At 46.3% G+C, this 123,946-nt stretch overlaps 2 protein-coding genes, 2 long non-coding RNA genes and 1 other non-coding gene across 5 annotated transcripts; 2 read left to right on the top strand and 3 right to left on the bottom strand.

Annotated features, from left to right (window-relative positions):
• Nucleotides 1-3,414: 3,414 nt before the first annotated feature.
• Nucleotides 3,415-11,176, bottom strand: LOC146170761 (BEN domain-containing protein 5-like). Its single transcript, XM_084586800.1, has 5 exons — nt 11,091-11,176; nt 10,687-10,746; nt 9,035-9,105; nt 3,709-3,922; nt 3,415-3,577 (listed from the first exon to the last, which is right to left on the bottom strand). Exons 3-5 carry the CDS (start codon nt 9,098-9,100, stop codon nt 3,447-3,449), a joined length of 411 nt encoding a protein of 136 aa, XP_084442926.1. The 5' UTR covers nt 9,101-9,105; nt 10,687-10,746; nt 11,091-11,176; the 3' UTR covers nt 3,415-3,446.
• Nucleotides 11,177-13,669: 2,493 nt separating this feature from the next.
• LOC146170759 (uncharacterized) lies at nt 13,670-25,755 on the bottom strand. Its single transcript, XR_014703117.1, has 3 exons — nt 25,610-25,755; nt 14,290-14,378; nt 13,670-13,737 (listed from the first exon to the last, which is right to left on the bottom strand). It is a non-coding gene; the product is annotated as an uncharacterized LOC146170759 (long non-coding RNA).
• Nucleotides 15,005-20,978, top strand: LOC146170760 (uncharacterized). Its single transcript, XR_014703116.1, has 3 exons — nt 15,005-15,450; nt 16,198-16,246; nt 19,235-20,978. It is a non-coding gene; the product is annotated as an uncharacterized LOC146170760 (long non-coding RNA).
• Nucleotides 25,756-30,790: 5,035 nt separating the features above from the next.
• Nucleotides 30,791-40,480, top strand: LOC146170758 (uncharacterized). Its single transcript, XM_084586798.1, has 5 exons — nt 30,791-30,921; nt 31,431-31,549; nt 32,468; nt 37,478-37,738; nt 39,236-40,480. The coding sequence occupies exons 1-5, from the start codon at nt 30,792-30,794 to the stop codon at nt 40,021-40,023; spliced, it is 1,299 nt and encodes a 432-aa protein (XP_084442924.1). The 5' UTR covers nt 30,791; the 3' UTR covers nt 40,024-40,480.
• A 7,156-nt stretch (nt 40,481-47,636) lies between these two features.
• TRNAS-CGA (transfer RNA serine (anticodon CGA)) lies at nt 47,637-47,709 on the bottom strand. Its single transcript has one exon. It is a non-coding gene; the product is annotated as a tRNA-Ser (tRNA).
• Between the last annotated feature and the right edge of the window lie 76,237 nt (nt 47,710-123,946).

Below are 123,946 nucleotides of genomic sequence, written 5' to 3'. Positions count from 1 at the left end.
ATTACGGGCGCGCTGACCACATCTGCGTAAGCACCGAGGTACCCGAAAACTATATACAGGCCGGAGGAAGCGTGCAGGAACCCATTTAACTTTATAGTTGTGTGACCAGAAATATCTGATAATGATCTTACTCTTGCGTGTTTTCTAAAGTGTCCTTTAACTCTGGTCTGACCTTAGTTCAGCCTTGTCCTAAGCCCGTCACTTCGCTGGTTGCTGCACTGCTGCTTCATGACCTTCCTGCCGCGTGGGCGATACATGCACGCAGCTGCGAGGAGTGGCCTACCTCCAGATTACCATTTTTTTTACCTGCTAGCCTAACTTCCCGCTGTTACTTCTCCGTTCATGTTCCGATCTTCAAATCGCTATTAGGATGGTCGTGCCTACAATCAGGGCCATCATATTTAAACCTATATATATATATATATATATATATATATATATAGAGGAAATGAGGGTGGTCGGTATAATACATGAAGGAAGAAGCCAACAGTCGGCGAGGCCAAGGAAAGCGTTAGGGATAGTACTTTATGTATTTTTTTAATGTGTACTTGGATAATCACAGAAATTAGCAATGTACTCTGTTTAGGGGAAAGATAATTAAACACAAAGTAGAAGAAAGAACAACGTGCCGATGGTGGGAACCGAACCCACGACCTCCGAATATCGCGTCCGGTGCTCTACCAACTGAGCTACATCGGCCGCTGTGCCCCCTGCTACTTGCTTGGGTATTTATGTTGTCTGTATACGAACCTTGAGAGTGTTCACCAGCGCCGCCCTCAACCATAGCGGCGGACGTAGAACGTCCTTTGTTACCGCCAGTGTCACGTAGAACGGGATCAAGAGCGAGGGCGAAAGCTGTGCTAGAACCCTCTTACGCTACCTATGGCTTCAAGACTGCCAGAACCGAGACCCCCTAAGCTATAAGCAGATCAATTAAGAGGAAATGAGGGTGGTCGGTATAATACATGAAGGAAGAAGCCAACAGTTTGCGAGGCCAAGGAAAGCGTTGGGGATGGTACTTTATGTATTTTTTAGAGTTTACTTGGAAAATCACAGACATTAGCAATGTAATCTGTTTAGGGGAAAGATAATTAAACACAAAGTAGAAGAAAGAACAACGTGCCGATGGTGGGAACCGGACCCACGACCTCCTAATATAGGGTCCGGTGCTCTTACAACTGAGCTACATCGGCCGCTGTCCCCCCTGCTACTTGCTTAGGTATTTATGTTGTCTGTATACGAACCTTGAGAGTGTTCACCAGCGCCGCCCTCAACCATAGCGGCGGACGTGGAACGTCCTTTGTTACCGCCAGCGTCACGTAGAACGTAATCAAGAGCGAAGGCGAAAGCTGTGCTAGAACCCTCTTACGCTACCTATGGCTTCAAGACTGCCAGAACCGAGACCCCCGTAAGCTATAAGCAGATCAATTAAGTGGAAATGAGGGTGGTCGGTATAATACATGAAGGAAGAAGCCAACAGTAGGCAAGGCCAAGGAAAGCGTTGGGGATGGTACTTTATGTATATTTTAATGTTTACTTGGATAATCACAGAAATTAGCAATGTAATCTGTTTAGGGGAAAGAATTAAACACAAAGTAGAAGAAAGAACAACGTGCCGATTGTGGGAACCGAACCCACGACCTCCGAAAATCGCGTCCGGTGCTCTTCCAACTGAGCTACATCGGCCGCTGTCCCCCATGCTACTTGCTTGGGCATTTTTGTTCTCTGTATACGAACCTTGAGAGTGTTCACCAGCGCCGCCCTCAACCATAGCGGCGGACGTGGAACGTCCTTTGTTACCGCCAGCGTCACGTAGAACGTGATCAAGAGCGAGGGCGAAAGCTGTGCTAGAACCCTCTTACGCTACCTATGGCTTCAAGACTGCCAGAACCGAGACCCCCGTAAGCTATAAGCCGATCAATTAAGAGGAAATGAGGGTGGTCGGTATAATACATGAAGGAAGAAGCCAACAGTCGGCGAGGCCAAGGAAAGTGTTGGGGATGGTACTTTATTTTATTTTTAATGTTTACTTGGATAATCACAGAAATTAGCAATGTAATCTGTTTAGGGGAAAGATAATTAAACACAAAGTAGAAGAAAGAACAACGTGCCGATGGTGGGAACCGAACCCACGACCTCCGAACATCGCGTCCGGTGCTTTTCCAACTGAGCTACATCGGCCGCTGTCCCCCCTGCTACTTGCTTTGGTATTTATGTAGTCTGTATACGAACCTTGAGAGTGTTCACCAGCGCCGCCCTCAACCATAGCGGCGGACGTGGAACGTCCTTTGTTACCGCCAGCGTCACGTAGAACGTGATCAAGAGCGAGGGCGAAAGCTGTGCTAGAACCCTCTTACGCTACCTATGGCTTCAAGACTGCCAGAACCGAGATCCCCGTAAGCTATAAGCAGATCACTTAAGAGGTAATGAGGGTGGTCGGTATAATACACGAAGGAAGAAGCCAACAGTCGGCGAGGCCAAGGAAAGCGTTGGGGATGGTACTTTATGTATTTTTTAATGTTTACTTGGATAACCACAGAAATTAGCAATGTAATCTGTTTAGGGGAAAGATAATTAAACACAAAGTAGAAGAAAGAACAACGTGCTGATGGTGGGAACCGAACCCACGACCTCCGAATATCGCGTCCAGTGCTCTTCCAACTGAGCTACATCGGCCGCTGTCCCCCCTGCTACTTGCTTGGGTATTTATGTTGTCTGTATACGAACCTTGAGAGTGTTCACCAGCGCCGCCCTCAACCATAGCGGCGGACGTGGAACGTCCTTTGTTACCGCCAGCGTGACGTAGAACGTGATCAAGAGCGAGGGCGAAAGCTGTGCTAGAACCCTCTTACGCTACCTATGGCTTCAAGACTGCCAGAACCGAGACCCCCGAAAGCTATAAGCAGATCAATTAAGAGGGAATGAGGGTGGTCGGTATAATACATGAAGGAAGAAGCCTACAGTCGGCGAGGCCAAGGAAAGCGTTGGGGATGGTACTTTATGTATTTTTTTAATGTTTCCCTATTGAAAAATGCAGTGCCACTGGGAGACACTGGGCCAGTATCATACCTGATTATCGGACCAGTGTGGCACTGTATACTGGGATACTGGACACTGGCTGACACTGCGTACTGGTACACTGGTCACTGGCTAACACTGGACACTGGCCAACACTGGACACTGGCCAACACTGGACACTGGCCAACACTGGACACTGGCCAACACTGTACTGTGCACTGGTTAACACTGCGCACTGGCACACTGCGCGGGCGCACTGGGTGGCACTGTGCTCGCACAGCGGCACACTGGCAGCAGCTTGCCAGCATACTAGACCACACGCGATACTAGTGTGGAGGACAGGGTACACCCTGCAGAAAAGAAGCAGGTAATGCCCTGTCCCAATGAACTGCAACAAACAGCTTTGCACAATTTATGCAGCTTTATTTTCACACTTCCTTGTGACGGCCGACACGACCAACTTCTGCAAATATATCCCTAACGGCCTTTCGGCCCGCAGCCATCCTTTTGGCAGCTGGCACGTCGCTCGCATTTTCGCTGATGACCTTTTGTATTACATCTAAAAAAAGGAAGATATATGTAAGCAATGGAAGAAAAATGGTGTTTAAGGTCAGGTTCAAAATTAGGCTGTTGATCTGCCACGACTAATTTTCAAGGATTTATTTCAGCAACAATCATAATAAAGCTTACTCATGACTGCCGTCACTTTCTCAGGTGTTGCTGGCATCTTCGAAGCACTGCCTGCGAACCGCCTGCACGGTTGGCCCGTGAGGCTCCTCTCCCTCAATTGTTCGGGGGTCCAGAAAAAACGCACCATCTCGCGTCCCACTTTTGCTTCATTTTTTGTGCTGGTTATGAAATGAAGTTTCCCCTCGTCGATGTAGAGGTCAGACCCTAAGTGAACCTGCAAACACAAAATTGGCACGCATATGTAACTTGTAAATACAGAGGATGGAAGAACGAGGCCCAGTCATCCACAAAAAAAAAAGCAACACTAAGATGCTTTCAAAAGGTACTTTAGTAGTGTTTTATGGGGTTTAACGTCACAAAGCGACTCAAGGGCTCCAGAAATTTATACCACCTAGTGTTCTTTTACATGCATGGGTATCGCAGAGCACCTGGGCGCCTTGCTTTTTTTCCCCTCCAAAAAGTGTCCACTGCAGCCGGAATTCGATCCTGCATCTCTGGGCTCAGCAGTCGAGCACCCTAACCACCGAGTCACTGCAACGGGGCTACTTGAGCATTCAATGCCATTATTCTTCCAAAATACTTTCTTTAAGCGCTAACTGCGTGAATGGACAATTCGCAGTGGCATGCCGTGCGACAATATAGCGCGGGGGCCGCGAAAATAATGCCACTTGTTGCTGTCACTCAGGTTAGGGATTTTAGAAAATTTTGCGTGTCACCCAGAAGCAGCTCACGGCAGCCAGTCGCAGAAGGCTTTGGGGTAATCAACTTCCATTCTGACTTTTTTTTGCAAGTGAAGTTTGTTTTCCTATAATCCGGAAACCTGCCGATGATCACTTCATCTAATCTATACATATACGAGCGCTATAGTCAGAAGATAAACATGCCGTGACATTATTGCTGCACAGCATCTCGGCACGCTGACTATAAATGACTTGTGGATGCAACAGCCAAAATGGAGGGACGTGCCACCAACACTTTTTTTTTCAAATGAAGGGCAGGTTTATTATGTAAGTGGGCTGATTACGCAAGAAATACAGTATAATTTTTCATTATCGCAAACGGCGTCTGCAGCCGGTTTTTGTATATCGAACTATTTCGCTATCCGCTTAGAGTTCAATATATCTGGGTTCGACTGTATCCATATTTGGAGGAGCTTCAAAAAAAAAAAAAACTTTGCAGCACGAATTAAATTTTGGAGCGGTTAAGCAAGAAGGGAACCTTGCTCTCGGCACAATAATTGGAGGTGTGAATATCAGACCGTATGAATGTGATCCAAAAGAAATTTATAAAGGGCCACCGATCACCGGTGCTTAGTATGTTTTCTCTAGGCATTTGGCACGTATCTGTTTTTGTAAATAAGCGTTTGGTATTGTAATGCATGCTATCACACTGAAATGAAAAAGCAAGTGAGCCACGAAACCGAGGAGATTAATTTTTCGAACTTCATGGATTGAATAAAAATGAAAAAGCTTCATTTTTTTTGTGCATCTAGTGTGGTTTGACAAACTTGATCACAGGATCTTATCTTGTTTCCAATTGGCTCGCAAAACAATGTTTTATTGTCTATGAAATCCACAGCTTGTGTCATGCAAGGGCAGCTCCAGAAAAGTCCAATTGGAAGACTGTGCCCAGAAGCGATCGCAGTGCGAAAAACAAAACAAAAAACAATGTTGATTTGAAAGTAAACACAGAAAAAAATACAAAACAAAAAGAAAAACAGCGACCAAATGGCAAGCAGATAAGCAAGTATTTCATAAGCAATAAAACCGACAAGCGAGCGTGTCTTCGACCTGTTACTGACTCTAGAGGCTGGCGATGACTCTGAGGATTTGACTGGATATATTTATTAAGGGAAGGAGGGTAATGACTCGGGATACTAGGCTATATACTTGATGCACAGAGTAGACCGCAGAAAAGGCTAACAGGCACAGAGTTCAAAGCCAATTGAGAGCACTAATTATGAAATTCATGACAAAATGTAGATTTCACTTTGAAGGCAAACAGCCACCTGTCATAAGGGCGATTCAGGCTTTCATGCATTTACATCACTGCGAGAGTTGAGCAGCTGAAATAAATCTGGTTGTTCCAAGTGAGAAGATTCATGCTTTCATTTAAGCAAAGTCAAATCTCTCTACTACAAACACCACATTAACAAATTTTTCGACCCAGTAGATTCCCAATGTTTACAATGTAAAAATATCTCAAAGCTGGGAATTTGAAGACAGCTCTAATTCCTTAGTGTTCGTACCCTCTCCCCCGTAATTTCACTAGGAAGGAGGAGGTATCTGTGCGCCGGATTCGGGCAGGAGCAGCTCTGACCCCTTCCCTGCATCATTGGTGGCATGACGAACGCTTACAAGTGACTGAAAAATGCCCTCATTGTGGCGCTTCACTGGAACTGTGCAATGTGAAGCATCTATTGTGGGCGTGCCTAACTACGGCATCCGTGAAACAGTGATAACTATGGAAAGTAGGCCTGCGGTGGGACCATGAATGCGATTGCCGGAAGTGGACGCTGAACAATCAGTTTATCAGCAACCTATGTGATTATTTAAAGGAGACCTGTTTGCACTTTTTCTTCTAGCTTCCTCCTACTCCCCGCTCCCTTTTCACTATGCCTGATGGCAAACTCCTAAAAAAAAAAAAAAGTGCGCATCCAATAAGGAGTTGCGCAAAGTGGAAGGTAGAGGTGTTTTTATTCAGCTGCATGCTGCATGTGGCAGAAGGAAATAACTGATTTCTTCAAATAAAGCAGCTTTGAGTTTAATTCAACATTTTCATTTGAGGTTCTGCTTGTCTGCCCACGCGTCTACTGTCAAGGTACAAACTACGTCAAGGTACTAGTGCCCTCAAAATAAAACTGAGCACACGAACAAAGAAGATTTCAGTTTTGTAGCGCGCATTACAAGCTGATGCGCATGTATATAGCTTGGGTACGTGTGGGACATCCAGGCGTTCACCTTGACACTCCTAGTATTCGCCTCATCAACAGCCTGGACGAAGAAGAGAACTACTTTCCACAATTCTGTGCTCAGTCTTATTTTGAGGGCACTAGTACATCATTTTTGACCACTCATCAGGTTTGTACACCATCAGGTTTGACCACTGGCTTAGTTATAATCAACAGTTTTTCATTATATGGCAATTCAAAATAATGAACAACTAGCAGCCCAGCATGATTCGTGATATCGAAGTTCGACTGTATGAAAATCCAGTGCCCATTAGAATTGAAGACATTCCAATTTTTTTTCTCATCATGATACATGGATGCATATTACAACTGAGTAAGCAGGATACTTCTAGATAGCTTCCTGCACGAATGCACTAATAGCCATGTAGCTGTCAAGATATATGAAGTCAGTGAAGTAAAACTTGTTGCTTGGCTATTCGGTTCATGATCGTACGGGAGAGATGTAAGTGCAAAGAAGATGAGCACAAGGGAGGAGGAGACAGGACAACACGCTACTGGCAACTGACTCTTTTATTGCAATCTGCACACAATATATAGGGACATTGTCACACCATCTATCAATTCCGTACACATCAGAAGGCAATATAATTATCTAACAATAAATTCCACGTTCAACATAGGGTTACCTAAAACTAATAAAAACACCAGTCACTCTTTAAAAACAAAATGACGCGCTATAAAGGGCCAAAGTAACATAAAACAAATAATAAAACACATATTTAACATAGGGTGAACTAAAATCGATAAAAACACCGATAGCTTTAAGAACAAAATGACACGCGGTGTAAAGGGCCAAAGTAACATGTTGGAATGAATAAGAAGCGGGGGAACTTAAAGGCATAAAAACCAACCCCGAAACACCGAAAAAATCATGTAACATCCTAAACCTTCTTGAATGTTTGAAGCACTAAGCACCTTGTGCCACCGCAAAACAGGCAAAGAGAACTTCTATTGTGATTAGGACCCAGTGATATGTTGAGAAGTGACGACCAGATAGAAAGCACGCGAAAACAAAATCCATAAGCACATGTAACCGCGTAAGCATTCACCAACGGTTTCGTCTTCTGAATACATATAGCAGCACAACTCATACTCTTGTTTTTTGTTCAGCCAAATTTTTCCAAAAACTTTCCTCACTCGGCATTGCTTACACAATTTTGGCCCTTTTTTTCTAATCCAAAAAGCTTCCCTCAGTTCACGGTCAACAGGTTCGCGGCTTCGGTCTAAAACCACCGTCCTTTCTAGAATGGGCTTGCACTGGCGGAGATCACAGTTTTTGCAGTGCTATTGAGCACTGGAATGGGGTCTAATCTGCCGCTGCAGCGCAAAAACTGTGATCTCCGCCAAACCAAACCAATTCTAGAAAGGACGGTGGTTTTGGACCGAAGCCGCGAACCTGTTGTCTGTGAACTAAAGGAAGCTTTTTGGATTAGAAAAAAGGGCCAAAATTGTGTAAGCGATGCCGAGTGATTGAAAAAATTTGGCTGAACAAAAAACAAGAGCATGAGTTGTGCTGCTATATACTGTGTGTATTCAGAAGACGAAACCGTTGGTGAATGCTTACGCTGTTACATGTGCTTGGTATGGTTTTATGTTTTCGCATGCTTTTTATCTGGTCGTCACTTCTCAACATATCACTGGGTCCCAATCACAATAGAAGTTTTCTATGCCTGTTTTGCGGTGGCACAAGGTGCTTAGTGCTTAAAACATTCAAGAACGTTTAGGATGTTGCACTATTTTTCGAGGTTTCGGGGTTAGTTTTATGCCTTTAAGTTCCGCTCTCTGCTTATTCATTCCAACATGTTACTTTAGCCCTTTACACCGCGTGTCATTTTGTTCTTAAAGTTATCGGTGTTTTTATCATTTTTAGTTCACCCTATGTTAAATATGTATTTTATTGTTTGTTTTATTTTGTTACTTTGGCCCTTTATAGCACGTCATTTTGTTTTTAAAAAGTGATCGGTGTTTTTATCGGTTTTAGGTAACCCTATGTTAAACATGGAATTTATTGTTAGATAACTACATTGTCTTCTGACATTTCCAGAGCTGATAGGTGGTGTGACGATGTCCCTATATATTGTGTGCGGAAGAATCAGTTGCCAGTAGTGTGTTTTCCTGTCTCCTCCTCCCTTGTGCTCATCTCCTTTGCGCTTACATCTCCCTCGTATGATATATGAAGTCTGTGCTAGCACTACACGGCATTAAAGTGCAGCTTTAGTTTTGCAGGCCATGTAACTGCATTAAGTAAGATAAATAAAACAGGTCACACCATTCAACATTAGCATGTTAACAAATACTGCTCTTTAACTAATAAAAGTCACACCCTTTTAGCTTTGTTAGGGGCTTACGGCTTACGTTTCTCCCGACGACTTCAAACAGCTGAACACGGGAAACCTCTGCCCGACTTTCCTCATGGGCCATGTTGACTGAAAGGGAAAGTGAGAAACAGAGGTCCAAAATGAGATAACTTGTTTGGACTCCATTAGCAAGTGGTGCACAGAATATCTTTTGCGCTGACAAGAACATGCATGGCACCTGCTTCTAACAAGTAGCCAAGTATGTACTAAAGAAGACAAACAGGCGACAAGCGATATTTAAGTTCAAAAAGCATTATGAGGAGTAAGTAATGAGCAGTTATAATGCAACACTAGTAGCAGGTCTGGAAATATTACAGCCCTTGGTTAAGGACCATGGCAAATAATCCAGTAGATTAACTAATTTGCAAGCAAACAATGGTATTCCAAAAACTGATTTGCTGATTTGTAGCCTAAAGCAACACATTGGCTATGAAACACAGGAGTGAAACGCTCTGGCTTAAGACATTTAAAAAAGAAATAGTGACAATTCTAATGAAAAGTGTCTATTTTTCTTGCACAATTCACCTACCACTCTCGAGTAATTGTGATGTTTTCGTATAAATGTCGTCCTATGCAATTTGAGCCAAGGCTTTAACTGCCAGGCACTTCATATGAGATTGGAACCAGATAAATAATGTTGGTACTAAACTTGAGGTACTCTATTTTCTGTTTTTCTCTTGACTGACAGTGTATATTTATCAACCTTTAAAATATTATTGGCTGCAGACACCAAGTGTGATATGCAAGCTGCAGCATACTCAGGAACATCTACATAAATTATATTCTGCAGATATATCACACATGGCGTTTTTATCATGTTCTGAAGAAAGCCCACAAATTATGAAAGAAATGCCATGTGAAGAGGAACTTCTGCACCCCTATTGTGCTGCTCTCAAACGTTCAATGGATGGAACAGTCAAATGGAGTATTACAGGCCACTGGAAAAAGAGAGCATTGTGCTAAGAGTCCTCTACTCATATTTCCTTGTATATGCTTTCATGCATTTCACTTCTCATTAATGTTTCTTCACTCAAACTTGCTGAAAAACTGCTGAGGAACTTGACTTGCTCTTCGCTGAGTCACCGTTATTTTCATTTTTACGCTCTTTCTGTGACAGCCACTGCATTGCCTTCCTCTCGTCTCCACTGCATGGGCCTGGGCCCAGACTTTTTGCTCTAATACGCAGAATGAAATGTGAACAAATGTTTTATCTCGTTGCCCATTTTATTTTCGCTGGTCCGCTTTGAATTTCATTGCAGTCCATATTGAAATATGCGAAGTTAATCGTTACTCCTTCGTTCTATATGCCAAGCATACTTTTTTTCATTGAAAACAAAACAGGGAAGCCCAAGTGATCCAATGTCAAAACGTTCTGCTTTTTGCTTATAGTAGACGTGTACTCAGATTTACGTCACCTTTTATCACATGCTTGTCGCATCTTTCGCAGTAGATTAATGCGGTTACTTCTGTTTTGCATTTCGCACGATGGCAATGCACCATGCAAAGTATGATGTTCGCTTGAAAAGGAAAGCTATTCTGATACAGAAGAAATCGGAAATCCTACGGCAGCTCAATGGCATCTTTCAGTTTTGAAAATAACATAGATCTGTGATTATTAAATTAAAAAAGGCAGGAAATATGAAGACTCACCGCTGTTCTCTGTATTCCCTGCAGCAGGGGTTGAGACCTCTATGTCATTTGCACTTGCATCTATACATTAAGAAAACACAAAACTGTTAAGTGCTTGCATTAAAAAATTAAGACCATTGCAAATGGTTCTTGTCAGTTTTGTTGAGGCCATTCGATGATTTGAAAATCGAATAATTAACTTGTTCCCTGTCCCATCACGTTCGAATTAACTAGCTATAACTGTATTTCCAATTAAAACCTCTAAATGTCTGTATCAAACATCCAGAGACAGACTATGATACTGCGTATTTGGATAGCATTTTCTCACATCTCCAGTGACTGATTACGGGCACAGTGCAAAAGAGAAATGAGTATTAAAGTAGGAAATCCTGAGAAATCAAGCAACAGAAGAGGAAGAAACTTGCCTGCAAAAGGGGCTTCCGGAACAAGCAACTCAGCAATGACACCGTCCCTGTTAGTAACTGGCTCTGCTGCCTCACGGGCTATTTGTGCACAAATAAGACAGTACTAGATGAACAACTCAATTAAAACAAATCACAAGCTGCTTTATACAGCACTCAGAGGAAATATGTAATCCTTATATCTCTAGGAGTAGGTTGATTTGGGCTGGTTAATTCATAGCCATAATTGAAACAGAAAAACAGTGCAAATGGGACAAGGACAAGAAAGAATGTAAACCAACAGGACTGGAAAAGGACTGGTATTTTGCTCTTATCTAATTGGTGATCATATACAAGTTAAGCAATCCCAATACTTCTTTTTTTTTTGCTACAGTTGTCGATCCATCTACCTATGAGTCATCAGTAAAAGCATGCGGTGAGCCCCAGTCATGATACTACCTTTTTGCACCGTGAGCTTGAAAAGACGTTTCCACTGTCATGCATTCTAAAAACTGTGGCAGTGGACAGCACCCACCCGAAACGCGGCATGATAAAGCGAACATGCTGAAAACGAGGCTTGCACAACCAGACAAGCACTGGCACTCAACCAAGTTGCTCCCACCTCCCCCTCCTTCCCTCAAGAGCTAACGACAAAAGGTAAAGTACACAGTGCTATCTGGTGCTGGTGCTACGCAGCGCCTCTGCACACTGCCAAGTAATGCACTGTGGAATGCAACAGCACAAAACAAAACTGCATTAGAGACCAACGCTTTCTACATTTCTTTTCTAGTTCTCAGCAAAAAAACTGGGGGTGGGTTCATAATGCGAGGGGTTCATTATGCGAGTAAATATTGGAAATTTGCCATTGCAAATGGTTCTTGTCAGTTTTGTCGAGGCCATTCAATATTCCTGGTTTACCCGGTTGCTAGGCACCCTGATTTAAGTAGCAAATCCTCAGAAATCAGAAAGCAGAAGGGGAAGGAACATGCCTGCAAAAGGGGCCTCCGGAACAAGCAACTCGGCAATGACACCGTCCCTGTTTGCGGCTGGCTCTGCTGCCTCACGGGCTATTTCTGCACAAATAAGACAGTACTAGATGAAGCACAAGAACGACTCAATGAAAACAAATCACAAGCTGCTTTACACAGCACTCAGAGGAAATATATAATCCTTATATCCCTAGGAGTAGGTTGATTTGGGCTAGTTAATTCGTAGCCATATTTGAAACAGAAAAACAGTGCAAATGGGACAAGGACAAGAAAGAATGTAAACCAACAGGACTGGAAAAGGACTTGTATTTTGCTCTTATCCAATTGGTAATCATATACAAGTTAAGCAATCTGAATACTTCTTTTCCTTTTTGCTACAGTCGACGATCCATCTACCCATGAGTCGTCAGTAAAAGCACGCGGTGAGCCAGTCATGACACCACCTTTTTGCACCGTGCGCTTGAAAAGGAGTGACTGGTGTACGCAGTGTTTTTTCTACCAGATTACACAACCTGCCTCTTCACAGAGTGCCATGTTAAAAAGCACATATGCAAATGGTCATGACTGTTACTAAAATGAATAGCCTGTGGATAAGCACATCACAATCTTTGCAGACATCCCTACTTTTACACAGTGCTTTTGCACTTGCAGTCTCGAAGTTGATATTTTTCGGTTATAGGATATAAGGGAGAACAGAAAACATAAAACAGGTATGTTTGTTCGAGGCTAGTCATCAATTAGCCCTGTTGTACGAGCTACCCAGTGTGTAGCGCATACATGTCAAGGCAAATGTCCCAGATGGGTGCATCTTGATATGACATCGCTAAACGCGCACTTCTCCACTTGAAATAATACAGCGAAGAAAAGCAAACATATGTGCTAACTTGAGTATTCAACCAAGCAGCCACAATGAGTCCTGAACACATTCAGTGAAATTGCAAAAGCTGAGAACAGAGGATTCGTCACAGCTAAACAAATTACAAGGTGGCAATTAAAAGTAGCCAATCATCTTCACAGGAAGAATTAGCAAAAAGGCTGCAGACTACGATAAACGCACCATATTCATGCAAGTGTTCATGGAAATTAAGACTGGTATGCATTTTCTTTACGAAACAGATCCTCAAGTCTTGACACTCACCAATTTTATCAAGTAAGGCATCACACAGCCTCTTGTTTCGGCTCCTTTCTTCAAGGAGCTCTTTTTCAAGCTCTCCTATCTTGTCGAGGTAGCCCCGAACTTCTGCTTCACACACCTTTTGTGGACTTTCAGTTTTAACCTGAATTTCCTTGTCAAGCATGCGACGCATTGGCTCACAGGCACCTTCGTCTTCAAGCTGTGAATGAAGAATTAGGACATGTCATCCACCATAGGTATCGAGACCGTCGCAATGTGGTGCTGCTTTTGAAGGAAAGATATGTAGTGATACCAGCGGTAACTGAATCCATGACATAGATAAGGGTCACAGCAAGCATGTGAAAGGCATAGAGAGAAAGGCATAGACTGTTTTTTGTACAAACACTGCCCCTTACTGACTACCATGGAGACAAGACAAATTGTGAACATAACATACCTTCTCAGGAGTGTCCACATTTCTGAACACCTTGAGAATATTTGCCATTTCAAGGCGACTTGCCTCCCGTTTGCGCTTCTTCCTCTCCTTTTCAGTGAGGCCCTGTGGGGCCTTGGAAGAAAGCAAATCACTCACAGATTAGTGTGCATTTGATTAGATGATGCCACACTTGATTAGCTACCGCATACGTTCTGCCACCACCGTTACAGTCTGTTGTCAGCCAATCTATCTGCCTTCTTTTCAATCAATTTTGCTCAGTAGCAATGCTGGTTATGCCTAAAGTAGCCAGGTTGCAATGACCCTACAGTGCAAAATCGTTAATCAGCAAGCACCTTTATGCATCTCAGGGAAGACACAACTAATTATACTACTATAATAAAATGAATCTCAAGAAATATTGCTCATGCACTTATACTTACTCATTAGACAGTCAAATGCATCTGAATACTGCACATGATGGCTTCATCTTGCTGAACCCTTTAATCATGTCCTGCATCCTCATAATCTGAGTGTTGCATGCATGTGCTGCTGCTTTAAAAAATACACTGTCCTATTGGCCCACATAACAAATAAAACTGCAATTAACAAATGCCCAAACTGTTATGTACTGCCTGAGTACAGTTCTGAGCAAATCTGGTCATATGATGTCAGAAAACGCCTTACCTCACTAGACTTCGTAACTTTGCCAAGTATCAGCCTTGGCACTGCGGCCCTTGAGGCCTTAAAGGAAGTCACCAGGTCTCTGAGACTCTCTGCATGACAACACACAAAAGGGACATTCACAGGGTGCCCGCATGATCAAGTACCCATAGCAGTTCAACTATCTGGTCAGGGGATGAATAGAATTGAGAATTTTGAAAGCAGGCGTGTGAATTCTGCCTCGTGAAAAATTGCGGAATACTGCTTTTGAATCACTGAAGATTAGTGCGGCAATAGTTAAGGAGATTGCCAAGGCAACTACACTCTTAGAAAAAAAGTTAGTAAAAAGGTAGTAACGGCTGCCGTTACTACCTTTTTTAACCGTTACTACATTTGTACGACCTTCTTAGGTAGTAACATGGTAGTAACTCCTGCTGTTACTACGTTTTTTGACTGAAATACCTTTTTACTACCTCTCTGGAAGCAGGGGTAGTAAATGTACCTTACCTGTTTTCTACCATGATCAGAAGATATCTGATACTATATACGATAGGAATATTGAAGTATTCAATACTCCTGATTACATTGCTACTCAATTTTGTTTTTATGTTTATTTATTTTCCATACCTTCAATCGCCAAGGCATTATAGAGGGGAGGGGGTTACATAAATGAGCCCTGGACTCAAACTGTGCGCTGCCGTTTCATAAAACGAAAGAAAGAAAGAAAGAAAGAAAGAAAGAAAGAAAGAAAGAAAGAAAGAAAGAAAGAAAGAAAGAAAGAAAGAAAGAAAGAAAGAAAGAAAGAAAGAAAGATCGTCTAAACAGGCTTCCGAAACCGAAACTTCGTATAGGAGGCGACAGTTAAAAAAGCCACAAAAGCCATTGATAGGTCAATCCGAACCAATCCGAAGTCATCAGTGGCGGAGAGGTGCGATGTCATCATGCTGCCTTTGTTGTGCGGTGCGATTGTGGACGCTGTTTCCTGACGTTGTGCTGCTTTTTTTGTGCTGTGGTTCTTTGAATGGGCTGCAGAATTGATGTGTGACATGTGCACTTCGATAGGTGTTCTGAATTACGTGAAGTAGTGGTAAATAGATTCACTGTCATACACCGCTTGCACCGTACCGTGGCAACGCCGGCTTCAACACGGAAGAAGGAAATGGACTGGCGTGATTGCTTGAAAATGTGAGTACGCTGCTTGAAATTATTGTTTGTTTAATGTTGCTATTGGATGAGGTACGTGCTCTTAATATTGTTGCGTGTGGTCTCAAAATCTCTTCGTAATACAACTCTTCGGAAGCTGTCGCTTTTCATGTGCAAGTTCGACCCTACCGCGAAAAAGTTATGTTATGGCGTATATCTCGTGATATAATCTTGGCGGGTGTGTATCGGATGTGTTAGCGGTGAATTATTGCGCCGGGAATTCCCGCCTTGGCTGCGGCGGTGTGAACCTTGAACCACACGTGAGCGTCCCGTCCCGTGAGTGCGCCTGGGAACATGTAAACCGACAACCCCCCACCTGCAGCGTGCCTTCGACGTGGCGGCGCCGGGCCGTCCGTGTTTGCCTTATTTCGGGTGTGGTGTTTTTTTTTTTTTTTCCCCCCTTTTTGAATGGGCCTAGTGCGCAGCGAATAAAGCGTCCATGTTTTGGTGTGAGAGTGCGCGATCACTGTACTCAGAGCAGCAGTGCGTCGTCAATGGGAGCGGGCGCTAGAAGAAAGGCGAAGTAGTGCGCAGTGCCGCGTCAACTGGAGCTGACGCTCTACGAAGAAAATGTGCGAAAGTGCGAGAGAAAGTATGAAACTTTAATCAAGTTATCTTTGTTATTGTCTTATTCTTTATTCGTTTTTTTTTTTTTTTTTTTTTTTTTTAACTTGTAATGTGCGTTGAGTGTTTCCTTTTCCATATCCCTCCCCTTTGTTTTTCTAACAGATTTGATCAGTACCCCAAACGAGCTGTGACCTGTGTGATCTTTTTCGAGGTAAGTGAGTGAACGAATAAGCTTTTATTTTGTCATTTATTCATCTCTTAGTATAACCATTGTGGTTCTCAACATTTAGATGAGTATTTTCTTAGCCTGTTTTAAACTCGCCTTTTTTTCTAACAGGTGGGTGCATTAATGCGATGAGTAGAAACAGCGCGCAAAAAGCAGGTTATTGCGGTGTTGCGCATGTTTCACATTGGTCGCTGCATTTAGTTTTGGTGCTTGTGTGAAAGTACAAAAAAATATTCCTCTCTGTAAAACATGGTCGGCTGACGCCAAGGTACAAACTCGTGTACTACTCAGCCGTTAGGTGTTTAGCAGTAGATGGCGATTCGAAAGAATTATTTGAGTGACCACACGTAGTCAAATGTGCATTACAAGAGTGATTGCTTTCATTACTAAATAAGACTTTTGTATTTTTTATGAATTGTGCATATCTTAGTGTAGTTCACATCACAGGTGGGCAGTTAGCAGTAATGGGCAGTTGCATTCGTTGATACTTTGTGTCGTGGCTTTTGATGGAAGCTTTAAAATGCTGCAGTAGTAAACAATTTCAAACCAGAAATGAAAAAGTCATTTCGCTTCAATGTATTTCATGTTCGCTGCGCTTGCAGCCAGTTTGATCTTAGAGGCCTTTATTTGCGCAGTTTTTGGTTGCCTTAATATTGTACACACATAACTGAATACACCAGCAGTGAAATTAGTTTTGTGCTATTGCTAGTATTTCAGAAGGAGAAGTGTGACTGACATCTTGGGATAAGCAGCTTTTCGGTGCATGCACTTTTTTTGCAACTTTAAAATCAATTTGGATTGAGGTATGCAGGCACTGATCAATCAATATATTTTATGTGCTTGGAGCCAAAGGGAGAGAGTGTAGAATGTCAGGCATATTTCTGATACTGTGAGAAAGTCACCACTTAGAAAAAAAAATTCAGATGTCCACAAGTGTGAAACAAGACCATTTTAATTTTTTTTTTCACTGTGACTGTAAGGCGCACCTGTGCAGAATGCATAACCACTTGATAGCGAAATGTTTGCGAATATTTTTTTTTTTTTGCATATACAGAATGCAGCACATTAAACACTGTCCTAAATTCGTGTATTTCAACATAGTAGTCTTATTCAGGAATTAAAGGAAAGAACCTCAGTCCTAATTTTTCTTAAAATTAACGATCAAGTTTCTAAAAGATGAGAAAGAATGTGAGAAAACATGTTGCATTGTATTGTTTCCAGTAAGGTTATCAAAGCTGACTTTTTTTTTTTCTTTTTTCCGAGCATTGGGAGAAGGGCGTAAAGTGAAGGCACAAAATCAACATACAAGACTCCCCGCTCTTCAGAATATTACCTATACGCTAACCCTGCTACCTTTAACATAAAGAGAAAGAATACATGATTATGCTATTGTAAGCCAAGGCTGATCTGTGACAAACGCAGGCTGTGGCGATGCCACTATCCATGGGTGTGGATAGCCGCTCGTGGCACCACCCTTAGATATCCAGTTGTAAAGGACAGTTTTCAGTATATATATATATATATATATATATATTTTTTTTTTTCACAGTGCATCAATGATGACTTTCGCATACCTAGATTGTTGCTTTGTCTCTCCCCTGTGGGCATACTTGATTTACTTTCCTTTTGTAACAGGCATTTCTCATGAAATACATGTTGAGGATCTTTTTGCTCCCATTAGTTAAATTTATTTATTTCTTCGTAGAGCAGGCATTTCCACACTATTTCTTAATTTCCTGTTCAGTTTTGCCCATTAGAAGTACTACAAGATAAGGAAATCAGGTTGCCTTGTTTAAGAAATTTGAACAAAATGTAGATGTGTGAAATAAATGGGACAAACAAGTTCCTGTTGGAGTTATTTAAAAATACTGGCTTTGAAATGACATCTTACACAACCTTTTCTTTTGCTCTAGAATGCACCTAGTTATGATAAATGAAGAAAATTGCCATATATGTGCCATAGTTGCAGTCTGAGACTTGGAAATTTCAAACCAATAGTTTACGTGCATTCCTATGGGCGTCACTTCACGCCCTGCACCCACAAATGGCTATACCGCTACATCCTGCTTATGTAGCAAACCAGCAATTGTTTATAATAATGTAATCACATTTCCTACCTCTTCACAGTGCAGGTCTCAGCCTTAACATAAACCTAAAATTTTAGAAATGGGCATTGTTTGCTAATTTTGCACCTTTATTCAGAGTTGTGACGATGCTTGATAAGCCGTATGTTTCATTTTTGATAACATTGTTCGAAGAAGAATAATGCAATGCGTTTACTTAGACTCTTTATTCATCTCCAGGAGACTAGTTCCTGAAACTTAATACAATTTATGGAGGAATTTACGGAGCGATGGGGTAATTTTTCTTTTGAGTTTTGAAGCAACCTTCTCTGTTCAAACATGCCGTAATTGGGAAAATGTTTCATGTGCTTTAATTTTATGCATAACAGAAACATTCATACACATTTAGAGCACCAATTGTCTTACCCATTTTATAATCTTAAGGTAGGTGTGCCTCACATTCATGGAGTAAAAAAAAATATTAAAAATAGCCTCATTTGAGACTTGTGGGATGTTAGAAATTTTTTCTAGGAACCAGGCTTCGAAGTTTGCCTATCATCCATATTGTGAAGTGCTTATGCCACCTCCCATTCTAAACCTTCGAAGGCAAGGTAAAGCCTTAACTGCCTTTCATGACCTTTTCATCTTTAGGGAAACTGTAAAGCCTCTCCTATACGAGCGAGAAGTAAACCATGCCGGCTGGTTACTTTTGGCAAACACCGTACATTGTATTGAGGCTGAAGTCTAGCATTTTTTTATCATGATGTGAGCAGTCTTGTTAAAGTTGCTTGCCCAGAATCCTCTTGTTTGATCGTAGGTACTGAATTTATAACTGTCTGTTTTCATTACTGGGAAAGGAATTGTGTGCTTGGTCTCACTTGTTGATTTTTTCCCCTCTCTATATATACAGTTACCTGAGCACTTCAGACTGGCCAATGCCTGGAACCTACCTGCTGCTCACCTGCACACCACAGCACAAATGAGGGACGCACTAAATCACCTGCCAGCAAGCACACTGCAGTGCCCTTCTGCAAGCCATCACACGTTCAGGGATGCACGATTAAGGTCATACCCTAAACACTGCTAACGATGCTAGTATGAATGGACAGCTGCCTTGGTCTGTCTGCATTATTTCTTTTAATAATGGAGTAGGCAGTGAAAAAAAAAAATCATTCTGAAGCAAATCTATTTATATTGTGGTGATTAGCAAACACAAAACCTCATTTCATATGTGATGTATCTGAAAATTATGTTTTTGTGTTGGTTGTAAATGTCACAGCATGTTTATCTCGCCAACTATTAACTGCGTGAATTTGAAATGTACAGGTACCTGGAAAATACTGCAGACAATGCCTCTTGTATTTGAAATTATCCCATGAGTTTTGTAGGGAAGATGTGATAGTTACTTGGCTCCATACATGAATGCTTCAGTGACGTGCTGAAGTATGTGCAAGGTATCCCCTAAGAGTCATTAGGTGAAATGTAACAAATGGTTTTATCACTGAGTTGTGGTTTGTATCATTATAGATCCGACTGCGCATTTGACATTTTGGTTTCCACAACATTTAATTTATTTTTCTTCTAGCAGTGTGGTGCTTTTCCTTGTAACATTTAGCTTTATTCAGCCGGTCTCCACAACAGCCTTTCAGGTCTGCGCTAATGCTAGCCAGATTTTGATGGTCTGTTAGATTTCTGGAAGTAAGCTTCACATCCTAAATTTTAGGAGGACACCCAACTCGGCAATATCTGGGCACAGATATGATGTTAGCTATTTGTTGACACTGCAATCGAGCAAAACATCAGCAATAACAGTTGATTGATGCTTCTGGTCACCTGTGTAGGATTAGCAAATGACAAATGCATAGTCGACTATATGCCTGCACTTTTTTCCTCTACACTGACCATTACATACATGAAAACAATCTGGAAGAAGGCATACAATTCTTATAAAAGGCCTTTTATTTATCCCAATCGAGTTATAGCCAAAACTGTTTTCTAATCAACACTGTTCAGTCCACACCAGTCAATATAATATACACCAAGGTGTCGCAAGGTATCAAGCTTTTAAAAGACAGTGTCCTAGAAGTGAATAAGACTGGGCGTGTTGGTTAGACATTGTAAATCAAAGAGCATAGCGCGGGAACAGAAACGGAGACGACGACAAGACAGAACAAGCACTAGCTTTCAACTGAGGGTTTATTGCAGAAGTGATCACATATATATACACTTCGGGATCGGCAATGAATGAGAAAAACCATTACTATCATACAGCCACATGCTAAGCCAAGAATTCAAGCTCTTCTTATGGCAGTGCAACAGACGCCTTGCTGACATATTTATCCCCTCTACGAGCTATCTCCAGTGCTTCTGTTATCTCCCTTGTCGGCTCGTTACGATCTCGATACATGATGATTGTCTTTTCGAACAGGATGACGAGGTGGTTCCGCATCACATCTTCTGCAGTGCGCAGCGAGATGGCAGTCTGTAGCAATGCTGCCAACTTTTTATTGGGCTCCAGAAGACGCACGTTTAAACATCAGCCAGTCTTACCAACGTAGTGCCTTCCACATGAAAGTGGAATTTTATAAACAACCCCCCTCCTGCAGGACACGTAAGGGTATCTGTGTTTAATCGGACACCCAGCCTGCAGCGTTTGCATAAGACAGGTTTTTCTGCACAAACTCAAAAGCTTTTTTTGGTGCAGTAAACAGGACATTTACGCCAGAACATTTAACAGGACATTTACGCCAGGACATTTACGACAGGACATTTACGCCCCACATTCCTTAAGTTATGAGAAACCTTAGGCAGGTAGGGAATGACAACTACTTTTTCTTTATTCCTTCTTTCCTCCTTTTCTTCTCATCCGCTCGCTGTTCGTCACTCATGCGTGCTGCAAATTTCTTTCTGCGAAGCAGGCTTTCAGCAACGGAAACCATAACATGTTTAGGGTAGCTCACCACCTGCATACTGACACTTTCACCCATGGCTTGATCACATGACTTGCAGAGAGTGTTAGACAAAAAAGAAAGCTCTCTGCAAGTCATGTGATCATGCCATGGATGAAAGTGTCAGTATGCAGGTGGCGCGTTTGCAGGCGGCGAGCTACCCTAAACACGCATTGTTTCCGTTGCTGAAAGACTGCATCGCAGAAAGAAATTTGCGCCACGCACGAGTGATGAACAGCGAGCGGATGAGAAGAAAAAGGAGGAAAGAAGGAATAAAGAAAGAGTAGTTGTCATTCCCTACCTGCATAAGGTTTCTCATAACTTAAGGAAGGTGGGGCAATGTTCTGGCGTAAACGTCCTGTTTACTGCACCAAAAAAGCTTTTGAGTTTGTGCAAAAAAACCTGTCCTATGCAAACGCTGAAGCCTAAGTATCCGATTAAACACAGAGACCTTTACGTGCCCTGCAGGAGGGGAGTTGTTTATAAAATTCCACTTTCATCTGGAAAGCACTACGTCGGCAAGACTGGCTGATGTTAAACGTACGTCTTCTGGAGCACTATAAAAAAGTTGACAGCATTGCTAGAGACGGCCATCTCGCTGCGCATTGCAGAAGATGTGATGCGGAACTATCTTGCCATCCCCTGTTTTAAAAGACAGTCATCGTGTATCGACATCGTAACGAGCTGACAAGGGAGATAATGGAAGCACTAGCTCGGACAGGGGAGAAATGTGTCAACACTGCACTGCACTGCCAAGCAAGGAGCTTGAATTCTTGGCGTAGCATGTGGCTGTCTGACAGTAATTGTGTGTTTTGTCATTCACTGCTGATCGTGAAGTGTATATATGTGATCATTTCTGCAATAAACGCTCATTTGAAAGTTAGTGCTTGTCCTGTCTTGTCGTCGTCCCCGTTTTTGTTCCCGCGCTATGCTCTTTGATTTACAATGAGTGGCCTAGTCCACTGAAATCAGATGAGAGCTCATGAGTTGTATAGCTTAGTCTGGAGTATTTCTTTGTTTTCTGAAGTTTATTAATTAATAAAACTCATTAGCTAATTTTTTAATTGCTGGTTTCAGCAACAAAGAGTGTATTAACGGAGCGTGGTTTCAGCAACAAAGCACTCCAGCGAAAAGCGATTTTGTTCTCCAGAATGCGTCTTGGGCTGCTGAAGGGGTACAGCTGCATGTGGCACACTTTTTATTGTGCGACTTATCATTTAAGGCCAGTGGGAAAACTAGTTTATATAAACAGTAGCTTGGTGCAAATATTTCAGTCTGCTATTTCAAAGCAATTATTGGCACTTCTTTCTTTGAACCAAAATGGGAAGAGGAAATTGGTCTTTCCTAATGATTGTAATCAATAAAGTCAGCAGAACAAATAAAATACTGAAGGTTATGTAACACTACTCTAAAAGCCTTAAGTTATTCTTAATGAGCTTGGTCTTATTTAGCAGGTCTATCCAGCAATTTACACCTAACAGGCATCCTTTTAATAATTAGTAATATGCATTGTGACAAGCTGGCTGTCTGTTGCATAATTTTAGGATGTGAGGAATGTTTCAAATGGGCATTTTTGGGAAGCAGTTTTGAGTCTGGGGTGGTGCAGTGATTGCGACCCTCGACTATGCGCAAGAATGCAGGATCGAATTCGAGTCTAGGCGGCCGCTTTTCTTCGGAGGCAAAAAGCAAGGCGCCCGTGGGCTGTGCGATGTTTAGTGCACAATAAAGAACCCCAGGTGGTCGAAATTTTTGCAGTCCTTCACTATGGTGTCTCATAGCCCGAGTCGCTTTGGAACATTGAGCCCCACAGACCAAACTAAACCAGTTTTGAGTCTGAGTAGGAATTGCTGATGTGCTGTTTCAATTTATTGTGTATTAGTAGGTCAGTTTGATATAAGCAACACATTCTCTTTGCAGCAATTTTGGCATATTCTTTTGTGACTCTGACAGTCTCTTATGATAGCTATTGCTAATATCCTTTTATAGTGCTTCAGGAAGATCTAACATCTGTTTCATTTAGTTGCCATAGAGCGGGCAGTTGACCAGTTTTAACTATGGCTCCGACAAATATTCAATACATATGCGGGATATTAATGGCGAAATAATGAGCACAAAATTTCCTCATACCTGAGGTATTGCTAGAAGCAGCCAAGGCAGAAGGCTAGGCAGTGTATGAGCTGGTACTTCCATTCTTCTCAGCCAAAAAACCCTCTTTTAGTTGTGGTTTTTATTGTACATGTCTGGTTAAATTATTGTTGTAAAGCAACTTCCATATACATATTCTGATAGTTCTTGTATGTTATTCCTGCTATCAGTTGTCATCATTATTGCGAAAGGTGCTCAAAGACACACCAGGCTCTACAAGCCTTCAATACCTTAACCTCTTATAAAGGTTTCAAGTTCAACACACTCAACTCTGGTGTAAATACACTGTCTCATATGAATGTGTGATAAGTTATAACCAAAACAGAACAAAAGTACCTGCTTTCTTTTTGAGTATTTTTCTCATCTTCAGGCAATCTCCTTTTCACCACTTGTGATGCGGGCAACTGTTTTTTTGTTTAGAAGGTTGAATGCTTGAACTGAATAATGAGAAATAAAGTCGCATCTTCTTAGCCACACTTGTGTTCAATTTGTTTGTTTTTTCGGAAGACATGTATGACCACTGCTTGAGTGCTTCCATCTTATGTAATCCAGTGTTCAGGTTAGTGGTTATAGCAACAAAGCAGAGGAGTTTGTTAAATGTGTAGTATTTTTACTACAGTTTATTACTGTTACAGCCTTCTGTAGGTGGTGCATATTGCTAAAAGTAGTGGCTGTTACTATTTACAGAGTTAGTATATGTTGATTTAGGTAGCTGCTATTACTACCTCTGAGGTAGTGTATTTTGCTAAAGGTAGTACCTCTTACTACCTCCTATAGGTAGTAGGTTTTGCTGAAGGTAGATACTCTTACTACCTGCAGTGGTAGTGAATACTAGTAAAGGTAGTTGTTCTTACTACCTTCTATAGGTAGTAAAGTTTACTAAATGTAGTTGCTGGTACTACATCTAGAAGTAGTAAAATTTGCTGGAGGTAGTTCTGATTACTACCTTCTATAGGTAGTAAAGTTTGCTAAATGTAGTTGCTGGTACTACATCTAGAAGTAGTAAAATTTGCTGGAGGTAGTTCTGATGACTACCTTCTAGAGGTAGTATATGCTACTACCTAGCAGATACTAACCTGCACTTACTAACTAGTTAGTAACATATGTGACAAGCAGTTACTACCCTAAAAGTTAGTAACCACAACTACCTTTTTTTAAGAGTGTAGGGCTTCCTCTCCTAGCCTGCTTAAAAACAGGTGAGCTGGATGCCGCGATCACCTTCGCTTGCTTGAGAAAATGCGGAGCTCAAAGCCCAACTACAGAAACAAAACCTCGTGATCGCGGAGCACAAACAACACCTTAAAAAGCACTCAAAAATTATCTTCCTCCCCAAAGGCATGACTCCCTTGCATGCCCCACCCAGCTAGCAGGTTCTCACAAACACCTGTTCGACTGCTCTTCTTTCAATGCTTGCCTGAAGTGCAGACCTCACTTAAGAACAACAACGCCTGGTAACAGTGACGACAGCGCCTTGCACTCAGGCGAAGAGACGTTAGGAGACAAAGCGACTTGCAGCGAGAGAGCTCAACTTCAAGAATTGTTTTCTTGCTTTAAAGAAACAGTATCTCGATGAAAATTTCAGAAATGAAAGGCAATATACTGCTCTGCTTAACCTCCTATTGCTTGTACTAATACTTGGTTCATTTGTGAAAGCTAACAGGTGTTCAGCCCCTGTAGTAATTATATATAGCTAACAGCCAACAAAGGGAAGCAAACCGGCTATTTCCGGAACTACTGAAACAGGATTTAAAAAAAAATTACAGTTCCACATTTTCTTTCAATTCTTAAAAAAAAAAAATTCTGCCGTACAAAGCTGCATGATCTGACCCGCATCAAAAGCTAAAATATATGAAAATGTTTTTCAAGTCGGGTGTGTAGCGAAAAATCAACTGCATTTAGCAATTCCTGAGCAGTTCTTGGTTTCTCGCCTATCGCTCCTCGTGAATAAATATCTGTTAAACATGACATCGTTCTGCACTACCCGAGCATTTTTGCAAAACGAACGCAGAAATGAGGCAGGCGCATGTGCACTGAGTAAAACCAAAACTAGAGCGCGGTGCTCCTTCAACTGGCGCAGAACGCACAGCCAAATCGAGACCTCATGACCGCTGGTATTCTATGCTACAGCTGTAATAAAGCGAAGACACAATGCACCACAGTGCTGCAAACAAAAAGAATAAATGATGCCTCACCGGCGAGCGCTGTCACATTTGCGGGATAGAAGTTCTCGAACTCGCCATCTTCATCTATCCAATAGGCTTGAAATACCTTATGCTTGTCAAAGTCATCACAGTTCGTTGGTTTAAAATTCCGTATCAGGGACACGGGCAAAATTGCCCGCTGCTTGTCTTCGATATAATTAACGGACGCAAACATTGTTTTGTCAGCCACGAGAATGAGACCACGCTGGTACACGACTCGCAAACAAAGTGACAAAACATGTGCGCTGTAGCAAAGCTGGGAAGACTAGTAGGCCTTGTAAAGCATAAATTCACTCAAACTATAGGGTGCGTGTGATGGCGCTAGCAGTCAGCCCTGAAAATGGTGAAAGTGCATAAAAGCGCAAGTCCCGTCTATAGTCTTGATTTCCACTCCACTCTATTTTTTATTTTTATTTGTAGGCTGCCGGGTGGATAGAATTGTGTATTAGCTCTATGATGTGGAGCGATAACATGTCAATTACAAGCCCGTGCGCTTTGCTCTTCCTTTCCTTTCGTACGTCCATGATTCATGTCATTCCGAATCACGTACTCGCTTACAAAACACAAACAAGTGAAGGATGTTGGGCTTTCTTTTGTTTCTTGTTATTATATTTTGAGTTATTTAATATTATCCCTTATTTTGGTTCTATCGCGGCAGTATATGTATACTGACATCCATCATCATTTTGAATCTTTTTCTTTGTTTCTTGCCAGTAGCACTTCCATGCTAATGTCCCGTGAGCAAAAGTGGAGATACCATGCGAACCGCTGCAATTATTATTTTTTTCTGTATAAAACAATGCACCTGACAAATTACCCTATGCATAACTTCAAAATAGCAGCTTCACCGTCACAAAATGCTGCCATGCAGTTTTGTCAAAACGCGTAGTCTCTCCACTTTTGCGCACGGGATTTTTCCACTGGCGTCCCACCTTCATCCCTTCCCTTACGGCGCGGTTCAGGTGTCCACATAGCAAGTGTGACAGATACTGCGCCTTTCCCTTCCTGTGAACCAATTAAAAAAAATTAAAAAAGAAACGGCAGCTGATTGCAAAGCGCATATTGCGGACAGTGGCGATTTGCAATCAGCTGCCGTTTCTTTTTTAATTTTTTTTTAATTGGTTCACAGGAAGGGAAAGGCGCAGTATCTGTCACACTTGCTATGTGGACACCTGAACCGCGCCGTAAGGGCGGCTGCGTTTCGATGGAGGCGAAACGAAGAGGCGTCGTGTGCTGTGCGATGTCAGCGCACGTTAAAGATCCCCAGGTGGTCGAAATTACTCCGTAGCCCTCCACTACGGCTCCTCTTTCTCTCTTTCCACTTTCATTCCCACCCTCCTCCCTTCCCCTACGGCGCGGTTCGGGTGTCCACAAAGCAAGTGTGACAGTTACTGCGCCTTTCCCTTCCTGTGAACCAATTTAACTTTTTAACAGTGGCGTCTCTAGTTCTCCGCTTAATTAATACTGTTGTTTAGCGTCTTTTTTTTTTGCCCTTTTTTATGTGGGTGTGCGTGTGTCGAGCATGCGCTAAACGAATATTTTCTGGTCAACGTTTTCAAATTGGCCCACATAGAATTAAAAAATTATTAACAGCGGTATTTGTCACACAACTACAGACAGCGCGGTCAGTCCGGCGCCTTGCAATCTGCTGCCGCTTTGCGGCAACGCAACGCTAGCAAGGCGGTATGAGTGCAAACAGTTTACGGAACCGCGGCGCCCTTTCTACATTGTTTCCACAGCGGCAGCAGCGTAACACCTCAAGTGGATTTCGAGGGCCATGCGCTCGCGTGTTCCTGCTCGTATTCCTCGAGTACGTACGATGTACCTACCAGCAACCCGATACCCATGGGAAACCCCGGCCTGCGCGGGATCGTGGTGGGAGCGGACGCCGTCGGCGGCCGCGCCGCCTCATCGCCTCTTTTTGTGTATGTGTAGTTCACTCTCCTTTCCCCAGCGAGGACCGCTGGCAGTATATCTCTCCGGCAGTCTTTTGTGTTGTTTATATTCGCCGCATCGCTTCTTTTTTGTGTGTTTAGTTCACTCTCCTTTCCCGCAAGCGCAGACCGCTGGCAGTATATCTGTCCGCGGCAGTCTTCTGTCTGTTCATTTATCTCCCGTCTTTCTCGCTCCTTGGCCCGATAACACATCCACCTCACATTTTCAAAACGCCGGCGGCTAATATGCCTATATCACATGTACACTTTTATTTCCTGCTAACGTTTCGAAGATTAAAAACAAAAACTGAAGCATAGTATTTGCTTCGGATAACCGTGCGGTGTCAGTGCATGCACATTAAAGAACCCCAGGTAGTCCAAATTTTTGCGGCGTCTTCCATGGCATATATTGTACGTTGCTTGGGACGTTAAAACCCACAAACCAAACCAAACGTACAACAGAACAGTTTACGTCGCTAATTAAAAGACCAATGTACCGGATGGTGATCAAAACACCACTATTTGGATTGGAAAACATGTATTGTCAGCAATGAGCGATTTGTGGGCACTACTCTTAGATGGCCTCAAATCGGTTCTTTTCGGATGCACGGTACATGCAGACCGCACGCTTGCTGTATTCTGCTTCGGTTTTCCAACAGATTTGAAGTTCATGCTGTTATCCCCGAAGTATAATGATATTTTCGCTTGACTATTTTAACGTCTGCGCCACATTGATCTGCACTGAGTTCTCAGGTGCCGACTGAAATGCGGCCAAAAAGCCTCTATGATCGAGCTTCATTATAACTCATTTGAAGTTGGGTTTTTCATACCTTCGTCGATCTATCCTTAAAAAAAAATGCACATTAATGACGATCATGCATCATTAACTAGCACAACATCAATCGCCAAATACGCTACAAATTTAATTCATAAGAGCCAGTAGCAGGCCCGTGCATTTTCTTTTCTTTCTTCCGACAGCCACAGCAGCAACAGACCACCAGGCGGTCTCGTGTGTGCATCGACCGTCCGTCCATGATATGGTTCATTTTTGGTTCATGCGAGTTTCTTGCCCTGCAATAATCACCTTTCGGTTCTAATCGGTTTCATACCTCTTGCAAATGTTCATCATTACTCCCGATACAGGTGCAGTCTGATGGCAACTTTTCCAAAGAAGAGACTGCGCAAAGCGTACTTGCACAGCGGTAGTGATTTGCTCCTTCCGAAGTCCACTTTTTACGAAGGACGGGCAAGTAGACATCAGCAAACGCAAATAGCGCCTTGTTCCAGTGCGAGCGACGCCGGACAGACGTCCACGCCATCAGCTACTGATCAATCCTGCTCTCATGAGCTTAGTTCAGGCGCCGATTCAACTCTGCGAGTTCCGTCACCTGCCGCAGTGAACGCTAATGTGGTAGACCACAACTGTGGGGGAAACCCTCGGCAACCTGACTACTGGCAATGCAGCGACGATGGATTGGAGGATCAGCAGCATGGCGATGCTCAGGGCGGAACGGAAGATGAGCAGCCTGACGATGAAGGCGGGGAACCGCTGGATGAGCAGCTTGGAGATTCGCTGCTGCGCGATTCGTTTGAAGAGATAGCCGTGAATTCTTTCGCGAAGTTTAGTACTGAGAAAGTGCCGAACCTTGGCACGTCCGAAGCTGGTGCCATTGCGATGAGTTTGTCATTTGCCATAGCGCACGGGCTGACGTGGACAGCGCTAGGCGACCTTGCCACGCTCATAAACAATATTGCCGGGACGCAGGTGTTACCACGCAGTTCATATACGTTTCGAAAACTTTGGACGTCACATAAAAAGGAAATTGTGAAATTTTGGTACTTGTGCGAGGAGTGTGGACACCAGCTCACTGAAGCTAACGACCATGGTGTGTGCAGCATCTGTAACAGAAGTGAAAGCATGGCTAAACTTCGGGCTAAAGGCTCTTTCTTCGTTACCCTCAATGCTCAAAGGCAACTTCGTTCCTTGATTGAACGCAACAAGGACGCCCTGGAAGAAGGGTTGACGCAGCGAAGCCAAATGCACAGTGACATCAGTGACATTACTACAGCTGCACGTTTCCATGAAATGTTTGAAGATGCAGGGCTTTCCAGTGATTATCTGACTATAACTTTGAACACAGATGGGAGCCCTGTTTTCAAATCTTCAAAAACATCTGTGTGGCCACTGCAGTTCATTGTCAATGAACTACCGCCAGATGTTCGGTTCAGGCAGCCAGTTCTGGCAGGGCTCTGGTTTGGGCCACAACACCCAAAGATGCAGACCTTCCTTGGACGCTTTGTCACTGAAATAAATGCTATGCCACCAGTCGCTTGGAGGAATAGGGACACTGCGCATTGCTCAAGACTGTTTGTGCTCTGTTGTGCTGTCGATGCGCCTGCACGGGCGTCAATCCTGCACATGGTACAATTCAATGGCATATATGGATGTCCTTGGTGCCTAACTGAAGCAAAATATTTGGAAGGTAAGCGGGTGTTTGTGTGACATATTTGTATGTATCTGTTTTTATTTGCCACTAAAAATGATTCCAGTTAGGAGTTACCAACTAGCTCAACTTGAAGCTTTAGTGAGGTAAGCATTAGACAAACCCAGTCGTATATATTACACTATACTTCGCTGATGCATTATAAATTAATGTTCATGTCAGAAAGGCCTCTGACCTGTAAACATATTTCAGCTGATCGTGGTGATGAAGTTAGAGTAATGTAGTTTATACCTGCCTTGCAGCACTGCCTAGTTGTGTGCATGTGTGTGTGTGTGTGTGAATGAGAGAGAATATAGTATCTCAATAAAAAATGCTCAGAAATGTAATGCTAACCAATGAAGTCATGTTGTTAATGTGCCCTATGTTTCTGTGCAGAGTCCTTTGCACATAGGTGGCTTACATGCAATGCCATGTGCATTGTAATCGCCTGCATCATGACTTTTGAAGTGCTGGAGCAGGTTATACTAGAATAAAGGACTATAAGTGGTATGCCATGGCACATAGATGCTGGGCAGCACGGCAGAGCAATGATGCCAGGTGCCAAACTTGCACTTAGTTTTATCACGTGCGACATTAAGATTGCTGCTGAGAGAAGTAAAACGGACCCATTGCATGTGTGTACCATCTTATTTTTAGCCTCATTGAAACCAGACTGACCTTTGTTTATTTGTTTAAATATAGCCTTTTATGCAATTAAAATCCTATATCCAATGCCTATTCTAATTTTCAGGAAGTATGCGGTACATTGGTGATGCTGGACCACCAAGGACACACAATCAGGTTCTGCAAGGCATGCATACAGCCTTTGCCCATGAAGACAGCATAAATGGCATCAAGGGGCCATCAATATTAATGGCTCTTAAAGGTAAGTTATGCATCCCTGGTTTATAATGCAGTAGCCATTCATGTTAGAAGGTAGCTGGCCAAAGAGGCTGCAAATGACACCAGAGTGCGTTACTCTCAGCAAGGAAGCTAAAGAAGTGTGTTTGACAAAAAGCTAAGAGCCACTGCAACAACATATTTTTGAACAGGTAGAGGCTGCATTGGTGTTCACAGTGATACTATGCAGGCTGTCTGCTGATTGTATTGTGAGCAGCGATATTTGAAACAGATCACTGCGGCTCTAGATATTAATTTCGTACCCTTGCTGTTGTTGAAAATAGCGGTTGCAAGGTCAGTGTTATTCTTATTTGATCTAGGATCACTGGCTTGTTCATATATTTTCTGTCGCAGCCACTGAAAAAGTATGTACATAGCTTTGTAACCTTTGTGGCTGAGGTCTTCATGCGCGTGCCATGGCTGTCATTTATTATATCAAACGTGATAACCTTGTTTATTTGTAGCAGTGCTTACATGCTGACTTTTTATTTGTAGGTTTCAACCTGGTGTCTGGCATCAGCGTGGACTACATGCATTGTGTCCTGTTAGGAGTCACCAGACAAGTTACAGACACATTGTTCAGCTCCACAAACTCTTCAGAGAGATTCTATGTTGTTAGGTACCATGCCATTCAAGCGTGATGTATTAACGGTTAGGCACACATTGTACTAATTGTGTACTTCTGGTGTTTTGCACCAGCTACAACAGTGCTCTGAAGCAGTATTTTCAGTTTCTAGGCTTCTGAGTTTCCAAGAGATCAGCTGTGAGTGGCACTATACTCAGTTTCAAACATAGCAGTCAATGCTGCTAAAGGTATGGAAGTAGTCCACTACAAAGAACAAACAAACTGCATTACTACACCTTGCATCGTAGCTCAGTGGTATGAAATACGGGGATTCATTGTTCGATTTATGAGGGACCGTGGATCAAATCCTAGCATATCTATTCTTGTTTTAGGCTTTTTTAAAAATACGAAGTAGAAAGTCAATGTGATCTGTAGATAACAAGCCCATTTTTCATCAAAGTGGAATGACTGCTTTGAAAAACACAAAATAGCTTTTATTGTTCAAAGTAGAGATTCGGTGTTTGCCATACAATGATGTGAGTCATACAGTATTGAATGTGACACTGCCACGTTTTACACTGCGAGAACATCATATTCTCGCCTTCTGAAGTCTTTTTGTGGTGATTTTATTCTACTGGTGATTAATTTGTGGTGATTTTATTTCTTTGAACCTCACTACTATCCGAGCACATTCTTTCGAAATCTTCATAGACTTCAGCTTGGAAAAGAGGGGAGTGGGCATTGTTTCTGAAGCTGTGGTTAGCAAAAAACACTTTAGCAAAAGAAAAGAGAATAAGGAGACAGCGACATCATTTTCAAGACTCAATTTTTGCAAGTTGGATAGGGAGGATCGCGTGACAACAAGGATGGTGTAGAACCTATGCCACGGTTTCCTATAGACCTTATGCAAAATTTCTGCCATCTATCAGACATTCAGCGAACCGCACTATGCGACGCCATGTTGAAGGGTTGAGCGAGTCAGCTGCGCTTACGGCTGCTGCTGTCGTGCTAGCTGCGTCTGCTTTGTGCTGTGGTTTCTGTGCTATTTGTTCGCATTCAGAGCAAAAAATGATGGAATGATAGACGATTGACTTGTCCATGCTGCTATACATTTGAATTCACATCATGAAGCGATACTGACTGCCAAAACTTCTTGCGAATGGTGGCATCAGCGTAGCTGCAAACGGCAAAGCCTTCATTGCTCCCTCGGCCCATTCCTTAACACAGTGCTCAAATGCGCGTACATGAAAATGCAAAACATATTGGTATTGCTTCCGGGTATAAAGCACGTCTGCAATGTAAGTACGCTGCGTCAGCCGCAGCGGGATGTTTTCGAATCCAGCTCGGGCAAGGCTCAACTTGTCACTGCGTCCGGCGCTTGGCCGTCATCATTGTCGTTCCGTATAGTACAGTGTAAAATAGGCTTACATGAAGGAGCTTAATATTGTCTCTTTTATTTAAACATAGGACTGGTGCTTAATAAACACTGCGCTCCTATGGACCTTCACAATTCCCAGTACAGCGCGCGCACTACTGTTCCCATCCTGTTCCCATTTTCTGTCTGGACATTCAGCCTCTGATGTATCTCATTATTGTGTAAACAACCATATAGCAGATCCCATATTCTATATGTTATTGGCTAAAACCCCCAACCACGTGAATTTGCCGGGGAAACGTTACAGGTCAATGGCGTGATTCCGTGCTTGCTGATCCTCCTCAGATATGTAGCTCCTGTTGTTGTCACATCGTGGTTCTATTTCGTAAAAACTATACTACTGTCTGCGAAGTCACATCGCAGAGGTCTGCCTTATACCCAGACGCAATGTCAAGCTCCTTTGTGGACGCGTATTCGAGCAGTACTTTGAGCAATGCGCAGATTTCACACCAGTCATTCTCCTCTCTAATACAGCCTTTTTTTTTGTAATTCTTGACAGAATTGAAGTATTTTATTTTTATTTTTTCGTTGGCGATGTCATAGATGAGCTGAGTAATGAGACAGACACCAACTATCAGAGCCTATTCAGAGTTTGTACCAATTTATAGCATTTGAGACAAGCTGTTTTTGTTTTTTGTTTAGTTTTGAGGGGGGGGCGGCAAACAAGATTTTAGTACTTTCTTTGCTTATGAAGATTTTGAATGAAAATCTGATAGCACTGTATTCTCTTGCAATATTCGGCACTAGCGACATTCTTCACAAAATCATTTTGTAAAAATGTAGTGAACACATGAGGGCTGTCTAATGTTGAATGGCGGTTTTCTTTTTATAGCTGCCAAACATACTTTTTAAAACACGAATTTATGGGGAGGGCAGTCATTTGACACCTGAACAAACATAAGTGTCATCAGTAGGCAGCTATGATACATGGTATTTTTTTTGCCATATAGGAAAAACAACAAACATTAGCAATTCACCCCGCCGGGGTGGCGCAGTGGTTACGGCGCTCGACTACTGTTCCCAAGGACGCGGGATCGAATCCCGGCCTCGGCGGCAGATTTTCGATGGAGGCGAAAAGCAAGGCGCCCGTGTGCTGTGCGATGTCAGTGCACGTTAAAGAACCCCAGGTGGTCGAAATTTCCGGAGTCCTCCACTACGGCGTCTCTCATAGCCTGAGTCGCTTTGGGACGTTAAACCCCACAAACCAACCAAACATTAGCAATTCAGCGAAGTAGTACTGTACGAAGCAATGGGCATACAGAAAATGTGATGCATACATTTATAGAACTGGGTATTTTTAGTCAAAGTAAAGTTAGAAGACGTGTGCACTCATCCTCATTTTTATTGCGATAGCCGCAGTAGCAAACCTCACTGCTAAATGCGGTAAGGCTCGCTACAAACGATATTGCTCTGTGGATAGTGATAAATGGTTGACACTTTCAATCCCTACCTCATTACACTGTTTTGATGGCACACCATGAAGGTTAAACGAAAAGAAATGTGGCATTATTTAGCAATATGGATGGGAGAAAACAAACTTGGCATGGTCCAAATTGAGGCGTAACTTTTCAATGCACCTCACATAACTCGAAGAGAAAAAACCTTGCACTAATAAAACAAAATAGCAAACAGCGCAGTGACCGCCATCGCTATAGCAACAGCAATCATGCAAACTCGAGGTAGACGAGAGCAGCCAAATGGTTGAGGCAGTTGCTGCCACGTATATACTTTGCATCATACCTTTTGCAAGCAGTGTCCTGGAGACGCATCTCAGCAACTGAAGCCTAGATGTAGTCCACTATATTCGATTCATTGATGAATTGAATGCGTAAAGACGTTAGAATATCGGGCTAGAATTTAAGAGAACAGTCTGGCGCCTTTGAAGTGCCAAAACGTGTTCTATCTGGATACTTGGACATATATACATAGTAGAGGCACAATCTGTTGACAGCTTGTATGCATGAAACCGTAAAAGCTGGGATGAGACAGACAAATTTAACACACTGTAGGCGATATATTTCCTCTGCCTTAGCGACGAGTACGGATTTGAAACCTTCCAAAGCATATTAAATAAGATACCATTTTACAATTCGGCAGCACCGTTGATCGAAAGTGCACCTAGCACGACAACCACGCAAGTAGATTTATATAAGCCTCAAAAATCCTCAAGGGATATAACTTCTACTTCTTTTCTTCTACACCCTTATTTTAGTTTTGCATACAGTAAGGGACACAACAGTATGTCGGCATTATCAGAAACAAAAAGCATTAACGAAGTCGGCCACGCGACCCACTACTATGCCGCTTGCCACTGCTCAATTCAGCTACCCTTAAACATGGTGGAAACGCACACGGCAGCCGATAGATGGCAGCAATTTTGCATAAGGTCTATTGCCATTCTGATCCTCCTTGCCCGCTCAGCAGGCTTTTTTTTTTACTTTTTTCCCCCCTAGTCCTTCTGACGACCAGGTGATGTGAAAAGGGGGAGTGGGCCTCCGGCCTACAGGAGGTGTACGCGATGTCTGCGCGCACATTGCTCAAATGTATTTCTTCGTTTTTGTATGTGTGTGTGTGTGTATGTGTGTCTGGTTACCTGTGAGGAGGTTTTGGAGGCGCTGTGCACGCGCTGGAAAGCTCATTCCCTGTTGTTACTGTTAATTGCAAACCCTTATTTCACTGATTTCTGTCCGTGGAATGAGCGAGCTGTGCTCTCTTGCTCCCATCTCATCTTTACGCTTGCGGCTTAGCACATACTCGAGGAATAACTTGGTACTGGTTCATATACTATGCAAGATAAAACGACTCAAAGACGTTGACAAGCAGGAGACAGTTGCCTTTAGGGCAAAAGTTTAGTCCGCTTGCTCGAGATGTGAATTAAAGTTGGTGGTGAAAAAAAAAAAAGATACGGGAGCGGTGATAAGGCTTTCATGCATTTCATTTCTCATTATTGTTTCTTCGCTCAAACTTGCTGGAAAACCACTGAGGAACTTGACTTGCTCTGACAGCCACCGCATGGCCTGCCCCTCCTCTCCACTAACTGAGCCTGGTCCTAGACTTTTTGCTCTACGCGGGAGGAAGCGTGAACAAATATGTTATATCATGGTCTATTTTGTTTTTGCTTGTCCACTTTGAATTTCATTGGAGTCCAGTTTCACATATGCTTTAAAACAGGCCTGAGCAGACCTTACTCAGGCGTGCAGACATGGCATTCTTTCCGCAATTGCGAGGTGAAGCGCCATTGAGGAAGAGAGATTACGATGCGGATGAGGAGTGCAAAGAGGCACCTCTGCCTTGGCTGCATTGTGTGCTCTATATGAAATGGAGTATAATTGTGACTGAATTGTAATGAACCCTGCTTCACCATGATTGTTTCTATGCTTGTACTCATTATTGGAAAGCATCATGACTAGTAAACCTAGTGATAGGCTATGATAGAAATAGTTAGAATTTACATATTTGCCATAAATGTGGCTGTATAATACAGAACCTTTTTATTTATTGAGTGTTTTTATATTCCAATTGAAATGATTCAAGGTCCTTTCATAATAAATGATTCAGGTCCTTTATTGTTGTTTTTTTGTTTCATTTCTTTATAAAAACAAATGAAATTAGGTGTACAGAAAAACACTCAGGTCAGTTACCAAATCCAATTGAGGCCCATTGTTTAGTGCTGTCGCACCAAAGTAGCTTAGCTATTGGTGTCAAATAACATTCAATATAATTTAAAGCATCCCTTAACTTTGTAGAAGACAATTTGGCTACATCTTTCACTGATTAGGTTGATTACTACTGGCTGCACACATGCTAGTATGTCATGCAAATAAAGTGTACATTACACTATATACTAGTTGTATCTAGCTGCCTCTTAGTAATAGCACATGTGTGTTGGCTGATGCTGTAAATGACTTGTGCATGAAATGGTACTGCTGTAACACGCCATGCTGTTATTACTGTTGCGGTGTACAGAGAGGTTGTGTATCACAAGCATTTCTTCTTGGGGGGTTCTTGTTTCCCATTTAGTTGTACTAGTAATGGCACAATATTCAAGTGCCTTGAACCCCTCTGGGGTGGCACAGTGGTTACGGCGCTCGATTACTGTTCCCAAGTATGCGGGATTGAATCCCGGCCTCGGCGGCTGCTTTTCGATGGAGGCGAAAAGCAAGGCGCCCGTGTGCTGTGCGATGTCAGAGCACGTAAAGAACCCCAAATGGTTGGCATTTCCGGAGTCCTCCACTACGTCTTTTGTAGCCAGAGTTATTTTGGGATATTAAGCCTCAGAAACCAACGAAGTGCTTTGCATTACAATTTGCAGCCATCGAATGCTTTTTTTTTTCATATAAGGTGGCCGGACTTGGTCAGGGTTTATTTTCCACCTTTTTCCTGCTCCCTTTGGCTTCCACTTATGCTTTAAACCAGAACTAAGTCATAAAAACATATTTAAATGATGCAGCCATGGTGCTGGTTGTTGCTTAGAAGTGCTAAAATGTTTGAATACACTGTGGTACCTTGAGTGAAAATGTTACAAATGTTTCACCTCCGCAGGAGCTCCTTCTTTCTTGAGGAAAGTGAACAGCCGGCTGTTGAGCATACAGCCTCCTCATTGCATTACCCGTCTGCCTCGTCGCATTGAGGAAAGAACGCACTGGAAGGCACCAGAATGGAAGCAGTGGCTTCTTTTTTATGCTCTTCCATGTCTCGAAGACATCTTGCCCTTGCACTACTGGCGGCACCTTGCAAAGCTGTCAGAGGCGGTGCATATTCTGCTCAGAGATGTGGTGTCAGCGCAGGAAATTGATCGCGCAGGTACTTTGTCAATTGTATTTCATATTTTTGGAGATAGAATTGGATATTCAGTGCCTTCAAGCTGAATTTCTACACTCAAGGCTGGTTGTAAAAATTTTCCAAAATTTGTTGAGGCCATGGAATGCATTAGGTCATCTATTTACTACTATTTTTTTTACTGGATATTTAATATTTCTTTCTTAGATACTATGTAATTCAGAAAAAATGTGGAAAAAATAGAGCTATAGCTGTCTCGCACAAGGCAAAGTGGCTGTCACAATGTGCTAGCGTCATAGGTTCAGCTGTCACCATAAGCAAGCTGGGTGTACCTTGCACTCAGAAGAATCACATCACCTTTATGGTGGTATGGCCATCACTGAACAAACTGCCTACCGTCTAATTGTCCTGGCTTGAGGTTATTAGGCGTTTAGCAGTGTATATTTGCTAATACATGGATGTGGCTAGATTACATGAGTGCATTTTTTCGAATTACATTCCATTTACATTTGAAGCCTTATGTACACATTGTTGCAAATCTGCGCAGGAATCTGCAAGTAGAATGATGAGGAGAAGTAGGTTTTGGACTGGGCGCGTGTGCGAGGGAGACTCTGTGCCATGTTGCCGCATTGACAAATGTGGAGACAGCGGGGATTAAAAGCAGTCAAAGGCAGCCTAGTGTCTGCCCGCCTTCCTCTATACACATCACCTAACAGTTATACAAAAGGATTTACTCTGGGCACCAGTATTGTGTTCTGTAGTGTCTTATGGCACATAATCATCTCAGGCTATCTTGCACCAATCGCAGAGTAGAAATAATTAGCTTTATAAGAAATATTTAAAGCATGTTTAAAATGTCATAACTTGTAAAAAATCTTGTATTTTTTTTAAACATAAACACAATATGAATGTGCTCTATATAGACTTCATTGACGCTTGACATATGTAACATCCAGCATAAAACAACCCTATGGTAGTTTTACACAAGAGCGTAAGGGCTCCGTGTCGAAGACAAGCCGGTGTTGGTGTTGTTCACTGTAGCATAAACATATGCAATGTATGAAAAAAAAAATGAAAAGCATCCTCTGCGTGTTTAAAATGCTATTGCATAATTAATGCTTGAGTCCTCCCGGCGTTGCATCGAATGCAAACAAATGCAAGCAGTGCTTTCCGCTGGAAGCGCACTGGAACATTCGAGCTTGCCACTTAACCTATCGCTTGGCAGGCCTTAAGAGAAAATATATAAAAAAACGGTAAAAACTGAAAAAAATACTTTAGTGTGTGTGAAACGCTCTTGCATCTAACCCTTAATGACGGAGCTGAAGTGTCCTAAATTTCGAGATAGACATTTTAATACTGCTTTGCAGCATACACTGCAGCAAGTGTCAACAACATGGACTAGGGGACATTGATTTTCAAGTGTTAAGATTACATTTGTGCTTAATAGATTATTAATTTAAATTACTATATTTTTGCCAAAGTTGTCAGTTCTTGAACGTTTCTTTTTTTTTTTCCTTTCAGAGCTCCTGCTTCTTACATTTGTGAAACGATGCGAGTCATTGTACGGTGTGACAGCAGCAACCTTCAATGTCCACCAACTGCTGCATTTAGCAAACAATGTTCGCCAGTTAAGACCACTCTGGGCAAATTCTACCTTTCGATTTGAAGCCGGCAATGGTAGACTTGTGAAGTCTATCACTGCTGCCAATGGCTTGCCTTATCAGATTACTGAGCGTGTGATAATGGGGCAGCATTTGCAACACTTCCTGGCATCCGCAAAGCTAACGAAGGAGGAAAAAACTGTTTGTGATGACTTTTTGGGCCACAAACACATATCAGATGCAGTTCAAGAAGAAGGTGTGAGTCTCCTTGGACATGCTCGGCATGCTAGCCTCACTGATGCCGAAATCAAGGCTTTGAGCGGAAGCGGATTTGCTGGTGGGAAAGTAGAGTGTTTTGAGCGATTTGTGCTCAGAAAGCAAATCTATCACAGCACACTTTACTCGAAACCAAAAAAAAGTGACAGCACTTTTGTTGAAACTGCAGAAGGCTTCTTTCAGATTGAGAAGGTGCTTAGGGTTGTCCAGGGATCTGATCATGAATGTGTTCTGCTATGCAGAGAGGTTGTTTTTCTAGATTTAGAAAACCGGCCCTTTCCAGAGCACATAAAGCCATGTTTTTTGTCTGGACGAGGCATTCCAGTTCTCATCAGAGCAAGGGATGTAGACAGAAGTTGTGTTTTTTTAAACTTCTTAGAGGACCAAAAGTCTTTCCTTGGAGTCATTCCAAACATGGTAGAAAGAGATTAATAAGTTTAAAAAAAGTGGAACTCTTCGACATAGTGGTAGGCACCACTTTGGAAGAGGATATATAATCAGATAAAACTCGAGAGTATACTCACCAGCCAATAGCACGCAGACTGTCATGACATGGAAACCTTGTACCAATACGGACAAAAGTAAACGGAGCATGCTATTTCTTTCTAAAAATTTTCATGTGCTGCATAATTGAAATTGGAAGTCATTACACAATAGCACTATGGAATGTCTTGCCCAACACCACTGTATCATACAATGATCGCAAATCATTCTGGGAAAAACTTAACTACATTTTTTTGTAAGGGCAGTCCTCTCAATCATATGTAGTACTTTATACAGTCAGTTGTATTTGGTATTGTTTTCTGATGTCATGCCTTTTACTCTGCATTTACCCATGCGTTCTTTTTATTTTTTTAACCTTTTCACTAAGCTTTGTATAACCTTTTCGAGCCACTTACCTGATATATATTATTATTCCCTCTTATTGTTACTTTTTGTTTTTGCTAATTAAGTATTCTGTCTCTGTTCTGTAGTGTTCTTGTTCTCGCTGGCATAAAATCTTGACTTTGCTTCCCCCTTATGTAATGCCATCAGGGAAGGAAAAAATGAAATGAGAGACGCTGTAGTGGAGGAGTCTGGAAATTTCGACCATTTGGGGTTTTCTAGTGTGCACCGACATCGCATGTCACACTGGTGCCTTGTTTTTTGCTTCAGTTGAAAAGGGGCCGCTGTGGCCAGGATTTGATTCGGCATCCTTGGGCACAGAAGTCGAGCGAATTAAGTCCTGTACACAAGTATTCTTTTATTAGTCATGTGGTATGTTTCCGAGAGCTTCTTTATTTCGAAACAAAGAAGCTGTTCATGCTGTTGAACAAATTTGGGTGCATTTGATTTATACACAAAAAAAAAGTTTTGGTTTGAAACAGTTCATTGTAAAATTGTCAACATTTATAGGCCTTTATGCAATAGCCAACAAGCTGGAACTGAATCTACAATTGGCAGCTGTTGTAATTTTCATCTTAATGGCTGTTTCGAGTATCATTATGGTTCTCATGCTCCTGCTTTATCCATGTGGTGCATTACAAGAGGGAGGAGGTATTTCTGCATTGTACAATATTTCTATAGATTAGCAGGTGTAGTGCTACAAATCGAACCATCTTGAATAACAAAGTCGACATGTAGTGTAGCTCGGTTGTTGGCAAAAGATTTTTTTCTTTGCCATAAGTGAAAGGGATGAATGTTTGCTTTCTGACAAAATGCTAGTGTAATAATTGTGCACAGGAGATGCTGCCTGACAAAAGAATGGTGATCTTGAACGTTGAATGCAGCATTTACACGAAATGGAAGTATAAAATTTGATAGTGCAATATGTATATGTTGAATAACAAAGTCGACATGTAGTGTAGCTCGGTTGTTGGCAAAAGATTTTTTTTTTGCCATAAGTGAAAGGGATGTTTGCTTTCTAACAAAATGCTAGTGTAATAATTATGCACAGGAGATGCTGCCTGACAAAAGAATGGTGATCTTGAACGTTGAATGCAGCATTTACACGAAATGGAAGCATAAAATTTGATAGTGCAATATGTATATGTAGAAACTATTCTGTACTTGATTGTGCTTTTGGATACATCTGAAGCGGTGATTCCTTGATGTTTTCAATAAAATCTTTGAATGGTTTTCTTGCTCATACTTTCTCTTTTGAATAAAAGCCTAGCAGAACCCTCATAATTATCTCATGCATATTTGTGAAAGTCAGAAGTTTGCATGGAATAATAACTTGCTGTTTATACACATTGTATGCAGCAAGTGCCATGTAAAGATGTTGGTTGTGCCTTTGTACAGGCTTGTGCACAGCTGTAAGTTTGGAATCAAAAGTTATTCCAAAGAAACCCGTGTTGGCGATGATATAGAAGCCTCTGGCACTAAGAGGATTTATGCTGACACTTGAAAAAATAAGTATAACCCCATTATGCACACACCATGAACCGACACTGACTGCAAAACGGGTATATACCAGCACAGGCCTTTCAAGCAAATTCAATATCCATTCGGCCAATACAAAAATAAAATTGTGAAACCCTTTATGCACTGTTTGCACTTAAACGAAGAGCCGCGCGCTTTAAAATGCGTGCTTTCAATGCCCGCGGCACTCGATATCGATTTGAGGCGCAGCATATATACGTACTTCAGAAAGAAGTGAAGGCGGTCAATTATGCTGGTGGCTTCTTACCAAATGCGAGCAAATCGAGGTGGCGGATTTCGAGACCGTTTACTAAGCGCGACAGATGGCACGGAAGTACGTGCCAAACGATCGTGCACGTACTGACGTACGTACGTTGCATCGCTATGCCGCTATGCCGCCGCCGCGACGCTCGCTGCGCGCAAACAGTCGTGAAAACGCCGATCGGCGTCATGTGAGTATGCGGAGATGTAAAAATGGCTAAACTTTGCTTGTCGTGAATTGAGCGTCATTCCGAAAGAGCGCGCGTAACAAAATATACTCGTGCATGACGGGGTCGTGGGCTACATCGCCGTTCGTCGCATACGTCAATTCACTGCAGGACCGACTGCATATGGTTGCGCCAGACGCATATTTAGGCCCTTAAGATGCACGGTATGTTCTCCAGCAATTAAACGTTAGTGCATAAACACAAATTTTCCCAGTGACTGTGATGCGGGCACTGCCCCAGTACGCAAACTGCGCGCAGTGAATCCAGTGACACTGGCACAGTTTTGCGCTGTACAGCACTGGGACCAGCGAGTTTGCAGTGAACGTCCAGTAGACGCCAACGTGACACAGTGCGACCCAGTGTGAGAGGCGGAGCGTTGCGCTGTACAACGCTGGGACCAGTGAGTTTGCAGCGAATGTCCAGTAGATGCCAGTGTGACTCGGTGCGACCCAGCGCTAAACTGCCAGCGTCAGTGCAATACAAGTGTGGCCCAGTGAATCCAAGTGCGACGCCAGTGTGGCGCAGTATTGCCAGTGTAAAAAATATACTGCTTTACACTGGAAAACACTGCCCAGTGCCCCAGTGGCACTGCATTTCACTGCATTTTTTGATAGGGTTACATGGATAATCACAGACATTAGCAATGTAATCTGTTTAGGGGAAAGATAATTAAACACAAAGTAGAAGAAAGAACAACGTGGCGATGGTGGGAACCGAACCTACGACCTCCGAATATCGCGTCCGGTGCTCTTCCAACTGAGCTACATCGGCCGCTGTCCCCCCTGCTACTTGCTTGGGTATTTGTGTTGTCTGTATACGAACCTTGAGAGTGTTCACCAGCGCCGCCCTCAACCATAGCGGCGGACGTGGAACGTCCTTTGTTACCGCCAGCGTCACGTAGAACGTGATCAAGATCGAGGGCGAAAGCTGTGCTAGAACCCTCTTACGCTACCTATGGCTTCAAGACTGCCAGAACCGAGACCCCCGTAAGCTATAAGCAGATCAATTAGGAGGAAATGAGGGTGGTTGGTATAATACATGAAGGAAGAAGCCAACAGTCGGCGAGGCCAAGGAAAGCGTTGGGGATGGTACTTTATGTATTTTTTAATGTTTACTTGGATAATCACAGACATTAGCAATGTAATCTGTTTAGGAGAAAGATAATTAAACACAAAGTAGAAGAAAGAACAACGTGCCGATTGTGGGAACCGAACCCACGACCTCCGAATATCGCGTCCGGTGCTCTTCCAACTGAGCTACATCGGCCGCTGTCCCCCTTGCTACTTGCTTGGGTATTTGTGTTGTCTGTATACGAACCTTGAGAGTGTTCACCAGCGCCGCCCTCAACCATAGCGGCGGACGTGGAACGTCCATTGCTACCGCCAGCGTCACGTAGAACGTGATCAAGAGCGAGGGCGAAAGCTGTGCTAGAAGCCTCTTACGCTACCTGTGGCCTTAAGACTGCCAGAACCGAGACCCCCGTAAGCTATAAGCAGATCAATCAAGAGCAAATGAGGGTGGTCGGTATAATACATGAAGGAAGAAGCCAACAGTCGGCGAGGCCAAGGAAAGCGTTGGGGAGGGTACTTTTATGTATTTTTTATTGTTTACTTGGATAATCACAGAAATTAGCAATGTAATCTGTTTAGGGAAAAGATAATTAAACACAAAGTAGAAGAAAGAACAACGTGCCGATGGTGGGAACCGAACCCACGACCTCCGAATATCGCGTCCGGTGCTCTTCCAACTGAGCTACATCGGCCGCTGTCCCCCCTGCTACTTGCTTGGGTATTTATGTTGTCTGTATACGAACCTTGAGAGTGTTCACCAGCGCCGCCCTCAACCATAGCGGCGGACGTGGAACGTCCTTTGTTACCGCCAGCGTGACGTAGAACGTGATCAAGAGCGAGGGCGAAAGCTGTGCTAGAACCCTCTTACGCTACCTATGGCTTCAAGACTGCCAGAACCGAGACCCCCGAAAGCTATAAACAGATCAATTAAGAGGGAATGAGGGTGGTCGGTGTAATACATGAAAGAAGAAGCCAACAGTTTGCGAGGCCAAGGAAAGCATTGGGGATGGTACTTTATGTATTTTTTTAATGTTTACATCGATAATCACAGACATTAGCAATGTAATCTGTTTAGGGGAAAGATAATTAAACACAAAGTAGAAGAAAGAACAACGTGGCGATGGTGGGAACCGAACATACGACCTCCGAATATCGCGTCCGGTGCTCTACCAACTGAGCTACATCGGCCGCTGTCCCCCCTGATACTTGCCTGGGTATTTATGTTGTCTGTATACGAACCTTGAGAGTGTTCACCAGCGCTGCCCTCAACAATAGCGGCGGACGTGGAACGTCGTTTGTTACCGCCAGCGTCACGTAGAACGTTATCAAGAGCGAGGGCGAAAGCTGTGCTAGAACCCTCTTACGCTACCTATGGCTTCAAGACAGCCAGAACCGAGACCCCCGTAAGCTATAAGCAGATCAATTAAGAGGAAATGAGGGTGGCCGGTATAATACATGAAGGAAGAAGCCAACAGTCGGCGAGGCCAAGGAAAGCGTTGGGGATGGCACTTTATGTATTTTTTAATGTTTACCAGGATAATCACAGAAATTAGCAATGTAATCTGTTTAGGGGAAAGATAATTAAACACAAAGTAGAAGAAAGAACAACTTGCCGATGGTGGGAACCGAACCCACGACCTCCGAATATCGCGTCCGGTGCTCTTCCAACTGAGCTACATCGGCCGCTGTCCCCCCTGCTACTTGCTTGGGTATTTATGTTGTCTGTATACGAACCTTGAGAGTGTTCACCAGCGCCGCCCTCAACCATAGCGGCGGACGTGGAACGTCCTTTGCTACCGCCAGCGTCACGTAGAACATGATCAAGAGCGAGGGCGAAAGCTGTGCTAGAACCCTCTTATGCTACCTATGGCTTCAAGACTGCCAGAACCGAGACCCCCGTAAGCTATAAGCAGATCAATTAAGAGGAAATGAGTGTGGTCGGTATAATACATGAAGGAAGACGCCAACAGTCGGCGAGGCCAAGGAAAGCGTTGGGGATGGTACTTTATGTATTTTTTAATGTTTACTTGGATAACCACAAAAATTAGCAATGTAATCTGTTTAGGGGAAAGATAATTAAACACAAAGTAGAAGAAAGAACAACGTGCTGATGGTGGGAACCGAACCCACGACCTCCGAATATCGCGTCCGGTGCTCTTCCAACTGAGCTACATCGGCCGCTGTCCCCCCTGCTACTTGCTTGGGTATTTATGTTGTCTGTATACGAACCTTGAGAGTGTTCACCAGCGCCGCCCTTAACCATAGCGGCGGACGTGGAACGTCCTTTGTTACCGCCAGCGTGACGTAGAACGTGATCAAGAGCGAGGGCGAAAGCTGTGCTAGAACCCTCTTACGCTACCTATGGCTTCAAGACTGCCAGAACCGAGACCCCCGAAAGCTATAAACAGATCAATTAAGAGGGAATGAGGGTGGTCGGTATAATACATGAAGGAAGAAGCCAACAGTCGGCGAGGCCAAGGAAAGCATTGGGGATGGTACTTTATGTATTTTTTAATGTTTACATGGATAATCACAGACATTAGCAACGTAATCTGTTTAGGGGAAAGATAATTAAACACAAAGTAGAAGAAAGAACAACGTGGCGATGGTGGGAACCGAACCTACGACCTCCGAATATCGCGTCCGGTGCTCTTCCAACTGAGCTACATCGGCCGCTGTCCCCCCTGATACTTGCCTGGGCATTTATGTTGTCTGTATACGAACCTTGAGAGTGTTCACCAGCGCCGCCCTCAACCATAGCGGCGGACGTGGAACGTCGTTTGTTACCGCCAGCGTCACGTAGAACGTGATCAAGAGCGAGGGCGAAAGCTGTGCTAGAACCCTCTTACGCTACCTATGGCTTCAAGACTGCCAGAACCGAGACCCCCGTAAGCTATAAGTAGATCAATTAAGAGGAAATGAGGGTGGTCGGTATAATACATGAAGGAAGAAGCCAACAGTAGGCGAGGCCAAGGAAAGCGTTGGGGATGGTACTTTATGTATTCTTTTAATGTTTACTTGGATAACCACAGACATTAGCAATGTAATCTGTTTAGGGGAAAGATAATTAAACACAAAGTAGAAAAAGAACAACGTGCCGATGGTGGGAACCGAACCCACGACCTCCGAATATCGCGTCCGGTGCTCTTCCAACTGAGCTACATCGGCCGCTGTCCCCCCTGCTACTTGCTTGGGTATTTATGTTGTCTGTATACGAACCTTGAGAGTGTTCACCATCGCCGCCCTCAACCATAGCGGCGGACGTGGAACGTCCTTTGTTACCGCCAGCGTCACGTAGAACGTGATCAAGAGCGAGGGCGAAAGCTGTGCTAGAACCCTCTTACGCTATCTATGGCTTCAAGACTGCCAGAACCGAGACCACCGTAAGCTATAAGCAGATCAATTAAGAGGAAATGAGGGTGGTCGGTATAATACATGAAGGAAGAAGCCAACAGTCGGCGAGGCCAAGGAAAGCGTTGGGGATGGTACTTTATGTATTTTTTAATGTTTACTTGGATAATCACAGAAATTAGCAATGTAATCTGTTTAGGGGAAAGATAATTAAACACAAAGTAGAAGAAAGAACAACGTGCCGATGGTGGGAACCGAACCCACGTCCTCCGAATATCGCGTCCGGTGCTCTTCCAACTGAGCTACATCGGCCGCTGTCCCCCCTGCTACTTGCTTGGGTATTTGTGTTGTCTGTATACGAACCTTGAGAGTGTTCACCAGCGCCGCCCTCAACCATAGCGGCGGACGTGGAACGTCCTTTGCTACCGCCAGCGTCACGTAGAACGTGATCAAGAGCGAGGGCGAAAGCTGTGCTAGAAGCCTCTTATGCTACCTATGGCCTTAAGACTGCCAGAACCGAGACCCCCGTAAGCTATAAGCAGATCAATCAAGAGGAAATGAGGGTGGTCGGTATAATACATGAAGGAAGAAGCCAACAGTCGGCGAGGCTAAGGAAGCGTTGGGGATGGTACTTTATGTATTTTTTAATGTTTACTTGGATAATCACAGACATTAGCAATGTAATCTGTTTAGGGGAAAGATAATTAAACACAAAGTAGAAGAAAGAACAACGTGCCGATGGTGGGAATCGAACCCACGACCTCCGAATATCGCGTCCGGTGCTCTTCCAACTGAGCTACATCGGCCGCTGTCCCCCCTGCTACTTGCTTGGGTATTTATGTTGTCTGTATACGAACCTTGAGAGTGTTCACCATCGCCGCCCTCAACCATAGCGGCGGACGTGGAACGTCCTTTGTTACCGCCAGCGTCACGTAGAACGTGATCAAGAGCGAGGGCGAAAGCTGTGCTAGAACCATCTTACGCTATCTATGGCTTCAAGACTGCCAGAACCGAGACCACCGTAAGCTTTAAGCAGATCAATTAAGAGGAAATGAGGGTGGTCGGTATAATACATGAAGGAAGAAGCCAACAGTCGGCGAGGCCAAGGAAAGCGTTGGGGAGGGTACTTTTATGTATTTTTTATTGTTTACTTGGATAATCACAGAAATTAGCAATGTAATCTGTTTAGGGAAAAGATAATTAAACACAAAGTAGAAGAAAGAACAACGTGCCGATGGTGGGAACCGAACCCACGACCTCCGAATATCGCGTCCGGTGCTCTTCCACCTGAGCTACATCGGCCGCTGTCCTCCCTGCTACTTGCTTGGGTATTTATGTTGTCTGTATACGAACCTTGAGAGTGTTCACCAGCGCCGCCCTCAACCATAGCGGCGGACGTGGAACGTCCTTTGTTACCGCCAGCGTCACGTAGAACGTTATCAAGAGTGATGGCGAAAGCTGTGCTAGAACCCTCTTATGCTACCTATGGCTTCAAGACTGCCAGAACCGAGACCCCCGTAAGCTATAAGCAGATCAATTAAGAGGAAATGAGGGTGGTCGGTATAATACATGAAGGAAGAAGCCAACAGTCGGCGAGGCCAAGGAAAGCGTTGGGGATGGTACTTTATGTATTTTTTAATGTTTACTTGGATAATCACAGAAATTAGCAATGTAATCTGTTTAGGGGAAAGATAATTAAACACAAAGTAGAAGAAAGAACAACGTGCCGATGGTGCGAACCGAACCCACGTCCTCCGAATATCGCGTCCGGTGCTCTTCCAACTGAGCTACATCGGCCGCTGTCCCCCCTGCTACTTTCTTGGGTATTTGTGTTGTCTGTATACGAACCTTGAGAGTGTTCACCAGCGCCGCCCTCAACCATAGCGGCGGACGTGGAACGTCCTTTGCTACCGCCAGCATCACGTAGAACGTGATCAAGAGCGAGGGCGAAAGCTGTGCTAGAAGCCTCTTATGCTACCTATGGCCTTAAGACTGCCAGAACCGAGACCCCCGTAAGCTATAAGCAGATCAATCAAGAGGAAATGAGGGTGGTCGGTATAATACATGAAGGAAGAAGCCAACAGTCGGCGAGGCTAAGGAAGCGTTGGGGATGGTACTTTATGTATTTTTTAATGTTTACTTGGATAATCACAGACATTAGCAATGTAATCTGTTTAGGGGAAAGATAATTAAACACAAAGTAGAAAAAGAACAACGTGCCGATGGTGGGAACCGAACCCACGACCTCCGAATATCGCGTCCGGTGCTCTTCCAACTGAGCTACATCGGCCGCTGTCCCCCCTGCTACTTGCTTGGGTATTTATGTTGTCTGTATACGAACCTTGAGAGTGTTCACCATCGCCGCCCTCAACCATAGCGGCGGACGTGGAACGTCCTTTGTTACCGCCAGCGTCACGTAGAACGTGATCAAGAGCGAGGGCGAAAGCTGTGCTAGAACCCTCTTACGCTATCTATGGCTTCAAGACTGCCAGAACCGAGACCACCGTAAGCTATAAGCAGATCAATTAAGAGGAAATGAGGGTGGTCGGTATAATACATGAAGGAAGAAGCCAACAGTCGGCGAGGCCAAGGAAAGCGTTGGGGATGGTACTTTATGTATTTTTTAATGTTTACTTGGATAATCACAGAAATTAGCAATGTAATCTGTTTAGGGGAAAGATAATTAAACACAAAGTAGAAGAAAGAACAACGTGCCGATGGTGGGAACCGAACCCACGTCCTCCGAATATCGCGTCCGGTGCTCTTCCAACTGAGCTACATCGGCCGCTGTCCCCCCTGCTACTTGCTTGGGTATTTGTGTTGTCTGTATACGAACCTTGAGAGTGTTCACCAGCGCCGCCCTCAACCATAGCGGCGGACGTGGAACGTCCTTTGTTACCGCCAGCGTCACGTAGAACGTGATCAAGAGCGAGGGCGAAAGCTGTGCTAGAACCCTCTTACGCTACCTATGGCTTCAAGACTGCCAGAACCGAGACCACCGTAAGCTATAAGCAGATCAATTAAGAGGTAATGAGGGTGGCCGGTATAATACATGAAGGAAGAAGCCAACAGTCGGCGAGGCCAAGGAAAGCGTTGGGGATGGTACTTTATGTATTTTTTAATGTTTACTTGGATAATCACAGAAATTAGTAATTTAATCTGTTTAGGGGAAAGATAATCAAAAACTATGTAGAAGAAAGAACAACTTGCCGATGGTGGGAACCGAACCCACGACCTCCGAATATCGCGTCCGGTGCTCTTCCAACTGATCTACATCGGCCGCTGACCCCCCTGCTACTTGCTTTGGTATTTATGTAGTCTGTATACGAACCTTGAGAGTGTTCACCAGCGCCGCCCTCAACCATAGCGGCGGACGTGGAACGTCCTTTGTTACCGCCAGCGTCACGTAGAACGTGATCAAGAGCGAGGGCGAAAGCTGTGCTAGAACCCTCTTATGCTACCTATGGCTTCAAGACTGCCAGAACCGAGACCCCCGTAAGCTATAAGCAGATCAATTAAGAGGAAATGAGGGTGGTCGGTATAATACATGAAGGAAGAAGCCAACAGTCGGCGAGGCCAAGGAAAGCGTTGGGGATGGTACTTTATGTATTTTTTAATGTTTACTTGGATAATCACAGAAATTAGCAATGTAATCTGTTTAGGGGAAAGATAATTAAACACAAAGTAGAAGAAAGAACAACGTGCCGATGGTGGGAACCGAACCCACGTCCTCCGAATATCGCGTCCGGTGCTCTTCCAACTGAGCTACATCGGCCGCTGTCCCCCCTGCTACTTGCTTCGGTATTTGTGTTGTCTGTATACGAACCTTGAGAGTGTTCACCAGCGCCGCCCTCAACCATAGCGGCGGACGTGGAACGTCCTTTGTTACCGCCAGCGTCACGTAGAACGTTATCAAGAGCGAGGGCGAAATCTGTGCTAGAACCCTCTTACGCTACCTATGGCTTCAAGACTGCCAGAACCGAGACCACCGTAAGCTATAAGCAGATCAATTAAGAGGTAATGAGGGTGGCCGGTATAATACATGAAGGAAGAAGCCAACAGTCGGCGAGGCCAAGGAAAGCGTTGGGGATGGTACTTTATGTATTTTTTAATGTTTACTTGGATAATCACAGAAATTAGTAATTTAATCTGTTTAGGGGAAAGATAATCAAAAACTATGTAGAAGAAAGAACAACTTGCCGATGGTGGGAACCGAACCCACGACCTCCGAATATCGCGTCCGGTGCTCTTCCAACTGATCTACATCGGCCGCTGACCCCCCTGCTACTTGCTTTGGTATTTATGTAGTCTGTATACGAACCTTGAGAGTGTTCACCAGCGCCGCCCTCAACCATAGCGGCGGACGTGGAACGTCCTTTGTTACCGCCAGCGTCACGTAGAACGTGATCAAGAGCGAGGGCGAAAGCTGTGCTAGAACCCTCTTATGCTACCTATGGCTTCAAGACTGCCAGAACCGAGACCCCCGTAAGCTATAAGCAGATCAATTAAGAGGAAATGAGGGTGGTCGGTATAATACATGAAGGAAGAAGCCAACAGTCGGCGAGGCCAAGGAAAGCGTTGGGGATGGTACTTTATGTATTTTTTAATGTTTACTTGGATAATCACAGAAATTAGCAATGTAATCTGTTTAGGGGAAAGATAATTAAACACAAAGTAGAAGAAAGAACAACGTGCCGATGGTGGGAACCGAACCCACGTCCTCCGAATATCGCGTCCGGTGCTCTTCCAACTGAGCTACATCGGCCGCTGTCCCCCCTGCTACTTGCTTGGGTATTTGTGTTGTCTGTATACGAACCTTGAGAGTGTTCACCAGCGCCGCCCTCAACCATAGCGGCGGACGTGGAACGTCCTTTGTTACCGCCAGCGTCACGTAGAACGTTATCAAGAGCGAGGGCGAAATCTGTGCTAGAACCCTCTTACGCTACCTATGGCTTCAAGACTGCCAGAACCGAGACCCCCGTAAGCTATAAGCAGATCATTAAGAGGAAATGAGGGTGGTCGGTATAATACATGAAGGAAGAAGCCAACAGTCGGCGAGGCCAAGGAAAGCGTTGGGGATGGTACTTTATGTATTTTTTTAATGTTTACATGGATAATCACAGACATTAGCAATGTAATCTGTTTAGGGGAAAGATAATTAAACACAAAATAGAAGAAAGAACAACGTGGCGATGGTGGGAACCGAACCTACGACCTCCGAATATCGCGTCCGGTGCTCTTCCAACTGAGCTACGTCGGCCGCTGTCCCCCCTGCTACTTGCCTGGGTATTTATGTTGTCTGTATACGAACCTTGAGAGTGTTCACCAGCGCCGCCCTCAACCATAGCGGCGGACGTGGAACGTCCTTTGTTACCGCCAGCGTCACGTAGAACGTGATCAAGAGCGAGGGCGAAAGCTGTGCTAGAACCCTCTTATGCTACCTATGGCTTCAAGACTGCCAGAACCGAGACCCCCGTAAGCTATAAGCAGATCAATTAAGAGGAAATGAGGGTGGTCGGTATAATACATGAAAGAAGAAGCCAACAGTCGGCGAGGCCAAGGAAAGCGTTGGGGATGGTACTTTATGTATTTTTTAATGTTTACTTGGATAATCACAGAAATTAGCAATGTAATCTGTTTAGGGGAAAGATAATTAAACACAAAGTAGAAGAAAGAACAACGTGCCGATGGTGGGAACCGAACCCACGTCCTCCGAATATCGCGTCCGGTGCTCTTCCAACTGAGCTACATCGGCCGCTGTCCCCCCTGCTACTTGCTTGGGTATTTGTGTTGTCTGTATACGAACCTTGAGAGTGTTCACCAGCGCCGCCCTCAACCATAGCGGCGGACGTGGAACGTCCTTTGTTACCGCCAGCGTCACGTAGAACGTGATCAAGAGCGAGGGCGAAAGCTGTGCTAGAACCCTCTTACGCTACCTATGGCTTCAAGACTGCCAGAACCGAGACCACCGTAAGCTATAAGCAGATCAATTAAGAGGTAATGAGGGTGGCCGGTATAATACATGAAGGAAGAAGCCAACAGTCGGCGAGGCCAAGGAAAGCGTTGGGGATGGTACTTTATGTATTTTTTAATGTTTACTTGGATAATCACAGAAATTAGTAATTTAATCTGTTTAGGGGAAAGATAATCAAAAACAATGTAGAAGAAAGAACAACTTGCCGATCGTGGGAACCGAACCCACGACCTCCGAATATCGCGTCCGGTGCTCTTCCAACTGATCTACATCGGCCGCTGACCCCCCTGCTACTTGCTTTGGTATTTATGTAGTCTGTATACGAACCTTGAGAGTGTTCACCAGCGCCGCCCTCAACCATAGCGGCGGACGTGGAACGTCTTTTGTTACCGCCAGCGTCACGTAGAACGTGATCAAGAGCGAGGGCGAAAGCTGTGCTAGAACCCTTTTATGCTACCTATGGCTTCAAGACTGCCAGAAACGAGACCCCCGTAAGCTATAAGCAGATCAATTAAGAGGAAATGAGGGTGGTCGGTATAATACATGAAGGAAGAAGCCAACAGTCGGCGAGGCCAAGGAAAGCGTTGGGGATGGTACTTTATGTATTTTTTTAATGTTTACTTGGATAACCACAGAAATTAGCAATGTAATCTGTTTAGGGGAAAGATAATTAAACACAAAGTAGAAGAAAGAACAACGTGCTGATGGTGGGAGCCGAACCCACGACCTCCGAATATCGCGTCCGGTGCTCTTCCAACTGAGCTACATCGGCCGCTGTCCCCCCTGCTACTTGCTTGGGTATTTATGTTGTCTGTATACGAACCTTGAGAGTGTTCACCAGCGCCGCCCTCAACCATAGCGGCGGACGTGGAACGTCTTTTGTTACCGCCAGCGTCACGTAGAACGTGATCAAGAGCGAGGGCGAAAGCTGTGCTAGAACCCTCTTACGCTACCTATGGCTTCAAGACTGCCAGAACCGAGACCACCGTAAGCTATAAGCAGATCAATTAAGAGGAAATGAGGGTGGTCGGTATAATACATGAAGGAAGAAGCCAACAGTCGGCGAGGCCAAGGAAAGCTTTGGGGAGGGTACTTTTATGTATTTTTTATTGTTTACTTGGATAATCACAGAAATTAGCAATGTAATCTGTTTAGGGGAAAGATAATTAAACACAAAGTAGAAGAAAGAACAACATGCCGATGGTGGAAACCGAACCCACGACCTCCGAATATCGCGTCCGGTGCTCTTCCTACTGAGCTACATCGGCCGCTTTCCCCCCTTCTACTTGCTTGGGTATTTATGTTGTCTATATACGAACCTTGAGAGTGTTCACCAGCGCCGCCCTCAACCATAGCGGCGGACGTAGAACGTCCATTGTTACCGCCAGCTTCACGTAGAACGTTATCAAGAGCGAGGGCGAAAGCTGTGCTAGAACCCTCTTACGCTACCTATGGCTTCAAGACTTGCCAGAACCGAGACCCCCGTAAGCTATAAGCTGATCAATTAAGAGGAAATGAGGGTGGTCGGTATAATACATGAAGGAAGAAGCCAACAGTCGGCGAGGCCAAGGAAAGCGTTGGGGATGGTACTTTATGTATTTTTTAATGTTTACTTGGATAATCACAGAAATTAGCAATGTAATCTGTTTAGGGGAAAGATAATTAAACACAAAGTAGAAGAAAGAACAACGTGCCGATGGTGGGAACCGAACCCACGTCCTCCGAATATCGCGTCCGGTGCTCTTCCAACTGAGCTACATCGGCCGCTGTCCCCCCTGCTACTTGCTTGGGTATTTGTGTTGTCTGTATACGAACCTTGAGAGTGTTCACCAGCGCCGCCCTCAACCATAGCGGCGGACGTGGAACGTCCTTTGTTACCGCCAGCGTCACGTAGAACGTTATCAAGAGCGAGGGCGAAATCTGTGCTAGAACCCTCTTACGCTACCTATGGCTTCAAGACTGCCAGAACCGAGACCCCCGTAAGCTATAAGCAGATCGTTAAGAGGAAATGAGGGTGGTCGGTATAATACATGAAGGAAGAAGCCAACAGTCGGCGAGGCCAAGGAAAGCGTTGGGGATGGTACTTTATGTATTTTTTTAATGTTTACATGGATAATCACAGACATTAGCAATGTAATCTGTTTAGGGGAAAGATAATTAAACACAAAATAGAAGAAAGAACAACGTGGCGATGGTGGGAACCGAACCTACGACCTCCGAATATCGCGTCCGGTGCTCTTCCAACTGAGCTACGTCGGCCGCTGTCCCCCCTGCTACTTGCCTGGGTATTTATGTTGTCTGTATACGAACCTTGAGAGTGTTCACCAGCGCCGCCCTCAACCATAGCGGCGGACGTGGAACGTCCTTTGTTACCGCCAGCGTCACGTAGAACGTGATCAAGAGCGAGGGCGAAAGCTGTGCTAGAACCCTCTTATGCTACCTATGGCTTCAAGACTGCCAGAACCGAGACCCCCGTAAGCTATAAGCAGATCAATTAAGAGGAAATGAGGGTGGTCGGTATAATACATGAAGGAAGAAGCCAACAGTCGGCGAGGCCAAGGAAAGCGTTGGGGATGGTACTTTATGTATTTTTTTAATGTTTACTTGGATAACCACAGAAATTAGCAATGTAATCTGTTTAGGGGAAAGATAATTAAACACAAAGTAGAAGAAAGAACAACGTGCTGATGGTGGGAGCCGAACCCACGACCTCCGAATATCGCGTCCGGTGCTCTTCCGACTGAGCTACATCGGCCGCTGTCCCCCCTGCTACTTGCTTGGGTATTTATGTTGTCTGTATACGAACCTTGAGAGTGTTCACCAGCGCCGCCCTCAACCATAGCGGCGGACGTGGAACGTCTTTTGTTACCGCCAGCGTCACGTAGAACGTGATCAAGAGCGAGGGCGAAAGCTGTGCTAGAACCCTCTTACGCTACCTATGGCTTCAAGACTGCCAGAACCGAGACCACCGTAAGCTATAAGCAGATCAATTAAGAGGAAATGAGGGTGGTCGGTATAATACATGAAGGAAGAAGCCAACAGTCGGCGAGGCCAAGGAAAGCTTTGGGGAGGGTACTTTTATGTATTTTTTATTGTTTACTTGGATAATCACAGAAATTAGCAATGTAATCTGTTTAGGGGAAAGATAATTAAACACAAAGTAGAAGAAAGAACAACGTGCCGATGGTGGAAACCGAACCCACGACCTCCGAATATCGCGTCCGGTGCTCTTCCTACTGAGCTACATCGGCCGCTTTCCCCCCTTCTACTTGCTTGGGTATTTATGTTGTCTGTATACGAACCTTGAGAGTGTTCACCAGCGCCGCCCTCAACCATAGCGGCGGACGTAGAACGTCCATTGTTACCGCCAGCTTCACGTAGAACGTTATCAAGAGCGAGGGCGAAAGCTGTGCTAGAACCCTCTTACGCTACCTATGGCTTCAAGACTTGCCAGAACCGAGACCCCCGTAAGCTATAAGCAGATCAATTAAGAGGAAATGAGGGTGGTCGGTATAATACATGAAGGAAGAAGCCAACAGTCGGCGAGGCCAAGGAAAGCGTTGGGGATGGTACTTTATGTATTTTTTAATGTTTACTTGGATAATCACAGAAATTAGCAATGTAATCTGTTTAGGGGAAAGATAATTAAACACAAAGTAGAAGAAAGAACAACGTGCCGATGGTGGGAACCGAACCCACGTCCTCCGAATATCGCGTCCGGTGCTCTTCCAACTGAGCTACATCGGCCGCTGTCCCCCCTGCTACTTGCTTGGGTATTTGTGTTGTCTGTATACGAACCTCGAGAGTGTTCACCAGCGCCGCCCTCAACCATAGCGGCGGACGTGGAACGTCCTTTGTTACCGCCAGCGTCACGTAGAACGTTATCAAGAGCGAGGGCGAAATCTGTGCTAGAACCCTCTTACGCTACCTATGGCTTCAAGACTGCCAGAACCGAGACCCCCGTAAGCTATAAGCAGATCATTAAGAGGAAATGAGGGTGGTCGGTATAATACATGAAGGAAGAAGCCAACAGTCGGCGAGGCCAAGGAAAGCGTTGGGGATGGTACTTTATGTATTTTTTTAATGTTTACATGGATAATCACAGACATTAGCAATGTAATCTGTTTAGGGGAAAGATAATTAAACACAAAATAGAAGAAAGAACAACGTGGCGATGGTGGGAACCGAACCTACGACCTCCGAATATCGCGTCCGGTGCTCTTTCAACTGAGCTACGTCGGCCGCTGTCCCCCCTGCTACTTGCCTGGGTATTTATGTTGTCTGTATACGAACCTTGAGAGTGTTCACCAGCGCCGCCCTCAACCATAGCGGCGGACGTGGAACGTCCTTTGTTACCGCCAGCGTCACGTAGAACGTGATCAAGAGCGAGGGCGAAAGCTGTGCTAGAACCCTCTTATGCTACCTATGGCTTCAAGACTGCCAGAACCGAGACCCCCGTAAGCTATAAGCAGATCAATTAAGAGGAAATGAGGGTGGTCGGTATAATACATGAAGGAAGAAGCCAACAGTCGGCGAGGCCAAGGAAAGCGTTGGGGATGGTACTTTATGTATTTTTTTAATGTTTACTTGGATAACCACAGAAATTAGCAATGTAATCTGTTTAGGGGAAAGATAATTAAACACAAAGTAGAAGAAAGAACAACGTGCTGATGGTGGGAGCCGAACCCACGACCTCCGAATATCGCGTCCGGTGCTCTTCCGACTGAGCTACATCGGCCGCTGTCCCCCCTGCTACTTGCTTGGGTATTTATGTTGTCTGTATACGAACCTTGAGAGTGTTCACCAGCGCCGCCCTCAACCATAGCGGCGGACGTGGAACGTCTTGTGTTACCGCCAGCGTCACGTAGAACGTGATCAAGAGCGAGGGCGAAAGCTGTGCTAGAACCCTCTTACGCTACCTATGGCTTCAAGACTGCCAGAACCGAGACCACCGTAAGCTATAAGCAGATCAATTAAGAGGAAATGAGGGTGGTCGGTATAATACATGAAGGAAGAAGCCAACAGTCGGCGAGGCCAAGGAAAGCTTTGGGGAGGGTACTTTTATGTATTTTTTATTGTTTACTTGGATAATCACAGAAATTAGCAATGTAATCTGTTTAGGGGAAAGATAATTAAACACAAAGTAGAAGAAAGAACAACGTGCCGATGGTGGAAACCGAACCCACGACCTCCGAATATCGCGTCCGGTGCTCTTCCTACTGAGCTACATCGGCCGCTTTCCCCCCTTCTACTTGCTTGGGTATTTATGTTGTCTGTATACGAACCTTGAGAGTGTTCACCAGCGCCGCCCTCAACCATAGCGGCGGACGTAGAACGTCCATTGTTACCGCCAGCTTCACGTAGAACGTTATCAAGAGCGAGGGCGAAAGCTGTGCTAGAACCCTCTTACGCTACCTATGGCTTCAAGACTTGCCAGAACCGAGACCCCCGTAAGCTATAAGCAGATCAATTAAGAGGAAATGAGGGTGGTCGGTATAATACATGAAGGAAGAAGCCAACAGTCGGCGAGGCCAAGGAAAGCGTTGGGGATGGTACTTTATGTATTTTTTTAATGTTTACTTGGATAACCACAGAAATTAGCAATGTAATCTGTTTAGGGGAAAGATAATTAAACACAAAGTAGAAGAAAGAACAACGTGCTGATGGTGGGAGCCGAACCCACGACCTCCGAATATCGCGTCCGGTGCTCTTCCGACTGAGCTACATCGGCCGCTGTCCCCCCTGCTACTTGCTTGGGTATTTATGTTGTCTGTATACGAACCTTGAGAGTGTTCACCAGCGCCGCCCTCAACCATAGCGGCGGACGTGGAACGTCTTTTGTTACCGCCAGCGTCACGTAGAACGTGATCAAGAGCGAGGGCGAAAGCTGTGCTAGAACCCTCTTACGCTACCTATGGCTTCAAGACTGCCAGAACCGAGACCACCGTAAGCTATAAGCAGATCAATTAAGAGGAAATGAGGGTGGTCGGTATAATACATGAAGGAAGAAGCCAACAGTCGGCGAGGCCAAGGAAAGCTTTGGGGAGGGTACTTTTATGTATTTTTTATTGTTTACTTGGATAATCACAGAAATTAGCAATGTAATCTGTTTAGGGGAAAGATAATTAAACACAAAGTAGAAGAAAGAACAACGTGCCGATGGTGGAAACCGAACCCACGACCTCCGAATATCGCGTCAGGTGCTCTTCCTACTGAGCTACATCGGCCGCTTTCCCCCCTTCTACTTGCTTGGGTATTTATGTTGTCTGTATACGAACCTTGAGAGTGTTCACCAGCGCCGCCCTCAACCATAGCGGCGGACGTAGAACGTCCATTGTTACCGCCAGCTTCACGTAGAACGTTATCAAGAGCGAGGGCGAAAGCTGTGCTAGAACCCTCTTACGCTACCTATGGCTTCAAGACTTGCCAGAACCGAGACCCCCGTAAGCTATAAGCAGATCAATTAAGAGGAAATGAGGGTGGTCGGTATAATACATGAAGGAAGAAGCCAACAGTCGGCGAGGCCAAGGAAAGCGTTGGGGATGGTACTTTATGTATTTTTTAATGTTTACTTGGATAATCACAGAAATTAGCAATGTAATCTGTTTAGGGGAAAGATAATTAAACACAAAATAGAAGAAAGAACAACGTGGCGATGGTGGGAGCCGAACCCACGACCTCCGAATATCGCGTCCGGTGCTCTTCCGACTGAGCTACATCGGCCGCTGTCCCCCCTGCTACTTGCTTGGGTATTTATGTTGTCTGTATACGAACCTTGAGAGTGTTCACCAGCGCCGCCCTCAACCATAGCGGCGGACGTGGAACGTCTTTTGTTACCGCCAGCGTCACGTAGAACGTGATCAAGAGCGAGGGCGAAAGCTGTGCTAGAACCCTCTTACGCTACCTATGGCTTCAAGACTGCCAGAACCGAGACCACCGTAAGCTATAAGCAGATCAATTAAGAGGAAATGAGGGTGGTCGGTATAATACATGAAGGAAGAAGCCAACAGTCGGCGAGGCCAAGGAAAGCTTTGGGGAGGGTACTTTTATGTATTTTTTATTGTTTACTTGGATAATCACAGAAATTAGCAATGTAATCTGTTTAGGGGAAAGATAATTAAACACAAAGTAGAAGAAAGAACAACGTGCCGATGGTGGAAACCGAACCCACGACCTCCGAATATCGCGTCCGGTGCTCTTCCTACTGAGCTACATCGGCCGCTTTCCCCCCTTCTACTTGCTTGGGTATTTATGTTGTCTGTATACGAACCTTGAGAGTGTTCACCAGCGCCGCCCTCAACCATAGCGGCGGACGTAGAACGTCCATTGTTACCGCCAGCTTCACGTAGAACGTTATCAAGAGCGAGGGCGAAAGCTGTGCTAGAACCCTCTTACGCTACCTATGGCTTCAAGACTTGCCAGAACCGAGACCCCCGTAAGCTATAAGCAGATCAATTAAGAGGAAATGAGGGTGGTCGGTATAATACATGAAGGAAGAAGCCAACAGTCGGCGAGGCCAAGGAAAGCGTTGGGGATGGTACTTTATGTATTTTTTAATGTTTACTTGGATAATCACAGAAATTAGCAATGTAATCTGTTTAGGGGAAAGATAATTAAACACAAAATAGAAGAAAGAACAACGTGGCGATGGTGGGAACCGAACCTACGACCTCCGAATATCGCGTCCGGTGCTCTTCCAACTGAGCTACATCGGCCGCTGTCACCCCTGCTACTTGCCTGGGTATTTATGTTGTCTCTATACGAAACTTGAGAGTGTTCACCAGCGCCGCCCTCAACCATAGCGGCGGACGTGGAACGTCCTTTGTTACCGACAGCGTCACGTAGAACGTGATCAAGAGCGAGGGCGAAAGCTGTGCTAGAACCCTCTTACGCTACCTATGGCTTCAAGACTGCCAGAACCGAGACCACCGTAAGCTATAAGCAGATCAATTAAGAGGTAATGAGGGTGGTCGGTATAATACATGAAGGAAGAAGCCAACAGTCGGCGAGGCCAAGGAAAGCGTTGGGGATGGTACTTTATGTATTTTTTAATGTTTACTTGGATAATCACAGAAATTAGCAATGTAATCTGTTTAGGGAAAAGATAATTAAACACAAAGTAGCAGAAAGAACAACGTGCCGATGGTGGAAACCGAACCCACGACCTCCGAATATCGCGTCCGGTGCTCTTCCAACTGAGCTACATCGGCCGCTTTCCCCCCTTCTACTTGCTTGGGTATTTATGTTGTCTGTATACGAACCTTGAGAGTGTTCACCAGCGCCGCCGTCAACCATAGCGGCGGACATAGAACGTCCTTTGTTACCGCCAGCTTCACGTAGAACGTTATCAAGAGCGAGGGCGAAAGCTGTGCTAGAACCCTCTTATGCTACCTATGGCTTCAAGACTGCCAGAACCGAGACCCCCGTAAGCTATAAGCAGATCAATTAAGAGGAAATGAGGGTGGTCGGTATAATACATGAAGGAAGAAGCCAACAGTCGGCGAGGCCAAGGAAAGCGTTGGGGATGGTACTTTATGTATTTTTTAATGTTTACTTGGATAATCACAGAAATTAGCAATGTAATCTGTTTAGGGGAAAGATAATTAAACACAAAGTAGAAGAAAGAACAACGTGCCGATGGTGGGAACCGAAACCACGTCCTCCGAATATCGCGTCCGGTGCTCTTCCAACTGAGCTACATCGGCCGCTGTCCCCCCTGCTACTTGCTTGGGTATTTGTGTTGTCTGTATAGGAACATTGAGAGTGTTCACCAGCGCCGCCCTCAACCATAGCGGCGGACGTGGAACGTCCTTTGTTACCGCCAGCGTCACGTAGAACGTGATCAAGAGCGAGGGCGAAAGCTGTGCTAGAACCCTCTTACGCTACCTATGGCTTCAAGACTTGCCAGAACCGAGACCCCCGTAAGCTATAAGCAGATCAATTAAGAGGAAATGAGGGTGGTCGGTATAATACATGAAGGAAGAAGCCAACAGTCGGCGAGGCCAAGGAAAGCGTTGGGGATGGTACTTTATGTATTTTTTAATGTTTACTTGGATAATCACAGAAATTAGCAATGTAATCTGTTTAGGGGAAAGATAATTAAACACAAAGTAGAAGAAAGAACAACGTGCCGATGGTGGGAACCGAACCCACGTCCTCCGAATATCGCGTCCGGTGCTCTTCCAACTGAGCTACATCGGCCGCTGTCCCCCCTGCTACTTGCTTGGGTATTTGTGTTGTCTGTATACGAACCTCGAGAGTGTTCACCAGCGCCGCCCTCAACCATAGCGGCGGACGTGGAACGTCCTTTGTTACCGCCAGCGTCACGTAGAACGTTATCAAGAGCGAGGGCGAAATCTGTGCTAGAATCCTCTTACGCTACCTATGGCTTCAAGACTGTCAGAACCGAGACCCCCGTAAGCTATAAGCAGATCATTAAGAGGAAATGAGGGTGGTCGGTATAATACATGAAGGAAGAAGCCAACAGTCGGCGAGGCCAAGGAAAGCGTTGGGGATGGTACTTTATGTATTTTTTTAATGTTTACATGGATAATCACAGACATTAGCAATGTAATCTGTTTAGGGGAAAGATAATTAAACACAAAATAGAAGAAAGAACAACGTGGCGATGGTGGGAACCGAACCTACGACCTCCGAATATCGCGTCCGGTGCTCTTCCAACTGAGCTACGTCGGCCGCTGTCCCCCCTGCTACTTGCCTGGGTATTTCTGTTGTCTGTATACGAACCTTGAGAGTGTTCACCAGCGCCGCCCTCAACCATAGCGGCGGACGTGGAACGTCCTTTGTTACCGCCAGCGTCACGTAGAACGTGATCAAGAGCGAGGGCGAAAGCTGTGCTAGAACCCTCTTATGCTACCTATGGCTTCAAGACTGCCAGAATCGAGACCCCCGTAAGCTATAAGCAGATCAATTAAGAGGAAATGAGGGTGGTCGGTATAATACATGAAGGAAGAAGCCAACAGTCGGCGAGGCCAAGGAAAGCGTTGGGGATGGTACTTTATGTATTTTTTTAATGTTTACTTGGATAACCACAGAAATTAGCAATGTAATCTGTTTAGGGGAAAGATAATTAAACACAAAGTAGAAGAAAGAACAACGTGCTGATGGTGGGAGCCGAACCCACGACCTCCGAATATCGCGTCCGGTGCTCTTCCGACTGAGCTACATCGGCCGCTGTCCCCCCTGCTACTTGCTTGGGTATTTATGTTGTCTGTATACGAACCTTGAGAGTGTTCACCAGCGCCGCCCTCAACCATAGCGGCGGACGTGGAACGTCTTTTGTTACCGCCAGCGTCACGTAGAACGTGATCAAGAGCGAGGGCGAAAGCTGTGCTAGAACCCTCTTACGCTACCTATGGCTTCAAGACTGCCAGAACCGAGACCACCGTAAGCTATAAGCAGATCAATTAAGAGGAAATGAGGGTGGTCGGTATAATACATGAAGGAAGAAGCCAACAGTCGGCGAGGCCAAGGAAAGCTTTGGGGAGGGTACTTTTATGTATTTTTTATTGTTTACTTGGATAATCACAGAAATTAGCAATGTAATCTGTTTAGGGGAAAGATAATTAAACACAAAGTAGAAGAAAGAACAACGTGCCGATGGTGGAAACCGAACCCACGACCTCCGAATATCGCGTCCGGTGCTCTTCCTACTGAGCTACATCGGCCGCTTTCCCCCCTTCTACTTGCTTGGGTATTTATGTTGTCTGTATACGAACCTTGAGAGTGTTCACCAGCGCCGCCCTCAACCATAGCGGCGGACGTAGAACGTCCATTGTTACCGCCAGCTTCACGTAGAACGTTATCAAGAGCGAGGGCGAAAGCTGTGCTAGAACCCTCTTACGCTACCTATGGCTTCAAGACTTGCCAGAACCGAGACCCCCGTAAGCTATAAGCAGATCAATTAAGAGGAAATGAGGGTGGTCGGTATAATACATGAAGGAAGAAGCCAACAGTCGGCGAGGCCAAGGAAAGCGTTGGGGATGGTACTTTATGTATTTTTTAATGTTTACTTGGATAATCACAGAAATTAGCAATGTAATCTGTTTAGGGGAAAGATAATTAAACACAAAGTAGAAGAAAGAACAACGTGCCGATGGTGGGAACCGAACCCACGTCCTCCGAATATCGCGTCCGGTGCTCTTCCAACTGAGCTACATCGGCCGCTGTCCCCCCTGCTACTTGCTTGGGTATTTGTGTTGTCTGTATACGAACCTCGAGAGTGTTCACCAGCGCCGCCCTCAACCATAGCAGCGGACGTGGAACGTCCTTTGTTACCGCCAGCGTCACGTAGAACGTTATCAAGAGCGAGGGCGAAATCTGTGCTAGAACCCTCTTACGCTACCTATGGCTTCAAGACTGCCAGAACCGAGACCCCCGTAAGCTATAAGCAGATCATTAAGAGGAAATGAGGGTGGTCGGTATAATACATGAAGGAAGAAGCCAACAGTCGGCGAGGCCAAGGAAAGCGTTGGGGATGGTACTTTATGTATTTTTTTAATGTTTACATGGATAATCACAGACATTAGCAATGTAATCTGTTTAGGGGAAAGATAATTAAACACAAAATAGAAGAAAGAACAACGTGGCGATGGTGGGAACCGAACCTACGACCTCCGAATATCGCGTCCGGTGCTCTTCCAACTGAGCTACATCGGCCGCTGTCACCCCTGCTACTTGCCTGGGTATTTATGTTGTCTCTATACGAAACTTGAGAGTGTTCACCAGCGCCGCCCTCAACCATAGCGGCGGACGTGGAACGTCCTTTGTTACCGACAGCGTCACGTAGAACGTGATCAAGAGCGAGGGCGAAAGCTGTGCTAGAACCCTCTTACGCTACCTATGGCTTCAAGACTGCCAGAACCGAGACCACCGTAAGCTATAAGCAGATCAATTAAGAGGTAATGAGGGTGGTCGGTATAATACATGAAGGAAGAAGCCAACAGTCGGCGAGGCCAAGGAAAGCGTTGGGGATGGTACTTTATGTATTTTTTAATGTTTACTTGGATAATCACAGAAATTAGCAATGTAATCTGTTTAGGGAAAAGATAATTAAACACAAAGTAGAAGAAAGAACAACGTGCCGATGGTGGAAACCGAACCCACGACCTCCGAATATCGCGTCCGGTGCTCTTCCAACTGAGCTACATCGGCCGCTTTCCCCCCTTCTACTTGCTTGGGTATTTATGTTGTCTGTATACGAACCTTGAGAGTGTTCACCAGCGCCGCCGTCAACCATAGCGGCGGACATAGAACGTCCTTTGTTACCGCCAGCTTCACGTAGAACGTTATCAAGAGCGAGGGCGAAAGCTGTGCTAGAACCCTCTTATGCTACCTATGGCTTCAAGACTGCCAGAACCGAGACCCCCGTAAGCTATAAGCAGATCAATTAAGAGGAAATGAGGGTGGTCGGTATAATACATGAAGGAAGAAGCCAACAGTCGGCGAGGCCAAGGAAAGCGTTGGGGATGGTACTTTATGTATTTTTTAATGTTTACTTGGATAATCACAGAAATTAGCAATGTAATCTGTTTAGGGGAAAGATAATTAAACACAAAGTAGAAGAAAGAACAACGTGCCGATGGTGGGAACCGAAACCACGTCCTCCGAATATCGCGTCCGGTGCTCTTCCAACTGAGCTACATCGGCCGCTGTCCCCCCTGCTACTTGCTTGGGTATTTGTGTTGTCTGTATAGGAACATTGAGAGTGTTCACCAGCGCCGCCCTCAACCATAGCGGCGGACGTGGAACGTCCTTTGTTACCGCCAGCGTCACGTAGAACGTGATCAAGAGCGAGGGCGAAAGCTGTGCTAGAACCCTCTTACGCTACCTATGGCTTCAAGACTGCCAGAACCGAGACCCCCGTAAGCTATAAGCAGATAGATTAAGAGGGAATGAGGGTGGTCGGTATAATACATGAAGGAAGAAGCCAACAGTCGGCGAGGCCAAGGAAAGCGTTGGGGATGGTACTTTATGTATTTTTTAATGTTTGCTTGGATAATCACAGAAATTAGCAATGTAATCTGTTTAGGGAAAAGATAATTAAACACAAAGTAGAAGAAAGAACAACGTGCCGATGGTGGAAACCGAACCCACGACCTCCGAATATCGCGTCCGGTGCTCTTCCAACTGAGCTACATCGGCCGCTTTCCCCCCTTCTACTTGCTTGGGTATTTATGTTGTCTGTATACGAACCTTGAGAGTGTTCACCAGCGCCGCCCTCAACCATAGCGGCGGACGTAGAACGTCCTTTGTTACCGCCAGCTTCACGTAGAACGTTATCAAGAGCGAGGGCGAATGCTGCGCTAGAACCCTCTTATGCTACCTATGGCTTCAAGACTGCCAGAACCGAGACCCCCGTAAGCTATAAGCAGATCAATTAAGAGGAAATGAGGGTGGTCGGTTTAATACATGAAGGAAGAAGCCAACAGTCGGCGAGGCCAAGGAAAGCGTTGGGGATGGTACTTTATGTATTTTTTAATGTTTACATGGATAATCACAGACATTAGCAATGTAATCTGTTTAGGGGAAAGATAATTAAACACAAAGTAGAAGAAAGAACAACGTGCCCATGGTGGGAACCGAACCCACGACGTCCGAATATCGCGTCCGGTGCTCTTCCAACTGAGCTACACGGCCGCTGTCCCCCCTGCTACTTGCTTGGGTATTTATGTTGTCTGTATACGAACCTTGAGAGTGTTCACCAGCGCCGCCCTCAACCATAGCGGCGGACGTGGAACGTCCTTTGTTACCGCCAGCGTCACGTAGAACGTGATCAAGAGCGAGGGCGAAAGCTGTGCTAGAACCCTCTTACGCTACCTATGGCTTCAAGACTGCCAGAACCGAGACCCCCGTAAGCTATAAGCAGATCAATTAAGAGGGAATGAGGGTGGTCGGTATAATACATGAAGGAAGAAGCCAACAGCCGGCGAGGCCAAGGAAGCGTTGGGGATTGTACTTTATGTATTTTTTTAATGTTTACTTGGATAATCACAGACATTAGCAATGTAATCTGTTTAGGGGAAAGATAATTAAACACAAAGTAGAAGAAAGAACAACGTGCCGATGGTGGAAACCGAACCCACGACCTCCGAATATCGCGTCCGGTGCTCTTCCTACTGAGCTACATCGGCCGCTTTCCCCCCTTCTACTTGCTTGGGTATTTATGTTGTCTGTATACGAACCTTGAGAGTGTTCACCAGCGCCGCCCTCAACCATAGCGGCGGACGTAGAACGTCCTTTGTTACCGCCAGCTTCACGTAGAACGTTATCAAGAGCGAGGGCGAAATCTGTGCTAGAACCCTCTTACGCTACCTATGGCTTCAAGACTGCCAGAACCGAGACCCCCGTAAGCTATAAGCAGATCATTAAGAGGAAATGAGGGTGGTCGGTATAATACATGAAGGAAGAAGCCAACAGTCGGCGAGGCCAAGGAAAGCGTTGGGGATGGTACTTTATGTATTTTTTTAATGTTTACATGGATAATCACAGACATTAGCAATGTAATCTGTTTAGGGGAAAGATAATTAAACACAAAATAGAAGAAAGAACAACGTGGCGATGGTGGGAACCGAACCTACGACCTCCGAATATCGCGTCCGGTGCTCTTCCAACTGAGCTACATCGGCCGCTGTCACCCCTGCTACTTGCCTGGGTATTTATGTTGTCTGTATACGAAACTTGAGAGTGTTCACCAGCGCCGCCCTCAACCATAGCGGCGGACGTGGAACGTCCTTTGTTACCGACAGCGTCACGTAGAACGTGATCAAGAGCGAGGGCGAAAGCTGTGCTAGAACCCTCTTACGCTACCTATGGCTTCAAGACTGCCAGAACCGAGACCACCGTAAGCTATAAGCAGATCAATTAAGAGGTAATGAGGGTGGTCGGTATAATACATGAAGGAAGAAGCCAACAGTCGGCGAGGCCAAGGAAAGCGTTGGGGATGGTACTTTATGTATTTTTTAATGTTTACTTGGATAATCACAGAAATTAGCAATGTAATCTGTTTAGGGAAAAGATAATTAAACACAAAGTAGAAGAAAGAACAACGTGCCGATGGTGGAAACCGAACCCACGACCTCCGAATATCGCGTCCGGTGCTCTTCCAACTGAGCTACATCGGCCGCTTTCCCCCCTTCTACTTGCTTGGGTATTTATGTTGTCTGTATACGAACCTTGAGAGTGTTCACCAGCGCCGCCGTCAACCATAGCGGCGGACATAGAACGTCCTTTGTTACCGCCAGCTTCACGTAGAACGTTATCAAGAGCGAGGGCGAAAGCTGTGCTAGAACCCTCTTATGCTACCTATGGCTTCAAGACTGCCAGAACCGAGACCACCGTAAGCTATAAGCAGATCAATTAAGAGGTAATGAGGGTGGTCGGTATAATACATGAAGGAAGAAGCCAACAGTCGGCGAGGCCAAGGAAAGCATTGGGGATGGTACTTTATGTATTTTTTAATGTTTACTTGGATAATCACAGAAATTAGCAATGTAATCTGTTTAGGGAAAAGATAATTAAACACAAAGTAGAAGAAAGAACAACGTGCCGATGGTGGAAACCGAACCCACGACCTCCGAATATCGCGTCCGGTGCTCTTCCAACTGAGCTACATCGGCCGCTTTCCCCCCTTCTACTTGCTTGGGTATTTATGTTGTCTGTATACGAACCTTGAGAGTGTTCACCAGCGCCGCCGTCAACCATAGCGGCGGACATAGAACGTCCTTTGTTACCGCCAGCGTCACGTAGAACGTGATCAAGAGCGAGGGCGAAAGCTGTGCTAGAACCCTCTTACGCTACCTATGGCTTCAAGACTGCCAGAACCGAGACCCCCGTAAGCTATAAGCAGATCAATTAAGAGGGAATGAGGGTGGTCGGTATAATACATGAAGGAAGAAGCCAACAGCCGGCGAGGCCAAGGAAGCGTTGGGGATTGTACTTTATGTATTTTTTTAATGTTTACTTGGATAATCACAGACATTAGCAATGTAATCTGTTTAGGGGAAAGATAATTAAACACAAAGTAGAAGAAAGAACAACGTGCCGATGGTGGAAACCGAACCCACGACCTCCGAATATCGCGTCCGGTGCTCTTCCTACTGAGCTACATCGGCCGCTTTCCCCCCTTCTACTTGCTTGGGTATTTATGTTGTCTGTATACGAACCTTGAGAGTGTTCACCAGCGCCGCCCTCAACCATAGCGGCGGACGTAGAACGTCCTTTGTTACCGCCAGCTTCACGTAGAACGTTATCAAGAGCGAGGGCGAAATCTGTGCTAGAACCCTCTTACGCTACCTATGGCTTCAAGACTGCCAGAACCGAGACCCCCGTAAGCTATAAGCAGATCATTAAGAGGAAATGAGGGTGGTCGGTATAATACATGAAGGAAGAAGCCAACAGTCGGCGAGGCCAAGGAAAGCGTTGGGGATGGTACTTTATGTATTTTTTTAATGTTTACATGGATAATCACAGACATTAGCAATGTAATCTGTTTAGGGGAAAGATAATTAAACACAAAATAGAAGAAAGAACAACGTGGCGATGGTGGGAACCGAACCTACGACCTCCGAATATCGCGTCCGGTGCTCTTCGAACTGAGCTACATCGGCCGCTTTCCCCCCTTCTACTTGCTTGGGTATTTATGTTGTCTGTATACGAACCTTGAGAGTGTTCACCAGCGCCGCCGTCAACCATAGCGGCGGACATAGAACGTCCTTTGTTACCGCCAGCTTCACGTAGAACGTGATCAAGAGCGAGGGCGAAAGCTGTGCTAGAACCCTCTTACGCTACCTATGGCTTCAAGACTGCCAGAACCGAGACCCCCGTAAGCTATAAGCAGATAGATTAAGAGGGAATGAGGGTGGTCGGTATAATACATGAAGGAAGAAGCCAACAGTCGGCGAGGCCAAGGAAAGCGTTGGGGATGGTACTTTATGTATTTTTTAATGTTTGCTTGGATAATCACAGAAATTAGCAATGTAATCTGTTTAGGGAAAAGATAATTAAACACAAAGTAGAAGAAAGAACAACGTGCCGATGGTGGAAACCGAACCCACGACCTCCGAATATCGCGTCCGGTGCTCTTCCAACTGAGCTACATCGGCTGCTTTCCCCCCTTCTACTTGCTTGGGTATTTATGTTGTCTGTATACGAACCTTGAGAGTGTTCACCAGCGCCGCCCTCAACCATAGCGGCGGACGTAGAACGTCCTTTGTTACCGCCAGCTTCACGTAGAACGTTATCAAGAGCGAGGGCGAATGCTGTGCTAGAACCCTCTTATGCTACCTATGGCTTCAAGACTGCCAGAACCGAGACCCCCGTAAGCTATAAGCAGATCAATTAAGAGGAAATGAGGGTGGTCGGTTTAATACATGAAGGAAGAAGCCAACAGTCGGCGAGGCCAAGGAAAGCGTTGGGGATGGTACTTTATGTATTTTTTAATGTTTACATGGATAATCACAGACATTAGCAATGTAATCTGTTTAGGGGAAAGATAATTAAACACAAAGTAGAAGAAAGAACAACGTGCCCATGGTGGGAACCGAACCCACGACGTCCGAATATCGCGTCCGGTGCTCTTCCAACTGAGCTACACGGCCGCTGTCCCCCCTGCTACTTGCTTGGGTATTTATGTTGTCTGTATACGAACCTTGAGAGTGTTCACCAGCGCCGCCCTCAACCATAGCGGCGGACGTGGAACGTCCTTTGTTACCGCCAGCGTCACGTAGAACGTGATCAAGAGCGAGGGCGAAAGCTGTGCTAGAACCCTCTTACGCTACCTATGGCTTCAAGACTGCCAGAACCGAGACCCCCGTAAGCTATAAGCAGATCAATTAAGAGGGAATGAGGGTGGTCGGTATAATACATGAAGGAAGAAGCCAACAGCCGGCGAGGCCAAGGAAGCGTTGGGGATTGTACTTTATGTATTTTTTTAATGTTTACTTGGATAATCACAGACATTAGCAATGTAATCTGTTTAGGGGAAAGATAATTAAACACAAAGTAGAAGAAAGAACAACGTGCCGATGGTGGAAACCGAACCCACGACCTCCGAATATCGCGTCCGGTGCTCTTCCTACTGAGCTACATCGGCCGCTTTCCCCCCTTCTACTTGCTTGGGTATTTATGTTGTCTGTATACGAACCTTGAGAGTGTTCACCAGCGCCGCCCTCAACCATAGCGGCGGACGTAGAACGTCCTTTGTTACCGCCAGCTTCACGTAGAACGTTATCAAGAGCGAGGGCGAAAGCTGTGCTAGAACCCTCTTACGCTACCTATGGCTTCAAGACTTGCCAGAATCGAGACCCCCGTAAGCTATAAGCAGATCAATTAAGAGGAAATGAGGGTGGTCGGTATAATACATGAAGGAAGAAGCCAACAGTCGGCGAGGCCAAGGAAAGCGTTGAGGATGGTACTTTATGTATTTTTTAATGTTTACTTGGATAATCACAGAAATTAGCAATGTAATCTGTTTAGGGGAAAGATAATTAAACACAAAGTAGAAGAAAGAACAACGTGCCGATGGTTGGAACCGAACCCACGTCCTCCGAATATCGCGTCCGGTGCTCTTTCAACTGAGCTACATCGGCCGCTGTCCCCCCTGCTACTTGCTTGGGTATTTGTGTTGTCTGTATACGAACCTTGAGAGTGTTCACCAGCGCCGCCCTCAACCATAGCGGCGGACGTGGAACGTCCTTTGTTACCGCCAGCGTCACGTAGAACGTTATCAAGAGCGAGGGCGAAAGCTGTGCTAGAACCCTCTTACGATACCTATGGCTTCAAGACTGCCAGAACCGAGACCACCGTAAGCTATAAGCAGATCAATTAAGTGGTAATGAGGGTGGTCGGTATAATACATGAAGGAGGAAGCCAACAGTCGGCGAGGCCAAGGAAAGCGTTGGGGATGGTACTTTATGTATTTTTTAATGTTTACTTGGATAATCACAGAAATTAGCAATGTAATCTGTTTAGGGGAAAGATAATTAAACACAAAGTAGAAGAAAGAACAACGTGCCCATGGTGGGAACCGAACCCACGACCTCCGAATATCGCGTCCGGTGCTCTTCCAACTGAGCTACACGGCCGCTGTCCCCCCTTCTACTTGCTTGGGTATTTATGTTGTCTGTATACGAACCTTGAGAGTGTTCACCAGCGCCGCCCTCAACCATAGCGGCGGACGTAGAACGTCCTTTGTTACCGCCAGCTTCACGTAGAACGTTATCAAGAGCGAGGGCGAATGCTGTGCTAGAACCCTCTTATGCTACCTATGGCTTCAAGACTGCCAGAACCGAGACCCCCGTAAGCTATAAGCAGATCAATTAAGAGGAAATGAGGGTGGTCGGTTTAATACATGAAGGAAGAAGCCAACAGTCGGCGAGGCCAAGGAAAGCGTTGGGGATGGTACTTTATGTATTTTTTAATGTTTACATGGATAATCACAGACATTAGCAATGTAATCTGTTTAGGGGAAAGATAATTAAACACAAAGTAGAAGAAAGAACAACGTGCCCATGGTGGGAACCGAACCCACGACGTCCGAATATCGCGTCCGGTGCTCTTCCAACTGAGCTACACGGCCGCTGTCCCCCCTGCTACTTGCTTGGGTATTTATGTTGTCTGTATACGAACCTTGAGAGTGTTCACCAGCGCCGCCCTCAACCATAGCGGCGGACGTGGAACGTCCTTTGTTACCGCCAGCGTCACGTAGAACGTGATCAAGAGCGAGGGCGAAAGCTGTGCTAGAACCCTCTTACGCTACCTATGGCTTCAAGACTGCCAGAACCGAGACCCCCGTAAGCTATAAGCAGATCAATTAAGAGGGAATGAGGGTGGTCGGTATAATACATGAAGGAAGAAGCCAACAGCCGGCGAGGCCAAGGAAGCGTTGGGGATTGTACTTTATGTATTTTTTTAATGTTTACTTGGATAATCACAGACATTAGCAATGTAATCTGTTTAGGGGAAAGATAATTAAACACAAAGTAGAAGAAAGAACAACGTGCCGATGGTGGAAACCGAACCCACGACCTCCGAATATCGCGTCCGGTGCTCTTCCTACTGAGCTACATCGGCCGCTTTCCCCCCTTCTACTTGCTTGGGTATTTATGTTGTCTGTATACGAACCTTGAGAGTGTTCACCAGCGCCGCCCTCAACCATAGCGGCGGACGTAGAACGTCCTTTGTTACCGCCAGCTTCACGTAGAACGTTATCAAGAGCGAGGGCGAAAGCTGTGCTAGAACCCTCTTACGCTACCTATGGCTTCAAGACTTGCCAGAATCGAGACCCCCGTAAGCTATAAGCAGATCAATTAAGAGGAAATGAGGGTGGTCGGTATAATACATGAAGGAAGAAGCCAACAGTCGGCGAGGCCAAGGAAAGCGTTGAGGATGGTACTTTATGTATTTTTTAATGTTTACTTGGATAATCACAGAAATTAGCAATGTAATCTGTTTAGGGGAAAGATAATTAAACACAAAGTAGAAGAAAGAACAACGTGCCGATGGTGGGAACCGAACCCACGTCCTCCGAATATCGCGTCCGGTGCTCTTCCAACTGAGCTACATCGGCCGCTGTCCCCCCTGCTACTTGCTTGGGTATTTGTGTTGTCTGTATACGAACCTTGAGAGTGTTCACCAGCGCCGCCCTCAACCATAGCGGCGGACGTGGAACGTCCTTTGTTACCGCCAGCGTCACGTAGAACGTTATCAAGAGCGAGGGCGAAAGCTGTGCTAGAACCCTCTTACGATACCTATGGCTTCAAGACTGCCAGAACCGAGACCACCGTAAGCTATAAGCAGATCAATTAAGTGGTAATGAGGGTGGTCGGTATAATACATGAAGGAGGAAGCCAACAGTCGGCGAGGCCAAGGAAAGCGTTGGGGATGGTACTTTATGTATTTTTTAATGTTTACTTGGATAATCACAGAAATTAGCAATGTAATCTGTTTAGGGGAAAGATAATTAAACACAAAGTAGAAGAAAGAACAACGTGCCCATGGTGGGAACCGAACCCACGACCTCCGAATATCGCGTCCGGTGCTCTTCCAACTGAGCTACACGGCCGCTGTCCCCCCTGCTACTTGCTTGGGTATTTATGTTGTCTGTATACGAACCTTGAGAGTGTTCACCAGCGCCGCCCTCAACCATAGCGGCGGACGTGGAACGTCCTTTGTTACCGCCAGCGTCACGTAGAACGTGATCAAGAGCGAGGGCGAAAGCTGTGCTAGAACCCTCTTACGCTACCTATGGCTTCAAGACTGCCAGAACCGAGACCCCCGTAAGCTATAAGCAGATCAATTAAGAGGGAATGAGGGTGGTCGGTATAATACATGAAGGAAGAAGCCAACAGCCGGCGAGGCCAAGGAAGCGTTGGGGATTGTACTTTATGTATTTTTTTAATGTTTACTTGGATAATCACAGACATTAGCAATGTAATCTGTTTAGGGGAAAGATAATTAAACACAAAGTAGAAGAAAGAACAACGTGCCGATGGTGGAAACCGAACCCACGACCTCCGAATATCGCGTCCGGTGCTCTTCCTACTGAGCTACATCGGCCGCTTTCCCCCCTTCTACTTGCTTGGGTATTTATGTTGTCTGTATACGAACCTTGAGAGTGTTCACCAGCGCCGCCCTCAACCATAGCGGCGGACGTAGAACGTCCTTTGTTACCGCCAGCTTCACGTAGAACGTTATCAAGAGCGAGGGCGAAAGCTGTGCTAGAACCCTCTTACGCTACCTATGGCTTCAAGACTTGCCAGAATCGAGACCCCCGTAAGCTATAAGCAGATCAATTAAGAGGAAATGAGGGTGGTCGGTATAATACATGAAGGAAGAAGCCAACAGTCGGCGAGGCCAAGGAAAGCGTTGAGGATGGTACTTTATGTATTTTTTAATGTTTACTTGGATAATCACAGAAATTAGCAATGTAATCTGTTTAGGGGAAAGATAATTAAACACAAAGTAGAAGAAAGAACAACGTGCCGATGGTGGGAACCGAACCCACGTCCTCCGAATATCGCGTCCGGTGCTCTTCCAACTGAGCTACATCGGCCGCTGTCCCCCCTGCTACTTGCTTGGGTATTTGTGTTGTCTGTATACGAACCTTGAGAGTGTTCACCAGCGCCGCCCTCAACCATAGCGGCGGACGTGGAACGTCCTTTGTTACCGCCAGCGTCACGTAGAACGTTATCAAGAGCGAGGGCGAAAGCTGTGCTAGAACCCTCTTACGATACCTATGGCTTCAAGACTGCCAGAACCGAGACCACCGTAAGCTATAAGCAGATCAATTAAGTGGTAATGAGGGTGGTCGGTATAATACATGAAGGAGGAAGCCAACAGTCGGCGAGGCCAAGGAAAGCGTTGGGGATGGTACTTTATGTATTTTTTAATGTTTACTTGGATAATCACAGAAATTAGCAATGTAATCTGTTTAGGGGAAAGATAATTAAACACAAAGTAGAAGAAAGAACAACGTGCCCATGGTGGGAACCGAACCCACGACCTCCGAATATCGCGTCCGGTGCTCTTCCAACTGAGCTACACGGCCGCTGTCCCCCCTGCTACTTGCTTGGGTATTTATGTTGTCTGTATACGAACCTTGAGAGTGTTCACCAGCGCCGCCCTCAACCATAGCGGCGGACGTGGAACGTCCTTTGTTACCGCCAGCGTCACGTAGAACGTGATCAAGAGCGAGGGCGAAAGCTGTGCTAGAACCCTCTTACGCTACCTATGGCTTCAAGACTGCCAGAACCGAGACCCCCGTAAGCTATAAGCAGATCAATTAAGAGGGAATGAGGGTGGTCGGTATAATACATGAAGGAAGAAGCCAACAGTCGGCGAGGCCAAGGAAGCGTTGGGGATGGTACTTTATGTATTTTTTTAATGTTTACTTGGATAATCACAGACATTAGCAATGTAATCTGTTTAGGGGAAAGATAATTAAATACAAAGTAGAAGAAAGAACAACGTGCCGATGGTGGGAACCGAACCCACGACCTCCGAATATCGCGTCCGGTGCTCTTCCAACTGAGCTACATCGGCCGCTGTCCCCCCTGCTACTTGCCTGGGTATTTATGTTGTCTGTATACGAACCTTGAGAGTGTTCACCAGCGCCGCCCTCAACCATAGCGGCGGACGTGGAACGTCCTTTGTTACCGCCAGCGTCACGTAGAACGTGATCAAGAGCTAGGGCGAAAGCTGTGCTAGAATCCTCTTACGCTACCTATGGCTTCAAGACTGCCAGAACCGAGACCACCGTAAGCTATAAGCAGATCAATTAAGAGGAAATGAGGGTGGTCGGTATAATACATGAAGGAAGAAGCCAACAGTCGGCGAGGCCAAGGAAAGCGTTGGGGATGGTACTTTATGTATTTTTTAATGTTTACTTGGATAATCACAGAAATTAGCAATGTAATCTGTTTAGGGAAAAGATAATTAAACACAAAGTAGAAGAAAGAACAACGTGCCGATGGTGGGAACCGAACCCACGACCTCCGAATATCGCGTCCGGTGCTCTTCCAACTGAGCTACATCGGCCGCTGTCCCCCCTGCTACTTGCTTGGGTATTTATGTTGTCTGTATACGAACCTTGAGAGTGTTCACCAGCGCCGCCCTCAATCATAGCGGCGGACGTGGAACGTCCTATGTTACCGCCAGCGTCACGTAGAACGTTATCAAGAGCGAGGGCGAAAGCTGTGCTAGAACCCTCTTACGCTACCTATGGCTTCAAGACTGCCAGAACCGAGACCCCCGTGAGCTATAAGCAGATCAATTAAGAGGAAATGAGGGTGGTCGGTACAATATATGAAGGAAGAAGCCAACAGTCGGCGAGGCCAAGGAAAGCATTGGGGATGGTACTTTATGTATTTTTAATGTTTACTTGGATAATCACAGAAATTAGCAATGTAATCTGTTTAGGGGAAAGATAATTAAACACAAAGTAGAAGAAAGAACAACGTGCCGATGGTGGAAACCGAACCCACGACCTCCGAATATCGCGTCCGGTGCTCTTCCAACTGAGCTACATCGGCCGCTTTCCCCCCTTCTACTTGCTTGGGTATTTATGTTGTCTGTATACGAACCTTGAGAGTGTTCACCAGCGCCGCCCTCAACCACAGCAGCGGACGTAGAACGTCCTTTGTTACCGCCAGCTTCACGTAGAACGTTATCAAGAGCGAGGGCGAAAGCTGTGCTAGAACCCTCTTACGCTACCTATGGCTTCAAGACTGCCAGAACCGAGACCCCCGTAAGCTATAAGCAGATCAATTAAGAGGAAATGAGGGTGGTCGGTACAATACATGAAGGAAGAAGCCAACAGTCGGCGAGGCCAAGGAAAGCGTTGGGGATGGTACTTTATGTATATTTTAATGTTTACTTGGATAATCTCAGAAATTAGCAATGTAATCTGTTTAGGGGAAAGATAATTAAACACAAAGTAGTAGAAAGAACAACGTGCCGATGGTGGGAACCGAACCCACGACCTCTGAATATCGCGTCCGGTGCTCTTCCAACTGAGCTACATCGGCCGCTGTCCCCCCTGCTACTTGCTAGGGTATTTGTGTTGTCTGTATACGAACCTTGAGATTGTTCACCAGCGCCGCCCTCAACCATAGCGGCGGACGTGGAACGTCCTTTGTTACCGCCAGCGTCACGTAGAACGTTATCAAGAGCGAGGGCGAAAGCTGTGCTATAACCCTCTTACGCTACCTATGGCTTCAAGACTGCCAGAACCGAGACCCCCGTAAGCTATAAGCAGATCAATTAGGAGGAAATGAGGGTGGTCGGTATAATACATGAAGGAAGAAGCCAACAGTCGGCGAGGCCAGGAAAGCGTTGGGGATGGTACTTTATGTATTTTTTTTAATGTTTACATGGATAATCACAGACATTAGCAATGTAATCTGTTTAGGGGAAAGATAATTAAACACAAAGTAGAAGAAAGAACAACGTGGCGATGGTGGGAACCGAACCTACGACCTCCGAATATCGCGTCCGGTTCTCTTCAAACTGAGCTACATCGGTCGCTGTCCCCCCTGCTACTTGCCTGGGTATTTATGTTGTCTGTATACGAACCTTGAGAGTGTTCACCAGCGCCGCCCTCAACCATAGCGGCGGACGTGGAACGTCCTTTGTTACCGCCAGCGTCACGTAGAACGTGATCAAGAGCGAGGGCGAAAGCTGTGCTAGAACCCTCTTACGCTACCTATGGCTTCAAGACTGCCAGAACCGAGACCCCCGTAAGCTATAAGCAGATCAATTAAGAGGGAATGAGGGTGGTCGGTATAATACATGAAGGAAGAAGCCAACGGTCGTAGAGGCCAAGGAAAGCGTTGGGGATGGTACTTTATGTATTTTTTAATGTTTACTTGGATAATCACAGACATTAGCAATGTAATCTGTTTAGGGGAAAGATAATTAAACACAAAGTAGAAGAAAGAACAACGTGCCGATGGTGGGAACCGAACCCACGACCTCCGAATATCGCGTCCGGAGCTCTTCCAACTGAGCTACATCGGCCGCTGTCCCCCCTGCTACTTGCTTGGGTATTTATGTTGTCTGTATACGAACCTTGAGAGTGTTCACCAGCGCCGCCCTCAACCATAGCGGCGGACGTGGAACGTCCTTTGTTACCGCCAGCGTCACGTAGAACGTGATCAAGAGCGAGGGCGAAAGCTGTGCTAGAACCCTCTTACGCTACCTATGGCTTCAAGACTGCCAGAACCGAGACCCCCGTAAGCTATAAGCAGATCAATTAATAGGGAATGAGGGTGGTCGGTATAATAAGGAAGAAGCCAACAGTCGGCGAAGCCAAGGAAGCATTGGGGATGGTACTTTATGTATTTTTTTAATGTTTACTTGGATAATCACAGACATTAGCAATGTAATCTGTTTAGGGAAAGATAATTAAACACAAAGTAGAAGAAAGAACAACGTGCCGATGGTGGAAACCGAACCCACGACCTCCGAAATTCGCGTCCGGAGCTCTTCCAACTGAGCTACACCGGCCGCTTTTCCCCCTTCTACTTGCTTGGGTATTTATGTTGTCTGTATACGAACCTTGAAGGTGTGCACCAGCGCCGCCCTCAACCATAGCGGCGGACGTAGAACGTCCTTTGTTACCGCCAGCTTCACGTAGAACGTTATCAAGAGCGAGGGCGAAAGCTGTGCTAGAACCCTCATACGCTACCTATGGCTTCAAGACTGCCAGAACCGAGACCCCCGTAAGCTATAAGCAGATCAATTAAGAGGAAATGAGGGTGGTCGGTATAATACATGAAGGAAGAAGCCAACAGTCGGCGAGGCCAAGGAAAGCGTTGGGGATGGTACTTTATGTATTTTTTTAATGTTTACTTGGATAACCACAGAAATTAGCAATGTAATCTGTTTAGGGGAAAGATAATTAAACACAAAGTAGAAGAAAGAACAACGTGCTGATGGTGGGAGCCGAACCCACGACCTCCGAATATCGCGTCCGGTGCTCTTCCAACTGAGCTACATCGGCCGCTGTCCCCCCTGCTACTTGCTTGGGTATTTATGTTGTCTGTATACGAACCTTGAGAGTGTTCACCAGCGCCGCCCTCAACCATAGCGGCGGACGTGGAACGTCCTTTTTTACCGCCAGCGTCACGTAGAACGTGATCAAGAGCGAGGGCGAAAGCTGTGCTAGAACCCTCTTACGCTACCTATGGCTTCAAGACTTCCAGAATCGAGACCCCCGTAAGCTATAAGCAGATCAATTAAGAGGAAATTAGGGTGGTCGGTATAATACATGAAGGAAGAAGCCAATAGTCGGCGAGGCCAAGGAAAGCGTTGGGGATGGTACTTTATGTATTTTTTAATGTTTGCTTGATAATCACAGAAATTAGCAATGTAATCTGTTTAGGGGAAAGATAATTAAACACAAAGTCGAAGAAAGAGCAACGTGCCGATGGTGGGAACCGAACCCACGACCTCCGAATATCGCGTCCGGTGCTCTTCCAACTGAGCTACATCGGCCGCTGTCCCCCCTGCTACTTGCTAGGGTATTTGTGTTGTCTGTATACGAACCTTGAGAGTGTTCACCAGCGCCGCCCTCAACCATAGCGGCGGACGTGGAACGTCATTTGTTACCGCCAGCGTCACGTAGAACGTTATCAAGAGCGAGGCCGAAAGCTGTGCTAGAACCCTCTTACGCTACCTATGGCTTCAAGACTGCCAGAACCGAGCCCCCCGTAAGCTATAAGCAGATCAATTAAGAGGAAATGAGGGTGGTCGGTATAATACATGAAGGAAGAAGCCAACAGTCGGCGAGGCCAAGGAAAGCGTTGGGGATGGTACTTTATGTATTTTTTTTAATGTTTACATGGATAATCACAGACATTAGCAATGTAATCTGTTTAGGGGGAAGATAATTAAACACAAAGTAGAAGAAAGAACAACGTGCCGATGGTGGGAACCGAACCCACGACCTCCGCATATCGCGTCCGGTGCTCTTCCAACTGAGCTACATCGGCCGCTGTCCCCCCTGCTACTTGCTTGGGTATTTATGTTGTCTGTATACGAACCTTGAGAGTGTTCACCAGCGCCGCCCTCAACCATAGCGGCGGACGTGGAACGTCCTTTTTTACCGCCAGCGTCACGTAGAACGTGATCAAGAGCGAGGCCGAAAGCTGTGCTAGAACCCTCTTACGCTACCTATGGCTTCAAGACTGCAAGAACCGAGACCCCCGTAAGCTATAAGCAGATCAATTAATAGGGAATGAGGGTGGTCGGTATAATAAGGAAGAAGCCAACAGTCGGCGAAGCCAAGGAAGCGTTGGGGATGGTACTTTATGTATTTTTTTAATGTTTACTTGGATAATCACAGACAGTAGCAATGTAATCTGTTTAGGGGAAAGATAATTAAACACAAAGTAGAAGAAAGAACAACCTGCCGATGGTGGGAACCGAACCCACGACCTCCGGATATCGCGTCTGGTGCTCTTCCAACTGAGCTACATCGGCCGCTGTCCCCCCTGCTACTTGCTTGGGTATTTATGTAGTCTTGTATACGAACCTTGAGAGTGTTCACCAGCGCCGCCCTCAACCATAGCGGCGGACGTGGAACGTCCTTTGTTACCGCCAGCGTCACGTAGAACGTGATCAAGAGCGAGGGCGAAAGCTGTGCTAGAACCCTCTTACGCTACCTATGGCTTCAAGACTGCCAGAACCGAGACCCCCGTAAGCTATAAGCAGATCAATTAAGAGGAAATGAGGGTGGTCGGTATAATACATTAAGGAAGAAGCCAACAGTCGGCGAGGCCAAGGAAAGCGTTGGGGATGGTACTTTATGTATTTTTTAATGTTTACTTGGATAATCACAGAAATTAGCAATGTAATCTGTTTAGGGGAAAGATAAATAAACACAAAGTAGAAGAAAGAACAACGTGCCGATGGTGGGAACCGAACCCACGACCTCCGAATATCGCGTCCGGTGCTCTTCCAACTTAGCTACATCGGCCGCTGTCCCCCCTGCTACTTGCTTCGGTATTTATGTTGTCTGTATACGAACCTTGAGAGTGTTCACCAGCGCCGCCCTCAACCATAGCGGCGGACGTGGAACGTCCTTTGTTACCGCCAGCGTCACGTAGAACGTGATCAAGAGCGGGGCGAAAGCTGTGCTAGAACCCTCTTACGCTACCTATGGCTTCAAGACTGCCAGAACCGATGCACCCGTAAGCTATAAGCAGATCAATTAAGAGGAAATGAGGGTGGTCGGTATAATACATGAAGGAAGAAGCCAACAGTCGGCGAAGCCAAGGAAAGCGTTGGGGATGGTACTTTATGTATTTTTTAATGTTTACTTGGATAATCACAGAAATTAGCAATGTAATCTGTTTAGGGAAAAGATAATTAAACACAAAGTAGAAGAAAGAACAACGTGCCGATGGTGGGAACTGAACCCACGACCTCCGAATATCGCGTCCGGTGCTCTTCCAACAGAGCTACATCGGCCGCTGTCCCCCCTGCTATTTGCTTGGGTATTTATGTTGTCTGTATACGAACCTTGAGAGTGTTCACCATCGCCGCCCTCAACCATAGCGGCGGACGTGGAACGTCCTTTGTTACCGCCAGCGTCACGTAGAACGTGATCAAGAGCGAGGGCGAAAGCTGTGCTAGAACCCTCTTACGCTACCTGTGGCTTCAAGACTGCCAGAACCGAGACTCCCGTAAGCTATAAGCAGATCAATTAAGAGGAAATGAGGGTGGTCGGTATGATACATGAAGGAAGAAGCCAACAGTCGGCGAGGCCAAGGAAAGCGTTGGGGATGGTACTTTATGTATTTTTTAATGTTTACTTGGATAATCACAGAAAATAGCAATGTAATCTGTTTAGGGGAATGATAATTAAACACAAAGTAGAAGAAAGAACAACGTGCCGATGGTGGGAACCGAACCCACGACCTCCGAATATCGCGTCCGGTGCTCTTCCAACTGAGCTACATCGGCCGCTGTCCCCCCTGCTACTTGCTTGGGTATTTATGTTGTCTGTATACGAACCTTGAGAGTGTTCACCAGCGCCGCCCTCAACCATAGCGGCGGACGTGGAACGTCCTTTTTTACCGCCAGCGTCACGTAGAACGTGATCAAGAGCGAGGGCGAAAGCTGTGCTAGAACCCTCTTACGCTACCTATGGCTTCAAGACTGCCAGAACCGAGACCCCCGTAAGCTATAAGCAGATCAATTAAGAGGAAATTAGGGTGGTCGGTATAATACATGAAGGAAGAAGCCAATAGTCGGCGAGGCCAAGGAAAGCGTTGGGGATGGTACTTTATGTATTTTTTAATGTTTACTTGATAATCACAGAAATTAGCAATGTAATCTGTTTAGGGGAAAGATAATTAAACACAAAGTCGAAGAAAGAGCAACGTGCCGATGGTGGGAACCGAACCCACGACCTCCGAATATCGCGTCCGGTGCTCTTCCAACTGAGCTACATCGGCCGCTGTCCCCCCTGCTACTTGCTAGGGTATTTGTGTTGTCTGTATACGAACCTTGAGAGTGTTCACCAGCGCCGCCCTCAACCATAGCGGCGGACGTGGAACGTCCTTTGTTACCGCCAGCGTCACGTAGAACGTTATCAAGAGCGAGGGCGAAAGCTGTGCTAGAACCCTCTTACGCTACCTATGGCTTCAAGACTGCCAGAACCGAGCCCCCCGTAAGCTATAAGCAGATCAATTAAGAGGAAATGAGGGTGGTCGGTATAATACATGAAGGAAGAAGCCAACAGTCGGCGAGGCCAAGGAAAGCGTTGGGGATGGTACTTTATGTATTTTTTTAATGTTTACATGGATAATCACAGACATTAGCAATGTAATCTGTTTAGGGGAATGATAAATAAACACAAAGTAGAAGAAAGAACAACGTGCCGATGGTGGGAACAGAACCCACGACCTCCGAATATCGCGTCCGGTGCTCTTCCAACTGAGCTACATCGGCCGCTGTCCCCCCTGCTACTTCCTTGGGTATTTATGTTGTCTGTATACGAACCTTGAGAGTGTTCACCAGCGCCGCCCTCAACCATAGCGGCGGACGTGGAACGTCCTTTGTTACCGCCAGCGTCACGTAGAACGTGATCAAGAGCGAGGGCGAAAGCTGTGCTAGAGCCCTCATACGCTACCTATGGCTTCAAGACTGCCAGAACCGAGACCCCCGTAAGCTATAAGCAGATCAATTAAGAGGAAATGAGGGTGGTCGGTATAATACATGAAGGAAGAAGCCAACAGTCGGCGAGGCCAAGGAAAGCGTTGGGGATGGTACTTTATGTATTTTTTAATGTTTACTTGGATAATCACAGAAATTAGCAATGTAATCTGTTTAGGGGAAAGATAATTAAACACAAAGTAGAAGAAAGAACAACGTGCCGATGGTGGGAACCGAACCCACGACCTCCGAATATCGCGTCCGGTGCTCTTCCAACTGAGCTACATAGGCCGCAGTCCCCCCTGCTACTTGCTTTGGTATTTATGTAGTCTGTATACGAACCTTGAGAGTGTTCACCAGCGCCGCCCTCAACCATAGCGGCGGACGTGGAACGTCCTTTGTTACCGCCAGCGTCACGTAGAACGTGATCAAGAGCGAGGGCGAAAGCTGTGCTAGAACCCTCTTATGCTACCTATGGCTTCAAGACTGCCAGAACCGAGACCCCCGTAAGCTATAAGCAGATCAATTAAGAGGAAATCAGGGTGGTCGGTATAATACATGAAGGAAGAAGCCAACAGTCGGCGAGGCCAAGGAAAGGGTTGGGGATGGTACTTTATGTATTTTTTAATGTTTACTTGGATAATCACAGACATTAGCAATGTAATCTGTTTAGGGGAAAGATAATTAAACACAAAGTAGAAGCAAGAACAACGTGCCGATGCTGGGAACCGAACCCACGACCTCCGAATATCGCGTCCGGTGCTCTTCCAACTTAGCTACATCGGCCGCTGTCCCCCCTGCTACTTGCTTGGGTATTTATGTTGTCTGTATACGAACCTTGAGAGTGTTCACCAGCGCCGCCCTCAACCATAGCGGCGGACGTGGAACGTCCTTTTTTACCGCCAGCGTCACGTAGAACGTGATCAAGAGCGAGGGCGAAAGCTGTGCTAGAACCCTCTTACGCTACCTATGGCTTCAAGACTGCCAGAACCGAGACCCCCGTAAGCTATAAGCAGATCAATTAAGAGGAAATTAGGGTGGTCGGTATAATACATGAAGGAAGAAGCCAATAGTCGGCGAGGCCAAGGAAAGCGTTGGGGATGGTACTTTATGTATTTTTTAATGTTTACTTGATAATCACAGAAATTAGCAATGTAATCTGTTTAGGGGAAAGATAATTAAACACAAAGTCGAAGAAAGAGCAACGTGCCGATGGTGGGAACCGAACCCACGACCTCCGAATATCGCGTCCGGTGCTCTTCCAACTGAGCTACATCGGCCGCTGTCCCCCCTGCTACTTGCTAGGGTATTTGTGTTGTCTGTATACGAACCTTGAGAGTGTTCACCAGCGCCGCCCTCAACCATAGCGGCGGACGTGGAACGTCCTTTGTTACCGCCAGCGTCACGTAGAACGTTATCAAGAGCGAGGGCGAAAGCTGTGCTAGAACCCTCTTACGCTACCTATGGCTTCAAGACTGCCAGAACCGAGCCCCCCGTAAGCTATAAGCAGATCAATTAAGAGGAAATGAGGGTGGTCGGTATAATACATGAAGGAAGAAGCCAACAGTCGGCGAGGCCAAGGAAAGCGTTGGGGATGGTACTTTATGTATTTTTTTATTGTTTACATGGATAATCACAGACATTAGCAATGTAATCTGTTTAGGGGAATGATAAATAAACACAAAGTAGAAGAAAGAACAACGTGCCGATGGTGGGAACAGAACCCACGACCTCCGAATATCGCGTCCGGTGCTCTTCCAACTGAGCTACATCGGCCGCTGTCCCCCCTGCTACTTCCTTGGGTATTTATGTTGTCTGTATACGAACCTTGAGAGTGTTCACCAGCGCCGCCCTCAACCATAGCGGCGGACGTGGAACGTCCTTTGTTACCGCCAGCGTCACGTAGAACGTGATCAAGAGCGAGGGCGAAAGCTGTGCTAGAGCCCTCATACGCTACCTATGGCTTCAAGACTGCCAGAACCGAGACCCCCGTAAGCTATAAGCAGATCAATTAAGAGGAAATGAGGGTGGTCGGTATAATACATGAAGGAAGAAGCCAACAGTCGGCGAGGCCAAGGAAAGCGTTGGGGATGGTACTTTATGTATTTTTTAATGTTTACTTGGATAATCACAGAAATTAGCAATGTAATCTGTTTAGGGGAAAGATAATTAAACACAAAGTAGAAGAAAGAACAACGTGCCGATGGTGGGAACCGAACCCACGACCTCCGAATATCGCGTCCGGTGCTCTTCCAACTGAGCTACATAGGCCGCAGTCCCCCCTGCTACTTGCTTTGGTATTTATGTAGTCTGTATACGAACCTTGAGAGTGTTCACCAGCGCCGCCCTCAACCATAGCGGCGGACGTGGAACGTCCTTTGTTACCGCCAGCGTCACGTAGAACGTGATCAAGAGCGAGGGCGAAAGCTGTGCTAGAACCCTCTTATGCTACCTATGGCTTCAAGACTGCCAGAACCGAGACCCCCGTAAGCTATAAGCAGATCAATTAAGAGGAAATCAGGGTGGTCGGTATAATACATGAAGGAAGAAGCCAACAGTCGGCGAGGCCAAGGAAAGGGTTGGGGATGGTACTTTATGTATTTTTTAATGTTTACTTGGATAATCACAGACATTAGCAATGTAATCTGTTTAGGGGAAAGATAATTAAACACAAAGTAGAAGCAAGAACAACGTGCCGATGCTGGGAACCGAACCCACGACCTCCGAATATCGCGTCCGGTGCTCTTCCAACTTAGCTACATCGGCCGCTGTCCCCCCTGCTACTTGCTTGGGTATTTATGTTGTCTGTATGCGAACCTTGAGAGTGTTCACCAGCGCCGTCCTCAACCATAGCGGCGGACGTGGAACGTCCTTTGTTACCGCCAGCATCACGTAGAACGTGATCAAGAGCGAGGGCGAAAGCTGTGCTAGAACCCTCTTACGCTACCTATGGCTTCAAGACTGCCAGAACCGAGACCCCCGTAAGCTATAAGCAGATCAATTAAGAGGAAATGAGGGTGGTCGGTATAATACATTAAGGAAGAAGCCAACAGTCGGCGAGGCCAAGGAAAGCGTTGGGGATGGTACTTTATGTATTTTTTAATGTTTACTTGGATAATCACAGAAATTAGCAATGTAATCTGTTTAGGGGAAAGATAAATAAACACAAAGTAGAAGAAAGAACAACGTGCCGATGGTGGGAACCGAACCCACGACCTCCGAATATCGCGTCCGGTGCTCTTCCAACTTAGCTACATCGGCCGCTGTCCCCCCTGCTACTTGCTTCGGTATTTATGTTGTCTGTATACGAACCTTGAGAGTGTTCACCAGCGCCGCCCTCAACCATAGCGGCGGACGTGGAACGTCCTTTGTTACCGCCAGCGTCACGTAGAACGTGATCAAGAGCGGGGCGAAAGCTGTGCTAGAACCCTCTTACGCTACCTATGGCTGCAAGACTGCCAGAACCGATGCACCCGTAAGCTATAAGCAGATCAATTAAGAGGAAATGAGGGTGGTCGGTATAATACATGAAGGAAGAAGCCAACAGTCGGCGAAGCCAAGGAAAGCGTTGGGGATGGTACTTTATGTATTTTTTAATGTTTACTTGGATAATCACAGAAATTAGCAATGTAATCTGTTTAGGGAAAAGATAATTAAACACAAAGTAGAAGAAAGAACAACGTGCCGATGGTGGGAACTGAACCCACGACCTCCGAATATCGCGTCCGGTGCTCTTCCAACAGAGCTACATCGGCCGCTGTCCCCCCTGCTATTTGCTTGGGTATTTATGTTGTCTGTATACGAACCTTGAGAGTGTTCACCATCGCCGCCCTCAACCATAGCGGCGGACGTGGAACGTCCTTTGTTACCGCCAGCGTCACGTAGAACGTGATCAAGAGCGAGGGCGAAAGCTGTGCTAGAACCCTCTTACGCTACCTGTGGCTTCAAGACTGCCAGAACCGAGACTCCCGTAAGCTATAAGCAGATCAATTAAGAGGAAATGAGGGTGGTCGGTATGATACATGAAGGAAGAAGCCAACAGTCGGCGAGGCCAAGGAAAGCGTTGGGGATGGTACTTTATGTATTTTTTAATGTTTACTTGGATAATCACAGAAAATAGCAATGTAATCTGTTTAGGGGAATGATAATTAAACACAAAGTAGAAGAAAGAACAACGTGCCGATGGTGGGAACCGAACCCACGACCTCCGAATATCGCGTCCGGTGCTCTTCCAACTGAGCTACATCGGCCGCTGTCCCCCCTGCTACTTGCTTGGGTATTTATGTTGTCTGTATACGAACCTTGAGAGTGTTCACCAGCGCCGCCCTCAACCATAGCGGCGGACGTGGAACGTCCTTTTTTACCGCCAGCGTCACGTAGAACGTGATCAAGAGCGAGGGCGAAAGCTGTGCTAGAACCCTCTTACGCTACCTATGGCTTCAAGACTGCCAGAACCGAGACCCCCGTAAGCTATAAGCAGATCAATTAAGAGGAAATTAGGGTGGTCGGTATAATACATGAAGGAAGAAGCCAATAGTCGGCGAGGCCAAGGAAAGCGTTGGGGATGGTACTTTATGTATTTTTTAATGTTTACTTGATAATCACAGAAATTAGCAATGTAATCTGTTTAGGGGAAAGATAATTAAACACAAAGTCGAAGAAAGAGCAACGTGCCGATGGTGGGAACCGAACCCACGACCTCCGAATATCGCGTCCGGTGCTCTTCCAACTGAGCTACATCGGCCGCTGTCCCCCCTGCTACTTGCTAGGGTATTTGTGTTGTCTGTATACGAACCTTGAGAGTGTTCACCAGCGCCGCCCTCAACCATAGCGGCGGACGTGGAACGTCCTTTGTTACCGCCAGCGTCACGTAGAACGTGATCAAGAGCGAGGGCGAAAGCTGTGCTAGAGCCCTCATACGCTACCTATGGCTTCAAGACTGCCAGAACCGAGACCCCCGTAAGCTATAAGCAGATCAATTAAGAGGAAATGAGGGTGGTCGGTATAATACATGAAGGAAGAAGCCAACAGTCGGCGAGGCCAAGGAAAGCGTTGGGGATGGTACTTTATGTATTTTTTAATGTTTACTTGGATAATCACAGAAATTAGCAATGTAATCTGTTTAGGGGAAAGATAATTAAACACAAAGTAGAAGAAAGAACAACGTGCCGATGGTGGGAACCGAACCCACGACCTCCGAATATCGCGTCCGGTGCTCTTCCAACTGAGCTACATCGGCCGCAGTCCCCCCTGCTACTTGCTTTGGTATTTATGTAGTCTGTATACGAACCTTGAGAGTGTTCACCAGCGCCGCCCTCAACCATAGCGGCGGACGTGGAACGTCCTTTGTTACCGCCAGCGTCACGTAGAACGTGATCAAGAGCGAGGGCGAAAGCTGTGCTAGAACCCTCTTATGCTACCTATGGCTTCAAGACTGCCAGAACCGAGACCCCCGTAAGCTATAAGCAGATCAATTAAGAGGAAATCAGGGTGGTCGGTATAATACATGAAGGAAGAAGCCAACAGTCGGCGAGGCCAAGGAAAGGGTTGGGGATGGTACTTTATGTATTTTTTAATGTTTACTTGGATAATCACAGACATTAGCAATGTAATCTGTTTAGGGGAAAGATAATTAAACACAAAGTAGAAGCAAGAACAACGTGCCGATGCTGGGAACCGAACCCACGACCTCCGAATATCGCGTCCGGTGCTCTTCCAACTTAGCTACATCGGCCGCTGTCCCCCCTGCTACTTGCTTGGGTATTTATGTTGTCTGTATGCGAACCTTGAGAGTGTTCACCAGCGCCGTCCTCAACCATAGCGGCGGACGTGGAACGTCCTTTGTTACCGCCAGCATCACGTAGAACGTGATCAAGAGCGAGGGCGAAAGCTGTGCTAGAACCCTCTTACGCTACCTATGGCTTCAAGACTGCCAGAACCGAGACCCCCGTAAGCTATAAGCAGATCAATTAAGAGGAAATGAGGGTGGTCGGTATAATACATTAAGGAAGAAGCCAACAGTCGGCGAGGCCAAGGAAAGCGTTGGGGATGGTACTTTATGTATTTTTTAATGTTTACTTGGATAATCACAGAAATTAGCAATGTAATCTGTTTAGGGGAAAGATAATTAAACACAAAGTAGAAGAAAGAACAACGTGCCGATGGTGGGAACCGAACCCACGACCTCCGAATATCGCGTCCGGTGCTCTTCCAACTTAGCTACATCGGCCGCTGTCCCCCCTGCTACTTGCTTCGGTATTTATGTTGTCTGTATACGAACCTTGAGAGTGTTCACCAGCGCCGCCCTCAACCATAGCGGCGGACGTGGAACGTCCTTTGTTACCGCCAGCGTCACGTAGAACGTGATCAAGAGCGGGGCGAAAGCTGTGCTAGAACCCTCTTACGCTACATATGGCTTCAAGACTGCCAGAACCGAGACACCCGTAAGCTATAAGCAGATCAATTAAGAGGAAATGAGGGTGGTCGGTATAATACATGAAGGAAGAAGCCAACAGTCGGCGAAGCCAAGGAAAGCGTTGGGGATGGTACTTTATGTATTTTTTAATGTTTACTTGGATAATCACAGAAATTAGCAATGTAATCTGTTTAGGGAAAAGATAATTAAACACAAAGTAGAAGAAAGAACAACGTGCCGATGGTGGGAACTGAACCCACGACCTCCGAATATCGCGTCCGGTGCTCTTCCAACAGAGCTACATCGGCCGCTGTCCCCCCTGCTATTTGCTTGGGTATTTATGTTGTCTGTATACGAACCTTGAGAGTGTTCACCATCGCCGCCCTCAACCATAGCGGCGGACGTGGAACGTCCTTTGTTACCGCCAGCGTCACGTAGAACGTGATCAAGAGCGAGGGCGAAAGCTGTGCTAGAACCCTCTTATGCTACCTGTGGCTTCAAGACTGCCAGAACCGAGACTCCCGTAAGCTATAAGCAGATCAATTAAGAGGAAATGAGGGTGGTCGGTATGATACATGAAGGAAGAAGCCAACAGTCGGCGAGGCCAAGGAAAGCGTTGGGGATGGTACTTTATGTATTTTTTATTGTTTACTTGGATAATCACAGAAAATAGCAATGTAATCTGTTTAGGGGAATGATAATTAAACACAAAGTAGAAGAAAGAACAACGTGCCGATGGTGGGAACCGAACCCACGACCTCCGAATATCGCGTCCGGTGCTCTCCCAACTAAGCTACATCGGCCGCTGTCCCCCCTGCTACTTGCTTGGGTATTTATGTTGTCTGTATACGAACCTTGAGAGTGTTCACCAGCGCCGCCCTCAACCATAGCGGCGGACGTGGAACGTCCTTTTTTACCGCCAGCGTCACGTAGAACGTGATCAAGAGCGAGGGCGAAAGCTGTGCTAGAACCCTCTTACGCTACCTATGGCTTCAAGACTGCCAGAACCGAGACCCCCGTAAGCTATAAGCAGATCAATTAAGAGGAAATTAGGGTGGTCGGTATAATACATGAAGGAAGAAGCCAATAGTCGGCGAGGCCAAGGAAAGCGTTGGGGATGGTACTTTATGTATTTTTTAATGTTTACTTGATAATCACAGAAATTAGCAATGTAATCTGTTTAGGGGAAAGATAATTAAACACAAAGTGGAAGAAAGAGCAACGTGCCGATGGTGGGAACCGAACCCACGACCTCCGAATATCGCGTCCGGTGCTCTTCCAACTGAGCTACATCGGCCGCTGTCCCCCCTGCTACTTGCTAGGGTATTTGTGTTGTCTGTATACGAACCTTGAGAGTGTTCACCAGCGCCGCCCTCAACCATAGCGGCGGACGTGGAACGTCCTATGTTACCGCCAGCGTCACGTAGAACGTTATCAAGAGCGAGGGCGAAAGCTGTGCTAGAACCCTCTTACGCTACCTATGGCTTCAAGACTGCCAGAACCGAGCCCCCCGTAAGCTATAAGCAGATCAATTAAGAGGAAATGAGGGTGGTCGGTATAATACATGAATGAAGAAGCCAACAGTCGGTGAGGCCAAGGAAAGCGTTGGGGATGGTACTTTATGTATTTTTTTAATGTTTACATGGATAATCACAGACATTAGCAATGTAATCTGTTTAGGGGAAAGATAATTAAACACAAAGTAGAAGCAAGAACAACGTGCCGATGCTGGGAACCGAACCCACGACCTCCGAATATCGCGTCCGGTGCTCTTCCAACTGAGCTACATCGGCCGCAGTCCCCCCTGCTACTTTCTTGGGTATTTATGTTGTCTGTATACGAACCTTGAGAGTGTTCACCAGCGCCGCCCTCAACCATAGCGGCGGACGTGGAACGTCCTTTGTTACCGCCAGCGTCACGTAGAACGTGATCAAGAGCGAGGGCGAAAGCTGTGCTAGAACCCTCTTACGCTACCTATGGCTTCAAGACTGCCAGAACCAAGACCCCCGTAAGCTATAAGCAGATCAATTAAGAGGAAATGAGGGTGGTCGGTATAATACATTAAGGAAGAAGCCAACAGTCGGCGAGGCCAAGGAAAGCGTTGGGGATGGTACTTTATGTATTTTTTAATGTTTACTTGGATAATCACAGAAATTAGCAATGTAATCTGTTTAGGGGAAAGATAATTAAACACAAAGTAGAAGAAAGAACAACGTGCCGATGGTGGGAACCGAACCCACGACCTCCGAATATCGCGTCCGGTGCTCTTCCAACTTAGCTACATCGGCCGCTGTCCCCCCTGCTACTTGCTTCGGTATTTATGTTGTCTGTATACGAACCTTGAGAGTGTTCACCAGCGCCGCCCTCAACCATAGCGGCGGACGTGGAACGTCCTTTGTTACCGCCAGCGTCACGTAGAACGTGATCAAGAGCGGGGCGAAAGCTGTGCTAGAACCCTCTTACGCTACCTATGGCTTCAAGACTGCCAGAACCGAGACACCCGTAAGCTATAAGCAGATCAATTAAGAGGAAATGAGGGTGGTCGGTATAATACATGAAGGAAGAAGCCAACAGTCGGCGAAGCCAAGGAAAGCGTTGGGGATGGTACTTTATGTATTTTTTAATGTTTACTTGGATAATCACAGAAATTAGCAATGTAATCTGTTTAGGGAAAAGATAATTAAACACAAAGTAGAAGAAAGAACAACGTGCCGATGGTGGGAACTGAACCCACGACCTCCGAATATTGCGTCCGGTGCTCTTCCAACAGAGCTACATCGGCCGCTGTCCCCCCTGCTATTTGCTTGGGTATTTATGTTGTCTGTATACGAACCTTGAGAGTGTTCACCATCGCCGCCCTCAACCATAGCGGCGGACGTGGAACGTCCTTTGTTACCGCCAGCGTCACGTAGAACGTGATCAAGAGCGAGGGCGAAAGCTGTGCTAGAACCCTCTTACGCTACCTGTGGCTTCAAGACTGCCAGAACCGAGACTCCCGTAAGCTATAAGCAGATCAATTAAGAGGAAATGAGGGTGGTCGGTATGATACATGAAGGAAGAAGCCAACAGTCGGCGAGGCCAAGGAAAGCGTTGGGGATGGTACTTTATGTATTTTTTAATGTTTACTTGGATAATCACAGAAAATAGCAATGTAATCTGTTTAGGGGAATGATAATTAAACACAAAGTAGAAGAAAGAACAACGTGCCGATGGTGGGAACCGAACCCACGACCTCCGAATATCGCGTCCGGTGCTCTTCCAACTGAGCTACATCGGCCGCTGTCCCCCCTGCTACTTGCTTGGGTATTTATGTTGTCTGTATACGAACCTTGAGAGTGTTCACCAGCGCCGCCCTCAACCATAGCGGCGGACGTGGAACGTCCTTTTTTACCGCCAGCGTCACGTAGAACGTGATCAAGAGCGAGGGCGAAAGCTGTGCTAGAACCCTCTTACGCTACCTATGGCTTCAAGACTGCCAGAACCGAGACCCCCGTAAGCTATAAGCAGATCAATTAAGAGGAAATTAGGGTGGTCGGTATAATACATGAAGGAAGAAGCCAATAGTCGGCGAGGCCAAGGAAAGCGTTGGGGATGGTACTTTATGTATTTTTTAATGTTTACTTGATAATCACAGAAATTAGCAATGTAATCTGTTTAGGGGAAAGATAATTAAACACAAAGTCGAAGAAAGAGCAACGTGCCGATGGTGGGAACCGAACCCACGACCTCCGAATATCGCGTCCGGTGCTCTTCCAACTGAGCTACATCGGCCGCTGTCCCCCCTGCTACTTGCTAGGGTATTTGTGTTGTCTGTATACGAACCTTGAGAGTGTTCACCAGCGCCGCCCTCAACCATAGCGGCGGACGTGGAACGTCCTTTGTTACCGCCAGCGTCACGTAGAACGTTATCAAGAGCGAGGGCGAAAGCTGTGCTAGAACCCTCTTACGCTACCTATGGCTTCAAGACTGCCAGAACCGAGCCCCCCGTAAGCTATAAGCAGATCAATTAAGAGGAAATGAGGGTGGTCGGTATAATACATGAAGGAAGAAGCCAACAGTCGGCGAGGCCAAGGAAAGCGTTGGGGATGGTACTTTATGTATTTTTTTTAATGTTTACATGGATAATCACAGACATTAGCAATGTAATCTGTTTAGGGGGAAGATAATTAAACACAAAGTAGAAGAAAGAACAACGTGCCGATGGTGGGAACCGAACCCACGACCTCCGCATATCGCGTCCGGTGCTCTTCCAACTGAGCTACATCGGCCGCTGTCCCCCCTGCTACTTGCTAGGGTATTTGTGTTGTCTGTATACGAACCTTGAGAGTGTTCACCAGCGCCGCCCTCAACCATAGCGGCGGACGTGGAACGTCCTTTGTTACCGCCAGCGTCACGTAGAACGTTATCAAGAGCGAGGGCGAAAGCTGTGCTAGAACCCTCTTACGCTACCTATGGCTTCAAGACTGCCAGAACCGAGCCCCCCGTAAGCTATAAGCAGATCAATTAAGAGGAAATGAGGGTGGTCGGTATAATACATGAAGGAAGAAGCCAACAGTCGGCGAGGCCAAGGAAAGCGTTGGGGATGGTACTTTATGTATTTTTTTTAATGTTTACATGGATAATCACAGACATTAGCAATGTAATCTGTTTAGGGGGAAGATAATTAAACACAAAGTAGAAGAAAGAACAACGTGCCGATGGTGGGAACCGAACCCACGACCTCCGAATATCGCGTCCGGTGCTCTTCCAACTGAGCTACATCGGCCGCTGTCCCCCCTGCTACTTGCTTGGGTATTTATGTTGTCTGTATACGAACCTTGAGAGTGTTCACCAGCGCCGCCCTCAACCATAGCGGCGGACGTGGAACGTCCTTTGTTACCGCCAGCGTCACGTAGAACGTGATCAAGAGCGAGGGCGAAAGCTGTGCTAGAACCCTCTTACGCTACCTATGGCTTCAAGACTGCAAGAACCGAGACCCCCGTAAGCTATAAGCAGATCAATTAATAGGGAATGAGGGTGGTCGGTATAATAAGGAAGAAGCCAACAGTCGGCGAAGCCAAGGAAGCGTTGGGGATGGTACTTTATGTATTTTTTTAATGTTTACTTGGATAATCACAGACAGTAGCAATGTAATCTGTTTAGGGGAAAGATAATTAAACACAAAGTAGAAGAAAGAACAACGTGCCGATGGTGGGAACCGAACCCACGACCTCCGGATATCGCGTCTGGTGCTCTTCCAACTGAGCTACATCGGCCGCTGTCCCCCCTGCTACTTGCTTGGGTATTTATGTAGTCTTGTATACGAACCTTGAGAGTGTTCACCAGCGCCGCCCTCAACCATAGCGGCGGACGTGGAACGTCCTTTGTTACCGCCAGCGTCACGTAGAACGTGATCAAGAGCGAGGGCGAAAGCTGTGCTAGAACCCTCTTACGCTACCTATGGCTTCAAGACTGCCAGAACCGAGACCCCCGTAAGCTATAAGCAGATCAATTAAGAGGAGATGAGGGTGGTCGGTATAATACATTAAGGAAGAAGCCAACAGTCGGCGAGGCCAAGGAAAGCGTTGGGGATGGTACTTTATGTATTTTTTAATGTTTACTTGGATAATCACAGAAATTAGCAATGTAATCTGTTTAGGGGAAAGATAATTAAACACAAAGTAGAAGAAAGAACAACGTGCCGATGGTGGGAACCGAACCCACGACCTCCGAATATCGCGTCCGGTGCTCTTCCAACTTAGCTACATCGGCCGCTGTCCCCCCTGCTACTTGCTTCGGTATTTATGTTGTCTGTATACGAACCTTGAGAGTGTTCACCAGCGCCGCCCTCAACCATAGCGGCGGACGTGGAACGTCCTTTGTTACCGCCAGCGTCACGTAGAACGTGATCAAGAGCGGGGCGAAAGCTGTGCTAGAACCCTCTTACGCTACCTATGGCTTCAAGACTGCCAGAACCGAGACACCCGTAAGCTATAAGCAGATCAATTAAGAGGAAATGAGGGTGGTCGGTATAATACATGAAGGAAGAAGCCAACAGTCGGCGAAGCCAAGGAAAGCGTTGGGGATGGTACTTTATGTATTTTTTAATGTTTACTTGGATAATCACAGAAATTAGCAATGTAATCTGTTTAGGGAAAAGATAATTAAACACAAAGTAGAAGAAAGAACAACGTGCCGATGGTGGGAACTGAACCCACGACCTCCGAATATCGCGTCCGGTGCTCTTCCAACAGAGCTACATCGGCCGCTGTCCCCCCTGCTATTTGCTTGGGTATTTATGTTGTCTGTATACGAACCTTGAGAGTGTTCACCAGCGCCGCCCTCAACCATAGCGGCGGACGTGGAACGTCCTTTGTTACCGCCAGCGTCACGTAGAACGTGATCAAGAGCGAGGGCGAAAGCTGTGCTAGAACCCTCTTATGCTACCTATGGCTTCAAGACTGCCAGAACCGAGACCCCCGTAAGCTATAAGCAGATCAATTAAGAGGAAATCAGGGTGGTCGGTATAATACATGAAGGAAGAAGCCAACAGTCGGCGAGGCCAAGGAAAGGGTTGGGGATGGTACTTTATGTATTTTTTAATGTTTACTTGGATAATCACAGACATTAGCAATGTAATCTGTTTAGGGGAAAGATAATTAAACACAAAGTAGAAGCAAGAACAACGTGCCGATGCTGGGAACCGAACCCACGACCTCCGAATATCGCGTCCGGTGCTCTTCCAACTGAGCTACATCGGCCGCAGTCCCCCCTGCTACTTGCTTTGGTATTTATGTAGTCTTGTATACGAACCTTGAGAGTGTTCACCAGCGCCGCCCTCAACCATAGCGGCGGACGTGGAACGTCCTTTGTTACCGCCAGCGTCACGTAGAACGTGATCAAGAGCGAGGGCGAAAGCTGTGCTAGAACCCTCTTACGCTACCTATGGCTTCAAGACTGCCAGAACCGAGACCCCCGTAAGCTATAAGCAGATCAATTAAGAGGAAATGAGGGTGGTCGGTATGATACATGAAGGAAGAAGCCAACAGTCGGCGAGGCCAAGGAAAGCGTTGGGGATGGTACTTTATGTATTTTTTAATGTTTACTTGGATAATCACAGAAAATAGCAATGTAATCTGTTTAGGGGAATGATAAATAAACACAAAGTAGAAGAAAGAACAACGTGCCGATGGTGGGAACAGAACCCACGACCTCCGAATATCGCGTCCGGTGCTCTTCCAACTGAGCAACATCGGCCGCTGTCCCCCCTGCTACTTCCTTGGGTATTTATGTTGTCTGTATACGAACCTTGAGAGTGTTCACCAGCGCCGCCCTCAACCATAGCGGCGGACGTGGAACGTCCTTTGTTACCGCCAGCGTCACGTAGAACGTGATCAAGAGCGAGGGCGAAAGCTGTGCTAGAGCCCTCATACGCTACCTATGGCTTCAAGACTGCCAGAACCGAGACCCCCGTAAGCTATAAGCAGATCAATTAAGAGGAAATGAGGGTGGTCGGTATAATACATGAAGGAAGAAGCCAACAGTCGGCGAGGCCAAGGAAAGCGTTGGGGATGGTACTTTATGTATTTTTTAATGTTTACTTGGATAATCACAGAAATTAGCAATGTAATCTGTTTAGGGGAAAGATAATTAAACACAAAGTAGAAGAAAGAACAACGTGCCGATGGTGGGAACCGAACCCACGACCTCCGAATATCGCGTCCGGTGCTCTTCCAACTGAGCTACATCGGCCGCAGTCCCCCCTGCTACTTGCTTTGGTATTTATGTAGTCTGTATACGAACCTTGAGAGTGTTCACCAGCGCCGCCCTCAACCATAGCGGCGGACGTGGAACGTCCTTTGTTACCGCCAGCGTCACGTAGAACGTGATCAAGAGCGAGGGCGAAAGCTGTGCTAGAACCCTCTTATGCTACCTATGGCTTCAAGACTGCCAGAACCGAGACCCCCGTAAGCTATAAGCAGATCAATTAAGAGGAAATCAGGGTGGTCGGTATAATACATGAAGGAAGAAGCCAACAGTCGGCGAGGCCAAGGAAAGGGTTGGGGATGGTACTTTATGTATTTTTTAATGTTTACTTGGATAATCACAGACATTAGCAATGTAATCTGTTTAGGGGAAAGATAATTAAACACAAAGTAGAAGCAAGAACAACGTGCCGATGCTGGGAACCGAACCCACGACCTCCGAATATCGCGTCCGGTGCTCTTCCAACTTAGCTACATCGGCCGCTGTCCCCCCTGCTACTTGCTTGGGTATTTATGTTGTCTGTATGCGAACCTTGAGAGTGTTCACCAGCGCCGTCCTCAACCATAGCGGCGGACGTGGAACGTCCTTTGTTACCGCCAGCATCACGTAGAACGTGATCAAGAGCGAGGGCGAAAGCTGTGCTAGAACCCTCTTACGCTACCTATGGCTTCAAGACTGCCAGAACCGAGACCCCCGTAAGCTATAAGCAGATCAATTAAGAGGAAATGAGGGTGGTCGGTATAATACATTAAGGAAGAAGCCAACAGTCGGCGAGGCCAAGGAAAGCGTTGGGGATGGTACTTTATGTATTTTTTAATGTTTACTTGGATAATCACAGAAATTAGCAATGTAATCTGTTTAGGGGAAAGATAATTAAACACAAAGTAGAAGAAAGAACAACGTGCCGATGGTGGGAACCGAACCCACGACCTCCGAATATCGCGTCCGGTGCTCTTCCAACTTAGCTACATCGGCCGCTGTCCCCCCTGCTACTTGCTTCGGTATTTATGTTGTCTGTATACGAACCTTGAGAGTGTTCACCAGCGCCGCCCTCAACCATAGCGGCGGACGTGGAACGTCCTTTGTTACCGCCAGCGTTACGTAGAACGTGATCAAGAGCGGGGCGAAAGCTGTGCTAGAACCCTCTTACGCTACATATGGCTTCAAGACTGCCAGAACCGAGACACCCGTAAGCTATAAGCAGATCAATTAAGAGGAAATGAGGGTGGTCGGTATAATACATGAAGGAAGAAGCCAACAGTCGGCGAAGCCAAGGAAAGCGTTGGGGATGGTACTTTATGTATTTTTTAATGTTTACTTGGATAATCACAGAAATTAGCAATGTAATCTGTTTAGGGAAAAGATAATTAAACACAAAGTAGAAGAAAGAACAACGTGCCGATGGTGGGAACTGAACCCACGACCTCCGAATATCGCGTCCGGTGCTCTTCCAACAGAGCTACATCGGCCGCTGTCCCCCCTGCTATTTGCTTGGGTATTTATGTTGTCTGTATACGAACCTTGAGAGTGTTCACCATCGCCGCCCTCAACCATAGCGGCGGACGTGGAACGTCCTTTGTTACCGCCAGCGTCACGTAGAACGTGATCAAGAGCGAGGGCGAAAGCTGTGCTAGAACCCTCTTACGCTACCTGTGGCTTCAAGACTGCCAGAACCTAGACTCCCGTAAGCTATAAGCAGATCAATTAAGAGGAAATGAGGGTGGTCGGTATGATACATGAAGGAAGAAGCCAACAGTCGGCGAGGCCAAGGAAAGCGTTGGGGATGGTACTTTATGTATTTTTTATTGTTTACTTGGATAATCACAGAAAATAGCAATGTAATCTGTTTAGGGGAATGATAATTAAACACAAAGTAGAAGAAAGAACAACGTGCCGATGGTGGGAACCGAACCCACGACCTCCGAATATCGCGTCCGGTGCTCTTCCAACTAAGCTACATCGGCCGCTGTCCCCCCTGCTACTTGCTTGGGTATTTATGTTGTCTGTATACGAACCTTGAGAGTGTTCACCAGCGCCGCCCTCAACCATAGCGGCGGACGTGGAACGTCCTTTTTTACCGCCAGCGTCACGTAGAACGTGATCAAGAGCGAGGGCGAAAGCTGTGCTAGAACCCTCTTACGCTACCTATGGCTTCAAGACTGCCAGAACCGAGACCCCCGTAAGCTATAAGCAGATCAATTAAGAGGAAATTAGGGTGGTCGGTATAATACATGAAGGAAGAAGCCAATAGTCGGCGAGGCCAAGGAAAGCGTTGGGGATGGTACTTTATGTATTTTTTAATGTTTACTTGATAATCACAGAAATTAGCAATGTAATCTGTTTAGGGGAAAGATAATTAAACACAAAGTCGAAGAAAGAGCAACGTGCCGATGGTGGGAACCGAACCCACGACCTCCGAATATCGCGTCCGGTGCTCTTCCAACTGAGCTACATCGGCCGCTGTCCCCCCTCCTACTTGCTAGGGTATTTGTGTTGTCTGTATACGAACCTTGAGAGTGTTCACCAGCGCCGCCCTCAACCATAGCGGCGGACGTGGAACGTCCTATGTTACCGCCAGCGTCACGTAGAACGTTATCAAGAGCGAGGGCGAAAGCTGTGCTAGAACCCTCTTACGCTACCTATGGCTTCAAGACTGCCAGAACCGAGCCCCCCGTAAGCTATAAGCAGATCAATTAAGAGGAAATGAGGGTGGTCGGTATAATACATGAATGAAGAAGCCAACAGTCGGTGAGGCCAAGGAAAGCGTTGGGGATGGTACTTTATGTATTTTTTTAATGTTTACATGGATAATCACAGACATTAGCAATGTAATCTGTTTAGGGGAAAGATAATTAAACACAAAGTAGAAGCAAGAACAACGTGCCGATGCTGGGAACCGAACCCACGACCTCCGAATATCGCGTCCGGTGCTCTTCCAACTGAGCTACATCGGCCGCTGTCCCCCCTGCTACTTTCTTGGGTATTTATGTTGTCTGTATACGAACCTTGAGAGTGTTCACCAGCGCCGCCCTCAACCATAGCGGCGGACGTGGAACGTCCTTTGTTACCGCCAGCGTCACGTAGAACGTGATCAAGAGCGAGGGCGAAAGCTGTGCTAGAACCCTCTTACGCTACCTATGGCTTCAAGACTGCCAGAACCGAGACCCCCGTAAGCTATAAGCAGATCAATTAAGAGGAAATGAGGGTGGTCGGTATAATACATTAAGGAAGAAGCCAACAGTCGGCGAGGCCAAGGAAAGCGTTGGGGATGGTACTTTATGTATTTTTTAATGTTTACTTGGATAATCACAGAAATTAGCAATGTAATCTGTTTAGGGGAAAGATAATTAAACACAAAGTAGAAGAAAGAACAACGTGCCGATGGTGGGAACCGAACCCACGACCTCCGAATATCGCGTCCGGTGCTCTTCCAACTTAGCTACATCGGCCGCTGTCCCCCCTGCTACTTGCTTCGGTATTTATGTTGTCTGTATACGAACCTTGAGAGTGTTCACCAGCGCCGCCCTCAACCATAGCGGCGGACGTGGAACGTCCTTTGTTACCGCCAGCGTCACGTAGAACGTGATCAAGAGCGGGGCGAAAGCTGTGCTAGAACCCTCTTACGCTACCTATGGCTTCAAGACTGCCAGAACCGAGACACCCGTAAGCTATAAGCAGATCAATTAAGAGGAAATGAGGGTGGTCGGTATAATACATGAAGGAAGAAGCCAACAGTCGGCGAAGCCAAGGAAAGCGTTGGGGATGGTACTTTATGTATTTTTTAATGTTTACTTGGATAATCACAGAAATTAGCAATGTAATCTGTTTAGGGAAAAGATAATTAAACACAAAGTAGAAGAAAGAACAACGTGCCGATGGTGGGAACTGAACCCACGACCTCCGAATATTGCGTCCGGTGCTCTTCCAACAGAGCTACATCGGCCGCTGTCCCCCCTGCTATTTGCTTGGGTATTTATGTTGTCTGTATACGAACCTTGAGAGTGTTCACCATCGCCGCCCTCAACCATAGCGGCGGACGTGGAACGTCCTTTGTTACCGCCAGCGTCACGTAGAACGTGATCAAGAGCGAGGGCGAAAGCTGTGCTAGAACCCTCTTACGCTACCTGTGGCTTCAAGACTGCCAGAACCGAGACTCCCGTAAGCTATAAGCAGATCAATTAAGAGGAAATGAGGGTGGTCGGTATAATACATGAAGGAAGAAGCCAACAGTCGGCGAGGCCAAGGAAAGCGTTGGGGATGGTACTTTATGTATTTTTTAATGTTTACCTGGATAATCACAGAAAATAGCAATGTAATCTGTTTAGGGGAATGATAATTAAACACAAAGTAGAAGAAAGAACAACGTGCCGATGGTGGGAACAGAACCCACGACCTCCGAATATCGCGTCCGGTGCTCTTCCAACTGAGCTACATCGGCCGCTGTCCCCCCTGCTACTTCCTTGGGTATTTATGTTGTCTGTATACGAACCTTGAGAGTGTTCACCAGCGCCGCCCTCAACCATAGCGGCGGACGTGGAACGTCCTTTTTTACCGCCAGCGTCACGTAGAACGTGATCAAGAGCGAGGGCGAAAGCTGTGCTAGAACCCTCTTACGCTATCTATGGCTTCAAGACTTCCAGAATCGAGACCCCCGTAAGCTATAAGCAGATCAATTAAGAGGAAATTAGGGTGGTCGGTATAATACATGAAGGAAGAAGCCAATAGTCGGCGAGGCCAAGGAAAGCGTTGGGGATGGTACTTTATGTATTTTTTAATGTTTACTTGATAATCACAGAAATTAGCAATGTAATCTGTTTAGGGGAAAGATAATTAAACACAAAGTCGAAGAAAGAGCAACGTGCCGATGGTGGGAACCGAACCCACGACCTCCGAATATCGCGTCCGGTGCTCTTCCAACTGAGCTACATCGGCCGCTGTCCCCCCTGCTACTTGCTAGGGTATTTGTGTTGTCTGTATACGAACCTTGAGAGTGTTCACCAGCGCCGCCCTCAACCATAGCGGCGGACGTGGAACGTCCTTTGTTACCGCCAGCGTCACGTAGAACGTTATCAAGAGCGAGGGCGAAAGCTGTGCTAGAACCCTCTTACGCTACCTATGGCTTCAAGACTGCCAGAACCGAGCCCCCCGTAAGCTATAAGCAGATCAATTAAGAGGAAATGAGGGTGGTCGGTATAATACATGAAGGAAGAAGCCAACAGTCGGCGAGGCCAAGGAAAGCGTTGGGGATGGTACTTTATGTATTTTTTTTTATGTTTACATGGATAATCACAGACATTAGCAATGTAATCTGTTTAGGGGGAAGATAATTAAACACAAAGTAGAAGAAAGAACAACGTGCCGATGGTGGGAACCGAACCCACGACCTCCGCATATCGCGTCCGGTGCTCTTCCAACTGAGCTACATCGGCCGCTGTCCCCCCTGCTACTTGCTAGGGTATTTGTGTTGTCTGTATACGAACCTTGAGAGTGTTCACCAGCGCCGCCCTCAACCATAGCGGCGGACGTGGAACGTCCTTTGTTACCGCCAGCGTCACGTAGAACGTTATCAAGAGCGAGGGCGAAAGCTGTGCTAGAACCCTCTTACGCTACCTATGGCTTCAAGACTGCCAGAACCGAGCCCCCCGTAAGCTATAAGCAGATCAATTAAGAGGAAATGAGGGTGGTCGGTATAATACATGAAGGAAGAAGCCAACAGTCGGCGAGGCCAAGGAAAGCGTTGGGGATGGTACTTTATGTATTTTTTTTAATGTTTACATGGATAATCACAGACATTAGCAATGTAATCTGTTTAGGGGGAAGATAATTAAACACAAAGTAGAAGAAAGAACAACGTGCCGATGGTGGGAACCGAACCCACGACCTCCGAATATCGCGTCCGGTGCTCTTCCAACTGAGCTACATCGGCCGCTGTCCCCCCTGCTACTTGCTTGGGTATTTATGTTGTCTGTATACGAACCTTGAGAGTGTTCACCAGCGCCGCCCTCAACCATAGCGGCGGACGTGGAACGTCCTTTGTTACCGCCAGCGTCACGTAGAACGTGATCAAGAGCGAGGGCGAAAGCTGTGCTAGAACCCTCTTACGCTACCTATGGCTTCAAGACTGCAAGAACCGAGACCCCCGTAAGCTATAAGCAGATCAATTAATAGGGAATGAGGGTGGTCGGTATAATAAGGAAGAAGCCAACAGTCGGCGAAGCCAAGGAAGCGTTGGGGATGGTACTTTATGTATTTTTTTAATGTTTACTTGGATAATCACAGACAGTAGCAATGTAATCTGTTTAGGGGAAAGATAATTAAACACAAAGTAGAAGAAAGAACAACGTGCCGATGGTGGGAACCGAACCCACGACCTCCGGATATCGCGTCTGGTGCTCTTCCAACTGAGCTACATCGGCCGCTGTCCCCCCTGCTACTTGCTTGGGTATTTATGTAGTCTTGTATACGAACCTTGAGAGTGTTCACCAGCGCCGCCCTCAACCATAGCGGCGGACGTGGAACGTCCTTTGTTACCGCCAGCGTCACGTAGAACGTGATCAAGAGCGAGGGCGAAAGCTGTGCTAGAACCCTCTTACGCTACCTATGGCTTCAAGACTGCCAGAACCGAGACCCCCGTAAGCTATAAGCAGATCAATTAAGAGGAGATGAGGGTGGTCGGTATAATACATTAAGGAAGAAGCCAACAGTCGGCGAGGCCAAGGAAAGCGTTGGGGATGGTACTTTATGTATTTTTTAATGTTTACTTGGATAATCACAGAAATTAGCAATGTAATCTGTTTAGGGGAAAGATAATTAAACACAAAGTAGAAGAAAGAACAACGTGCCGATGGTGGGAACCGAACCCACGACCTCCGAATATCGCGTCCGGTGCTCTTCCAACTTAGCTACATCGGCCGCTGTCCCCCCTGCTACTTGCTTCGGTATTTATGTTGTCTGTATACGAACCTTGAGAGTGTTCACCAGCGCCGCCCTCAACCATAGCGGCGGACGTGGAACGTCCTTTGTTACCGCCAGCGTCACGTAGAACGTGATCAAGAGCGGGGCGAAAGCTGTGCTAGAACCCTCTTACGCTACCTATGGCTTCAAGACTGCCAGAACCGAGACACCCGTAAGCTATAAGCAGATCAATTAAGAGGAAATGAGGGTGGTCGGTATAATACATGAAGGAAGAAGCCAACAGTCGGCGAAGCCAAGGAAAGCGTTGGGGATGGTACTTTATGTATTTTTTAATGTTTACTTGGATAATCACAGAAATTAGCAATGTAATCTGTTTAGGGAAAAGATAATTAAACACAAAGTAGAAGAAAGAACAACGTGCCGATGGTGGGAACTGAACCCACGACCTCCGAATATCGCGTCCGGTGCTCTTCCAACAGAGCTACATCGGCCGCTGTCCCCCCTGCTATTTGCTTGGGTATTTATGTTGTCTGTATACGAACCTTGAGAGTGTTCACCATCGCCGCCCTCAACCATAGCGGCGGACGTGGAACGTCCTTTGTTACCGCCAGCGTCACGTAGAACGTGATCAAGAGCGAGGGCGAAAGCTGTGCTAGAACCCTCTTACGCTACCTGTGGCTTCAAGACTGCCAGAACCGAGACTCCCGTAAGCTATAAGCAGATCAATTAAGAGGAAATGAGGGTGGTCGGTATGATACATGAAGGAAGAAGCCAACAGTCGGCGAGGCCAAGGAAAGCGTTGGGGATGGTACTTTATGTATTTTTTAATGTTTACTTGGATAATCACAGAAAATAGCAATGTAATCTGTTTAGGGGAATGAGAATTAAACACAAAGTAGAAGAAAGAACAACGTGCCGATGGTGGGAACCGAACCCACGACCTTCGAATATCGCGTCCGGTGCTCTTCCAACTGAGCTACATCGGCCGCTGTCCCCCCTGCTACTTGCTTGGGTATTTATGTTGTCTGTATACGAACCTTGAGAGTGTTCACCAGCGCCGCCCTCAACCATAGCGGCGGACGTGGAACGTCCTTTTTTACCGCCAGCGTCACGTAGAACGTGATCAAGAGCGAGGGCGAAAGCTGTGCTAGAACCCTCTTACGCTACCTATGGCTTCAAGACTGCCAGAACCGAGACCCCCGTAAGCTATAAGCAGATCAATTAAGAGGAAATTAGGGTGGTCGGTATAATACATGAAGGAAGAAGCCAATAGTCGGCGAGGCCAAGGAAAGCGTTGGGGATGGTACTTTATGTATTTTTTAATGTTTACTTGATAATCACAGAAATTAGCAATGTAATCTGTTTAGGGGAAAGATAATTAAACACAAAGTCGAAGAAAGAGCAACGTGCCGATGGTGGGAACCGAACCCACGACCTCCGAATATCGCGTCCGGTGCTCTTCCAACTGAGCTACATCGGCCGCTGTCCCCCCTGCTACTTGCTAGGGTATTTGTGTTGTCTGTATACGAACCTTGAGAGTGTTCACCAGCGCCGCCCTCAACCATAGCGGCGGACGTGGAACGTCCTTTGTTACCGCCAGCGTCACGTAGAACGTTATCAAGAGCGAGGGCGAAAGCTGTGCTAGAACCCTCTTACGCTACCTATGGCTTCAAGACTGCCAGAACCGAGCCCCCCGTAAGCTATAAGCAGATCAATTAAGAGGAAATGAGGGTGGTCGGTATAATACATGAAGGAAGAAGCCAACAGTCGGCGAGGCCAAGGAAAGCGTTGGGGATGGTACTTTATGTATTTTTTTAATGTTTACATGGATAATCACAGACATTAGCAATGTAATCTGTTTAGGGGAAAGATAATTAAACACAAAGTAGAAGCGAGAACAACGTGCCGATGCTGGGAACCGAACCCACGACCTCCGAATATCGCGTCCGGTGCTCTTCCAACTGAGCTACATCGGCCGCTGTCCCCCCTGCTACTTGCTTGGGTATTTATGTTGTCTGTATACGAACCTTGAGAGTGCTCACCAGCGCCGCCCTCAACCATAGCGGCGGACGTGGAACGTCCTTTGTTACCGCCAGCGTCACGTAGAACGTGATCAAGAGCGAGGGCGAAAGCTGTGCTAGAACCCTCTTAGGCTACCTATGGCTTCAAGACTGCCAGAACCGAGACCCCCGTAAGCTATAAGCAGATCAATTAATAGGGAATGAGGGTGGTCGGTATAATAAGGAAGAAGCCAACAGTCGGCGAAGCCAAGGAAGCGTTCGGGATGGTACTTTATGTATTTTTTTAATGTTTACTTGGATAATCACAGACAGTAGCAATGTAATCTGTTTAGGGGAAAGATAATTAAACACAAAGTAGAAGAAAGAACAACGTGCCGATGGTGGGAACCGAACCCACGACCTCCGAATATCGCGTCCGGTGCTCTTCCAACTGAGCTACATCGGCCGCTGTCCCCCCTGCTACTTGCTTGGGTATTTACGTAGTCTTGTATACGAACCTTAAGAGTGTTCACCAGCGCCGCCCTCAACCATAGCGACGGACGTGGAACGTCCTTTGTTACCGCCAGCGTCACGTAGAACGTGATCAAGAGCGAGGGCGAAAGCTGTGCTAGAACCCTCTTACGCTACCTATGGCTTCAAGACTGCCAGAACCGAGACCCCCGTAAGCTATAAGCAGATCAATTAAGAGGAAATGAGGGTGGTCGGTATAATACATTAAGGAAGAAGCCAACAGTCGGCGAGGCCAAGGAAAGCGTTGGGGATGGTACTTTATGTATTTTTTAATGTTTACTTGGATAATCACAGAAATTAGCAATGTAATCTGTTTAGGGGAAAGATAATTAAACACAAAGTAGAAGAAAGAACAACGTGCCGATGGTGGGAACCGAACCCACGACCTCCGAATATCGCGTCCGGTGCTCTTCCAACTTAGCTACATCGGCCGCTGTCCCCCCTGCTACTTGCTTCGGTATTTATGTTGTCTGTATACGAACCTTGAGAGTGTTCACCAGCGCCGCCCTCAACCATAGCGGCGGACGTGGAACGTCCTTTGTTACCGCCAGCGTCACGTAGAACGTGATCAAGAGCGGGGCGAAAGCTGTGCTAGAACCCTCTTACGCTACCTATGGCTTCAAGACTGCCAGAACCGAGACACCCGTAAGCTATAAGCAGATCAATTAAGAGGAAATGAGGGTGGTCGGTATAATACATGAAGGAAGAAGCCAACAGTCGGCGAAGCCAAGGAAAGCGTTGGGGATGGTACTTTATGTATTTTTTAATGTTTACTTGGATAATCACAGAAATTAGCAATGTAATCTGTTTAGGGAAAAGATAATTAAACACAAAGTTGAAGAAAGAACAACGTGCCGATGGTGGGAACTGAACCCACGACCTCCGAATATCGCGTCCGGTGCTCTTCCAACTGAGCTACATCGGCCGCAGTCCCCCCTGCTACTTGCTTTGGTATTTATGTAGTCTTGTATACGAACCTTGAGAGTGTTCACCAGCGCCGCCCTCAACCATAGCGGCGGACGTGGAACGTCCTTTGTTACCGCCAGCGTCACGTAGAACGTGATCAAGAGCGAGGGCGAAAGCTGTGCTAGAACCCTCTTACGCTACCTATGGCTTCAAGACTGCCAGAACCGAGACCCCCGTAAGCTATAAGCAGATCAATTAAGAGGAAATGAGGGTGGTCGGTATGATACATGAAGGAAGAAGCCAACAGTCGGCGAGGCCAAGGAAAGCGTTGGGGATGGTACTTTATGTATTTTTTAATGTTTACTTGGATAATCACAGAAAATAGCAATGTAATCTGTTTAGGGGAATGATAATTAAACACAAAGTAGAAGAAAGAACAACGTGTCGATGGTGGGAACAGAACCCACGACCTCCGAATATCGCGTCCGGTGCTCTTCCAACTGAGCTACATCGGCCGCTGTCCCCCCTGCTACTTCCTTGGGTATTTATGTTGTCTGTATACGAACCTTGAGAGTGTTCACCAGCGCCGCCCTCAACCATAGCGGCGGACGTGGAACGTCCTTTGTTACCGCCAGCGTCACGTAGAACGTGATCAAGAGCGAGGGCGAAAGCTGTGCTAGAGCCCTCATACGCTACCTATGGCTTCAAGACTGCCAGAACCGAGACCCCCGTAAGCTATAAGCAGATCAATTAAGAGGAAATGAGGGTGGTCGGTATAATACATGAAGGAAGAAGCCAACAGTCGGCGAGGCCAAGGAAAGCGTTGGGGATGGTACTTTATGTATTTTTTAATGTTTACTTGGATAATCACAGAAATTAGCAATGTAATCTGTTTAGGGGAAAGATAAAAAAACACAAAGTAGAAGAAAGAACAGCGTGCCGATGGTGGGAACCGAACCCACGACCTCCGAATATCGCGTCCGGTGCTCTTCCAACTGAGCTACATCGGCCGCAGTCCCCCCTGCTACTTGCTTTGGTATTTATGTAGTCTGTATACGAACCTTGAGAGTGTTCACCAGCGCCGCCCTCAACCATAGCGGCGGACGTGGAACGTCCTTTGTTACCGCCAGCGTCACGTAGAACGTGATCAAGAGCGAGGGCGAAAGCTGTGCTAGAACCCTCTTATGCTACCTATGGCTTCAAGACTGCCAGAACCGAGACCCCCGTAAGCTATAAGCAGATCAATTAAGAGGAAATCAGGGTGGTCGGTATAATACATGAAGGAAGAAGCCAACAGTCGGCGAGGCCAAGGAAAGGGTTGGGGATGGTACTTTATGTATTTTTTAATGTTTACTTGGATAATCACAGACATTAGCAATGTAATCTGTTTAGGGGAAAGATAATTAAACACAAAGTAGAAGCAAGAACAACGTGCCGATGCTGGGAACCGAACCCACGACCTCCGAATATCGCGTCCGGTGCTCTTCCAACTGAGCTACACCGGCCGCTGTCCCCCCTGCTACTTGCTTGGGTATTTATGTTGTCTGTATACGAACCTTGAGAGTGTTCACCAGCGCCGCCCTCAACCATAGCGGCGGACGTGGAACGTCCTTTGTTACCGCCAGCGTCACGTAGAACGTGATCAAGAGCGAGGGCGAAAGCTGTGCTAGAACCCTCTTACGCTACCTATGGCTTCAAGACTGCCAGAACCGAGACCCCCGTAAGCTATAAGCAGATCAATTAATAGGGAATGAGGGTGGTCGGTATAATAAGGAAGAAGCCAACAGTCGGCGAAGCCAAGGAAGCATTGGGGATGGTACTTTATGTATTTTTTTAATGTTTACTTGGATAATCACAGACAGTAGCAATGTAATCTGTTTAGGGGAAAGATAATTAAACACAAAGTAGAAGAAAGAACAACGTGCCGATGGTGGGAACCGAACCCACGACCTCCGAATATCGCGTCCGGTGCTCTTCCAACTTAGCTACATCGGCCGCTGTCCCCCCTGCTACTTGCTTGGGTATTTATGTTGTCTGTATGCGAACCTTGAGAGTGTTCACCAGCGCTGTCCTCAACCATAGCGGCGGACGTGGAACGTCCTTTGTTACCGCCAGCATCACGTAGAACGTGATCAAGAGCGAGGGCGAAAGCTGTGCTAGAACCCTCTTACGCTACCTATGGCTTCAAGACTGCCAGAACCGAGACCCCCGTAAGCTATAAGCAGATCAATTAAGAGGAAATGAGGGTGGTCGGTATAATACATTAAGGAAGAAGCCAACAGTCGGCGAGGCCAAGGAAAGCGTTGGGGATGGTACTTTATGTATTTTTTAATGTTTACTTGGATAATCACAGAAATTAGCAATGTAATCTGTTTAGGGGAAAGATAATTAAACACAAAGTAGAAGAAAGAACAACGTGCCGATGGTGGGAACCGAACCCACGACCTCCGAATATCGCGTCCGGTGCTCTTCCAACTTAGCTACATCGGCCGCTGTCCCCCCTGCTACTTGCTTCGGTATTTATGTTGTCTGTATACGAACCTTGAGAGTGTTCACCAGCGCCGCCCTCAACCATAGCGGCGGACGTGGAACGTCCTTTGTTACCGCCAGCGTCACGTAGAACGTGATCAAGAGCGGGGCGAAAGCTGTGCTAGAACCCTCTTACGCTACCTATGGCTTCAAGACTGCCAGAACCGAGACACCCGTAAGCTATAAGCAGATCAATTAAGAGGAAATGAGGGTGGTCGGTATAATACATGAAGGAAGAAGCCAACAGTCGGCGAAGCCAAGGAAAGCGTTGGGGATGGTACTTTATGTATTTTTTAATGTTTACTTGGATAATCACAGAAATTAGCAATGTAATCTGTTTAGGGAAAAGATAATTAAACACAAAATAGAAGAAAGAACAACGTGCCGATGGTGGGAACTGAACCCACGACCTCCGAATATCGCGTCCGGTGCTCTTCCAACAGAGCTACATCGGCCGCTGTCCCCCCTGCTATTTGCTTGGGTATTTATGTTGTCTGTATACGAACCTTGAGAGTGTTCACCATCGCCGCCCTCAACCATAGCGGCGGACGTGGAACGTCCTTTGTTACCGCCAGCGTCACGTAGAACGTGATCAAGAGCGAGGGCGAAAGCTGTGCTAGAACCCTCTTACGCTACCTGTGGCTTCAAGACTGCCAGAACCGAGACTCCCGTAAGCTATAAGCAGATCAATTAAGAGGAAATGAGGGTGGTCGGTATGATACATGAAGGAAGAAGCCAACAGTCGGCGAGGCCAAGGAAAGCGTTGGGGATGGTACTTTATGTATTTTTTAATGTTTACTTGGATAATCACAGAAAATAGCAATGTAATCTGTTTAGGGGAATGATAATTAAACACAAAGTAGAAGAAAGAACAACGTGCCGATGGTGGGAACCGAACCCACGACCTCCGAATATCGCGTCCGGTGCTCTTCCAACTGAGCTACATCGGCCGCTGTCCCCCCTGCTACTTGCTTGGGTATTTATGTTGTCTGTATACGAACCTTGAGAGTGTTCACCAGCGCCGCCCTCAACCATAGCGGCGGACGTGGAACGTCCTTTTTTACCGCCAGCGTCACGTAGAACGTGATCAAGAGCGAGGGCGAAAGCTGTGCTAGAACCCTCTTACGCTACCTATGGCTTCAAGACTGCCAGAACCGAGACCCCCGTAAGCTATAAGCAGATCAATTAAGAGGAAATTAGGGTGGTCGGTATAATACATGAAGGAAGAAGCCAATAGTCGGCGAGGCCAAGGAAAGCGTTGGGGATGGTACTTTATGTATTTTTTAATGTTTACTTGATAATCACAGAAATTAGCAATGTAATCTGTTTAGGGGAAAGATAATTAAACACAAAGTCGAAGAAAGAGCAACGTGCCGATGGTGGGAACCGAACCCACGACCTCCGAATATCGCGTCCGGTGCTCTTCCAACTGAGCTACATCGGCCGCTGTCCCCCCTGCTACTTGCTAGGGTATTTGTGTTGTCTGTATACGAACCTTGAGAGTGTTCACCAGCGCCGCCCTCAACCATAGCGGCGGACGTGGAACGTCCTTTGTTACCGCCAGCGTCACGTAGAACGTTATCAAGAGCGAGGGCGAAAGCTGTGCTAGAACCCTCTTACGCTACCTATGGCTTCAAGACTGCCAGAACCGAGCCCCCCGTAAGCTATAAGCAGATCAATTAAGAGGAAATGAGGGTGGTCGGTATAATACATGAAGGAAGAAGCCAACAGTCGGCGAGGCCAAGGAAAGCGTTGGGGATGGTACTTTATGTATTTTTTTAATGTTTACATGGATAATCACAGACATTAGCAATGTAATCTGTTTAGGGGAAAGATAATTAAACACAAAGTAGAAGCAAGAACAACGTGCCGATGCTGGGAACCGAACCCACGACCTCCGAATATCGCGTCCGGTGCTCTTCCAACTGAGCTACATCGGCCGCTGTCCCCCCTGCTACTTGCTTGGGTATTTATGTTGTCTGTATACGAACCTTGAGAGTGTTCACCAGCGCCGCCCTCAACCATAGCGGCGGACGTGGAACGTCCTTTGTTACCGCCAGCGTCACGTAGAACGTGATCAAGAGCGAGGGCGAAAGCTGTGCTAGAACCCTCTTACGCTACCTATGGCTTCAAGACTGCCAGAACCGAGACCCCCGTAAGCTATAAGCAGATCAATTAAGAGGAAATGAGGGTGGTCGGTATAATACATTAAGGAAGAAGCCAACAGTCGGCGAGGCCAAGGAAAGCGTTGGGGATGGTACTTTATGTATTTTTTAATGTTTACTTGGATAATCACAGAAATTAGCAATGTAATCTGTTTAGGGGAAAGATAATTAAACACAAAGTAGAAGAAAGAACAACGTGCCGATGGTGGGAACCGAACCCACGACCTCCGAATATCGCGTCCGGTGCTCTTCCAACTTAGCTACATCGGCCGCTGTCCCCCCTGCTACTTGCTTCGGTATTTATGTTGTCTGTATACGAACCTTGAGAGTGTTCACCAGCGCCGCCCTCAACCATAGCGGCGGACGTGGAACGTCCTTTGTTACCGCCAGCGTCACGTAGAACGTGATCAAGAGCGGGGCGAAAGCTGTGCTAGAACCCTCTTACGCTACCTATGGCTTCAAGACTGCCAGAACCGAGACACCTGTAAGCTATAAGCAGATCAATTAAGAGGAAATGAGGGTGGTCGGTATAATACATGAAGGAAGAAGCCAACAGTCGGCGAAGCCAAGGAAAGCGTTGGGGATGGTACTTTATGTATTTTTTAATGTTTACTTGGATAATCACAGAAATTAGCAATGTAATCTGTTTAGGGAAAAGATAATTAAACACAAAGTAGAAGAAAGAACAACGTGCCGATGGTGGGAACTGAACCCACGACCTCCGAATATCGCGTCCGGTGCTCTTCCAACAGAGCTACATCGGCCGCTGTCCCCCCTGCTATTTGCTTGGGTATTTATGTTGTCTGTATACGAACCTTGAGAGTGTTCACCATCGCCGCCCTCAACCATAGCGGCGGACGTGGAACGTCCTTTGTTACCGCCAGCGTCACGTAGAACGTGATCAAGAGCGAGGGCGAAAGCTGTGCTAGAACCCTCTTACGCTACCTGTGGCTTCAAGACTGCCAGAACCGAGACTCCCGTAAGCTATAAGCAGATCAATTAAGAGGAAATGAGGGTGGTCGGTATGATACATGAAGGAAGAAGCCAACAGTCGGCGAGGCCAAGGAAAGCGTTGGGGATGGTACTTTATGTATTTTTTAATGTTTACTTGGATAATCACAGAAAATAGCAATGTAATCTGTTTAGGGGAATGATAATTAAACACAAAGTAGAAGAAAGAACAACGTGCCGATCGTGGGAACAGAACCCACGACCTCCGAATATCGCGTCCGGTGCTCTTCCAACTGAGCTACATCGGCCGCTGTCCCCCCTGCTACTTCCTTGGGTATTTATGTTGTCTGTATACGAACCTTGAGAGTGTTCACCAGCGCCGCCCTCAACCATAGCGGCGGACGTGGAACGTCCTTTGTTACCGCCAGCGTCACGTAGAACGCGATCAAGAGCGAGGGCGAAAGCTGTGCTAGAACCCTCTTACGCTACCTGTGGCTTCAAGACTGCCAGAACCGAGACTCCCGTAAGCTATAAGCAGATCAATTAAGAGGAAATGAGGGTGGTCGGTATGATACATGAAGGAAGAAGCCAACAGTCGGCGAGGCCAAGGAAAGCGTTGGGGATGGTACTTTATGTATTTTTTAATGTTTACTTGGATAATCACAGAAAATAGCAATGTAATCTGTTTAGGGGAATGATAATTAAACACAAAGTAGAAGAAAGAACAACGTGCCGATGGTGGGAACTGAACCCACGACCTCCGAATATCGCGTCCGGTGCTCTTCCAACAGAGCTACATCGGCCGCTGTCCCCCCTGCTATTTGCTTGGGTATTTATGTTGTCTGTATACGAACCTTGAGAGTGTTCACCATCGCCGCCCTCAACCATAGCGGCGGACGTGGAACGTCCTTTGTTACCGCCAGCGTCACGTAGAACGTGATCAAGAGCGAGGGCGAAAGCTGTGCTAGAACCCTCTTACGCTACCTGTGGCTTCAAGACTGCCAGAACCGAGACTCCCGTAAGCTATAAGCAGATCAATTAAGAGGAAATGAGGGTGGTCGGTATGATACATGAAGGAAGAAGCCAACAGTCGGCGAGGCCAAGGAAAGCGTTGGGGATGGTACTTTATGTATTTTTTAATGTTTACTTGGATAATCACAGAAAATAGCAATGTAATCTGTTTAGGGGAATGATAATTAAACACAAAGTAGAAGAAAGAACAACGTGCCGATCGTGGGAACAGAACCCACGACCTCCGAATATCGCGTCCGGTGCTCTTCCAACTGAGCTACATCGGCCGCTGTCCCCCCTGCTACTTCCTTGGGTATTTATGTTGTCTGTATACGAACCTTGAGAGTGTTCACCAGCGCCGCCCTCAACCATAGCGGCGGACGTGGAACGTCCTTTGTTACCGCCAGCGTCACGTAGAACGCGATCAAGAGCGAGGGCGAAAGCTGTGCTAGAACCCTCTTACGCTACCTATGGCTTCAAGACTGCCAGAACCGAGACCCCCGTAAGCTATAAGCAGATCAATTAAGAGGAAATGAGGGTGGTCGGTATAATACATGAAGGAAGAAGCCAACAGTCGGCGAGGCCAAGGAAAGCGTTGGGGATGGTACTTTATGTATTTTTTAATGTTTACTTGGATAATCACAGAAATTAGCAATGTAATATGTTTAGGGGAAAGATAATTAAACACAAAGTAGAAGAAAGAACAACGTGCCGATGGTGGGAACTGAACCCACGACCTCCGAATATCGCGTCCGGTGCTCTTCCAACAGAGCTACATCGGCCGCTGTCCCCCCTGCTATTTGCTTGGGTATTTATGTTGTCTGTATACGAACCTTGAGAGTGTTCACCATCGCCGCCCTCAACCATAGCGGCGGACGTGGAACGTCCTTTGTTACCGCCAGCGTCACGTAGAACGTGATCAAGAGCGAGGGCGAAAGCTGTGCTAGAACCCTCTTACGCTACCTGTGGCTTCAAGACTGCCAGAACCGAGACTCCCGTAAGCTATAAGCAGATCAATTAAGAGGAAATGAGGGTGGTCGGTATGATACATGAAGGAAGAAGCCAACAGTCGGCGAGGCCAAGGAAAGCGTTGGGGATGGTACTTTATGTATTTTTTAATGTTTACTTGGATAATCACAGAAAATAGCAATGTAATCTGTTTAGGGGAATGATAATTAAACACAAAGTAGAAGAAAGAACAACGTGCCGATCGTGGGAACAGAACCCACGACCTCCGAATATCGCGTCCGGTGCTCTTCCAACTGAGCTACATCGGCCGCTGTCCCCCCTGCTACTTCCTTGGGTATTTATGTTGTCTGTATACGAACCTTGAGAGTGTTCACCAGCGCCGCCCTCAACCATAGCGGCGGACGTGGAACGTCCTTTGTTACCGCCAGCGTCACGTAGAACGCGATCAAGAGCGAGGGCGAAAGCTGTGCTAGAACCCTCTTACGCTACCTATGGCTTCAAGACTGCCAGAACCGAGACCCCCGTAAGCTATAAGCAGATCAATTAAGAGGAAATGAGGGTGGTCGGTATAATACATGAAGGAAGAAGCCAACAGTCGGCGAGGCCAAGGAAAGCGTTGGGGATGGTACTTTATGTATTTTTTAATGTTTACTTGGATAATCACAGAAATTAGCAATGTAATATGTTTAGGGGAAAGATAATTAAACACAAAGTAGAAGAAAGAACAACGTGCCGATGGTGGGAACCGAACCCACGACCTCCGAATATCGCGTCCGGTGCTCTTCCAACTGAGCTACATCGGCCGCAGTCCCCCCTGCTACTTGCTTTGGTATTTATGTAGTCTGTATACGAACCTTGAGAGTGTTCACCAGCGCCGCCCTCAACCATAGCGGCGGACGTGGAACGTCCTTTGTTACCGCCAGCGTCACGTAGAACGTGATCAAGAGCGAGGGCGAAAGCTGTGCTAGAACCCTCTTATGCTACCTATGGCTTCAAGACTGCCAGAACCGAGACCCCCGTAAGCTATAAGCAGATCAATTAAGAAGAAATCAGGGTGGTCGGTATAATACATGAGGGAAGAAGCCAACAGTCGGCGAGGCCAAGGAAAGGGTTGGGGATGGTACTTTATGTATTTTTTAATGTTTACTTGGATAATCACAGACATTAGCAATGTAATCTGTTTAGGGGAAAGATAATTAAACACAAAGTAGAAGAAAGAACAGCGTGCCGAAGGTGGGAACCGAACCCACGACCTCCAAATATCGCGTCCGGTGCTCTTCCAACTTAGCTACATCGGCCGCTGTCCCCCCTGCTACTTGCTTGGGTATTTATGTTGTCTGTATGCGAACCTTGAGAGTGTTCACCAGCGCCGTCCTCAACCATAGCGGCGGACGTGGAACGTCCTTTGTTACCGCCAGCATCACGTAGAACGTGATCAAGAGCGAGGGCGAAAGCTGTGCTAGAACCCTCTTACGCTACCTATGGCTTCAAGACTGCCAGAACCGAGACCCCCGTAAGGTATAAGCAGATCAATTAAGAGGGAATGAGGGTGGTCGGTATAATACATGAAGGAAGAAGCCAACAGTCGGCATGGCGAAGGAAGTGTTGGGGATGATACTTTATGTATTTTTTAAATGTTTACTTGGATAATCACAGACATTAGCAATGTAATCTGTTTAGGGGGAAGATAATTAAACACAAAGTAGAAGAAAGAACAACGTGCCGATGGTGGGAACCGAACCCACGACCTCCGCATATCGCGTCCGGTGCTCTTCCAACTGAGCTACATCGGCCGCTGTCCCCCCTGCTACTTGCTAGGGTATTTGTGTTGTCTGTATACGAACCTTGAGAGTGTTCACCAGCGCCGCCCTCAACCATAGCGGCGGACGTGGAACGTCCTTTGTTACCGCCAGCGTCACGTAGAACGTTATCAAGAGCGAGGGCGAAAGCTGTGCTAGAACCCTCTTACGCTACCTATGGCTTCAAGACTGCCAGAACCGGGCCCCCCGTAAGCTATAAGCAGATCAATTAAGAGGAAATGAGGGTGGTCGGTATAATACATGAAGGAAGAAGCCAACAGTCGGCGAGGCCAAGGAAAGGGTTGGGGATGGTACTTTATGTATTTTTTAATGTTTACTTGGATAATCACAGACATTAGCAATGTAATCTGTTTGGGGGAAAGATAATTAAACACAAAGTAGAAGAAAGAACAACGTGCCGATGGTGGGAACCGAACCCACGACCTCCGAATATCGCGTCCGGTGCTCTTCCAACTTAGCTACATCGGCCGCTGTCCCCCCTTCTACTTGCTTGGGTATTTATGTTGTCTGTATGCGAACCTTGAGAGTGTTCACCAGCGCCGCCCTCAACCATAGCGGCGGACGTGGAACGTCCTTTGTTACCGCCAGCATCACGTAGAACGTGATCAAGAGCGAGGGCGAAAGCTGTGCTAGAACCCTCTTACGCTACCTATGGCTTCAAGACTGCCAGAACCGAGACCCCCGTAAGGTATAAGCAGATCAATTAAGAGGGAATGAGGGTGGTCGGTATAATACATGAAGGAAGAAGCCAACAGTCGGCAAGGCGAAGGAAGTGTTGGGGATGATACTTTATGTATTTTTTTAATGTTTACTTGAATAATCACAGACATTAGCAATGTAATCTGTTTAGGGGAAAGATAATTAAACACAAAGTAGAAGAAAGAACAACGTGCCGATGGTGGGAACCGAACCAACGACCTCCGAATATCGCGTCCGGTGCTCTTCCAACTGAGCTACATCGGCCGCTTTCCCCCTTCTACTTGCTTGGGTATTTATGTTGTCTGTATACGAACCTTGAGAGTGTTCACCAGCGCCGCCCTCAACCATAGCGGCGGACGTAAAACGTCCTTTGTTACCGCCAGCTTCACGTAGAACGTTATCAAGAGCGAGGGCGAAAGCTGTGCTAGAACCCTCTTACGCTACCTATGGCTTCAAGACTGCCAGAACCGAGACCCCCGTAAGCTATAAGCAGATCAATTAAGAGGAAATGAGGGTGGTCGGTATAATACATGAAGGAAGAAGGCAACAGTCGGCGAGGCAAAGGAAAGCATTGGGGATGGTACTTTATGTATTTTTTTAATGTTTACTTGGATAACCACAGAAATTAGCAATGTAATCTGTTTAGGGGAAAGATAATTAAACACAAAGTAGAAGAAAGAACAACGTGCTGATGGTGGGAGCCGAACCAACGACCTCCGAATATCGCGTCCGGTGCTCTTCCAACTGAGCTACATCGGCCGCTGTCCCCCCTGCTACTTGCTTCGGTATTTATGTTGTCTGTATACGAACCTTGAGAGTGTTCACCAGCGCCGCCCTCAACCATAGCGGCGGACGTGGAACGTCCTTTTTTACCGCCAGCGTCACGTAGAACGTGATCAAGAGCGAGGGCGAAAGCTGTGCTAGAACCCTCTTACGCTACCTATGGCTTCAAGACTGCCAGAACCGAGACCCCCGTAAGCTATAAGCAGATCAATTAAGAGGAAATTAAGGTGGTCGGTATAATACATGAAGGAAGAAGCCAATAGTCGGCGAGGCCAAGGAAAGCGTTGGGGATGGTACTTTATGTATTTTTTAAAGTTTACTTGGATAATCACAGAAATTAGCAATGTAATCTGTTTAGGGGAAAGAAAATTAAACACAAAGTAGAAAAAAGAACAACGTGCCGATGGTGGGAACCGAACCCACGTCCTCCGAATATCGCGTCCGGTGCTCTTCCAACTGAGCTACATCGGCCGCTGTCCCCCCTGCTACTTGCTAGGGTATTTGTGTTGTCTGTATACGAACCTTGAGAGTGTTCACCAGCGCCGCCCTCAACCATAGCGGCGGACGTGGAACGTAATTTGTTACCGCCAGCGTCACGTAGAACGTTATCAAGAGCGAGGGCGAAAGCTGTGCTAGAACCCTCTTACGCTACCTATGGCTTCAAGACTGCCAGAACCGAGCCCCCCGTAAGCTATAAGCAGATCAATTAAGAGGAAATGAGGGTGGTCGGTATAATACATGAAGGAAGAAGCCAACAGTCGGCGAGGCCAAGGAAAGCGTTGGGGATGGTACTTTATGTATTTTTTTAATGTTTACATGGATAATCACAGACATTAGCAATGTAATCTGTTTAGGGGGAAGATAATTAAACACAAAATAGAAGAAAGAACAACGTGCCGATGGTGGGAACCGAACCACCGACCTCCGAATATCGCGTCCGGTGCTCTTCCAACTGAGCTACATCGGTCGCTGTCCCCCCTGCTACTTGCTAGGGTATTTGTGTTGTCTGTATACGAACCTTGAGAGTGTTCACCAGCGCCGCCCTCAACCATAGCGGCGGACGTGGAACGTCCTTTGTTACCGCCAGCGTCACGTAGAACGTGATCAAGAGCGAGGGCGAAAGCTGTGCTAGAACCCTCTTACGCTACCTATGGCTTCAAGACTGCCAGAACCGAGACCCCCGTAAGCTATAAGCAGATCAATTAATAGGGAATGAGGGTGGTCGGTATAATAAGGAAGAAGCCAACAGTCGGCGAAGCCAAGGAAGCGTGGGGGATGGTACTTTATGTATTTTTTTAATGTTTACTTGGATAATCACAGACATTAGCAATGTAATCTGTTTAGGGGAAAGATAATTAAACACAAAGTAGAAGAAAGAACAACGTGCCGATGGTGGGAACCGAACCCACGACCTCCGAATATCGCGTCCGGTGCTCTTCCAACTGAGCTACATCGGCCGCTGTCCCCCCTGCTACTTGCTTGGGTATTTATGTAGTCTGTATACGAACCTTGAGAGTGTTCACCAGCGCCGCCCTCAACCATAGCGGCGGACGTGGAACGTCCTTTGTTACCGCGAGCGTCACGTAGAACGTGATCAAGAGCGAGGGCGAAAGCTGTGCTAGAACCCTCTTACGCTACCTATGGCTTCAAGACTGCCAGAACCGAGACCCCCGTAAGCTATAAGCAGATCAATTAAGAGGAAATGAGGGTGGTCGGTATAATACATGAAGGAAGAAGCCAACAGTCGGCGCGGCCAAGGAAAGCGTTGGGGATGGTACTTTATGTATTTTTTAATGTTTACTTGGATAATCACAGAAATTAGCAATGTAATCTGTTTAGGGGAAAGATAATTAAACACAAAGTAGAAGAAAGAACAACGTGCCGATGGTGGAAACCGAACCCACGACCTCCGAATATCGCGTCCGGTGCTCTTCCAACTGAGCTACATCGGCCGCTGTCCCCCCTGCTACTTGCTAGGGTATTTGTGTTGTCTGTATACGAACCTTGAGAGTGTTCACCAGCGCCGCCCTCAACCATAGCGGCGGACGTGGAACGTCCTTTGTGACCGCCAGCGTCACGTAGAACGTTATCAAGAGCGAGGGCGAAAGCTGTGCTAGAACCCTCTTACGCTACCTATGGCTTCAAGACTGCCAGAACCGAGCCCCCCGTAAGCTATAAGCAGATCAATTAAGAGGAAATGAGGGTGGTCGGTATAATACATGAAGGAAGAAGCCAACAGTCGGCGAGGCCAAGGAAAGCGTTGGGGATGGTACTTTATGTATTTTTTTAATGTTTACATGAATAATCACAAACATTAGCAATGTAATCTGTTTAGGGGGAAGATAATTAAACACAAATTAGAAGAAAGAACAACGTGCCGATGGTGGGAACCGAACCCACGACCTCCGAATATCGCGTCCGGTGCTCTTCCAACTGAGCTACATCGGCCGCTGTCCCCCCTGCTACTTGCTAGGGTATTTGTGTTGTCTGTATACGAACCTTGAGAGTGTTCACCAGCGCCGCCCTCAACCATAGCGGAGGACGTGGAACGTCCTTTGTTACCGCCAGCGTCACGTAGAACGTTATCAAGAGCGAGGGCGAAAGCTGTGCTAGAACCCTCTTACGCTACCTATGGCTTCAAGACTGCCAGAACCGAGCCCCCCGTAAGCTATAAGCAGATCAATTAAGAGGAAATGAGGGTGGTCGGTATAATACATGAAGGAAGAAGCCAACAGTTGGCGAGGCCAAGGAAAGGGTTGGGGATGGTACTTTATGTATTTTTTAATGTTTACTTGGATAATCACAGACATTAGCAATGTAATCTGTTTAGGGGAAAGATAATTAAACACAAAGTAGAAGAAAGAACAACGTGCCGATGGTGGGAACCGAACCCACGACCTCCGAATATCGCGTCCGGTGCTCTTCCAACTGAGCTACATCGGCCGCTGTCCCCCCTGCTACTTGCTTGGGTATTTATGTAGTCTGTATACGAACCTTGAGAGTGTTCACCAGCGCCGCCCTCAACCATAGCGGCGGACGTGGAACGTCCTTTGTTACCGCTAGCGTCACGTAGAACGTGATCAAGAGCGAGGGCGAAAGCTGTGCTAGAACCCTCTTACGCTACCTATGGCTTCAAGACTGCCAGAACCGAGACCCCCGTAAGCTATAAGCAGATCAATTAAGAGGAAATGAGGGTGGTCGGTATAATACATGAAGGAAGAAGCCAACAGTCGGCGCGGCCAAGGAAAGCGTTGGGGATGGTACTTTATGTATTTTTTAAAGTTTACTTGGATAATCACAGAAATTAGCAATGTAATCTGTTTAGGGGAAAGATAATTAAACACAAAGTAGAAGAAAGAACAACGTGCCGATGGTGGAAACCGAACCCACGACCTCCGAATATCGCGTCCGGTGCTCTTCCAACTGAGCTACATCGGCCGCTGTCCCCCCTGCTACTTGCTAGGGTATTTGTGTTGTCTGTATACGAACCTTGAGAGTGTTCACCGGCGCCGCCCTCAACCATAGCGGCGGACGTGGAACGTCCTTTGTGACCGCCAGCGTCACGTAGAACGTTATCAAGAGCGAGGGCGAAAGCTGTGCTAGAACCCTCTTACGCTACCTATGGCTTCAAGACTGCCAGAACCGAGCCCCCCGTAAGCTATAAGCAGATCAATTAAGAGGAAATGAGGGTGGTCGGTATAATACATGAAGGAAGAAGCCAACAGTCGGCGAGGCCAAGGAAAGCGTTGGGGATGGTACTTTATGTATTTTTTTAATGTTTACATGAATAATCACAAACATTAGCAATGTAATCTGTTTAGGGGGAAGATAATTAAACACAAATTAGAAGAAAGAACAACGTGCCGATGGTGGGAACCGAACCCACGACCTCCGAATATCGCGTCCGGTGCTCTTCCAACTGAGCTACATCGGCCGCTGTCCCCCCTGCTACTTGCTAGGGTATTTGTGTTGTCTGTATACGAACCTTGAGAGTGTTCACCAGCGCCGCCCTCAACCATAGCGGAGGACGTGGAACGTCCTTTGTTACCGCCAGCGTCACGTAGAACGTTATCAAGAGCGAGGGCGAAAGCTGTGCTAGAACCCTCTTACGCTACCTATGGCTTCAAGACTGCCAGAACCGAGCCCCCCGTAAGCTATAAGCAGATCAATTAAGAGGAAATGAGGGTGGTCGGTATAATACATGAAGGAAGAAGCCAACAGTTGGCGAGGCCAAGGAAAGGGTTGGGGATGGTACTTTATGTATTTTTTAATGTTTACTTGGATAATCACAGACATTAGCAATGTAATCTGTTTAGGGGAAAGATAATTAAACACAAAGTAGAAGAAAGAACAACGTGCCGATGGTGGGAACCGAACCCACGACCTCCGAATATCGCGTCCGGTGCTCTTCCAACTGAGCTACATCGGCCGCTGTCCCCCCTGCTACTTGCTTGGGTATTTATGTAGTCTGTATACGAACCTTGAGAGTGTTCACCAGCGCCGCCCTCAACCATAGCGGCGGACGTGGAACGTCCTTTGTTACCGCTAGCGTCACGTAGAACGTGATCAAGAGCGAGGGCGAAAGCTGTGCTAGAACCCTCTTACGCTACCTATGGCTTCAAGACTGCCAGAACCGAGACCCCCGTAAGCTATAAGCAGATCAATTAAGAGGAAATGAGGGTGGTCGGTATAATACATGAAGGAAGAAGCCAATAGTCGGCGAGGCCAAGGAAAGCGTTGGGGATGGTACTTTATGTATTTTTTAAAGTTTACTTGGATAATCACAGAAATTAGCAATGTAATCTGTTTAGGGGAAAGATAATTAAACACAAAGTAGAAGAAAGAACAACGTGCCGATGGTGGAAACCGAACCCACGACCTCCGATTATCGCGTCCGGTGCTCTTCCAACTGAGCTACATCGGCCGCTGTCCCCCCTGCTACTTGCTT

This window comes from Amblyomma maculatum, unplaced genomic scaffold (genome assembly GCF_055883805.1).
Source record: "Amblyomma maculatum isolate TAMU_Amacu unplaced genomic scaffold, ASM5588380v1 scaffold_54, whole genome shotgun sequence".
In the NCBI taxonomy this organism is placed as follows: Eukaryota; Metazoa; Arthropoda; class Arachnida; order Ixodida; family Ixodidae; genus Amblyomma; species Amblyomma maculatum.
This window is presented reverse-complemented; position numbering and strand designations above follow the sequence as displayed.

What these genes read in the sequence shown, in the direction of transcription:
- LOC146170761 (XM_084586800.1), bottom strand. Translation starts at nt 9,100, where the DNA reads ATGGCCCATGAGGAAAGTCGGGCAGAGGTTTCCCGTGTTCAGCTGTTT. An exon ending in TTGAAGTCGTCGGGAGAAAC is followed by an intron (nt 3,923 to 9,034) that starts GTAAGCCGTAAG and finishes TTGTGTTTGCAG; the next exon opens with GTTCACTTAGGGTCTGACCT. An exon ending in GAAAGTGACGGCAGTCATGA is followed by an intron (nt 3,578 to 3,708) that starts GTAAGCTTTATT and finishes TCCTTTTTTTAG; the next exon opens with ATGTAATACAAAAGGTCATC.
- LOC146170758 (XM_084586798.1), top strand. Translation starts at nt 30,792, where the DNA reads ATGCGGTACATTGGTGATGCTGGACCACCAAGGACACACAATCAGGTT. An exon ending in AATATTAATGGCTCTTAAAG is followed by an intron (nt 30,922 to 31,430) that starts GTAAGTTATGCA and finishes TTTTATTTGTAG; the next exon opens with GTTTCAACCTGGTGTCTGGC. An exon ending in GCAGGAAATTGATCGCGCAG is followed by an intron (nt 37,739 to 39,235) that starts GTACTTTGTCAA and finishes TTTTCCTTTCAG; the next exon opens with AGCTCCTGCTTCTTACATTT.